At 40.0% G+C, this 128,791-nt stretch overlaps 2 protein-coding genes and 2 non-coding genes across 7 annotated transcripts in view; 1 reads left to right on the top strand and 3 right to left on the bottom strand.

Moving 5' to 3' along the window:
• The window catches only part of LOC134842681 (uncharacterized), a gene marked incomplete in the record, with an annotated part of 32,244 nt that extends 32,071 nt beyond the window's left edge, over positions 1 to 173 (top strand). Inside the window, 1 exon segment of the mRNA XM_063859134.1 lies at positions 1 to 173. Within this exon segment, the coding sequence (XP_063715204.1) occupies positions 1 to 46 (46 nt within the window).
• Positions 174 to 8,502: 8,329 nt separating this feature from the next.
• On the bottom strand, positions 8,503 to 47,058 carry LOC134842954 (C-Jun-amino-terminal kinase-interacting protein 4-like). 4 transcript variants are annotated; one of them, XM_063859489.1, is made up of 24 exons: positions 46,626 to 47,058; positions 46,236 to 46,410; positions 43,578 to 43,698; positions 41,615 to 41,685; positions 40,900 to 40,988; positions 40,169 to 40,503; positions 38,233 to 38,556; positions 37,437 to 37,736; positions 36,966 to 37,023; positions 36,840 to 36,896; positions 36,670 to 36,765; positions 35,118 to 35,288; positions 34,156 to 34,308; positions 33,642 to 33,800; positions 20,915 to 21,302; positions 19,004 to 19,304; positions 16,011 to 16,127; positions 15,827 to 15,859; positions 12,214 to 12,318; positions 11,203 to 11,696; positions 10,494 to 10,665; positions 10,117 to 10,227; positions 9,491 to 9,904; positions 8,503 to 9,270 (listed from the first exon to the last, which is right to left on the bottom strand). In XM_063859489.1, the coding sequence occupies exons 1-24, from the start codon at positions 46,976 to 46,978 to the stop codon at positions 8,918 to 8,920; spliced, it is 4,950 nt and encodes a 1,649-aa protein (XP_063715559.1). In that variant the 5' UTR covers positions 46,979 to 47,058; the 3' UTR covers positions 8,503 to 8,917. The 4 variants fall into 4 exon arrangements, with proteins under 4 accessions (XP_063715559.1, XP_063715560.1, XP_063715561.1 ...); XM_063859490.1 differs by lacking the exon at positions 15,827 to 15,859; XM_063859491.1 differs by lacking the exon at positions 37,437 to 37,736.
• Positions 29,295 to 29,455, bottom strand: LOC134842998 (U1 spliceosomal RNA). The gene has a single exon (XR_010162578.1). It is a non-coding gene; the product is annotated as a U1 spliceosomal RNA (small nuclear RNA).
• Positions 38,627 to 38,787, bottom strand: LOC134842997 (U1 spliceosomal RNA). Its single transcript, XR_010162577.1, has one exon. It is a non-coding gene; the product is annotated as a U1 spliceosomal RNA (small nuclear RNA).
• Positions 47,059 to 128,791: the final 81,733 nt, after the last annotated feature.

Here is a 128,791-nt window from a genome sequence, read left to right as displayed (position 1 = left end):
CACGAGCGCCATTCAAACTCCCGTTTGCCACTTGGTCCAAGAGTAGCATCTGGAAGCAAAACCATCCGGGACAAAAATTACAATCAGGCGAAGGCTGGAAAAGCAACATCAGACTCCAAATTTTCAATCACAATTGTTGGATTGGTTCATATTGTCAATCATTACCATATCATTACCAAAAATTAAATAAAACTTTCGGTATTCGAGAATATTTTTTATTTGTCTGAAAGAACTCAGCTCTAGTTTTTTGGTTGCAGATTTGATCAGTCCAAAACACAAAAATGTACAGCGCAAACATAGAGGTCAAATCAGTTTGAAGAAGAATTGTAAAGTTTTCTGACGACAGAAAACCCGATGACGAAGATTAATTACTAATTTTTATATCTAAATCTTTTTAAAATCCCCCCCTCACAAACAAAACTGGTTTCTTAGCAACTAAACAGTTTAAAAACCACTCGAAAATTGGATAATTTGACCGATCTGAACTGCTTCATATGACAGAAAATTTTAAACGAGATTAGATGAAGAAAAGCTCTTCCCTTACTATTCAGAAAGGCTTACTTTAACGCTAAGTGGTTTAGTTTTTGTTTAAATTATGGGAGTCCGCATTGTCTATTACATAGATTTTTGGCTCTTGAGCCCCGGAACTTTATGCCCCAATATTAATACAAAAAGTAAAAATCGTCAAAACAACGTTCATTCTGGATGCGCAAAAATTGTCAAACCAACGTTGATTCATTCTGGATTCGATCTTTTTTTGCTCACCTTAAACAAAATGATTTTCGGATTTATGGTCAAACCAGTGCTTTTACTAGCTTGTGTATGCTGACAATTTTTTTCCAGCAAATTTTTATCATGCCTCGTTTCGAAATAACTATCAGACATATTGTGATTTCTTGGATAGCAGACGAAAAGTTTTTCTACATACATTCATTTATCTGTTAGAAAATTCTTTTCCAGTCAAAAACTACATAACTAGATCCAGTTTTCATTTTTCTGTCTAAACATACCACCCATCTTTGGCGACACATCAAAACTATTTATTAAAACTGTTTTTTGTTTCTGAAGGATTGTCCGAGTATGGCTTGCTCTGCAATTTGTACATGTGCGGGGCCAACTGCCTCAACTCCCATTTTTTCTGACTAAGTTTACTAGGGAGACCTTGAACTTTAGTTGGCACACTTAGGTAATAATTCGTCTTCTTGTAGATGCTGTCGGATTGTTAACACAGACTTGAAGCGGAGCCTCGCACCACTTGTGATACTACGCAATCATGACATCGTAAAACCAAAAAAAAACATGAAAAATATTTTTTAAAAATAGGTGAACCAAAATTTTCTTATGAGTCTATGAAGGACACCTAGGGCCCAGCTAAAGCTGGGGCTACGTCTTAGACACTTTTTGAATTTTTTATACTGATGCTGGACATGCGTAATTTCAAAAATTGGACTTAGCCCAAAACCTTAGTTGTTTCTCTACTAAAATAAGTGAGTAGAGTGAAGCTTTTGAGATTTTGGAATTTTCGCAAAGACATAACTTTTCTCTCTCAAAGGAGTAACCAATTTTGCAGGAAAAAATTGCGCAACTGCTTCTTTCGATTGAATTTTTTCTTAGATTTTGATAGGGTAGTTTTTAAGAAAATTCAAAAAATTAAATTTTTCTTAAAGTTCAAAAAATTAGCTTATTTTCAAGGAAAATAAGTTTTTTTTGTAAAAAAAATTGTGAGTGGCAGCTAATGCAGGAGAGCTTCCCACTACCCTTTATCTCAATAAAACTGACAACCTCAGCTTTAGGAGATAAGTAAATTAAAAAGATTCAAAAAACAGTCAAAAAATCAAAAAATTTATTATTACAAGGGACATAACTTTATGCCTACAAAAGGTTGGACGTAGCCGTTAATGGAAGAAAGCTTTTCACAACCGTTCTATTCCTTAAAAACAAAACTTCAGATTCGGTCGGTTAGTTTTTGAGAAAACAAAAAATCAAAAATCAAAAGTATTGGTCAAATATTCCCCCCACAGATTTCTAAGGTTGTATATTAGGTTGTGAAGCAAAAAGAGACCAGCAGCGGAGTATACAGGCAATTATGCACGTGGTTTTTCTATGGATACCCTTTTTTGAAAATCGCCCGGAACATTTTTGAGAAAAAGCCTTTTTTTTTGCAAAAAGTGGTATAACAAAACCCAATCCCATACACTTTCATATTACCTGTTTTCATCAATCAGGAATTCTAGGCAAACATGCAAGACATTTAAAATTCAAATTAGTAATTGAACAAAATTACAAAGCGGAACCAAGGCCGACAATTTTTGAGCAGACACCAGTTTAGTCGAAAAAGTCCCCGTGAAACTACGCTAGAGTAACTAGTTATTACGTACTTTTTACCTCTATGTCAGGTTTGCCGGAGGTTGAGCTTGACAGCACGTGAGTAGTATGAAAAAGTTGAATATGAATAATTGCTTGCTTGTATTTACTGTTGTTTCTGAAAAAATTACACATGAAGTTCTATTTGATAATTGAGGAAAAGTCAAATAAGCAATCCTCAGCTGACAATAACCTACAACCCAATAAACTTACTTTGTAAAGTACTTTAAATCATTTCAGTGTCGAGTTTGCATGCAAAGCATACTGAAGATCAAACGAAGAAAAATAGTAAAAATAACAATACGCGGGCAAAAACTAAGTCAGGAACCTTTGGGTTGAATAGATAACGTGGTAGATTTTATTGAAACTTTTTATAGCTGATTGAAATGAATCTTTAGACTAAGAAAAAATTCAGACTTAGAAAAGCTGAAAAAATTTGAAGACAGCTATGAAGCTAAAAGTTGAACAGAACGCTTCACTAAAACAAGCAACAAAAAGAGCTTTAAAATGCAACAAATCTGCTCGTATCAGGGCGAAACCCTGAATGTTCCGGCTGCATTTGGAGGTATTTGGAATAGTGTTTGCCTTGAAAATTCACAAATTTTTCAAAAAAAAAACCACCCCCCTCAAGCCATGCGAAGTACAAAATGATACATTTCGCATAAAGCAAATCTTTAAATAGACCAAAAAGCATAACTCAAATTGATATGGAAGAATTTTTAAGACAGTTGAAATCTCCGCTTACGCAATAATAGCACGATACAAACCACACGCTATAATTGTCAATGAACGCAAGTAAACAAAAAAACACTGACTTCATTTTTAAAAAATTCTCAACTTACAATTACAAGAGCAAAAAGTAAATCTCCTTAAAATTATTTGAAAATCCAGAACAATTTGTGATTGACGCAGTTTTGAAAAAAAAAACAATTTATGAAAAATGGATCACTAGGTTAAAGTATATTTCTGCTGGGAAACCTGATAATGAAATTCATTTTCGAAATTAGAAGTCAATCATGTTTTTCGTGACCTTTAAACTTTGCTATTCGATAGTGGAGTTTGCCTTCCTTTTAACAAGGGGAATGAAGTGAATTTAAATGAAGTTAGAATTCAAACCGCAAAAATAACTTCGAGCCTGAACAAACTTTGGGGCATTGTAGACAATAAGTTTCAAAAAAGTCGGAAAAATTAGGTTTCAAAACAAATCAGCCGATTTCTGGTTTCCTACCACAACAACAATCGATCTCTAAATTACGAGTCAAATTCCTGCATAAATGCGCTATATCGCCTCATTGCTTTCTTTCAATAACTCTCTTTAACACAGAGGTGAAGCGGAGCTTCAAACCACTTGTAATTCAAAACAATTATAAGAAAACATATGTCGAAAAAAAAAGATTTGAAAGCTGAAAAAAAACTAAGTAAACCAAAACTTTCGTATGTCTTGATAGAAACAAAAAGAATCTCAGTTCAAGTAGGAGGCAACTGTTTGATATTAATTGATTTGCTAAGTGAATGCGGCATCAATAATCCGCTTTCAAAAATTGGACCTTAGTTGTTTGTTTACAAAAATAAGTGAGAAGAGTAAACAAATTTTGATATAATGAAATTTCACGGAAAGATAACATTTCTCATAACGAAAAAAAAAGGAGTCGCCGCTTCCGCAGGGATATTTATTGCAACCGGTTCTTTTGATCTCAGACTTGATGAATTAAACCTCTAGAAAACAAAAAATCTCTAGAAAACGGTCAAAATTTCTATAAAACGGTCAAAACAATTTCCAAAGTTTAGTTTTTTTCTGCAAAAAGCAGGTTCTGGCAATTAAGCAAAAAAATTTCCAAAAACCGGGTTTCTCGATTGGACAAAACCTGAGAAATGGCAGGGTAGTTCTCGCGTGAATTTTCCAACAAAAAGTCAAAGACTCAAAAGTTTGACTTGTTTGAAGACTATAACTTTTTTTCAGCAGACTGGGCATAACTCATTATAAATGTAGGCTTATAACAACCTGTTGTTGCGATTAAACTTAAAATATCAAATTTGGCAAAATAGTTAGCGAAAAAAGTTCAAAAAACGGTCAACAAATCAAAAACTTGATGTTTCCGAGAATCATCGCTTTCTGTGTAAAAAAGGGTGTAGCCTCTTATTCAGAAAGAATTCAAGCAACCTAAAATTTCGATTGTTTCCAAAATCTCATTTTTGTGAGGGTAGTTCCCAAAAAACTGCCAAAAATCAAATCTTTGACTTTTCCGAGGGCCATAGCTTTTGATGACAAAAAGTTTAGACGGAGTCACATAAGCAAACGAGCTTCTCGGAAAACGTTCCTTGAATGGAGCCCAAAATCTCAGATATGGCAGAGTATTTTTTGAGCAGATTCCAAAAATGTATAAAAAAAGTCAAAAAATTAAAAACTTGTCTGAGGGCGATAACTTTGTGTGTAAAAAAATTTGCGTGTCGCCGCTAAGGCAAGGGAGCCTCCCAATACTTGTTATCTCTATTGATCTATTGAATCAACAATATCAGATTTAAGAGGTTACTCCCCGAGAAAAGATTCACAAAACGGTCAAACATAACAAATTTGAATGTTGCGAGGGCCATAACTTTATGCGTAAACAAATTTGGGCGTAGCAGCTTGTGCAGAGAGTTTTTCAAAACCGTTTCATTCATTAAAACCAAAATTTAGATGTGAGAGGTATAGTTTTTGAGAAAATAAGAAAAAATCAAAAATATGGGTCATATATTCCCCCACAGACTCTTTTGAAGGCTGGAGGCAGATGTTCAATTAAAAGGAGACTCTAGTGATGTAAGCAGTCTTTCAATTAATACCACTTATGAAAATCACTAGAAGTTTCTGACTAGAAGAAAAACACTAAAAAATTTTCATTAAGTTTGGAACTACTTTTGCGCAAGGAAAAAAAGAAGTTTCAACAAACCGATTGAGCATACAACCAACTTGAGTTTTTGAGGAAATTAAGTAATTTTTTTTTCATTTAAACAACTCAAAATTAGCTCATTAATTCAATAAAAATTAGGCAAAAAAATTGGGTCGAGGAATTTTTTTACAAACAACAAAGAGGGAAACGAACAACAAAGAAGGAAATTCGAAACTAAGGTAAACTTGAAATTCGTAAGAACTATAATTGGTTGGAAAAAATCAAACACTAAAGGCAACTTAAAAAATGCACGCAGCGAAAAATAATTGCACGGCGTGACAATCAAGCCGACAACAGATAAACAGACAAATAATTGGCCGACAATTTTATTTAAAACTGAGTATTTTCATTTAAAAAAAAAGGTACTGGTCAGATTCAAGCCCAATACCTTTGCCGTCTCAGTCAAATTCGTACCCTCCAGGCTAAAATGCTCGAATGCATAAAGTTGAAATTATTACGAACCAAGATACAATTGATTCTGTTAAACATGTTCGTAACCCGAAAAAATGTCTATATTCCGGTGTAATATTAAATACCAGCTAGCAAAAATTAGAGTGGATAAATTACATGCTTTTAAACATGTGCATATTTAATGTACATGAAAATATGTTTACAATGATGAAAGTCTGATAAGGTTTTCCGATCGTTATAAATATATAATAATTGTTACTGATATCGTGAATAATCAATTTTTCAGTATTTTAGTCATCAGTATTTCATCAAGCACTTTTTGAGCCTTTTTTTGTTTTAAGTGGTTTAATTTGAAATGCTGCTCTTATGCGTTTCAGAATTTTTTTCATTACATTTTTTTTAGAAGCAGCTGCTTTAAATTGAGTACGTTTTAGAGGTCGTAGCTAATCAAATCAACTAAAAACTTACCTATGAAAACGAGTTACAACCTTAACTCACTGGAAAAACCAATTTTTTGTCTACCTTGAAGCTAACGATTTAGTCTAAAAAATGTCTTAAGTGACGACCGCCAATAATGAATCTACATAATTGCTTAGTGACGCAAGCCATTTATGACGCATTAGCAGTACCAGTCAATTTGAAAAAAAAATTACCAAAAACTTACCTCAATTGATAGAGCGGACGCATTTTAACTAGTATACGAAAAAGTTCATAAAATAGTCGAATCCCGCCCCGGTTTATATCCTCTTATTTTGTTGCGCGTCTCCTTCCTTTCTTCTACGCTACAGATCAATGATACCTTGAAACTTAAGTGTGTATATAAGTATATTTGTAATATAATATTTTATGCTAATATCCTTAGCATCAGCTGTACTGAATAGCTGGAATAGCTTTGCTTGTGTGAAAATTGTCTATGAACGAACGTAAACAAAAAATAATTAACTTTTTGAAAAATTGGAATTTTCGACATTCAAAAGAAAGCAGATGGCCTTAAAGCTCAGAGAAATTTTCAACACAGAGGCGAAGCTCTGCTTCGCAAACACTTGCCAGAACACGACCATAAAGCAGCTCTATCAAGTGAAATAATTAAAAGTAGAAATAAGCTCCGATTTATTAAAAAGTCGGCTACGTGTAAGATTCAAATCTGCGACCTACTGCAATCAAAAGATTTTGAGTCTCACGCACTATTCCCTTAGCCACTCAGGTTTAACAACCGACAAACACTAGTCACGAATAAAGCAGCTACATATGCTAAGAAACTTCCAATGCGGTTCAGCACCAAATAAAAATAGACTCAATTTTTCAATAAATAATTTGGAATATATTAAACTAAAGTCATCCAGACTAACTTTGCATGTAACAAATAGCAAAGCATTAAGCCAAATTATGTATAAATTATTCAATTCAAAAAATTGTGAGATATATTGAATTATATAATTTCTGAAATCGAATTTTTTTAATTGTGATGTTGTTTGAAACAAATAGTTTTTTTTGGTTCATTTGATGAATTAAAAGGCGTCAACTGTGATAACTTAAAACTATTCTAATGTCAAAGCACATGTTACGAAAAAGCTGTAAAGGTGCTCTACTATGATTGGGGCGCCGCACCAATATTTGCGACTTGGGTTGTAAAAAAAGAAGATTCGTACTAAAACATTAGCTTCGCAAGTGTAAAAGCTGTTCGATAGTGGAGTTGGCCTTCCTTTTAACAAAAGAAATAAACTGAACTTAAATAGAAATCAAACTGCAAAAAAGCAAAAAGTTAAACTAGGTTCATCGACTGACTATTGATGATGCAATTGTACCAAAGAGTAGTGATCATTAAATCAAAATTCTTTGAAATATAGTGGACAAAATTAAACGCAACTTTACGTTTTTACTCTCAAAAATGTCTTTTTTCAAGGGCCGTATTGAAGAAGATTTACTGGGATTTTCGAAAAAAAAATTACTTCGACCTGCTGCAAATGATCTAAACTACTCTCTGAAATTTTCAATTTTTCATTCGAATCATTTAACCAATTTTGCCAGGTCTGAAAATGCCAATTTTCACCATTTGTAATAGGTTTTTCCCATGGTGTGAAATTATTCGAACAACAGAGCTTAGGAAAGTTATCTCACTGAAATTTACTCGTTCAAAATGTTTCACATTGCTTGATCAATTTTTACTAATCCCCTTATTCAAAAGTGTTCACTCCCACAGAAACATCATGACAAATGGTGAAACTGGTATTTTTATACCTGGAAAAAACTGGTAACCGATTCAAATAAAAAATTAAAACTTTCAGAGAGCGTAGTTTAGATCATTTGCAGCAGGTCGATGTAACTTTTTTTCGAAATTCCCAATAAAACCTGTCCAATATGATGGCGGTACAATATGATGACGGTAAATTTTCATTACGAGGCCAAACTGTGCACTGGATAGGCGCACAATTTTGTGTCTGTATGTTCCTGGATTCCATAGACAAGTCTTTAAACATGGTAAAGTTTTGTCGGAGCTATCAAAGAAAATGAATGAACAAAAGAACAACAAAGGGAGCGTCCTTGTTGCGGAATCCGCTTACAATGCACAAAATGCACAGTTTGGCCTCGTAATGTTGTCCGATAATTGAGACGGTACATCTAGATGAACTATTCAAGTGTCTTTACGATGTTTCCAAATACATTACTTTTGTAACAAACCCACCAATGTTGCATTTGGTAAAAAACGCAAACTTATTTCAATTTGCAGCACAAAATGCTGCTTTCAATGTTTCTAAGAAATTTCAATGAAAGCATTCAACGAACAGCGTAAAAAGGCTGAATTAAACTATTAGATCTAAATTCCATTGGCTGTGAATTCAATTACACTAATATTCCGAATAATTTGTAAACACCGTTCTAATTTTTATTTTACATTCCAAAAACTATTAACATTTTCAAATGATTGAAGGAAAATAAGAAAGCATTCAAGTAGAGAACCCGCGAGTTAAGAATTTTGAACCAAATATATAAACGTTAAATCTTTACGACACTGAGGTATGAGCACTTCTGGAAAGAGAGTTACAATTATACTAATCAGAAACATTGACATGAGTTCGAAGAGGAGAGAAAATATTTAAGGCAAAGCATTTTTCAAATATTTGCATACTGAAGCGTCTAAAGTAAAATCAAACTTGAATTTCATGGTCAACCAGAGGTGAAGTATTCCTATTAAGTAATAATTTGATTTGATTTGTTTATTCAGTTGATAAGTCCTGCTTCCAAAGGATGACATGGCTTCTCTGGCTTTTAGCCAGCTGTCTGTTCGCTCCTCTAGACAAGCCCGAGCTGTTCAGCGGAGAGTTTCCGGCCCCGCTGACCAGAGTGGCGGCACCCCCTGATGATGGAGCGATTGTGGATGTTGCGGCGGAAACGACAACTGGGACGTTCTGCTCAGTCTCCTCCACTTTGTCTCCGATTCGGTGGTCGATGTACCCCCTTCCCCCACTCATAACATGCAGAGTTTCGGTCGCATTTGAGTCCCCTTCGTTTGCAGAAACATCATGCGCGGATGAAGAAAATGATGACGTAAGGTCCCTTCCACTCATTTCTAAACAAAAATGAATATATTGTTTTCAGCAGGATCACTGCATGTTTACATTTCTTTGCCATTCCTGTTGAGCGTTCAGGTCCCGACATTTAGCCCAAAAATTTAATTGGACTTATCAACTGAATAAACTTTGGGAGTTTTTTCAAATTGTTCTAAAGTTGGAATACTGTGAATGGTCTCTTTATAAAATATGAATGTATGTATGCTAAACTAAGCTTACGTTTAGCACCCACGAAGAACTTGACATCATGTCGATGGGCATGGAAGGAGAGCCTCATCTGATTGAGAGAGCAGTAGGGCACATTCAAATTTGACACGACAGAGGTCGCAGGCGCCGACCTCTGAGGCGGAGACATTAGTGTATTACTCCTCTGTGACAGCGGAGTGGTCGGAACATTCGTTGCCTCGTTGTTACTGTGACTGTTCGACACCAGTTGGACATCCCAGCCACTGTTACCAGAGGAAGAGGTCAATGACCTCTCATTTGAACTGGTTGATGACGTCAGAGCTGTTGTGGTCTGATTTGGCGAAGTCTCCTCCGAGTGGTTGAACACTCGCACTATGCCGCCTGGCTTGGCTTGCGCTCCCTTGCGACTCGTTTTGCGTCCAGATGATAAAATTCCAGTTTGGCTTTCTGTTCAAGAAAAACAACTGTAAATGAAGCGTATTAAATACATCTCATTTTATTCTGCTTTCTATAAACAATTTCTGTAAAAAAAGCTTAAAAAAATCTCGAAGTGAAATAAGAATGCAGAAATGTCTAATGACTATCGACATGATAAATTGGTCGTAAGTGCGAACTTTACTTGGATTATTAAGGCAGTTAGTTGAACTGCGATTGCGTACCTTCTCCGACCGGCAGAGAGACGATGACTCCGACGTTGGTTCCGATCCACAGGAAGTTCCCGATGCAACTCAACGATGTTATCCTCAAAAAGTTGATGCGACAAGCTTGCCCTAAACACGCAGCGTTAAGTGAAAAAACAATCTGACTAGTTTTTTCTTTCATACTATAAATTGCCTTCGTAGTAAAAATACAAATAGTATTCCAGCTCAAATCCCGTGCAGATCAATTTTCCATCTGAATCTCGAATTTTTGACTTTTTCTAATACTGTTTCATTGATTATAGACTAGGTTGTTCAAGTAGCATTGACAAAAAATATTAACTAATGGGGCAAATGTAACAACTTGTTTTGGCAGGGTGCGGGTGCTTGTAATGTACCGATTATTCTGATGATGGATGCCTCGGGGTTGACGTCCTGTAGGTGTTGGTGGGTGATGGCGTGGAACAGTTTGAGAGTGCTCTCCATCCTGATAGAGACCCAGACTCCCAGACCACACACGGCCATGTAGCGCACCTGGCTCTCACGTCTCACGTGTGCAGTGATACTTGCCTAACGACACAGACACACTACATACACATGGAGCACATATATCCCATAAACAACACACAAGGGATCTCTAACTATCCCTCCTCCCTTCCCTCCTCCTCCCTCCCCCCCCCCCCCCCCCCCCGAAAACACCTAGTAACGAATTGCCACCCCTAGGTTGGAAGAAATCAGTCAATGGTTAAGCATATGTAAAATTTGTACCTAATTCGATTCGAATCCCCCTCCCACCCCTGCAAAGCGATGCCACAGAAGACACAAACGAAACAAAATATTTCTGAATTAAGAAGCAATTTTTTGTTATTGTAGCTTTGAGTTAAACAATTAGGATCTACTTGGCGATTAAATTCAACTCAAATTTACCGCAATAAAGTATTTTCCAATGATGTTTATTGTTTAGCGTGTTTAACTTTTGAATAATGGCCGAATATGGGCGGGAAGATAGCGATAAGTTTTACTTGAATAAAAAAAAACATGGAGTAAAAGTTTTGAAAAAATATTTTAACCCGTGCCTTGTTTAGTTCTTTTTAGAAAAAAGCCAACTTTGATTTTGAGATTGATGGGGTCCACAACGTGCACTTTGTTCCTGTAGCCCAGCCACAAGCTCATCTGGCTATAGTCCTGCACAGCTGGCGCGACCACAGAACACCTCACGGTATGTGCTGGTCTTCCCAGATCCAGCAACTGGTAGCTCTGCAAATCCCACTCTTTCGAAGCTGCATCTCGGTAGAACACGGCTACACTACCTCCCGAGAGGCCGACAAACACTCGGTTTTCAACGAAGTCAATCGTGTTTACAGACGACGGCAGTCTGACCGAATGAATGCATTTGTTCCAGTCGGACACCGCCGAGTGGACGAACAGGTTTCCGTTCTCGCAGCCAATCCAGACTGTCGGGTTTTTGCTGGAAGAGACGAGGTCGCTTTCCGAGTACACGTTCGATGGCCAGTAACATTTGGGTAGTCTGTTTGCTTTGTTCACACTTGTATTGGGGGAGGAGACACTACCACTCACAGATCCACTTGAGTTGAGCACTTCTAGAACATCAAAACTTAAACCTGGTCAGCAGACAGACGGAAAACTGTAAATTTTTCGAAATTCCAAGAAAAGTAGTATCACGTTAAAGCTTTTTTATGATTGATCTGACTCATTCGCTGTTTAAGAGATTATTTAGCCTTCAATTTGGCAAAAGTATTTGAAGTGGGAAAATATGAAAGTAAAACGATGTAACAAAAATCAATTATCTTTACTTTTGCAACTAGCCAAAATACCAGCAAATAGATCCATCAAAATTTACCCTTACGCAGCTTCCCGAGTATACTTCAAACTATTTACCTCTTACATTAGAGCTGTTTGATTGAGCACTGAAATCACCTTAATAGTACCTACATAGACTGATATTTTTTCGAGTACAGATCATGGTAGATCTCGAGCCACCAACCGCTCGATTGTTTATCACCTTCGCAAACTATCAGATTAATATTATTTAAGTTTAAGATATTATTGGTCGACACGAATCGCAGTTGAGATGATAATAAAGTTCATCTAACAAACCGTCGGCAATGTCGTTGAGGTGGTCCTCCGCCTCGTTCAGCTCCACCATCACACCCTCTTGATTAGTGGTGGTGGTCGCAGTGTAGTCGCTTCCAGTAGAAGAACCTAAATAGAATACCAATCAGAGCTTAGATTCAACTTTAAAGCCAAGTAATCAGTCCTCACTATCGTTTATCATTTCACCGTGAAGCTGACACTTCCAATTGTGTTTCGTTTTTAGCAACGTCACAGATCAGTAAGCACCAATAGTGGTCAGGCGAGATCATTTCTAGCCCACTCAAGCTTTCAAGCTAAATTTTCATCCCTAAATTGCTAAATCGATAAACTTTCCAATCATGGTTGGATAATCATGTATTGGGGAAAACAAAACACATAGCCAACTGACCGTTGGAAAAGAGCACGTACATTAACCCATCTTGAGAAAACTGGATCAATAAGTAAAATTTTCATTTCGCTGGAAATCTAGAAACTAAATTTCACTTTCGAAACTAGAAATCGTTCACGTTTTTTTGCGCCATTTCCAAGTTCGTACTTGGATAGTGCTATTTACGTAAATCAGATGAATTTCAATTAGACTCAAAACGTGCATATATACCTAAGTGCATTCATGAATGCATTAATTTGTATGAATGCACATCTTAGTTATTAGAGCATTTCGAGACATTTTCCTGAAAAAAATCACCAATACCTATATAAAAGTCTTCACACCGTTCATTACTCTTAATAATTATACAGTAAGAATTATTTTATTTTATTTCTTTGAAACGCTTCTTTCAAACCCTTATATCCTATCATGACACAGACGCGACGCTGAGCTTCGCATCCTTTGCCATACAAAAAATGACTATCATTAGAAAAACCCCCAAAAAATTTGACTTAATTGAAAACCAAAAAAAAACAAGATTTCATTGACTCTAATGCATAACCAACAGTCAAAAAGCGACAAATTCAAAGAATAAGGTTACTTCTTTAATTTAAAAAAACAGAGAAAATTATACTTTCGATAAAGCGACAAGCGTGGCTTCGCAACAATTGCAATAAAAAACAGACTGAGCAAAGAAAACCAGCCGACAGGAACCACTAAGTCGAAAAAAAATGAAAATATATCTAACAAATTTTTCGAGGTTGTTGTAAATTGTCTTGAAGAAAGTTATTTCTGAAAAACATCCGAAGTAAACCAAACGAACGGTATTTTAGCTTCAGTACCAGTTTTAAGCAGCGATACCATAGCCGAGAATATTTAAGCAGACACCCACTGATCCGAAAAAATCTCACCCAAACTTACAACAGTCACTTAAAATACGCTTTAAAATATCTTTGAGCTCATCAAATGACACAAACAGCGGCCACAATAACAATACAATGCAAGCAGAAAAAAATATCACGAAAACAAAAAAAAACAATTCGAAAAAAACTATATAGGCAAAAATTTAATATGTTTGTCTCAATGTTTGTAGTTGTTTATCTGATTAAACAAAATCGTAAATGTTAGATAAGCATTCACGAAATATCACAGATCGACAACTAATCAAAAACAGCTGCAAAGACCCCCATTGTATTATAAAATTATTGTCATAAAATTTTAAGCGACAAAATAGTAATTCAAGTTTTCAAGTCCCCTTCTTCACCTGAAACGCATTTTTAAAATGCTTACCCTTGGAAAAAGGCTAAATAAGATGACTGTGCCAACAAAACAAGCCTAAACCATTCAAGCAGAGAAAATTCCATTATGCAAAATTATACATTATCTCAGAAAAAATTTTTAAGAAAATAATCAACTGCTGGCCAGAACCAAACCATATTACATTTGTCGTCCTAAGCTTAGACGTTACCTCCACTCTAATCAGGCTAAATTGGTGTCTCGAACTTGATTCATTATTGAAATCAGCTGAGCAGATGATTCAGACATTTTCAAGCAAGTTGTTAACATCAATGCAATCAAATCAAAAACGTTTGGGCAAAAACCCATACACTGCTCATATAAGATTATTTGTGGTACCTAATTTTGCGTTGAAAACAAACAAAAAAAAAACTAAAACCTACTTGAATACAACCTTCCTCTCCATTTTCAATGACCGGAACAAAAAGATATGGCCTGAATCCTCTTTGAATTTGAAGAACAGCTTATGATTGACACTTTTTGATAAACTTAGCTCAATTTGAGAAAACTGGTCAATCGGTAAATTATTCCGCTACCAAAATACTCTTAAACAAAGGAAAAGAAAAGAACTTGAAAAGAAATCAAACCAAATCGCGAAAAAATCAAATTTGACCGTGAACAAATTCAACTTTTTCCTGAAAAGTAATAATCACGACCAATACTAGAGTCTTTGCTATGTTCATCGGCTCTAAGATAAAATTCTGATTTTAAACTTAAATGTTTGAATTTCAAAGAAAAAACATGAACTTCAAGAACAAACTTATAATTGACACTTTTTCGATAGTTAAATCAATTTGAAAAAAAAGAGGTAAAGATTCAATCAGCTGGGAAATCTAATAAACATCCATTTTTGAAACTAGGAGTCGATCACAATTTTCGTTACCTATTCATTTTTTGACTTTAAACTTAAATGTTTGAATTTCAAAGAAAAAACATAAGTATGCCCTTAAAGCTCTTTGAACTTCAGGAACAAACTTATGATTGACACTTTTTCGATAGTTAACTCAATTTGAAAAAAAAGAGGTAAAGATTCAATCAGCTGGGAAATCTAATAAACATCCATTTTTGAAACTAGGAGTCGATCACAATTTTCGTTACCTATTCATTTTTTGACTTAAAACTTAAATGTTTGAATTTCAAAGAAAAAACATAAGTATGCCCTTAAAGCTCTTTGAACTTCAAGAACAAACTTATGATTGACACTTTTTCGATAGTTAACTCAATTTGAAAAAAAAGAGGTAAAGATTCAATCAGCTGGGAAATCTAATAAACATCCATTTTTGAAACTAGGAATGATTCATTGATTCTGTAAGGAAAACAACTAAGAGCCGATTTGATGTCGTGTCCAAATAAATCGAGTGCGCGAAAGCACCTGAAGGTCAAAATACATCACATGAACCGGATGCAATTAAAATCCTTGCCCGATCTGGTTGGGGGCGAAGAGTGGAAGAGGGGGGGGGGGGGCAGATGCCGTGAAACAGGTTTTCTTGCGCTCCAAAATTGAGACAGTTCAATTTTGGACTCTCCCCCACCCCCCCCCCCCCCTCCCCCAAATAGGCATCAATTTTATGGTGTAGCGAGGGGTGATATTACAAGGTAATGTATAAAGACCAAATATGTTTGTCATGCTTAATTAGACTGCATGCCAATTTTTGTAACAATCGGACAAGGTGAACACTAAGTTGAACAATCGGACAAGGTGAACACGCAGATAGGGGAAAAAGGAATAGGAGCCAATTTTGTTACTAGCAATCATGCAACCTTCACAAATGTAGCTATCACATGTATGATTGAATAATGAGGATACTATGCGGTCTTTTTTAATCAAGCAGAAGCTGTTTTGGTAACACGAAGGTGAAATGAAATGGGAAGAATAGTTATGCCAACAAGGGAAAAGTATCAGTAGGATTAAAGAAAGTATCAGTTGTCATTTCTAAGATGATGCTCCATTACCTTGATCAGAAGAAATGCAGTTGGAAACTTTCCCTGGAAAGATACAGATTATGACATCCAATTAAACTCGTTCCCATTCATTTATGCATGGTTTGTAATATACATAATGAAAATATATATTCAAAGATGGTACAACAGCAATAACTCGAGTACAAGAAGTGGTGCGAAGTGTTAAAATGCTTACCGAAATCGATTACAGCCGATGCCTGGTCGTAACTGTTGTTGCCTTCGTTCGCTTCCAAAGTTTCGCCCGGACTTTCGGCAGGTCTTCCTTCCAGGTCTCGACTTCCTTCTGAGAACCCTAATACGCAAAAACAATCTTTCAAATTTTCAATCAAAGCATGAAAACCGAAAAAGGTTGACTTTCACATTTATCATTTTTGAATTTCGGAGAAAATGTATACCACATAAGTTAAAACTCTTCCAATTTCAAGGATATTTTAGGAGTGATATTTTTTTCAGTGAGAGAAGCAAGCGGAGCTTTACACCACTTGCGATACAACAAGAACACAGCATGGAAAGCCAGCCGCCGACAAAAAAAAAGAGATGAAAGCCTCTAAATCTACATAAACTGGAAAAAAAACATCAGTTGTCTCGATTTGCAGAAGTTAATTGTGAGGAAAACATACCAATTAAGACAATTACCAGAGTTGAATTGGCATCTAAACTTACACAGCCCTAGGTAAGGTCGACAATACTTGAGCAGACACTTGGGCCGAAAAAAACTATTGCCACAAAAAACCTTAGGATAATCAAGATTTTGAAACTCAAAACTTCTTTGAACCTCTTAGCACACACGCATAGGAGCTTTTTGCATCAAACGTAAAAAAAGTTTAATAAAAGGGTTCTATGAGTCGACTCGACTGAGTCGATAAATTATGAGCCGAAACCATTTGCCGATTTGATAACACCTGCTAATCGCAAGCGTAGATGAATATGTAGAACTTGTTTCTATCGGATTTTAGGTTATGGGTAAAAAAAGAGACTACCCGAGAAACCAAAAAAATTTTACCCAGAGGCGAAGCAGAAATTCGCACTACTTTTGATACAAAATTAAACAGAAAATAATCTATCGCATACGAAACATGAAATATTTAAATTAAATCTGTTGAAAAAATGGTCGGCTGGGCACTTCCTTTTTGTAAATTGTATAGTACAATTACCAAGAATAAAAAACTTCATTGTCCACAAACTTCATTCATTTCTTTCTCATAACTAACAGATGAAAATGAGACAAAAAGAAGGTTTTGGTCAAAAAACTCATGATCCAAGAACTCATACCACAAGAGAAACTTTGCTTAAAATCTTGGAAACAAACAAACCACATGACCATTAGGAATATAAGATGTTATCAAAAAGCACTGTCAAAAGTTTGCTATAAATTAAAACCAAAATGAAATAAAAGACTGAAACTGGAAAAAAAAAAATTTTAAAAAATGAATCCAAAATTTAATAACAATTGCCAGAAAAGAATTTCTAGAAAGTCTATAAAACACTGAAATGAAATAACCTCATATAAAATTGCTTGAATTGAATCAAAAAGGTACTGAAAAAACTAAAAAGGTACTGAAATAGTTAAAATAAAAAAATTCTTCAAATAAGCCGGCAAAAATTGGGATAAAATCTATAAAGCCTGCAAAAAATGTATTTAAATCTGAAAAATTTTTCAGCTTTAGAACCAGAACTACTTGAGAGTGCTGTGAAAAACGCAACTTGACTACAAGTGGAGCTCCTCTAAAAAAGCAGATCCTCTAGAACTGGAGATCTTAAAGAAGTAGAGATCCTCTAGAAGTGGAGATCCTAGGAAAATAGTTAATTATGGAAAAAAGTCTCGTACCCGATTACAATACCATTGCTTATCGCAAGGGTAAAGAAAAGGATGGAAAAAACGGGTATAATGAGGTGTACGTTTAATAAATTTTTACCAGTAGAACGATCCACTGGATCTAAGAATTTAACTATTTTTTATGTTCTCCGTTTAATGAGACTCCTGAAAACGGGCTGTGCTGGCTTAATGGTGTTCTCCCATGCGATTCAGATTTGTAAATTTTTATAAATAACTCTGTAACTAGATATCGTTTGCAAAACTAGATCTATCAAAATGAATAGGGCTAATTTTGAAAAAAAAAAACGCCAAGAAAAAAGAAAAAATCAAGAAGACTTAAGACTTTAAAAAAATTTAAGTTAACAAGCCTCCCTCGACCGCAAAACCCAAACATTAAATTTATTTGCTCGTCAGATGAAACAAAATGAGGCCAATAAGCCGATATAATACAGACCGAAACCTATTAACCCGAAAAAGGAAAATAAAAAAATAAAGATGTATAAAATTCTCCTTACCCTGATATCAGACACGCACCTACACACACGCTTCTACAAACTTTTTTCCGCTCCTCGAAAAACGCAATAGGAGGCCATTTAGCCGATTTAACAGAAGCCTAAACCTATCAAGCGGAAGAAAAAAAATTGAAAACCGAAAAAATTGCTGTCATGAATATCTATAATTTCATGTATAACTTTTTAGCATTTTGTGCAATCTAGAGGGACTCATAAAATATACGTTTCAATTTAAACAACTAAAAATTAGGACACTAAGCTGATAAAATATAAACCGAAATCATTTGGGCAGAAAAAAGTTTTTAAGCGATATAAAAAATATATACGAAGTCAAGGTTAGTAACATTACAAACAGCAATAAAAGCAAAACATTAAAAGCAACTATAATGTAACTTGCAATTTGCATACAAGAAAATTATCCCAATTTGAGATAACTGGATCAATAGGTAAGGTTTTTTATTTCGCTGAATATATCTATAAGGGGAAATCTGAATATTAAATTCCACTTTGGAAGCTAGAAGTAGGTCGCGTTTTTCGTGACCTTTACACTTTCGCGGTTCGATAGTAGAGCTTGCCTACTTTTTAAAAAAAGAAATGAACTGAACATTAAAAGAAATCAAACATCAAACCGCGAAAATGTACATTTGAGCCTGAACAAACTTTCAGACTTTTCCTGAAAAACAAAAAAAAAGATTGCGACCTATATAAGAGTGTGAACATCGTTGATCGACTCTTAAACAGACCATCACTCGTGACGTATTTTAGTAGCAGCATTATGATTAGCCAAGCAGTCGATCCAAATTACATGTTTGTAGATGAAAATAAAACGAAAAAACTTACCAGGTACGGCGTGTATAGTCAAGATCTGAGAGTGAGCGAAGGTGAGAGAAGAGATACACTCGGCGGGAGAGGTCAAGTCGAACAGACTGACCCTGGAACAGGTGGCACTACTGCTGCACAGCCACACTATGGAACAGTTGCCCACGCGACCCCAGAAGGGGATTGCCGAGGAGGGGGAGGGGGGTGTGTAGTCGGGTGGGGTTGGAGTGGTGGGGGATGTTGTGAATGAGGCAGAAGATGAAGACATGGAGTATTGACCCCCGATTAACACTACGCTGCAGGCACATTGCAGCGACAGATTCTAAACATATCTTCATTATTATTGACTGAGAAAAATTATACACTATTTCATTTCCTTTTCTTATATGAAACGAAGAACAATTCAGTTTTGTACATAAACACAAAGACACGTCAGATACTTAAACAAGTCTTTATGGCACAAAGACACTTTTTGATATCATTAGTACAAGTCATCCAAAGTGGATTATAAATGCCAGTGAAACGTTTGCATAATTCGACTTACTGAAAATTATCTAAAATACACTTGTTATATAATCAGTTGATCACATAAACTGTTTTATCAATTCAATTGATACCATAAAATCATTTTTTCCCGCTAGGAAACCTTTAAAAAAATCCTTTTTGAAAATTAGGGTCAATCACTTCTTTCACCTCACTCGCACTTTTTTACAGAGGTGAGGCGAGGCTGCGCTTCGTAAACACTTGCGAGAACACGACCAAAAAGCAGCTCTATCAAGTGATATAAGAAAAAGTAGAAATGAGCCTCGAATTAGCAAAACCTAGGCTACGAGTAGAATTCGAAACTGCGATCTACTGCAATCAAGAGATTTTGAATTTCACGCACTATCATGGATTACAACAAATTGAAGGCATCCACACTAACTTTGCATGTAACAAATCGCAAAGCATAAATCCACATCATATAAAAATTATGCATTTCAAAAAAATGCGAGATATTGAGTTAGAAAATGTCTGAAATCGAGTTTTCATTATTGTTATGTTGTTTGAAACGATCACTTTATTCGGTTCCTTTGATGAATTAAAAATGCATCAACTGTGTTAACTTATTACTATTAGAATGTCAAAGCACATGCTATGAAAAAGCTGTAAAGGTGTCCCAAATATGGCACCCATATTTGCGACTTGGTTGAAAAAAAAGAAGTATCGCAGAAAGCCACTCGCTTCGCAAGTGTAAATAGCGGGCGTAAATTATCCTCCTTCCACTAAATGAAATGAATTGAACTAAAAAAGAACTCGGCTTGACCAGCAATTTTTTTTGCAGTTGAAGACCGTTTTTCAGGCCAGTGTTTTAACATAAACGCTCAAAATCAACAGCCTTCTACAAATCTAGCATCTTTTCTCATAAAGTTTCAAATATAGTAATTTTTTTCCACCCGGGTTTTAGCCCAAACAAAAAACATAGCCAACTGACAGTTGGAAAAGAGTAATGAACGCAAGTTATCAGAAAAAAAATACTTTGTTGAAAAATATCAAATTTCGAAAAAAAAACATCAAGACCTGTATCAGAGTCTTCACTACGTTTATTACTCTTAATCGAACTTCGAAGAATCAAGTTTGTGTTAGAACAAAGTTTAACTTTTCTTGTCACAAAAAAGTCACACGACCTAAATAAGTGTCTTCACTTCATTCATTGACACTTTTGAAGCTTTTAGTCAAATATCAGTTTTCGCGTCAATTGGACAGGATAATTGGTCTTTTGTTTGCTAAATGTTTTTGAATTGGTCTAAAAAAATCAAAGTCAAAGCATCAAAACTTAAAAATGAGCATTAATTTATTGTAAAACTTTTCCTGAAAAATGCAAAAAAATGCAGAAAAATGCAAATTGTAAAAAAATGCAGTTCCCTGACACGTTAAAAAGGACTGGCTTACTTTAAAGGACGGATCCTTTTCCATGAGTGGTCTGGAATAAGCGGGAATAGGCAGCGTTTTCGAAAGCTCTTTCTGGTTGGCCAAGTCATCTTTATCGAAAGACGAATCAACAGCCGAGTGTTCGGGAATCATAGTAGTGGCTCTGCGCGTTGTCGTGGGGCGACGAGAAGTCCGGTCTATGGCTAATGTGTTGCTTCGGTTTGGGAGGTTAGCATTGTTGAGCAAACTAGCATTCACACTCCAGCCGTAGATTTCTTCTCGGCCATCCACCAAGTTGGCTTTCGCGGTTGAACCCATCTGAGAGGTTGAACTTTGATCTCCGCCGGCAATGCTGTTTGCTGAAATTTTCCGGCGCACTTTGTCACCGCGAGATTTGTCAATTTCAGATCTAAAAACACATATAAAGAGGTACAGCTTAGCCGACAAAATCTGTGGCGAATCTCAAAAAACAAGGCTCCTAAAACCTTTCCCGTTTGCATTACAAAATAATGCAAAATATTTTCTGAATAGCTAATCATTCAGCGTGACAAAAATCATACGAGTTATCAAAACAAATCTTCGTATTTTACGTTTCAAAATGGGGGGCTTTTTTCCAACACATTCATCAAAAAAAGCAGAACTATGAACTTCATAGTTAACCTTAATTTTGAATTTTAAGGCAAGTTTCTCTTTGCTAAAGCAAAACGACCAGAAACCCGTAAAACGCGTACAAGGAAAATACAGGACTTGATAAAAACAACGCTGCTTTTATCATCGCGAAAGCCCTGAAATTTCCGACTGTATTTTTTCAGGTTGCTGTTGATCCGGGTTTGTTTTTGCATGTGAAATTAGGAGCCACAAAGGCGCGTCGTACTAGCTTGATTTATTTATCATATCGAAACCCTTTCAGTCGTATTTCGGGTGCAATAAAAAGTTTTATTACAAACTTTTTGCTGAGAAAAGACCTTTTTTTCAGATAAAGTTGTAAAAAGGGCAATTTCAGTAGCAAGTTGTAAAAAAATCAATGAAATCAGACAGATTTTTTGAACATTTCGAACACTAAAGTGATGTTTTTTTAACATTCGAAAGTTCAATCAAAGTGTTCGAAATTTGAGTGTTCGAAATGTTCAAAGTTCATTGACTCTTTTACAACTTGTTACTGAAATTGCCCCTTTTACAATTAAATCTGAAAAAACCGATCACGTTAAAACTTTTTAAATTTGAAGATTATTTAAAGCAGTGGTGGATTTAGGATGACGGGAGGACGCCTACCCTCAGGGACCCTTCCCCCTCACCAACCAAAGGGTCCCTTTTGGTATTATTTTATGATATCCAATATCACCGAACAACCAAAATTTTTATGAAGGCGCTTTTGGCGCCTATATATTCTAATTTTGAAGGGGGGCGCGCACCGAAAATAACGGATTTTTTGTCAAAAAATGTTCAAAAGTGCCTAAAAAGGACGTTTTCCCGTTTTTTAAAAAACAAATTGCCTGTGGCGCAAAAAAATTGTCAAAAATAAGATCTTTATAGTATTCGAGGAGCGCTCGGAAATTCCTTCCAAATTTCGATGAATTTAAAGCTCTACTGAAGTTCTAGATCATTTATGATTGGCATTTTTTGATAAAATTAATCCAATTTGAAAAAACTGGATCAAAAAATAAAATTTTATTTCGCTGGAAAATCAACATTAAATTCCACTTTCGAAACTAGAAGTCAATCACGTTTTTGATGACCTGCTGTTCGATGTTGGAGTTTGCTGTTCGAAAGTGGAGTTTGGCTTCCTTCTAAGTAACGAAAAGAACTGAACTTGAAAAAAAATCAAAAGTCAAAGAGTGAAAAACAATTGAACACTAGTTACAAACCTAAATTCATTCACATTTTTGGCAGCCTTTGCACTTTCGTAATTGAAGAGTGTATTTCACAATTTTTTAGCAAATAAAACTGAATTGACAGAAAAGAGATCTAATTTCAAGCAAAAAAAATCAAACCTTTGCAAAAAACTAAAAACCACACCTTCGCAAGTTCTTTTACTCCATTTACTGACACTTCAAAAGCTACATGACCTAATGAAGTGTCTTCGCTTTGTTCATTGTCATATATAATAACAAGACTGCTCGAATCAGGGCGAAGCCCTGAATGTTCCGACTGCCTTTTAAGGTTTATGGAGCAGCAGTAATAACATAAAAAATTAAATGAAATAAAATAAAATGAAATTTTTTTTTTCCAAAATTTGAAATTTTTTATGAAAATCATCCCCCACACGCCATATAAAGTACAAAAAGAGAGATTTCGTTCCTTGTAACAAATCAATTATGGCCAATATAAGCTTCGTTCAACCGATTTGGAACAATTTATAAGACGGATTAAATCTCCGCTTACGCGTTAATAGCGCGAATTATATCGCGCGTTAATTGTCCCAAATTGGTCAAAATGGCAATCTTTAAACGCTCATAACTTTACGAAAAATGATCACAGGTGAAATATCTTTTCAAATTTAAGTTCAAGACAACAATGGCTTTCGAATGATAAAAAAAAATTCCGTCAAAAATGGCTAGTTAAAAAGTCGACATTTGTCTGAAGAAAAAAAACTTACCCCGAGCACAAATATTCCGTTACTTTCGTATCGAAAGTCGGAACAATAACTCCAATCAATTTCAATATTTGGATGATACAAACAAGCCTAGTTTATAACTTGCCATTTCCGCCTTTGAAACTATACGGAAAAGACAAATAAAAATTCATTAATTTCAAAATACAGTATTGAAAAATATTGCTGTAGTTATGATCTCAGGGACTCCAAATATTTCATAACACAAGCATTGTATTGTAATAACCTTCAAAAACTATTAATTGGATTTCCAGAATATTTCTAAAATTTGAAAATTGTTAATTGTCCCAAATTGGTCAAAATGGCAATCTTTAAACCCTAATAACTTTACGAAAAAAGATCACGGGTAAAAAAACCATAGCCATGTGCCGGAATCAGACCCGCAATTTTATATGGGGAGTCACTTCCTCGCATCTGCGTTAAATTCTCTTGAATTATTCAAAAGACCAGTCACCAATAAGGCGGAAAAACACATGCTATTAAACAGTCAACGTTATACAGCAAAAGTGCCACCAAAATGAGCACTATTTATGCTAGTTGGACGGCAAAAAAGGTGAACTCGTGAAATAACACAATTCTCGCCAGCTCCCTTGAGTTAACATTACCAGGAGTAGCCGGCTGCTGCGCAAGTAGCACAGCGTGTTTCAAAAATTATCATTGCAAAGCAAAACTCTTCAAGAACTTGACACCTGTGCGTTTTTTTACGTGCCAAGCTTGACTGTAAACAAATCCACCCTACGCCATTGTACTGCGCCTTTCCTTTAGAAAGATAAATTTTGTACAGAGAGTAATGAGATTAATTACTTGTTGGCCGTGCTCTTTGACCTCGTAGCTCTCACAGCTGTGAAGACTGTAGGAGCGCTGTCGTCAAACTTGAGAGCAGACACTCCTGCAGTGGATAGCTTCTTTGTAGGGGCTGGCGTGTTCTGGCCCGAAGAGGAGCTGCCGAATATTCCCGAAAAGCTGAAAACAAACTCAAATTGAAATCATTTCACACACTTAAACGAGATTTCTTAACTTGAGCCAAAGTGACAAATTTTGACTGAAGACTGTGATGAATGTGTACTATAATAAGTGAAGAAGTTCAATCCCAGTCAACAACAACACAAGGCATCACTTACGGGTCAAGTTTAAATATTCGAGCTGAGGATTACTGTCACTTTTAGAAGCAAACTGTAGAAAAGGTTTTCAAAATTACACTGCATTGATAATTCCAAACAGTTTTTTTTGCAAATGGTGCTTATTCATGAAGTTTGGGTTAAAACTTTTACTGATCTCAATTCATTCATTTGACTATAAGTTTCATCTTGAACTAACAGCTTCCAGATGCCTCCGGAGTTCGGCACCTTCCTCTGGTCTGCTGCAGAGTTGAATGCTCCCCCGGCGGTTGTTCCGTTCAGGTCTGGGTGTTTGGATCTCTCTGCTTGCATCATGCCCATCCATCTCACTGTCTCCTGCAGTTCCAGATACCTAGCAAGTAATAAACAGTGCCGTACAATTATGTAGCAACAATTGAGGACCGCCCTACTAGCATGAGTGTCGCTTAGCATGTGGCGATTAGCCCAATTAGATTTGAGATTGTTTCGTCACAAATGCAACTAAAACTCAAACCGATGCGTGCCGCATCAAAGTGAGTAATAATCTAAATTCCGCATGCTAAGCGGCACGCATGCAAGTCGCTAAACACACGGACCGTTCATTCTCGCGTAAAAGCACCAATATAGCATCTTTGAAACGGGTGCCGGACATCAAGCCGACGGGACTTCAAGCCGAATCGTAAAATAAGGGACTTCAAGCCGAAAGTTTTCTCATCAAGTCATGAAATATGATTTATTTGGAAACGTTTTTGAATAATTACTCAATTTCGTGATCTTTCTTCAGTAGTTATTGGCGTTTTCATGAAATTTAAGCCTCCAAATGGTGTTTAGGAAAGTTGAAAAATACAACACAGTTGAAGGTAATTTTCTTGTTTATAATTTATGCATTTCAAAACCGGCTGATATTTTTAACGGATGCCAATCCTAAGTGATTTATGACATGAATAACGCTTATTCTGGTCTTAACTTGCCTAAAATTTTTCAAAGCAACGTTTTACAGATTTAAAAAAAGTAATTTGAGGTGCATGTAAAGTTTAAATTTCGGCCTGAAGTCCCTTCGGCCTGAAGTCCCTTCGGCTTGAAGTCCCGTCGGCTTGTTGTCCTAGACCCCTTTGAACCATCATCTGAGCTCATTGATCAGGGCTACACATAATCATTACTGGAATGACCTTGAAATTGCTATTAAAGGATACACTACCTCTCTTTGTACATGTTTCTCTCCATCAAAAGAGTGGACACTTCTCGTCTCGTGAACTTTTTCTCGTTTGATATGCTCACACTCGAGTTCATTTCGTCAGCCAATGAAACTGAAGCAGCACTACCAGTCCGCTCCGACTCACGTGCTGTCTTCTCAAGCTCCAAGTTCAACCTTTGCAAAAACTCATACTGCTTTCAAATTACCTTTCATTAGGTTTTCATTAGGTTTTTCATTTTTAACATGAACAAAACGTTAAGAATTTACTTATAAAATTAAGGTCGAATCTGCAAACAAACCTCTATTTTCTGCGGAACACTAAAGGTTTATATGATAGAGAAGTAATGAAAACTTCAAACAAAAATGGTACTGCCAGTAAGCCATTGTTCGTCACGTCACGTGTTATGTTACAGTAGATACAGATTTTTTGCTTCAAAGAAATTTCATTTTTAAGCCAAAAATAACTCAATGAGGCGAAGCAGAGCTTCGCACCATTTGCGATACCACACAAGCATGGCATGACAAGCAGACAGAAATTGAGGCTAACGCCGCAGTCGAAATTTTTTTGAAAATGACGAGAAAATATCTACCAAAACGTTCATAACTTTTTCGTGTACAGAATTCGCTTAAAAACATGACAAATGAAAAAATTGAAAGTGGCTTTTGCATAAAAACAAAGCGGTACTAAAGCCGACAACTATTGAGCAGACACCCGTTGATCCAGAAAAAAAACTAAAAAACTTTTTAAAAAAAACCCTCAGCGCTAAATTTACAGTGAGTACAAAGTTTACACAGCAAAGAATAACAAGAACATGCCCAAAATCAGCTCTATAAAGTGCAAACTAGCAAAAGTAGAAATAAGCCTCGAATTAGAAAGAATTCGGGTGGGTCTCAGATTAAATCTGCGACCTACATCGACCTAGAAAATATGAGTCTCATACAATAACCATTCAGCCACAGACGCTTAATTAACCGCAAAAACTAGCCTTGACTGAAGCAGAAAACAGATGCAATGAAATTCCCAATGCTGCAGATCGTGATTATAGCAAAAGTGCCACCAAATAAGCGAACACTTTTAATCAACACTTCTATTTGCGAGTTAGTTTAGAAAAAAAAGAAGCTTCGTAATAATACACCAACGCTCACAAGCTAGTGCAATGAAGCTGTATGTAAACCGAACTAATAATCCATTTGGGCGCAGGCCTTTAGAGCCGAAAAAAATAGAGTTAACTGTTCTATCAAAGTTTTACAAAAAAATTTATCAAGCCGTCGTTTGCCTTTTACAGTTTGTTAACCGGAAAAACAGTAACTACTATTTGATAACTACCAAACGCGTGCAAAAATACGAAACTTGCAGCTATTTCACATAACTCAAGAAAAATTGGTACACAGAAACCGCTATGATTGCTAATCCTCTTGCTTTGTAGCTATTTGTATGCACTAAAAACTCTTTATATGATTATGTAACAGTTAAAAAAAAACAATTTCTTCAACCAACGACAGTGTTCCGAATCAGTTTATGGGGTTTGTATTGATCTGACCTCTTAGCTTCTGCATCCATGTGTCTTAGACGCTCCTGTAGCTCGTCACGTGCCTTCAACAGCGACTCTGCTTCCTCTTTCATAAACTCCTGCTCACTACACAAGACGAATTAAAATAATTATTACAAACAGACGAACAGACTCTGACGTGGAAACGAAATGGAACTTACTTAGTAAGCTGATCTACTTTGGCAATCAGGTCATCCTTAACGATGTTCAGGGCATTCCTTAAAAAACAATATTATTCAATTTGAGTTCCGCTGCTCTATCTGAGGGGGAAAACAGGATTAACTGACTTAGTCTCTTGTAGTCTTGAATTTTCCTCCAGAAGCTGCTGAACTTCCTCGTTCATGCCTGAAAGTAAATCCCAAAATTAATAAGGGAAAAATGACATGTCAATTACAGTTTCGAGACAAGCGAGAGGAGAGGCATTTTCAGTCAGAAATATTGAGCTAATTAGTTCGAAAAGAGAAACCAAGAAAGACAATTTGGTCCGAGAAACAAGAAACACTCAAAAATAAAGAGTTGAAAACCGAAAGTTAGATAGAAGAGAAACCATAACCCCGACATCTCAAAACGTTTTTTATCCTACCTGCCACAGATTCACACAAACTAGCGAGAAAGAGAGAGAAAGGAAGAAAGAAGAAACAGTTGCAGTTTTATGAAACACTATGATTAAGAATGGGGAAAAGATGAGAGGGTGTTCGTTTAAGGTCCACACTTAAGACACAACAAGACCACAGCAACAGCTAACATTGCAACCCTACCCTGTAGCTGCAAAGGCACTAAATTTGACCCCGATTGCCCCCCGCTATCTTCGACCTTTTCAGCCGCCGCCTGGTCCTCCAGAAACTTCGGATGCAATCTGGAGGCATGACTCATATTCGAGTCCTGTGCTTGAAATGCGAGCACATCTTTCTGAGCCCTCTGCAATGCATTTTCGTTTTCGTCCTCTTCGTAATTCCAGTTTTCAAAGCTTTCGTCAAGATTGCCGTCGTTAATCATGTCGTTGAACTTAATAGAATTCATGTCGTGGCGAGACGACCAGTTAGAAGCTGCCGCGCTGCCTATCAAATTGCACCAATATATCAGAAACAAAAAGATGCATGCCTCCAGCTATAAATCAAGCATTGGGTCCAACTCAATTTACGACAGCTCAAATATTTTTTGTACGATACAATTTACACGTACACAGGGTTTTGAAAGCAAAAACAAACATGAAAGGCTTTAAAATCATTCCATGCTATATACCCGAAAATAAACTGATATGTTGTAAAGACTTCAGGAGACAGTGAACAAGCTTTCATGCTCAAAAAAGATCACAGAATCATCTTGTTAAACACAGTCTCTGCTTGTCTAGGTGACTTCTTCAATGGTCTAACCCATGGCACCTAGTAATGATTCTTAATCTAGGATAAAATCAACTGTTAAGCACACTCGACGATTGAACCTAGTAATTAATTTTTCCTTTCCATTAGAGGGGGTGGGTGAGTGGGGGGACCGTTGAAGAGATGAGATGCCAGATAGTTAGACTCACAACCAGTCAAAGCCAGATAGACTCACTCAGAATATCTTGGGAGGAGGAGGAATGGGCGGCAGATGGCGTCAAGTTCTGATTCATATTCTGGAACTCATGGAACAGAGGCTCGTTGTTAGCCTCGAAGGACTGCACCGACACAGTGCGTTCTCTGTCGTCGCCACTGAGTGATTGGTCAACACTCACTCGGTTCACATCGTTCATTGAGACTGTCATTGACAGATCCATACTAGTCGGTCTTCCTCCGCCATCATTGTAAGCAGGACTAGTGGCTTGCTTCACCTCTGATTGGAAAATTGAAGTCTTTTTGAAGCGCTGTGGTGGTGGCGAGTGTTGACGTTGAGGGGTTCCTGCAAAACAATCATGCTAGTAAAAACTCACAGGTCAAGTGTTAAGATCGAAAGAATCAGTTCATGATTATCAGGGATAGCGCGTACGCAGTCCCTACACTAATAAATTGTGCGTCCGAGTTTCTCACTTGGAGAAATCGCAAGGGTCAACCTCCGCGCAGTGCAATGCAGAGGCCTCGCCCTGGACCACCTCTCTGCTTGATCAGAGGACGGTCGGCGCCAGGTAAGTATGTTCAACCGAACAGATACAACATCTCAGATGAAAAATGATTACTTCGCGTAAATAGCAATTGCTAACTTGCATTACAGCCACCAGAATTATATTACTGTTTCCTCATTCACTCTTTTCTGTTTTTAGCTCAAACAGTTTCCGACATATTGCTGCTGTGATAATTTGAATGATCAAATAGCGATAATTTTTTCAAATAAAAAAAAGTCCCTTGAAAACATATGAACTTATTTATGTTCATATGTTGCTTAAAACGTCAACTTTTCAATGTTTATTGCTGCATTTGTTTCTATATTAAAGACGCTGTGGTTCAACTCGACTTGTTTGCTCAGATTAGAGCCTTTGTTGACAATACAACCGGCAGGAATTAGCATGCTGTGCTGACTTTAGTTAACATCAAATCTTTATATCGTTATATTCATTCCTTTATATCGTTATATCTACATCTAGTTAGGTTAAAAAGACTCCCGCTAGACCAAATTTGGACGGTAAAATGAAAAGGAAAGACTCAAAAATATACAAGCAAAACAATATGGCATCATTTAGTAACTCAATGGTTGCTCAAACTCAATTTTGAAGTCTTATTTTTTTAAGCAATCAGAATTGCACTTTTTTAAATTTCTGTATTCATTGTTGAAATTAAATTGGCCAACCTGCATAAAAAGTCGACAATTGTTTTCCTCCCCCCTAGAAACCTTGTTGCGCACACCACTGATTTTACTATAATGGTAACGCTCTCGGTCACATCGGCAAATTATGGAGAGTATTTGGTTTATGGACACGGACGCTTACGCTGTGGAAATTTATACAGTTTCTCAAATTTAGCAATTCAAAGATCACTATTGAAAAAGAATCAAAAAAGAACATAACATACAGCATGGTTAAAACCATTTCACGAATTATTAATAAATTAAAAGAGCGAAAAAAGCCAGTCAATGCATATCTTTAAAAATCTTATGAAAATGCTCAAAACACTGGTACAAGTGTGACAGAGGGATCAAAATCTCGCTACCTCTGAGCAAATTTAGCAATTAAATAAATCAATGGACGCCTCTTCATCGTTTTCGAGACTTTTTTCTCAAAAATAAATAACCTGCCTCAATTGCCCTAATTTATTTGATGCTTTACCTTCACCGAAGCAAAAAAAAACATTTTAGAAGCATACATTTAGATAGGGACCGTGTTAGTTTTATGGTCCGATCAACTTCTAAGTCCGAAAACACGAGAACTCTGAAAGCTCATCGAAATTGAGTTTTGCCAGTTAGTTGATAGTTATGACGAAAAAATATGTAAACAAATTTTTTTCTAAAAATTTCTCTAAAATAGTAAACCAAAACGACATTTTTTAAAATTAGCGCCTAAAACGACCTTGAAATATTTACAGCCATCATGCTTACCAGAATTGTCTCCAAAACAGGGAGTAGAAGTACCGTCATTTTCATTGGACTCTCCTCCGCCCAGCTCAGCCCCATCATCTCCATATTGCATCCTCATAGTGGCTCCTTCTTTGAACACTTCACTGGTTACGGAATTGATACTTATCACTGATCCACGAATATCATTCAGCTGGCTATTCGACTCTGAATTCACTCTGAAACTCTTCACCATTCCCGCACTCGAGCTCAAATCCTCGTCTTCGTCGTACTGATTGCCCAGCACAAAATTAGCTTCGTATGAGTCATAGGGTCCTTTGCTACCATCTGCTATACGACCTCTGATTTTCTTCATCCTAAAACAGGAAAGAATAGAACTTATTAAGCTTTGCAAGTTGACAGAACTTTATAACCGTAGCAACCATGTATTCAGCTGAGGCAAAAAAGCGCATGATATGGATCACATCCTCATAATCATGCTTTTTCATCTGGTCGTGATCACGTCAGCAACATGATATGAACAATTAAACATGATACGAGCGTTGGGAACCAGAAGATGATACATGAACTAATTTAGACATCATAATAAACATAAACACCATCCATCATTTAAGCTACACCGATGGTGGATTTAGGATGACGGTGGATTTAGGATGACGGGAGGACGCCTACCCTCAGGGACCCTTCCCCCTCACCAACCAAAGGGTCCCTTTTGGTATTATTTTATGATATCCAATATCACCGAACAACCAAAATTTTTATGAAGGCGCTTTTGGCGCCTATATATTCTAATTTTGAAGGGGGGCGCGCACCGAAAATAACGGATTTTTTGTCAAAAAATGTTCAAAAGTGCCTAAAAAGGACGTTTTCCCGTTTTTTAAAAAACAAATTGCCTGTGGCGCAAAAAAATTGTCAAAAATAAGATCTTTATAGTATTCGAGGAGCGCTCGGAAATTCCTTCCAAATTTCGATGAATTTAAAGCTCTACTGAAGTTCTAGATCATTTATGATTGGCATTTTTTGATAAAATTAATCCAATTTGAAAAAACTGGATCAAAAAATAAAATTTTATTTCGCTGGAAAATCAACATTAAATTCCACTTTCGAAACTAGAAGTCAATCACGTTTTTGATGACCTGCTGTTCGATGTTGGAGTTTGCTGTTCGAAAGTGGAGTTTGGCTTCCTTCTAAGTAACGAAAAGAACTGAACTTGAAAAAAAATCAAAAGTCAAAGAGTGAAAAACAATTGAACACTAGTTACAAACCTAAATTCATTCACATTTTTGGCAGCCTTTGCACTTTCATAATTGAAGAGTGTATTTCACTATTTTTTAGCAAATAAAACTGAATTGACAGAAAAGAGATCTAATTTCAAGCAAAAAAAATCAAACCTTTGCAAAAAACTAAAAACCACACCTTCGCAAGTTCTTTTACTCCATTTACTGACACTTCAAAAGCTACATGACCTAATGAAGTGTCTTCGCTTTGTTCATTGTCATATATAATAACAAGACTGCTCGAATCAGGGCGAAGCCCTGAATGTTCCGACTGCCTTTTAAGGTTTATGGAGCAGCAGTAATAACATAAAAAATTAAATGAAATAAAATAAAATGAAATTTTTTTTTTCCAAAATTTGAAATTTTTTATGAAAATCATCCCCCACACGCCATATAAAGTACAAAAAGAGAGATTTCGTTCCTTGTAAAAAATCAATTATGGCCAATATAAGCTTCGTTCAACCGATTTGGAACAATTTATAAGACGGATTAAATCTCCGCTTACGCGTTAATAGCGCGAATTATATCGCGCGTTAATTGTCCCAAATTGGTCAAAATGGCAATCTTTAAACGCTCATAACTTTACGAAAAATGATCACAGGTGAAATATCTTTTCAAATTTAAGTTCAAGACAACAATGGCTTTCGAATGATAAAAAAAAATTCCGTCAAAAATGGCTAGTTAAAAAGTCGACATTTGTCTGAAGAAAAAAAACTTACCCCGAGCACAAATATTCCGTTACTTTCGTATCGAAAGTCGGAACAATAACTCCAATCAATTTCAATATTTGGATGATACAAACAAGCCTAGTTTATAACTTGCCATTTCCGCCTTTGAAACTATACGGAAAAGACAAATAAAAATTCATTAATTTCAAAATACAGTATTGAAAAATATTGCTGTAGTTATGATCTCAGGGACTCCAAATATTTCATAACACAAGCATTGTATTGTAATAACCTTCAAAAACTATTAATTGGATTTCCAGAATATTTCTAAAATTTGAAAATTGTTAATTGTCCCAAATTGGTCAAAATGGCAATCTTTAAACCCTAATAACTTTACGAAAAAAGATCACGGGTAAAAAAACCATAGCCATGTGCCGGAATCAGACCCGCAATTTTATATGGGGAGTCACTTCCTCGCATCTGCGTTAAATTCTCTTGAATTATTCAAAAGACCAGTCACCAATAAGGCGGAAAAACACATGCTATTAAACAGTCAACGTTATACAGCAAAAGTGCCACCAAAATGAGCACTATTTATGCTAGTTGGACGGCAAAAAATGTGAACTCGTGAAATAACACAATTCTCGCCAGCTCCCTTGAGTTAACATTACCAGGAGTAGCCGGCTGCTGCGCAAGTAGCACAGCGTGTTTCAAAAATTATCATTGCAAAGCAAAACTCTTCAAGAACTTGACACCTGTGCGTTTTTTTACGTGCCAAGCTTGACTGTAAACAAATCCACCCTACGCCATTGTACTGCGCCTTTCCTTTAGAAAGATAAATTTTGTACAGAGAGTAATGAGGTTAATTACTTGTTGGCCGTGCTCTTTGACCTCGTAGCTCTCACAGCAGTAAAGACTGTAGGAGCGCTGTCGTCAAACTTGAGAGCAGACACTCCTGCAGTGGATAGCTTCTTTGTAGGGGCTGGCGTGTTCTGGCCCGAAGAGGAGCTGCCGAATATTCCCGAAAAGCTGAAAACAAACTCAAATTGAAATCATTTCACACACTTAAACGAGATTTCTTAACTTGAGCCAAAGTGACAAATTTTGACTGAAGACTGTGATGAATGTGTACTATAATAAGTGAAGAAGTTCAATCCCAGTCAACAACAACACAAGGCATCACTAACGGGTCAAGTTTAAATATTCGAGCTGAGGATTACTGTCACTTTTAGAAGCAAACTGTAGAAAAGGTTTTCAAAATTACACTGCATTGATAATTCCAAACAGTTTTTTTTTGCAAATGGTGCTTATTCATGAAGTTTGGGTTAAAACTTTTACTGATCTCAATTCATTCATTTGACTATAAGTTTCATCTTGAACTAACAGCTTCCAGATGCCTCCGGAGTTCGGCACCTTCCTCTGGTCTGCTGCAGAGTTGAATGCTCCCCCGGCGGTTGTTCCGTTCAGGTCTGGGTGTTTGGATCTCTCTGCTTGCATCATGCCCATCCATCTCACTGTCTCCTGCAGTTCCAGATACCTAGCAAGTAATAAACAGTGCCGTACAATTATATAGGAACAATTGGGGACAGCCCTACTAGCATGCGTGTCGCTTAGCATGTGGCGATTAGCCCAATTAGATTTGAGATTGTTTCGTCACAAATGCAACTAAAACTCAAACCGATGCGTGCCGCATCAAAGTGAGTAATAATCTAAATTCCGCATGCTAAGCGGCACGCATGCAAGTCGCTAAACACACGGACCGTTCATTCTCGCGTAAAAGCACCAATATAGCATCTTTGAAACGGGTGCCGGACATCAAGCCGACGGGACTTCAAGCCGAATCGTAAAATAAGGGACTTCAAGCCGAAAGTTTTCTCATCAAGTCATGAAATATGATTTATTTGGAAACGTTTTTGAATAATTACTCAATTTCGTGATCTTTCTTCAGTAGTTATTGGCGTTTTCATGAAATTTAAGCCTCCAAATGGTGTTTAGGAAAGTTGAAAAATACAACACAGTTGAAGGTAATTTTCTTGTTTATAATTTATGCATTTCAAAACCGGCTGATATTCTTAACGGATGCCAATCCTAAGTGATTTATGACATGAATAACGCTTATTCTGGTCTTAACTTGCCTAAAATTTTTCAAAGCAACGTTTTACAGATTTAAAAAAAGTAATTTGCGGTGCATGTAAAGTTTAAATTTCGGCCTGAAGTCCCTTCGGCTTGAAGTCCCGTCGGCTTGTTGTCCTAGACCCCTTTGAACCATCATCTGAGCTCATTGATCAGGGCTACACATAATCATTACTGGAATGACCTTGAAATTGCTATTAAAGGATACACTACCTCTCTTTGTACATGTTTCTCTCCATCAAAAGAGTGGACACTTCTCGTCTCGTGAACTTTTTCTCGTTTGATATGTTCACACTCGAGTTCATTTCGTCAGCCAATGAAACTGAAGCAGCACTACCAGTTCGCTCCGACTCACGTGCTGTCTTCTCAAGCTCCAAGTTCAACCTTTGCAAAAACTCATACTGCTTTCAAATTACAAACGGTTTTCATTTTTAAAATTAGGTTTTTCATTTTTAACATAAACATAATGTTAAGAATTTACTTATAAAATTAAGGACTCGAATCTGCAAACAAACCTCTATTTTCTGCGGAACACTCAAGGCTTATAGGATAGAGAAGTAATGAAAACTTCAAACAAAAATCGTTCTGCCAGTAAGCCATTGTGTCGTCACGTCACGTGTTATTTTACTGTAGATACAGATTTTTTGCTTCAAAGAAATTTCACTTTTAAGCCAAAAATAACTCACAGAGGCTAGGCAGAGCTTCGCACCATTTGCGATACCACACAAGCATAGCATGACAAACTAGCAGACAGAAATTGAGGCTAAAGCCGCAGTCGAAATTTTTTTGAAAATGACGAGAAAATATCTACCAAAACGTTCATAACTTTTTTCGTGTACAGAATTCGTTTAAAAACATGACAAATGAAAAAATTGAAAGTGGCTTTTGCATAAAAACAAAGCGGTACTAAAGCCGACAACTATTGAGCAGACACCCGTTGAGCCAGAAAAAAAACTAAAAAACTTTAAAAAAAACCCTCAGCGCTAAATTTAGTGAGTACAAAGTTTACACAGCAAAGAATAACAAGAACATGACCAAAATCAGCTCTATAAAGTGCAAACTAGCAAAAGTAGAAATAAGCCTCGAATTATAAAGAATTCGGGTGGGTCTCAGATTAAATCTGCGACCTACATCGACCTAGAAAATATGAGTCTCATACAATAACCACTCAGCCACAGACGCTTAATTAACCGCAAAAACTAGCCTTAAATGAAGCAGAAAACAGATGCAATGAAATTTCCAATGCTGCAGATCGTGATTATAGCAAAAGTGCCACCAAATAAGCTAACACTTTTAATCAACACTTCTATTTGCGAGTTAGTTTAGAAAAAAAGAAGCTTGGTAATAATACACCAACGCTCACAAGCTAGTGTAATGAAGCTGCATGTAAGCCGAACTAATAATCCATTTGGGCGCAGGCCTTTAGAGCCGAAAAAAAATTAGAGTTAACTGTTCCATCAAACTTTTACAAAAAAATTTATCAAGACATCGTTTGCCTTTTACAGTTTGTTAACCGGAAAAACAGTGTAGTGCCCAATTTGATAACTACTGAACGCGTGCAAAAATACAAAACTTGCAACTATTTCACTTAACTCAAGAAAAGTTGGTACACAGAAACCGCTATGATTGCTAATCCTCTTGCTGTGTTAGCTATTTGTATGCAGTAAAAACTCTTTATATGATTATGTAACAGTTAAAAAAAAAACAATTTCTTCAACCAACGACAGTGTTTCGAATCAGTTTATGGGGTTTGTATTGATCTGACCTCTTAGCTTCTGCATCCATGTGTCTTAGACGCTCCTGTAGCTCGTCACGTGCCTTCAACAGCGACTCTGCTTCCTCTTTCATAAACTCCTGCTCACTACACAAGACGAATTAAAATAATTATTACAAACAGACGAACAGACTCTGACGTGGAAACGAAATGGAACTTACTTAGTAAGCTGATCTACTTTGGCAATCAGGTCATCCTTAACGATGTTCAGGGCATTCCTTAAAAAACAATATTATTCAATTTGAGTTCCGCTGCTCTATCTGAGGGGGAAAACAGGATTAACTGACTTAGTCTCTTGTAGTCTTGAATTTTCCTCCAGAAGCTGCTGAACTTCCTCGTTCATGCCTGAAAGTAAATCCCAAAATTAATAAGGGAAAAATGACATGTCAATTACAGTTTGGAGACAAGCGAGAGGAGAGGCATTTTCAGTCAGAAATATTGAGCTAATTAGTTCGAAAAGAGAAACCAAGAAAGACAATTTGGTCCGAGAAACAAGAAACACTCAAAAATAAAGAGTTGAAAACCGAAAGTTAGATAGAAGAGAAACCATAACCCCGACATCTCAAAACGTTTTTTATCCTACCTGCCACAGATTCACACAAACTAGCGAGAAAGAGAGAGAAAGGAAGAAAGAAGAAACATTTGCAGTTTTATGAAACACTATGATTAAGAAAGGGGAAAAGATGAGAGGGTGTTCGTTTGAGGTCCACACTTAAGACACAACAAGACCACAGCAACAGCTAACATTGCAACCCTACCCTGTAGCTGCAAAGGCACTAAATTTGACCCCGATTGCCCCCCGCTGTCTTCGACCTTTTCAGCCGCCGCCTGGTCCTCCAGAAACTTCGGATGCAATCTGGAGGCATGACTCACATTCGAGCCCTGTGCTTGAAATGCGAGCACATCTTTCTGAGCCCTCTGCAATGCATTTTCGTTTTCGTCCTCTTCGTAATTCCAGTTTTCAAAGCTTTCGTCAAGATTGCCGTCGTTAATCATGTCGTTGAACTTAATAGAATTCATGTCGTGGCGAGACGACCAGTTAGAAGCTGCCGCGCTGCCTATCAAATTGCACCAATATATCAGAAACAAAAAGATGCATGCCTCCAGCTATAAATCAAGCATTGGGTCCAACTCAATTTACGACAGCTCAAATATTTTTTGTACGATACAATTTACACGTACACAGGGTTTTGAAAGCAAAAACAAACATGAAAGGCTTTAAAATCATTCCATGCTATATACCCGAAAATAAACTGATATGTTGTAAAGACTTCAGGAGACAGTGAACAAGCTTTCATGCTCAAAAAAGATTACAGAATCATCTTGTTAAACACAGTCTCTGCTTGTCTAGGTGACTTCTTCAATGGTCTAACCCATGGCACCTAGTAATGATTCTTAATCGAGGATAAAATCAACTGTTAAGCACACTCGACGATTGAACCTAGTAATTAATTTTTCCTTTCCATTAGAGGGGGTGGGTGAGTGGGGGGACCGTTGAAGAGATGAGATGCCAGATAGTTAGACTCACAACCAGTCAAAGCCAGATAGACTCACACAGAATATCTTGGGAGGAGGAGGAATGGGCGGCAGATGGCGTCAAGTTCTGATTCATATTCTGGAACTCATGGAACAGAGGCTCGTTGTTAGCCTCGAAGGACTGCACCGACACAGTGCGTTCTCTGTCGTCGCCACTGAGTGATTGGTCAACACTCACTCGGTTCACATCGTTCATTGAGACTGTCATTGACAGATCCATACTAGTCGGTCTTCCCCCGCCATCATTGTAAGCAGGACTAGTGGCTTGCTTCACCTCTGATTGGAAAATTGAAGTCTTTTTGAAGCGCTGTGGTGGTGGCGAGTGTTGACGTTGAGGGGTTCCTGCAAAACAATCATGCTAGTAAAAACTCACAGGTCAAGTGTTAAGATCGAAACAATCAGTTCATGATTATCAGGGATAGCGCGTACGCAGTCCCTACACTAATAAATTGTGCGTCCGAGTTTCTCACTTGGAGAAATCGCAAGGGTCAACCTCCGCGCAGTGCAATGCAGAGGCCTCGCCCTGGACCACCTCTCTGCTTGATCAGAGGACGGTCGGCGCCAGGTAAGTATGTTCAACCTAACAGATACAACAACTCAGATGAAAAATGATTACTTCGCGTAAGTAGCAATTGCTAACTTGCATTACAGCCACCAGAATTATATTACTGTTTCCTCATTCACTCTTTTCTGTTTTTAGCTCAAACAGTTTCCGACATATTGCTCCTGTGCTAATTTGAATGATCAAATAGCTATTACTTTTTCAAATAAAAAAAGTCCCTTGAAAACATATGAACTAATTTATGTTCATATGTTGCTTAAAACGTCAACTTTTCAATGTTTATTGCTGCATTTGTTTCTATATTAAAGACGCTGTGCTTCAACTCGACTTGTTTGCTCAGATTAGAGCCTTTGTTGACAATACAACCGGCAGGAATTAGCATGCTGTGCTGACTTTAGTTAACATCAAATCTTTATATCGTTATATTCATTCCTTTATATCGTTATATCTACATCTAGTTAGGTTAAAAAGACTCCCGCTAGACCAAATTTGGACGGTAAAATGAAAAGGAAAGACTCAAAAATATACAAGCAAAACAATATGGCATCATTTAGTAACTCAATGGTTGCTCAAACTCAATTTTGAAGTCTTATTTTTTTTAAGCAATCAGAATTGCACTTTTTTAAATTTCTGTATTCATTGTTGAAATTAAATTGGCCAACCTGCATAAAAGGTCCACAATTGTTTTCCTCCCCCCTAGAAACCTTGTTGCGCACACCACTGATTTTACTCTCGGTCACATCGGCAAATTATGGAGAGTATTTGGTTTATGGTCACGGACGCTTACGCTGTGGAAATTTAAACAGTTTCTCAAATTTAGCAATTCAAAGATCACTATTGAAAAAGAATCAAAAAAGAACATAACATACAGCATGGTTAAAACCATTTCACGAATTATTAATAAATTAAAAGAGCGAAAAAAGCCAGACAATGCATATCTTTAAAAATCTTATGAAAATGCTCAAAACACTGGTACAAGTGTGACAGAGGGATCAAAATCTCGCTACCTCTGAGCAAATTTAGCAATTAAATAAATCAATGGACGCCTCTTCATCGTTTTCGAGACTTTTTTCTCAAAAATAAATAACCTGCCTCAATTGCCCTAATTTATTTGATGCTTTACCTTCACCGAAGCAAAAAAAAACATTTTAGAAGCATACATTTAGATAGGGACCGTGTTAGTTTTATGGTCCGATCAACTTCTAAGTCCGAAAACACGAGAACTCTGAAAGCTCATCGAAATTGAGTTTTGCCAGTTAGTTGATAGTTATGACGAAAAAATATGTAAACAAATTTTTTTCTAAAAATTTCTCTAAAATAGTAAACCAAAACGACATTTTTTAAAATTAGCGCCTAAAACAAACTTCAAATATTTACAGCCATCATGCTTACCAGAGTTGTCTCCAAAACAGGGAGTAGAAGTACCGTCGTTTTCATTGGACTCTCCTCCGCCCAGCTCAGCCCCCCCATCATCTCCATATTGCATCCTCATGGTGGCTCCTTCTTTGAACACTTCACTGGTTACGGAATTGATACTTATCACTGATCCACGAATATCATTCAGCTGGCTATTCGACTCTGAATTCATTCTGAAACTCTTCACCATTCCCGCACTCGAGCTCAAATCCTCGTCTTCGTCGTACTGATTGCCCAGCACAAAATTAGCTTCGTATGAGTCATAGGGTCCTTTGCTACCATCTGCTATACGACCTCTGATTTTCTTCATCCTAAAACAGGAAAGAATAGAACTTATTAAGCTTTGCAAGTTGACAGAACTTTATAACCGCAGCAACCATGTATTCAGCTGAGGCAAAAAAGCGCATGATATGGATCACATCCTCATAATCATGCTTTTTCATCTGGTCGTGATGACGTCAGCAACATGATATGAACAATTAAACATGATACGAGCGTTGGGAACCAGAAGATGATACATGAACTAATTTAGACATCATAATAAACATAAACACCATCCATCATTTAAGCTACACCGATATAGATTTATATACACTGCTTATACAAATCTGTATCGTTTCAACTAGAAATGATGAATGGTGTTTATGTTTGTAAATAAATGATAACTAACTGAAGTTATAATGAATGAAGTTGGCTGCACTACTAACATGTTCATGTCTCGTTCAGCCACGCTCTCTCGCTCCATGTTCTGCTGCGTCTTCAGTCTGTTCAGGTCATCCATGTATCTCTGCATCGACTGAACAGGCAAAGGGACATGACATAAGGCATCAAACTCCCCCACACAAAAGGACCACAAAACATACTTTAATATTACAAATCAGTTATTATACAGCAGTTGCATTGCAATACTAACTCATTTCATTCTAGAATGAAGGCATCAAATAGACGTCTTAGGTGAAAACGGTTTAGGCCGGAGGATGATAAGATGATAACCCTGTTCTATGTTGGATTTTTAAGTCAAACACAATTGAGCATTTTAATAGCAACACATCGCAAATTTGTGGTTGGGTTGATCTCAACTTAGTCGCAAACGTTAAAAGTTTCCATGAATAAAATTACATTTCATTTTAAAGCAACACCTGAAAAACTAACAAAATTAGTAGTTCAGAAAAGAAAAATGCATGATAGTCGGGTCTAGGACAACAGACCGACGGGATTTAAGCCGAAGGGACTTCAGGACGAAATTAAAATTTTACAAGAACCACAAAACTGTTCTTCATCTGTAAAATGTTATTTTTCAAAAATTTAGGAAAGTATAGTCCATAAGAAGCGTTATTCGGCTTAGGCAAAAAAAACTCGTAAAATTTGGACAGAAAAACAAAAGGGGTATTGGGAATGAATGTTGAATTGAGGAGAACTAACTTTGGTGTATCGCTCCCTCCAACCATCCACTTCCTTCTCAACTTCCTTCTTCTGACTCTCCAGCCGAGAAACTGAAACAACCAACTTCAGACAGAGTCACTCAAGACTAAATCAACGCATACACAGATGCGAACATACATCACAAACATAGCATGGCAAGCTAGCCGACAATAAATGGACGAGAGCCACTTAATCGAAAAATGTTTCAGAAACCTACAACCATTTTCATAGGTTTGCCTAGAATGAAGTTCATTTTGAAGCAAGCCTTTCAAGAAAGACATTAGACAGTGTTCATTGGCTTTACATTGAAATTTATGACTCGGTAGCTCAGCCGATAATACTTGGGCGGACGCTTATTAGAACAAAAAATGTCTTAAGAAAAATTTAAGTCATCAGAACATTCTAATTTTTTCAAGTTGGCCCACCCAAAGCACATGCACACACGAGAAAATTTTCGTTCTTGAAACTGCGCAATAGGAGGCATTTAAGTCGCTGCGACGTAACCCGAAACCTCTAAGCTGAAGAAACCTTTCAACTTCCCAATTTCAAAGAAAAAATAGACGCATTTAAAGCTCTTTGAACTTCTAGAAAAATTCCAGAAATGATAGACACTTCGTTGATAAAATTAACCCAATTAAAAAAAACTGGAAAATTTTTATTTCACTGCGATATCTGAATATTAAATTCCACTTTCGAAGCTAGAAGTAAGTCACGTTTTTCGCGACCTTTAACTTTCGCGGTTCGATAGTGGAGTTTGCCTTCCTTTTTTAAAAATAAATTAACTTAAATTTGAAAGAAATCAAAAGACAAACCGCGAAAAAGTAATTTTGAGCCTGAACAAATTTCAAGACTTTTCCTGAAAAAAGAAATTTAAAAAAATAATCGCAACCTATAAAAGAGTCTGAATTAGTTCAGCGATCGATTCTTAATACAAACTTCTAACCTATACTTAAACAAACAGCCAGCATAAGCTAACATACTTAAACTAACAGCCCGCCTCAAAACATTTCAGTTAGTTGACAGTATCTACAAATGATTCAGTGATTCTGTTAGAACTTTTGTTCACCACAAAAAAGAAATGCTGCGATTTTGATAGACACTGGAGAAACTAATTGTTTTTCCGGAAAAAATTCTTTATTGTTCCGACCATTTGAAAAATGGGGAGGAATTTTGTATTCGGGTCTGTTTTAGCTTTCCACGCAACATCAGGTCTCACAAATAATTATCGAACTGGGTTGAAGGATGTATCATATTAAAGCCCTTTCAGTCGTGATTTGAACCACATTAAAAATTTTCTGTGTCGAAAAAATCGGTTTGAAATTTTTGATTTTTCGTCATAATTCGAGCAAAAAAAGCAAGCGAGCAGGCTTACCACAGCTCAACGGCTGGATCATGCCTAATTTAAGACGCTAAAACTTAATTTTAAGCAAGTAAAACTAGTTGGAGTTTTTTTTAGCTCCATTTTGGGAACCCAAAACTTCAAAAAACCCAAGAACTTCAAAAACCCGAAAAAACTACTCAATTGGAAAAAAAAACTTTCTGAACCGTAGTTTTCTAAAGACATTGGTTGGAACATTCTATGCTACTTGCACAGTAACCGGCTATCCTTGTTCTGATTTGATAACGCTTGCTAATTGCAAGCGTAATAATCAAACCAGTAAGAAGTAGGCGCAGTTTCAATTTTCAGCACAACCTTGATTTTTTTAAAATTCTCCTGAAGAACTAAAACATTTTGGTTTGAGAAACTGTGAAAAACTACCAATTTTGAAGACTTCGAGTAACTTTGGGCACTTTTTGAAGGTTAAGCGAAATTCTCAAAAAGGTATAAATTCGTGCGAAAAGTGCTTTTGTTAAATCAGGCTTCTTTTGGTGATGGGATCGATTTCGGGAAGAGCCATGTTCCCTGTTTTAACAAATTTCCTCTCATATTGTTTTCAGAAGCTGATTTAGTCCCTTCACACACCTGTGTCTTTGAAGTTGATTAGTTCCAAGTCCAACTTCCTCTTGTCGTTCCTCGCCTTTTCTCCCACCTCCCGCTGTTTGCGCTTCATCTCCTCGATCTCATCTTCCAACACGGCCGACCTCTGAAACAACACAACACATGCAATTGAAGTGGTATTGAAATCAGAGAGTTTGAGGCCACTTAGCAAGGAAAGCAGGCGCGTGCTCGTTGCCCTTTTCAAATTGCCTTCTTCAAAAATGCTGAACAAAAGCAATCACAAATATTGATCATTGTTCCGACCGTTGGAAACGCGGAAGAACTTTATATTAGGGTGTGTTTCAGTGTTATCTCTTGTTTTCCATGCAAAATCAGGTACACAAATAATCATCGAAAAAAATTGAGTGATTTATCATATTAAAACCCTTTCAGCCCTGATTCCGACGACATTAAAAATTTTCAACAGAGGCGAAGCTGAGCTTCGCACCACTTGCGATACAGAAATGAATGGCAATGATTACAAGCAAAGGACAAGACAAATCGAAAATTGAAAAAAAGCCTTCAAAAAATCGTTTTTTGACAAATTAAAAAATTGCAAACAAGGATGAAAAGTTCCGGGAACAAAATTACCTGCACCATTAGAAACTTTACAAAGAATTATCAAAAAGCTAAAAAAAAAACACTCTTTTCTGCGTGACTTAAGCCGACAAAACAAGCAGGCACGAACGTCTAGAAGTGTCGAAAACTTTCAGTTCCCACAAGAAAAACAGGCACAAGCAAGAAATGTATAGAACACTCCTTGAATTTATAAAAACAACTTACAAACAGAAGCCCGGCAAACGTTTTTTGACTCCCAGACAATTTTTCGTTTATAAAAACAGCTACTGCCCGGATTTGAACCATTAACCTTGGTGTTGGTATGCAGTCGCATTACCTCATCGCCAAATGCGCGCATTCACGTCTGAATTTTGATTTGATGTGAAGCCAAGGAAAGATGATTAAAGTGATTCTGTTAAACTAGTTGGTAACCCGAAAAAATATTCTGATTTGATAGCGCTCGCTAATCGCAAGCGTAAAAAAGTCCCAGTGTCGAGAAAAACCCGTTTGAACTTTAGTTTCAATCTAATTTTGAGCGAGTAAAGCAAGCGAGCAAGCTTATTATAGAGGGATAAGCCATGAATGTTTCGTTTTTTTCCCAGTAAAACTTAGCATGTAAAGCACCTCCGGTGCTTCAAACAGATAAGTGAACATGGGAGTTGCTTATACATAAAATATATTTAAAAAACTGCGAAATGATTGCAGCAGTAAAAAAGAGGGGTTAATCCATTATCGCTTTTGACTTTTAAGATTTCTTTTGACATCTGTTATTGGAAACAAATCTAGAAAACTAAAAGGATTTGAGCAGCCATATTTTGAGACAAGATTTGGTACACCTGAGAGTACCTCGACAGCACCCTACTTTAGGGTTAGCAATTTCAAACTTAGTGGAATTTTTCGAATCTAAATTTTCTCAAAATTTCTGAAAAAATCATTAAAATGTCATATCTTGAAACAAAAAACAATTTAAGCAGTAATATTTGGATGCAAGGCGAGATTTACAACGCCTGATAGTACCCTGACAGCACTTCACATTATTGAGTTGATAATTTTAATTTTTATTAAGTTTATTTAAGTTATTTGAAAATAATTGAAAAAATCTTTAACAAACGTCATATCTCGAAAACTAAAAGGATTTGAGCAGTCATATTTTGAGGCAAAATTTGAAACTACTGATAGTACTCTTACAGCACACACTTTTAGGGTTGAGAATTTCCAACTTTTCTTTTGTCAAGTTTTAATATACAATTTCTTAAAAGTTTTTTGGAAAAAAATCTTAAAAACTGTCATATCTCGGAAATTAAAAAGATTTGAGCAGTCATAATTGGAGCCACAAGTTGCAACGCCTGAAAGTACTCTGACTGCACCCAACTACAGGGTTGAGAATTTCGATTTTTGTGGAAACTTTTAATTCGCAGTTTTATGAAAATTTTCTAAACAATCACAAGTATCTTCGTATCTCGTAAGCTAAAAAAAATGGGTATTTGGAGGCCCAATTTGTAACAACGCCTAGTCTAATACTGACAGCATCCCACTATTGGGTTTGAGTAAACAAAAACTTGACGAAAAAAAACACTGAATTCAAGCTGCAGAAAATCAAAAAAATTTCCTAAGCATTGCGTTCTTAAACATGCAAAAATAACAGTTTGAAAAACTTTAACATGGAGAAGCCCCGCATTTGAGCATGGCGAAGCTCGCAATAGATAGAGAGATAGATAGATTTTTTTGGAAGTTTTTTTTCTCGCCATCTCGGAACAAAAAAAAACAATATCATATCCTTGTTCTTATTTTCAACCAGTTTAACAAAATTAACTCTACAGCGACAGTTAAATCGTTTTTATTTATAAGATAAGGAAAGTTTGAAGAACTGTACAGCAAGTCTCAATGAGATCGTCAACGTCTTTTTAGAACCATCAACTTATTTTCAATTAATTAATTCTTTAATTTAGCTTTAACTGAAAAGAGGTCCAATATCGTTTTGCATAGCCTCCTGTATCTGCATCAAGTCTTTCTTGGAGGGAAACAAGAGAAACCATGGAAAGGTTTTGTGACTACCTCCGTGAGTGAACTTTCAGTTTTATTTACCAATTCAAACTCCTCGCGTGAATTTTTTTCTCTTCCCAGCTGATTCAAGAGAGTCTTCTGTTCGGCCTTAGATTCCTCTAACTGACTCTGCTGCATTTGCAAACATTCTAGAGCCCCCACAATGGCACTCGTAAGAGCAAACACGTCGCCATTCTCGCCAGACAGATTTTGATTTCTAAATGAATGAACACTGGTCATCTCAGGTCAGTGTAGATTTTAAAAGACGAGTAGACAAAGATTTTAACAAGACTCATTATTATTTTCGGATATTTTTCTCATCTATTTCTGACGCCGCTGTCTTAACTTTCACATCTGTTGGGCATGACGTCTTAACCAAAAAGTACAATTGCTCTAAGACCATTGCGCAGAAAAATCTTTTAGCAGACTAACGTGACAAGTTGATGCAATGCGCTTCTAATTTCTGTAGCCCATGACGTCACACTATCATTGGAATGAAACCTGGACCTCATCGATGATCCTGGCCGACTGTTACTGATTCCAAAGCCCAATGAATTTGTGTCAGTGAGATCAAGACCATCCAAAGAATTTGTCGAGAAAATAGTTTCAGAACCCAGCATCGAATTGAGGCCACCAAAATTGTTGGGCAGACCACCTCCTCGATCATGAAGATCCTCCGTGGATTGAAATGAACGGCGCTGATCCAGTTCATGTTGAGATTCGTTTGAACTGGGCGTTTTTATGGGCGAATCGAACATTCCGTAATCTGATTCGATGTTTTCCATACTCGTTCTCTGACCGTACCGAAAAGATTCAGCCTAAAATCTCCGCATTTCTGTTTTACAGGTCTAACATCTACTCTGAAGGACTAATAACAGTTAAATCTTAGCTGTAGCAAAAATACTGGGTGACATTAAAACGTACTGGGTGACATTGAAAACGCTAAAGCAAAATTTCGATGCGCCAAAAAATTCTTTCGAGTTAATTGGTTAAATGTTTCTGATCATTAGACTCCCGCCTTTATGGCGGCCAGTCATTAAGCAGAATGGTCTAAGAGCAGAATGGGTCCAAGAGCAGAAAACAGAAAAACATCAGCTTTCATTAGCTTATCTGTGAATTAACTATCAGAAATGTCAATAACACCAAAGCAATGAATATATTATGTATAATTTAATCAAGTAATTTAATCAAGAATTTTAAAAAATGTAATCAAAAAAACTTAATGAAATTAGTCAATTCATGCATAACAAACGTGTACCGCACCTCCAGTTCTTCGAATTTTCAACAACTCAAAAAACTATTCTTTGAGTGTACTCTGACAGCACCCAATTACAGGGTTCGTAATTAAAAATTTTGCAAAGTTTTTCATTCAAGTTTTTTATACAAATTTTGAAGAACCATAAAACTTTGTGAAGTTTTATATAATTTCTTCAAAAAATTTAAAATGAACTAAGTAACGTCACATCTGGGAAATTGAAAGCAATTCAGCAGTCGCATTTGGACGCAAGATTTGCAACTCCTGAGAATAACTTCAAATTTTGTAAAATTTTTCATTCGATTTTTTAATCCAAATTTTGAAAAACCATAAAAAATTTGTGACATTTTTTTTTAATATCTAAGTTTATAATGAATTAAGAAACGTCACATCTGGGAAATTGAAAGCAATTGAGCAGTTGCATTTGGACGCAAGATTTGCAACTCCTGAGAGTACCCTCACAATACCCAACTACAACGTTGGAAAATTCAAATTTTGAGGAACTTCACCTTAAGTTGCCTAAAAGAATTACTTTTTATAAACCAGAAAAAATTTACATTTCAAAAACTGCCAGAATTGGAGCAGTTTTTTTATGGCAACACTCGCAATCTTTGAAAGTACACAACTACAGGGTTGGGAATTTCACTAAATCATTTTGTAATTTGATTTTTCAGAAAAATTCCAAAAAAAATCACAAAAAATTGTCTTTTCTCCTTAACAGAAATGATTTGGACATTCTTGATTTGAGGCCGAATTTACAATTCCTGAGATTACTCTGACAGCCCCCCAACTACAGGTTAGGAATTTCAAATTTTGAAAAAAAAATTTAATTTTCATGAAAACTTTTTTGAAAAAATCACAAAAAACGTCATATCTGGAAAACTGCAAGATTCTGAGCAGTCCAATTGAGAGGCAAGTTTCGCAACCCCCTGAGACTACCCTCAAAGGTTCTAATGACAGCAGGATTGATATCATCAAAGTTTTGGAACTTTTTATCATTTGAGTTTTTTTTTGAAAATTTCGGAGAAAATCATAAAAAACGTCATATCTCGAAAACTACAAGGATTTGAGCAGTCATATTTGGCGGCAAAATTCGCATTTCCTGAGAGTACACTGACAGAGTCTCGCAACAGAGATGGTACTTTCAAGTTTTGTGAAATTTTTTATGTCTAATTTTTCTGAAAAATTTTGGAAAAATCCGAAAAAAAACGTCATATCTCGAAAACTACAGGGATTTGAGAAGTGAAAATTTGAGGCAAGATTTGCAACTCCAGAGAGTACCCTGACAACACCCAACTACAGGGTGAGAATTTCAAAAATTGATAAATTTTTTAAAATTAAATTTTCAAGAAATTTTTTGAAAAACCTCGAAAATTGCCTATCTCGTTTAACTAAAAGGATTTGGTTATTATTTATGGAGGCCAGAATCGCAAAACTTGGGAAAAACTCTGACAATATTCTACTATTGGATTGCTATTTTCAAACTTGATGGAATAAACACTGAACTTAAACTGGAAAACCGAAAAAAAACCTTAACCAAAACGTGAAAAAATTAATTTGTTAAACATGCAAAACTAATACTTTGATAAAATTTAATCATGGCAAGATAGTGAAGCCCGCACTTAAATACTTAATAGATAATAGATATAATTTTAAAAATTAGGCGACAGGTAGACAGACAATCAAATTAATTTAAAAGGAGGTATACAGACAGACAGACTTAATTTGGCCTCTGTGCCAGTCGGTCATGTCTGGGGGTTTGACCTTGAGAAATACGCAATTTTGGAGTGAAATTTTAATTTTGCAAAATTCGAATTGAGCATGTCATGCTCAGTTTTCTCGAACCAACTGAAAATGAAAAAGTCAGAAATCAGAACACCCGAATTAACAAGAGCGGGAAACTACTCAAGAAAAAGGCAGGAAATTGCTGTTCGCAATTTCTCGATACGAAATATCAAGAGAGTAGAGCTGTCTTATCCCGAAAACAGGAGAAAACAACATTGACTTGAGGAAGGATCACTATTCGAATGGAATAGTGTGGACCTTCAACGGAATAGAGGACTACTCGAGTGTCCTAATGGTCCAAACGAAAACTTCAATTCTTGAGACAGAACTTACTTTCGTTATTGAAACTAATTGGCCTTAAAACTTATTTAGTTATATTAGTTAATTCTCAAGCTGCTCATCTTTAACTCACTCCTCATACTCAAGTGCGTCGATATGTAAGTTCCAATTTAAATTTCTCGAGTGCATTTTATGATAGTTATGTTGAGATAAGGCGAGTTTTAGGTTGATCCATCTGAAATGGATCAAAGTTCCACTGTCCAATAAAAAGTAACTAAGCGGATGGTTCCGACCCGGTTTTTAATGGCGTTCATGTATTTTGGGTATTCCGAGACCTAAGTATGGGGACGTTTCTATTTCTAGAGTGGGGGGGTATTTTGGTAGTGGCCTTTAAGCTGTAATGGGTTCCAGTCTCATGTCGCAAGCGAACCGAATTGGCTCCGACCGTTCTTGAGGCGGAAAAACACAAGAGATAGTGTCCCTGACTCTTGAGCCAATGGTTATAGGGCCTATTTTTCTTAAGCCTCATATGTGACTAAAGTAGGCGACTGTTACATAGTGTTTTTATGGCGCTCCTGGGTGTTTTTACGACATCATGACTACGGAGTCGAACCCACTTGACACAGCTCCGGGCTACATGCCCATTCTAGAGTACCGGTGGTACGGTTCAGCGGGAACGTGTAAACCTTCCGGTTGTACCGTGATAGCTTTTTAAGAAAACTCAAGAAAACTTCCTGGTACGCTCTCCGAACGAGGCTTAGCTAACCGAGTAAAGGGGGGCAACTAGGGGGACAAAAACACGAGCAAATAAGGAAAACAAATAGGAACAAAAACTATAAAACGAAAAAAGACAGTGACTTTGATACCAAATTAGTTGGATCGAACCTTTGTATTAATTAAATAGTATACACATACTGTTTTACAAGACCGATCGTTTCGATCAATCTAGCAATTTTTCGATCAACTAGCAGTGACCTTGGTAGGGTGCCCGAGTGGGGGGCGTTGTTAAGGGTTTTTAGATAGATTGCGACCCAACCGGACCACTAGGAGACTTGACTGGAAAGGGTGACCAGTCGAGTGGGAAAGAGGTTCACAAGGATCGAAACGGACCACCAAGAGACTTGATTGGAAGAGGTGACCAGTCGAGTGGGAAAGTGGGTCTGCTGTCAAGGGCAGAACAGAGACAACCAGCACAGGGCCACCACAAGAGGACGCACAAGGGTGTTCTCAGGTCGGACAACGGGTATCGTTAGAATCCACATTACATTATAAGAAATAAGTGTAAAATTGGATAAGCGGAGTCCCATTGTTTTGAGGCAGTTTTTACTCAAGCAGACCTGGAAACAGGTCTACGGTTTTCTCAAGAGAGGTTTAGCACCCGGCGCTTAAGGGATTTTTCGGCTTAAGAGGGGGGCTAAACAGGGGGGAGGTTAGCAGGGGGACTGGTTAAGTTAGAGGTTGGCGATTGTAAATTGTAAAAAGGGGGGAATTAGAGTAACTAGTTAATCGACATCGTTGATTTAGTTACATTAGCCATCAACACGCGTGGTAACAATAGGTGGACATCCAAAACTTATCTCGAGTTAAGATTGGTACGCTGGTTGGATCGGTAGGGGGGAACGGATATAGACAGTTTTCGTGACACCTCATAAGACGACTAGTGGGGGGAGGAAAACGCGTGGCAATTAGGTACCAGACATTTTTTTTGAAAGAAGGTTGACATTTGTCTCCTTTGAATTTTAGGTGGGTCGATTACTCTGTTTTGTTATTTTTTCGGTACAGAATTTTATTTTTTCTATAGACATTGTTGCGTTTTGGGGAAGATTTGCGATTGCTTTTTAATACAAACAGGTGATCACAAGATACCTGCACACAAGTTGTGGCTCCCAATTGCTGGGAACATTCAAAAAGAGGTAACTAAAAAAGGGGGGCCAGATTTGGCAACCAAGAGAGGGTTTTTGGGAAAATTTTCACTAGAGCTTGAGTGGTGGTACAAGGTACAGACAACCAAGGAGTCCCTACAACGAAGAAGAAAGAAATCCTATATCCAGACACTCAGTAACGAGTCTTGGGACAGTACCGAACTAGTCTAGGGACATTGCAGTCTGGGGACAGTCTTGGAGCAACACAGTCTTGGGACAGTGCAACTTTGGGGCAGTCTTGGACCAGAGCAGTCTTGGTACGAAGCGGTCTTGGGACATTGGTCTTGGGACATTGGTCTTGGGACGTTAGTCTTGGGACATTAGTCTTGGGCCATTGGTCTTGGGACGTTAGTCTTGGGACATTGGTCTTGGGCCATTGGTCTTGGGGCGTTAGTCTTGGGACATAGGTCTTGGGACATTGGTCTTGGGACATTGGTCTTGGGACATTGGTCTTGGGACGTTAGTCTTGGGACATTAGTCTTGGGCCATTGGTCTTGGGACGTTAGTCTTGGGACATTGGTCTTGGGCCATTGGTCTTGGGACGTTAGTCTTGGGACGTTGGTCTTGGGCCATTAGTCTTGGGACGTTGGTCTTGGGCCATTGGTCTTGGGACGTTAGTCTTGGGACATTGGTCTTGGGACGTTAGTCTTGGGACATTGGTCTTGGGACGTTAGTCTTGGGACGTTGGTCTTGGGACGTTAGCCTTGGGCCATTGGTCTTGGGACGCTGGTCTAAAGGTACCAACGAGAAGTACTGGGACAACGCTGAACGGTCTTGGGACGGTAAAGAGAAAGTCTTGGAACAGCATTAGGAAGGGGGTACTACAAAAGTAATAGGTTAGGTTGAAGCACCAAGTATAACAACACGTTCAACACGTTCCCTATCCTAACCTAACACGAAAGAGCTTACAAGAGTTCAAGAAAAATTGTTTTTAGCGAATTATTAATTTCTTTTTCCTTGGAGTTTTTAAACCTTAGAATAGAATTTTTGTAGATAATAATATTGTAAATAATAACAATTGTAAATAATGAGGCGGAGCAGGGTACCGGTAGCTGAAAAAAGATCGACCGAAGCAAAGTATAATTCGTCGCTAAGCAAAGCAACACCAATGGGTCCGAAGATAACAAAGAAGAACTTTTCAGTTAACATGGTCAGCACAAGGAGTACAGCGGAGAACAGGGCGAAAGAGGGCACGGAAGGGGAGAGAGTAGAACCCACCATCGAGATTGATCTAGAGACACCCGATCAAAGTGTGGATGAAACAGGGAAGATGGCGACAGAGTCAACTCCAATGCCCAATACAGAGGAACCGAACCAGAAACCCATAGAGTTCTCACCGATAGATGACGCGGAAGATGCAATAGGCAACACCGAAGAAACGGTGAAAGAAGACTCTCAAGTAAAGAGGACATCTTTTACGGAAAAATTGGGAATAATGTTCGGAATAAAAACGAAAGAAAACGTGACTGAAGAGCCAAAAGCAGAAAGAGCACGAACATTTGGTACAGTGAGCACGAAAGCGACAGAAACCGGCCAGAATGAGGAACAAGCTAAAGCAGAGGCTATGGCCGAAGAGAAACCCACGGCTGACCATGAAGAGACTACCATTGAGCTGGGCGATTTGTTGGCGAAATTAAATCAGATCGACAAAAGACTTAAGAACAGTGAAGAAGACAGAGAGGTGATAAAAAAGGAGATAAGATACAACAAGCACGAGTATCTAGACAGTTATTTTAACCTAGCTAAGGCAACAGAGGAGAGACTCAAGGAAATGTCAGACAAGGTAGAGGCCACCAATGAAGAACGAGAAAAGAACATCAAAACAGACATGCAACAGTTGAAGAACCGATATGATGATGTTAACAGCCAATTAGGGAGCCTGGAAAGGAGAATGGACACAATGAGCAAGAGTCAAGCAGAGAGTTCGTGTGCAATACAGGCGAAGTTGGATGCAATCTTGAGAGGTTCTACACCACAAGAGAGACCGGCAGCGGATCGTACGCAAGGCACCAGAGTTGATTTTGTAGAACCACAAAGAAACAAACGGCAATCGACACCGTTGCCCATACCCAGGGATGCGATAAGCATAGCACCAACAGCTGCGAAAACAATAACGAAGAGTGGAACGTCGAACACGACGACTGGTCCGGGAGATTCAACAGCCAACAGCAACTCAGGACCGGATGCTATGACATGGGCCAGCACTTGGGAGATGATGAACAGGACTCTAGAGGCCTTCGCCACGAGGAACACTGACTCGAGCGACAGGAGAGAGGGAAAATCAAGAAAAACATTCAAGAAGCCAAAAGAATTCAAAGATGACTCCGATGGATGCATTGACACTTGGGTGGAAGTGATGAGACTACATCTAGAGCAAGATAACTTGAGTGACGAAAGACAAGCGTGCACAGCCATACTCAGCAATTTAGAAGGCACGGCATTAAAGTGTGTGGTTGCGAAGAAAGAAGAAGAACGCGACACCGCGGACAAAATCTTTGAAATACTGTTGAACAGATTCGGCTCAGGCATGAAGGGTCATCAAGCGATGATGCGATTTGAAAAAAGGAGACAGAGGGGCGACGAGTCAATAGATCGGTTCCTAGATGACCTCGAGAGCTTGAGAAGGAGGAGTGACCCAGAGGAGTCGACAAACAGACGGAACTTTAGCATTGCCTCGAAGTTCATTGATGGGGTGAAAAGTGATGACTTAAGGACAATGTTAGCAACATACTACACGTTGTCGAAGGACAGCGCACCCACCCCAGAAGAAATGAGACAGAAATCAAGAGAATACATGCTGATGAAACCTAAGAAGTACTCATATTCTGAAAACAGGAACACGCAAGGGGGAAGCCAACCCCAGAGGTCATCATGGTACAAACCTAGAGATGATATGGATAAGCGCAGATCATGCGCGAACTGCGGGTCAGCGGATCATCATGTGGCTGACTGCACAACGTACAAACAAGGCATGAAGAGCCTAGGTTATGCACCGGATGAGGAGGACATGAGTCAGATGGAGGAACACGAGTACTATAACGGCTTAATCATCAAGATAGGCGCCAGATGTTTTTTCTGTAACCAGGAGGGGCACTTCAGAATGGATTGTCCCTTGTTCTGGGAAGCGGTCAAGGACCAGAATCACCCCAAACATAAGTTGGCATTAGCGGCGGTGCAGAATCAGCGGAACAGGCAAAACGAGTTCGAATCTAGGAACTTAGGGGCACCAAACACCGAATTGCCGACGAAGACAGTGAAAGCTGTAACACATGTTAGCGGTGCGTTAGAATCCGCGGCCGGGAGCTCTCTAGAGATAAATTATGAGAGAGCGGCGACGGAAGCAATTGCCAAAGTGAAACAAGATCTGGCTGCGAAAGAAATAGAGCAACGACTAAAGTTGGAGATCGAGAGACAGAATTTTAACGAAGCATTAACCGGAACGAACGTAGTACCAGAGGCTAGAACGGGCTCAACAAAGAACGGGAATTGTAACACCGTGAAAATGGTGACAGGTAAACCCTTTGGAATATCGAAAATCGGAGCAAGAATAATGTCGATAATCACAGTGGGCGGCCACGAGGTGACTAGAAACTTGAGCGAGCCGAGCGACCAGACGTTAATGCACATTGACGTGTATGCAGACTACTTGAGTGGAATAAGTCCACAAACTACTTCTAGAGCGCTCAGGGCACTACTCACGAGAGGGGGCAGCAAGTCGGTACGTGTTGATAACAGATACACTGAAGCTTACGGTCCACACGAGGTTATGCTAAACATAGATGGAATCAACATCTATACCAAGACGATGATAACATGCGACGAAGACCTGATTGGACAAATCTATGTAGGGAAGGAGGAATTGAAAGTAAGATCGATTGGACACTGTGCTATGCTTGAAGAAGATGCAATGCACATCGGAACGGAAGCAGACGTGACAGGGCACGTGTTGGACATAAGTGGAAAGAAGACTCAGTTACGTGGGTTACTTGACACGGGAGCGGTCTTGAGTGTCATACCAATTGAGACTTGGGAGCGAATGGGCTTCAACAAAGATGAGTTGATAGACTCGAGAATACGGCTGTCAGCTGCGAACAAAGGGGCCCTTCGGGTGCTAGGCAGGACGCCGATAATAGCCCTCAATTTGGGAGAACGTAACCTGTGGATGAGCTTCATCGTGGTAGAAAACCTGGATGAATCTGACCAATTCATTTTGGGCAGAGACTTCATCAGGAATTTCGACGTAACGATTGATCTAAATAATGCAATGTTCAGGATACGGAACCCGGATAGGAGGTACGCAATCAAACCGGTAAATTTAATAATGGCAAATGAAAACAAAGCACCGGTATTCTTGAGTAGGAGAGTGAGGCTAAAAGCTAACGAAGCAGCAATCGTGAGCTTGAGGATGAAAAACTACAATGAACTAAGTGACAATAAGCAAGTATGTATAGTTCCAAACCCTAATAGTCAAAGTGCTGCTGTTTTAGGAAGATCATTTTCGATAACGAAGAGTGGTCTCTGCGTCAGTGTCTTGTTGAATACCCTTGACATACCGATCACGATACAGAGAGGGAGGAAACTGGGATATGCTTTGCCGGTTAAAACTCGATATGAAACGATTGAGAACTTAAAACAAAATGAAGTTGTTGATTGTCCCAATCACAGGGATAAAATTTGTATCTTGAGACGATTGCAAAAAATTAAATATTCTTCAGGCCTTATTAAATCACTTAAGTCAGAAACGGACGATGGGCTGTCGAGCTGTTCAAACTTTCCAGAGCAACCCACACTAGATGAGATGCAGACAGATAAACCGGTTCTGCCGGAGATTGAACATTTGAGGGGCAAACTGAAAGATGAACAGCTCGAAGCCATCAAAGACGTACTAGAGCGGAACGAAGAAGTTTTCTCGAGGCATAAGGCGGATATCGGGTGTTGTAATTTTGTGGAGCATGAAATAGAACTTGAGGAAAACGCGGTACCGCACAGGGAGGGGGCGAGGCGTATGACCCCACACAAATCGGACGCGTGTAGAAAAGAAATCGAGACGTTACTAGAGTATGACATGATAGAACCATCCAAGTCACCGTGGGCGTGTGGAGTAGTGATGGCCAAAAAGAAAGGCGACCAGTTGAGGTTCTGTTGTGACTTTCGATACCTGAACTCCGTCACGGTGAAGGATGCCTATCCCATACCTAGAATTGATGAAAGCCTCTCGAAGTTAGGTGATGCAAAATTTTTTACGACTCTTGATTTAGGCTCGGCTTTTTGGCAGGTACCATTAAGGAAACAAGACAGGGACAAGACAGGGTTCGCCTGCGAGTTAGGTCTGTTTCAATGGAAACGGATGCCGTTTGGACTCTGCAATGCCACAGCCACGTTTCAACGGCTGATGGCACACGCGCTGATAGGCGTGACGAAGAAGTACGGCAACCTGGTAATGTGCTATGTGGACGACGTGGTAATAGCAACGCCAACACTAGAAGACCACATTGAGAGACTTGATGAGGTGTTCGCGTGCATGAAAAGATCGGGGCTGAAGTGCAAACCATCAAAGTGTGAAATACTCAAGGACTCAATAAAATATTTGGGCAGGATGGTAGACAAGCACGGCATCAGACCTGACCCAGACGCCGTGGAAGCAGTCCTAACCTGGAAATCACCGAAGACAGAGCACCAGTTGATGAGCTTCCTGGGCTTCGCTAACTATTACAGGGAGTTCATCAAAGGCTACGCGGACAAGGTATACCCGATGCAACAATTAATGAGACACAAGGGCAAGAAGTTCACGTGGAACAACGCAGCAGAAGAGTCATTCCAGAGAATAAAGAAAGAGCTATGTGAGGCACCAGTACTGGGTATGCCGACTGAGAAGGGGATGTACGTGCTGGACACAGATGCGTCGGTAGTCGCGATTTCTGGGGTTCTCCATCAAGAACAAGAATGGAATGGGAAGACAGTCTTGAGACCAATAGCATACGGGAGCAAAGTCCTAAGTGACACAGAAATGAAGTACGGAGCACCGAAAGCAGAGATGTTCGCAGTGGTCACCTTTGTCGAGAAATACAGAGCGTACCTAGGCAGTGAACCTTTCAAGCTGCGAGTAGATAACCGAGCATTAAGCTGGCTGAAAACGTACTCAATGGACCAGAGCTACATTGGGAGATGGATAGTTCGCTTGGACGGATACAACATGATAATTGAACATAGAACGCGAGACAAACATCAAAATGCCGACAGCTTGAGCAAGAAGACGGAGTTCTACGAGAGACAAGAACAAAGAGAGGCGGACAAAGAAACATACGACAGTCTTCCACTCACGAGATGGCTGGACAAATCAGGTAAACCGATTGAAGATCATCCCGAATTGCCAAAAGAGTCTCTTGAAAAGACCATCTTGAAGAAAAGCAGAGGGATTCCGGTAGGAATAATGCTCAAGTCCAAAATCGTGAGGGAAACACTCAAGGCAAAAGGTCACGATCTCACCCAGGTAGAGGAGGGAACGGTCCAAATAGATGAAGACTTAATGAGGTTGCTTGAGAAACTATCGGATGACAAACCCGTGATCCAAGGGAAAAGTCAGGAGGCACCGGAACTAACCATACTTCGGAGAGAAAAAACAGTGAACAATACTGACGTCTCAAAAGGAATCACCACTGATAGCAAGGAAGTTGTGCGATCACTAGTTGAGAAAATCCCCGAAAAAATTCTGGAGCAAACAAAAGTCAGGGATAAGAAAGTGACATTCAGAGAAGAAATTGAACACCTGGGATTAGATCAAGAGTCCGGGGAGTGGTCCAGATTCATGGAAGAAGACGAAACCGGAGAAGGAAAATTGTCCGGGGAGCGTAAAGAATGGGATGAAGACTCGGACGAGAGCAGTGAGGATCAAGACAGTCTATGCATGATACTGGCGGAAGAGAAGATGAGACAGCACGACAGGGAATTACAGACAGATCCATCTTCAGGAACGTACAATCTGGAAATGCAAGAGGTACGAGGTGGAACAGAGCTCGAGAAAATAGCAGTTTCAAGAAAGCCTCTTAGGGAACTATTGTGCAACTCAAACGTCAGAACGAATCTGGTACCAGAGGACGACATGAAGATCATGAAAAGGATAATATGTGTGAAACTGAGCGATGACATCCACAATCCTGGTGAGATGAATGGACAGATCATGGCGTTAAAGGAGCACGTTAAGGCGAGATATAGACTGTCTGACCTAATAAGGGCCCAGAAGAATGACAAAATGACAAGTAACCTCTCCAAATGGATCCATTCTGGAGTCAAGGAGAAGGGGGAACTTGAGGAAGACAGCTACAAGATCTTGAGCCAGTTCTACAAAGAAAAGAGAGACTTACTTTACCACACAGCGGAAGGGGTGGTAGCGTGCAAGAGAAGAGATGAGGAAAAGATATTACACAAACACAACCTCATCATACTACCACAACTGTACCAAACGGAAGTGCTCTTCAGATCACACGACCAAATGGGCCATCAGGGGATAGATAAAGTACAACAAAGGATACTTCACAGGTTTGACTGGCCGGGAATGAGAAAAGCTTGCGAGAGATGGGTGAATGCCTGCCTAGCATGCCTTCAAGTAAAAGACCCAAGGAAGATGAAGTTTCCCCTCAAGTCTGTCGAGAGTTCGGAATTCAATGAAGTGGTGCAGATAGACCATCAGAAAATCTGCATGACGGAATCGGGTTATAACCAAATACTAGTTATAATAGATCACTTCACCAAGTTGGCGGAAGCAGTTCCGTGCCAGACAGCCTCAGCAGAGGAAACATGTGATCACCTGATAACGCATTGGATATCGCGGTATGGTTGCCCAATGACTTTCCAGTCAGACAACGGCAAGGCTTTTGTGGGGGACTTAACAAAAGAATTGATGAAGAGGTCACACATTGCTCAAGCACACTCGACGACCTATCATCCACAGACCAATGGGTTGGTAGAAAGACAGAACAGGACACTAGTCAACATGCTCAGGGTGTACTGCTCAAGGTACATGACGGACTGGGACAAATACCTGCCACAGGTAGTAGGAGCCTACAATAGTACCCAGCACTCTACAACGGGTATCAGCCCTTTCATGATGTTGACGGGCAGGGAAAGGGCAATGCCTCTGACATTCTTCTATCCGGAGTACGAGGGGAAGAGGACGTCGCCTCAAGCATACGTGAAGGAAGCGATCAAAAGACAACAAGAGCTGAACGAGCTATGTCGGAGAAACACGGCAAAAGCGCAAACGAGGCAACGCAAGAAATATGACGAAAAGATACTGAGAGCAAAGCCATACGAAGTGGGCCAATACGTGTGGGTCTTTCAAAACGTCATACCGCCCAAGGGAACAAAGAAACTACTCAAGAAATGGAGAGGACCGTTCATGATTACGGAAGTACATCAACAAGGAAGGTTCTATCGCTTGAGTACAGGGCGAGCAGCACATTACGAAAATCTGAAACCTCACGTTCCGTCCCCGGAGGATTGGTGCCTGCCGAAAGACATGGAGGGTCTTGACTACCTGGTGGTGGAACCAGCGTGCGAAGTGAATGAGAAAGGCACCAGAGAGAAAAATGATGGTAATGAGAACTTGAGTTTGGACGACAACGAAAAGATAGAAGTGGAGTCGGATGCAGGTTCATTTGTAGAAGAAGACTGGAACGACCCAGAGCAAAACGAGGTACCGAAGTGGATGGAACCGGATCGACCAACACCACCGGAAACCAGGACGGGCAATCGTAAACGCACGGGCATGAGGTACAATAGGTACGGGGATGACTTCTTGATCGATAAGATACAGCCAGAAAAGTTAAGCGATGAACTACTAGGCGTAGGCGAACTGGAAGCTGGAGAGGAATGGCAGGTCATTGACGATGGTGGACATTATCCGCAGGATGATTACTCGACGCCAGAAGTGGAGACGGATCTCGAGCAGGGTGAAATAGAAAGGAGGGAGAATACGAACTTGAGGATTCTAGAGTGGATGCGTGATGTCAAAGACGAGGGTCACGAAGGACAAAGCATGCAGCAAGTCGATGTATCAGCAGCAAAGTACATGAAGACAGCGGAGCCTCTTTTCGGATGGACAGCAACAGACAGGCCACTGGACATCCCTAAAGACAATTCAGACCCGACTACATCGACGGGGACGTCGATAAATATTTTTGTCCGGGGAGTGGGGGTAGGACTTACCCACACCGAAAATTCGATGATAAAGAAGCTCAAGGAAGTGAGGGAAACAAGCGGATTGGAACTGGAGGAAGAAGAACCAGAGCCTACCATAGGAAGGAATTTCAAAACGAAATTCGAAATACCCAATGAATACTCAGAGAACATCATGATAACGGATAGCGACTTCATCCTGTCAAAAAGGACCAGCGCGATCTGCATCACGGCGGACATGAGTTTCAAATCAAGATTGGAGGCTGACTTCAAAAGAGAATACCAGAACGTAGAGTTTCTGTTCAGACAGAGGCCAGGATTGGGAGGCATGGCGGCGCTTCCACCGTCAGTGGCACAAGTCCCGGGCAAATACCTCTGCTTCCTAGTAACGAGAGTCAACGACAGGAACACAATTGATCCCGAACACGTGATATTGGCTCTGACAAGACTACGCGACTTCATGATTGAAAGAGGAATATTGGAGGTCTCGGTGCCGGTGTACGACCCAAACAGGGGCAAACTGAGCTCGAGGGAATTGTACGCCATTCTTCATGTGGTCTTTGCAGAAACGGAGATAGTGGTGCATCTTCACAAGAAGTACTACTTGAGCATCGCCTGAGTCAGGTACACGGGAGCGTCGAGTCGGGTGTGAGGGAAGAATCTTGAGCTAGGTATTGGGGTACGAAACAGGTAAGGGATCTCATGGGTGATTGGCATGACAATTATCATTTTAAATGAATGATGGTGCTAAAACATAAAATGTGTCTGCATGTTTTTTAGAAAATTTAAATTGAATCATTTTAGTAGGGCGAAAAGGGGAGGGTTTTTAATCATAAAAGTAATGGGGCTTTCTGGTTAGGAACACAGCTTGTCGGTCTAAATATCGGGTGTTATTTTCAGATTGATTTGTTGATCTCAAATTGACTACTCATCTGTATTTAATCAAAAGAAGAGAACGACATCTCAAGAAAACTCAAGTTGCTCAGGTAAAACTCAAGTTGCTCAGGTAAAACTCAAGTTGCTCAGGTAAAACTCAAGTTGCTCAGGTAAAACTCAAGTTGCTCAGGTAAAACTCAAGTACTAATACTCAAAGAGTCAATCGAAGTCACAGAAATGGCCGATCGATACTGGAAGTCCATGCCATCGGCTCTGAAAAAGCCCACACTTGACGAACTGTACAGACGGCTGAGAGATCTGGATTACACTCAAGTGAACGAGAGAATGGCAGTGATGCTGAACGCCATCCTACAATTGGAGGATGAGGGCGAGTGTCGAGAGTCTGCGACGGAGGCGGTCTTGATGGTAGGCTACACCACTGAAGGGGTGTCCGATCAAGCACAGACCAGATGGCTGTCCTGGAACGTGGATGGAGCGATAAGGGGGTTCGATTTGGCGAGGAACCCTGGTCTAAACAACAACACAGAGTATGGCGCGGGGGAATTCCCACTGCCGGCCAGACCATCAGTCAGGCCCGCGAGCCAGAGTACGAGTAAAGTACCGTCGATGTCACGGGCACAGCAGACGGGGGAGGCTTATCCGGACGTCAGTGCCATGAAAAAAGAACTCGAGAGAACCCAGCTGGAGAAGAATAAGGCGAACCTCGACCGGGATCAAGCGGTGCTCGAGAGGGATCAAGCGCGGAGAGAATTGGACATAATGAAGGCGGAACGGCTGCAGGCAGAAAGGGTGCGGGAGAATGCCGCGAATTGTGAGCAGCTGAAGCAGGCTCTCGAGAGAGACCAAGCAAAACTTGAGAGGATCCAGCAACAACAGCGCGAGCTCGATATGCAAAAAGGGGCTAGGCCCAAAGAGCGGGTAGTGACTGTCTCAAGGCCAGAGTCACGCATGGAGGTGGACGAAGCTCCTAGGTCAAAGGGACGATTCAACCTCGATCGTGCGGCGCAAGAACATATGAATGAGGGGCTGGAGGTATGGATACCACCCGAATCAACGTCCTCCCTGCGTGGAATGGAGACTCAAGTAATACGACCATTGATGGACGTCGCGCTGCCTGGATACACACCGAGTTCGACCCCAGGTAGTAGTGGCGGCTCGTCACGGCTGAAAGAGTTGCAGGAGAGGTTACAGCTGAGGAATCGCGAGAGTCCGGTAAGAGTGGATTTACCCTCGACTTGGGGGGAACAGCCTGTCAGGAGTGTGATGATCTCGAGCTACAAGAAGAATACGGATGGGAGATATCGCAAGCACAATCGTATAGACTGGAATCCGGCGCAGAGAGAGAGAAGAGATTGCTTCCACGATGCGACTTGGGTGGAGTACTTCACGTATCCTCGAGTGCCTGAAGGCTCGGTTCACTTGATCATTGGAGACAGCTTGCTGCGGGTGCTGACCCGGATCCAATCCCATTGGCAAACGGGAATCTTGAGCTTCGCCGGAGCCGCAACGCCGCAGATGTTAGCGACTCTTGAGATGCTAGGGATGGTGAGCGTGTACACAGTCACCCTGATGGTCGGGACGAATGATGTGTCAAGGGGGGAAGCGAGGAAGGTGACAAGGCTGCATGAAAAGATGAGCTGCATTCTCGAGGAGATACGGATCCAAATGGACCCGTCCATTCTCACGGTGTGTACTGTTCCCTACAACATGGGAGCGGATCAACATGCGGTAGAGATGAATACGAAAGTGCGCAGCCTGAACGAAACAATCAGGAAGATTCATCAGAGGAGTGTCCTTCCCCTTAGGCTACTGGACGTGGCTGAGCAAATGGAATTAACCTCTTTCCCTGACAATGCATCTGCGGATGGCATTCACTTTGACAGGCCCAGAGGGGTGGAATGGTTGAACGACGTCTTTCAAAAGCATATATGCGCGCTAGAGACGGATTTGCTGGAAACAGCACAGGTCACGTTCGGGCCACCCCCAAACCCACCCTTCTTCAACCCGAGATCTTTGTCGAGTCGCTTGGGCGAGAGGGCCGATTCTAGAGATAGTGAGAGGAATAGCCGGGCCAAGTTGCCGAGCACCACGCCCATGGAAGCTGATGAAGTGACATCAGCAACTCCCCAGGGGTCGGTAATGTCCTCAGTGGTGGTTGCGGAGAAAAAGAGGTCAGAGAAGCCACTGGAGACCAGCAGACAGAAGTATGAGGAGAAGGTCAAGGAACTGGATCTGGAAGACCTAGAGTGTAGACAGGAGCTAGCGAGGGCTTTGGGTCTTGAGCAGGTCTCACATGAAGACTTGGGGAGGCACAAGTGCGTGGACTGGTTGAAGGCTCATGAAACGCGTTTCTCGAGAGCGAAGTTGACAGAGACAGCAGACCTGAGTGGAATTCCCACTAGGTCGATGATGGGACCAATTAATTACAGACCTCTCAAGTCCTTGGGGAGCCCGGGACTGGTGGTGGAGCCTCCCAAGCACCGGACCAGCATTGCCAGAATTAGAGTGGCCACTCCAGCACAGTTGAGAGTGGTCGACAAACTGATGAACCCAAGAGAGATGGAGTTACCAGACGCCGAATATGAAGGCGCAAAATTGGCCAATGACCCCCGATATGGGAAACCCTGTGGGCAGGCGCAACTGGCCAAAACCTTAGCGGTCTACGACAGAGCAGACCCAGCTGCAGCAAGGGTGGTGATCGTGGCAGGATCAGATTTCGAAGGTACGTCTCCCAAGTTGTTTTGGCCAGAAACCCTGATATACACCTTGCCGGGTGCGGAACTGAACCAGATGTTGACCCTGGTAGTGGCAATAAAGTCAGAAATGCCCTGCGAACCTGAGTTACTGCTGTTTGCGGGGATGAACGATCATCTGCACGCAACGGGATTTCTTGAGCAGCTCAAGGGTGGTGAACCTACGCCAAAGAGGATCTGGGAGGCCATCCAGACCTTATTCGCGGCGATTAATGAAGTACAGGAGAATGTTGCCTCAAGATTCGGCGCCAAGACAAGAGTGGCGTTCACAACATCCCCCGGGTACTCGAGCATGCCGCTGGCTCTGCAATTCGTGTACGCGATCTTGATCTTGATCGCAGAGGGGAATGGGTGGCGTGTCCTGATGGCAGCTCCCAACCGAGAATTGGAACCGACGAACTTGAGGCTGTGCAAGTCAGAACTCGCGGCAGCGTGGGCGGACGTCTCCCATGCATTGAGAGGCTTTCACGAGTTGGCTGATATCCTCATCGTATTGGACGAGGTCCTCCTACTGGAAGTATCTAACTTTGCCAGGCAACTCAAGCTCAGCCCGATCCTTAGGGATGATCACCCAGTGATAATTCACCTGACGGCTAGTCTGTGGTTTCGGGACATGGAGTTGACCATTACGAGCTCGACCAGCAGATCTAGAGGGCCAAACAACGAAAGGCAGAACGTGGCCACATCGGAGAAACAGCTGGAGTCGATGGGGAATCGGTTGGCGCAAGAGGGAGGCAGATGGCCCTTCTTAAGCCCAAGGTTGGAAAATGCCACGAGGAAAACAAGAGAGGATGCGCCGCCTCTGGTGAAGCAGATCTGGGAGTTTCTCGAGGAGCAACTGGGAAAAGCTGAGGAAAAGGGGATGACGGTTGGCAGGTTCGTCACGGCAGCCAATGAGGTCACGATTGGAGGATTTTGGAGAGAGCACGCGTGGGGTGAGCTGAAGACGAGGAGGGATCATGAGATTCTCGAGTTCTTGAGTCCTTGTTGGGGAAGAGAGTTCCTGACTGAGGTGTACAGTGCGAAGGAGACGATCTTTGATGCGTTTATACAGGAGATGTTGAATATGCCGATCAGCCTGTTGCTGGCGCTGTACCTGGTCTACCCAAGATACTTGTTTAATATGGGCCCCGCATACATGTTCAGTCGTGGTGTGGACGCCCTCAGAATAGATGGATACTTGACGTTAGTACTCCTGACCCACGGTGAACTGGCGTCATTTCACCGATTGATGAGGTATGGGGAGCCCCTGGCGATGGGAAGAACACACTCGAGTATTGAGACCTACTCGTACAAGTGTGCAGCCGGGCTAAGGACGCTGCTCGTGCAGTATCTACTGATGCAGAACAGGCACCTGACTGGCGAAGAAAAGAGCCCGAAGACCAGAGAGGAGTGGAGAAAAGTGAATGGAGGCATGCCCCTATTAACGGATCTATGCCTGGCCATGAGATCGGATCCCATGGGGATTATCCGGGGGCTGGGGGAGGTCGTGACTTGTATATATGGACCGGCTGTCACGTTCGCATTTCCAGATCCCTTGGTGACAGCTTATCGATACTCCGTGACCCACGTGAGCCTCATAAGCGTACTGGATGGAACGACACTGAACTGGTGCCAGCAAGAGGTGCTAAGGGCACAAATGAGCAACACGGTGCTCTTCGGAAAGGTGAAGGATCCAGAGTTGATCGTGTACAGTTTCCGAGGACAAATGCAATGCCGGATGGGAGGCAAGCGCGAGGGCCCCATCGAAACTTACCCCAAGTTTTGGAACTTGAATCCCTTGGCAGCCAATGGACAAGAAATCTTGAGAATCCCTGCATGGACAAAAAGTTTCGAGTTGGTGAAAAAGGAGCTGGAAGCGATATTGGAGAGAGAAGCCCTACCGACGAGCATTCCCGAGTTCCCCATAGTGAGGAGAATGACCCTAGGGATGAACAGTTCCCTGGTTGTCCCATCCTCCTACGCGAGAACCACGACTGAAGAACGGCAGAAGGAGTTTACTGACGGCTGGGATCCGCTCTTCATCGGCTATACTGCAGCAATTTATTTCCATACTAGCGATGTGAAGATAAACTCATGGACGACTCAAGCCAAGAAAATCAGAGGATCGATGCCCCCTAAATTCGACGTGCGAGATACCTTGAGAGTACTTAAGCGGGCAGGCCTAGAGAACCAGCTGCCGGTATGGGACGACGGCAGGATGATAGTGGAAGAAGGGCATGTAGCACTGAAAGCAGACGCGATGCTATTTGCCACAAGGAAGTACCGGGCACCTTACGGACTTGAGCTGATGGAGCGTAATAGAGAAGGAAAGAAGTTAGATGCAGCAGGTCCATTGTACGTGGCACTGACAAAAGGTGAGGCGACGAGTTCAGCGACACCATCACCCCTTCCAGTAGACATCCCTGGGGATAAAAAGAGTGGCACCGTGGCAGATCGATTCAAGAGGATCTTTGAGAGAAGGGAAGCAGAGTCAGGAGACGAAAGCATGGATGAAACCCTCAGTGAGGCAGGAGAGGATATGGAAGTGGGAAACACACCGGAGCAAAAGCCAACGGAAGTGGAATTCACAGCGCAGGAATTGTTGAAAGACCTGAGTGAAGAAAACTGGGCAGATACTCCCACGCCACCTTTGACCTCGTCCCCTCGCAAGTACCCGGAAATGTCGTTGACAAGCGAGAATCCCAACATGGGAATGATCTTCTTGAGTACGGAGAGGAGGGAGAAGAATACCTTCGAGGGAAACAGAGACGCCTTCCTGGGCACTCTGGATGGAGATGCTTGGCAAAAGTTCTTGAGCGAATTCAATCGAGAAGTGGATGAAGACACCACGTTGGATAATTTCAAAGAAGAACTGTGGGACACGGTGGTGAAGTTTGGTGAGCCTGTCCTGGTGGGGACGGGTTTAGAAGAGAAAGCTAGAGTGGAACTACTGAACAAAATGGTCGAGTTGAGAAAGTCAAGAAAGACCAGAGAAGACAAATGTAAAGACAGCTCTACTCCGAAACAGAAAACTGACAATAAAATAATTAAGTGTACAAGGGGGGATAAGGTAGGAACTAGTAATATGATTAAAAGTACTAATATCCTTAAGGCTCGAGCAGGGGGGAGGCAAGAGTTGGCTGGAGAAAAGGAAGTTGAATCAGTGATGATACCAATGACGCCCCCAAGCAAAGACGTGAGGTCTCGCAAGAGGAAGAGAGACGTGGAGGGAATGGGCAGTCCTTCAGCTGACGCGGTCTCGGAAAAAGACTTGAGAGAGACGGCTCCCATGGTTCTGGCGCGATGGAAAACGGCAGCCTACAAGAGTAGCTACGAACCGAGGAAACTGCTCGACATAGAAAAAGAAATGGAGAATCCCACTAGTTCCGTGACGGAGGAGGATTTCAAACCTCAAAGAATAAAAATGAAGCGAGGTTCGACGAGCGGGCAGACCTGGGAAGTAGATGTTGGCAAAGAGTGGGTCTCAAGTGAACATCAAGCTGTCGGGAAGCAAGTGACCAGTGATCCACTTGAGAAAAGTAAAACCAGAAACACCTCCCGACCATGGTGGATAGCTCTCGAGACATTGAAGGAGATGGAAGGCTGTTTGAAGAAGTTGAACAGTGGAGTGGCTCGCAAACGATACAGCTGGGCCACCCAGCAGAAGGCTGAGGTCAACAAGATAGAGTTGGCAAACCAGCTGAAGAGATCCTGGCAGAACTTATTGAAGGATTATTTTGAAGAGGCGATGAGGACATCCTCATCGGCACCACCACTGATGGCGAATCCCTTTATCAGGACTGCAGGACAACTGATGTTCGCGTGGAGCCTGTTGGGGATAGAGCTGGAAACGCTGACTTCATACGACAAGTTGAAGCTGGGAGGAAAAAATCTAGAGATATACCGAATGTTGATGCAGCACGTTGCCAAGGACAACTCAGGCTTGAGTCTGGCAAGGAGGAAGGATGCAACCTGTTTCTTGAGGTGGACGATGTCGATGATGACTGACAGTACCATCCTAGCATGTCATCAGAAAGCAGTCGCAAGCAAGACGTTGGAAAGGAGAGTCTCCACAGTCATCTTGAATGTGTATCAGAGCACTGGGATAGAGAGGGAGGATGGTTCTAGGCAATCTCTGGAGAACCATAGGAAGTTGGATGAGATACGGAGGTTCTACAACAAGAAGTTCGAAGAGGAGCACGACGTTCACCGCAACCTGGCTTCGTCAGGGGAGTACTTGAAACTCAACAGAAAGGGAGAGTACCAATATGTTTCTGGAGTAATGGGAATGGCGTACAACCCCTTCTTGGACCTGGAAGCTGGAGGAGCCAACAGAAATTATGAAGTGGCGGAGCTGTTGAAGTTCTGGACAGAGAAGATAGTGGAGATAGACGTTGTGGAGAGAGAGAGACCTAGCCTGGGTCTGGTTCTTGAGGGGATGCCGGGAGTGATAAGTGTGCCACGCTCAAGTAAAAGAGTGGAGCTAAAAATGGGTGATGGGAGTGGCGTGTTGATCACGAACCTGGGAGTGGTATGGAAATTACTCAGACCTTCCTGGTGTCCACATCCCCATGCAAGTATGATTGAGGAGGTCACTGAGCGAGTGAGATTGGCACCGACAGAGGATGAGGACTTGGCGATCTTGAGCATAGTACACAAACTGATCTTGCCTCAGGTGAAAGAATCAAGTGAGGTGACAAGTGGAACAGAGCCGGTGAGGAGGATGGAGCCGGGCAGTTGTCTTGATTCGACATGCAGTAACGGCGAACATATTTGTGATGGACGATTATGCGTCAGGATACAATCTTTCCAGAAAGAGGACCTCACTACCTGGTTTGAAGATATCACTGAAAGGGAGAAGAGTGAGGTACAGATAGTGGCTGAATGTTACGCGAGGACCACCGTGAACCTAGCGACAGCCTTGGGATTCTTCTCAAGAATGTGCAGTCTCCAGTCACTGGAGAGGCTAGAGTCAGAACATCACCTGGTGACCGCGTTAAGCGTGGAATCATGGCCCGGAGTGCTACAAGTGAACCAGAAGCACATCAAGAGTTGGAAGATCGGACTCGAGGCAGAGATGGGATTTCCCATGAGCGAAGCCTATGGATTGCCTCTAAATGCAAAATCCTTAGTGGGATCAGTGTTGGCTAACCTATGTGGGAGCCACTATCCACTACACATGGCGATGGTGGAGGTGTCCAGCCAGAGGGTGATGATAGACAAAGCCTTCTCAGTGCCCAAGTGCGTGAGACTAGCTCGGATGTCACACCACTCACACAAGCTATTGAGGAAGATCCGAGGAGCAGTACCAAAGGAGCAAAGAGATGACTTGAGTGAAATCTGGGGTGAAGAACTTCTAGGCTTGGAGAGCGAAAATGCAAGTGATCATGGGAAGCAGAACGTGGTGGGGAAACCCGCAGTAGGTGCTTCAAGCTCGGAAGAAGTCGACGTGGTGCATGAGAAAATGATGGAACTTGAGCCTCTCCTAGAAGCTTCGGGAGAACGCAACCTTAGAAGCATCGACCTCACGCATGGGGATTGTCCATGCCACTGTCTGGCGCAGACAGTGTGGTACCCGGACCGCGCCAATCTCTGTCTGATCTGGGACGTAGAAGAAATTAAGTCGCTAGGACTACCGGAGTATCGACAAAAGGTGACCATCTTAGTGGTAAGCACGATGCTGGCTCTGAGATGGATTGAGGAGAATATAGCGAAGTACAGAGAATCGAGAGCGCCAACAGCTGAATCGATTTATGCGATAGATTACAGCAGGAGACTGGAGTTGTTCGAGACTGCATGCAAGGTGTTCGCCATACCAGTGCAAGTCAGACACATATGGAGCCGCCTGAGATTCTTTCCTTGGTTTCGTGCGACGTTAACATCCTGGTTGTATGCAGTGACAAAGGACCACATGAGGAAACATCAGAAGGAATATCGACAATTCCAAGCTGAAATAGGGCCAGATGCCTTTAAGAGACCTCTGCTAACCCATCGAAACGCAATCACGGCGGGGTGGAAAAGAGTAGGCAGAATATCCAGAGACAATTCTAGAGCGAGGGAAACGATACTGGAGGAGGACCTGGCGAGGAATGTGAGCTTGAGTCTTCATAACTCCTTCTGCTTGAACCGGGAGTCGAAGGTGAAAGGCCTACCAAGTCAATTGAAAAGGTTGCAAGAGCAGAGAGAGTGGATGCGAGCCTATGAACAGCTGAAGGCCTGGGAGGAAATTGTCATTGGCTCCGATGACAAAGAGGCACTATTGGAACAAATTACAGTGCCAAGAACACCGGTATCAGGTACCTCGAAGGCGAAGAACATGAGGTGAGCCAGTGGCTCGAAAGGAAATTCTAGAGTCTTGAGTCTTGAGAGGGAGGGGGCTTGAGCGTGAACTTGGATAAAATCTGGGTTCACGGAAAAGAAATTTTAGACGAATAAGATATTGTTATTAATATGATAGATCTAGTATATAAATCAAATTGATGCATGACAATTCTCTGACTGAAATAGGACAAAAGAAATTTTAAAAATTACCAGCTTAAAAAAAAAAAAAAAAAAACGGGGATCCAGGGGTGCAGGTGTGTGCAGATTTTGATTGCTGTTTAGCGGTAGTGTGAAAATTTTATATGGTCGTGAATTTTGCAAGGTAGATAAGCTTAAGTTCGATGCAAACTTCTGTAAATGACCACTGGCACTGTATCTTGAGCAACACTCGGTTCTCTGGGACTTATTGGCAGATGACAACACACGATGAGGACATCGATCTCGAGTCCGGGGAGTATGTGCCAGTCGGTCATGTCTGGGGGTTTGACCTTGAGAAATACGCAATTTTGGAGTGAAATTTTAATTTTGCAAAATTCGAATTGAGCATGTCATGCTCAGTTTTCTCGAACCAACTGAAAATGAAAAAGTCAGAAATCAGAACACCCGAATTAACAAGAGCGGGAAACTACTCAAGAAAAAGGCAGGAAATTGCTGTTCGCAATTTCTCGATACGAAATATCAAGAGAGTAGAGCTGTCTTATCCCGAAAACAGGAGAAAACAACATTGACTTGAGGAAGGATCACTATTCGAATGGAATAGTGTGGACCTTCAACGGAATAGAGGACTACTCGAGTGTCCTAATGGTCCAAACGAAAACTTCAATTCTTGAGACAGAACTTACTTTCGTTATTGAAACTAATTGGCCTTAAAACTTATTTAGTTATATTAGTTAATTCTCAAGCTGCTCATCTTTAACTCACTCCTCATACTCAAGTGCGTCGATATGTAAGTTCCAATTTAAATTTCTCGAGTGCATTTTATGATAGTTATGTTGAGATAAGGCGAGTTTTAGGTTGATCCATCTGAAATGGATCAAAGTTCCACTGTCCAATAAAAAGTAACTAAGCGGATGGTTCCGACCCGGTTTTTAATGGCGTTCATGTATTTTGGGTATTCCGAGACCTAAGTATGGGGACGTTTCTATTTCTAGAGTGGGGGGGGGGGTATTTTCGTAGTGGCCTTTAAGCTGTAATGGGTTCCAGTCTCATGTCGCAAGCGAACCGAATTGGCTCCGACCGTTCTTGAGGCGGAAAAACACAAGAGATAGTGTCCCTGACTCTTGAGCCAATGGTTATAGGGCCTATTTTTCTTAAGCCTCATATGTGACTAAAGTAGGCGACTGTTACACTCGAAAAAAAATACTGAAAATAATTGCATAATGAGGAAACAAACATATGAATCAAATCTGGAATCCTTGTTGCAATCTGCTCAGTTTGTGAAAAAAAAGATGCAACCACTGATGAGGTGATACTGAAAATTGAGAAAGAACTTAACAAAGAGTTACTAGCCATGAACAAAAGAGACGAGATAAGTGATCAGTTATATTCTAAGATACGATCAACAGGGGGGCAACCCGCCCGTTTGTACGGTTTAGCTAAGGTACACAAGGATGAGACACCCCTACGACCTGTACTATCACTTCCCGGCAGCTTGTATGAGAATCTTAACAAAATGCTTGCAAAGTTTTTTGACAACATCGATGGAGCAAATATAGAAACCAATACTAAAGAGGCTAGAGAAAAAATAGAAAACATTGCTCTAGATCCGGATGAAACCATAATATCTCTTGATGTGAAAAGTTTGTACACCAACGTTCCCCTGAAGGAGGCAATTGAAATTGCTTTACAGAAGCTGTACAGCCAGGAGTCTCCTCCTGAAATTCAAAGAGCAACCATGAAAAGGCTTTTGAATATGGCGGTCAGCAAAGTATATTTCAAGTGTAATGATTCATGGTATGTACAAGTTGATGGTTTAGCAATGGGCGCGTCCCTCGCTGTAATTCTGGCAAACTTATGGCTGAAAGAATACGAATTTGCTCTACGACAACAAATACCGGTGGGAACGGGGGTACAGCAAATTAATGACAAAAACGGCTTGTGCCCATGTTGCAGCAGGAAAGTCACATATAGATCAAAGGGGGTTGAATACGAGAGTTGCCGAAACTGGTATCATCTAAAATGCGGAAAAATATCCGATGACGTATACGCATCAATAACCGAGATAGTCTGGTACTGTGAAAGCTGCTGCCGAGCTAAGAACAAGGAGAAGGATACTCCCCAGGTGAAATTGTTCCTCAGGTATGTGGATGACATTGTTAGAACAGTCAGAGGGGAGCCGAGTTGTCTTCTCGATGCCGCCAATTCTCTTCATCCAAATTTGCAGTTCACTCTAGAGAAAACTAATTCGGAGGGGAATTTGCCGTTCCTGGATTTGAACATAAATATATCGCAGGATAGGCGTGTAACTTGCAATTGGTATCAAAAACCAACAGATACAGGGACTATACCGAACTGTAGAAGCTGCGCCCCAACTCAGTATAAGCGTAGTGTTATCCAAGGCACTGTACACAGGGTTTTTAGGAGTACATCTAGCTGGGAGCAATTTGATAAGGCTATGGAAACTAATAGGGCGCAATGGCCGACAAATCAGTACCCTGAAAATTGGTCCGCAAAGGTGGCTTCAGACGCCTTGTGCAAGATCATCGAGGGTAAAGGCAAGCCCCTGGATAGTGACAGGGGTTTGTCAGTTCAATCACCAAAGGATGAGAAGCCCCCAATACTGATGGTGCAATATAGAGGTAACCAGAGCCAATATTTTGCTAACAGGTTACGAAAATTAACGAACGTTCAATTGGTTTTCACCACAAGAAAACTACAATCATGTTTACCATCACTGAAGTCAGCATTTTCTAATGACCTCAAGTCAAGAGTGGTTTATAAACTGTCATGTAGTGGATGCACTTCCACCTATGTCGGACAAACTGTTCGACATTTGACCACTAGAATTGAGGAACATAAGAAAGCAGACTCACCGGTAGGCCTCCATCTTCAGCAATGCCAACTTGAGGGAAATAGCGCAGATCTTAGTTGGGAAATTATAGATAGGTCAAACAACCAAACAAAATTGCTAACACTAGAGGCAATACATATCAGGAAAAAGAAACCGGGCTTGAACACGCGCGATGAGTTTAGGAGCAGGGAGTTAACACTGAAAATTTAGTCCCAAAATATTTTTGGTTTTTTATTCAAAACGTACATGTCTAAATCAAAATTATGACTCAGAAACTTCCAGACAAATTAATTTTAAAATGTTTAAATAATTTTAGAGGTTAAAAGTATTTTAATCTTAATAGTAATTTAGAGGTCAACTGTGATAGGCTAATTTTTTATCATGATGGTTTAGAACCAAATTGTATGTGATTTATTGTAAATAACCTTTGTAAATTGATGTTTTATCGTCATTTAGAGTAGTTTATTGTAAAAATCCTGACGATGCACATAGTTGCGAAAACGTTTGAAATTTACTTTTTAGCAAAAATTTCTTGAAAATAATGACCTTGCAAAAAATTAATTGGAAAATTTTCTTAAGCATCGCAATATATGATATAGCTTAAACATGAAAAAATTCTTTCGTTAAATATGCAAAATTTTTATGCTTAAACATGGGAGATAGCTGTCACTCGCATTTATATATAGTATAGATTATTCGTTTTCTGCTAATTTTTGACGATTCTAGTCCCCCCTTCTAATGTCAGTAGCTTGAGATTGGTGTTAGCTCGCTCTATAACCTTTCATGACATTCCCGCGCTCGTGCCCTCATTTCCACACTGCCTTAGATGTTGTCCTACGGGTGAGTCCTCTTTTGGTTGTTCGACAATACTAGTGGTTAGACGATAGTAGAACAAAACTAAAGTTAGTATTGTAACATTCGCCCAAAGTACATACCGACGGAAAATATATCTAAGTCCTAAAAACGACTGGCTAGCGTTCAAACACAGCTTCACATGCATTTAACCGTCTCTACCAAAGCCAGTCCATTAACATCGGGTCGACAAAGTCATTACAATTTCAGGCTATCGGCCAAACCGCGCAAACTAAATTAGCTATCTGCGGAAATAGTGAGCTCATGGCTGAGTCTCATAAACAGACCACGCGGTCACTTCTGTTCGCGGTCACAAACAGGGCTACTACCTAAGTATCATATTACAATTATTTTTGTCAGCAGATAAAGTCATCATATCCATCGGAGATGGATCAAACCTTTCCCTCAACTCCTAGCTTCTTTTATGCCGAAAAATGAATTAAATGTTAACTAAATTCAATTCAAGACATTCCGGGGAGGTAAAATTTGTTAAAGTTCAGTATTCACAGTCTTCCCCGAGACCCTTCGGGTTTTCCTGAATCCAATCTACGAGATGTCTTCTTGGCGACCAGATCTTCCCAATAGCCCTCCGAATTCTTCGGAATTGCTCGGTAACGATTGTAGCTGTAAAATCGCTACGACTCGGAGCGTTCTTCAAATGTTGATGTATACGATTTTTGCCGTTCGCTATATCCCTTCTTCGACTTGTTTTTGTAAGCGAAAATCGTCGTTCTGATTTTAGCGTTTTCAGTTTTTGGAAAAAATGAAGTTTCTTTAGGTGTCAAGCACGCCTACTTCGAAATTTTAAAAATTGTTTCTTCACTCCACCTTTACCCTTCCGAAAACTTCCAATTGAACGATAATTACTATTAATCCTTCGAAACAGCAAATTCTCCCAATGTACTGTTCCCAATATTTTTTCACTGACGAAATGCATTTCGATCATTCTGGTCAAATTTCACATATAAGGAAACGTTAAGTCAGATTAGAAATTTCAAAAAAACTAGAAATTACAAAATTCTTACAAAAAATGCTTAAATTTGATTGGTGGAAAGATTGAAATTCTTGTTTAGAACCATTTAATTGTCTTTTATGATAATTTAACATCTCTTAAGCGTTTTATATCTTTTTTTTTTAAATCTGACGATAAACATAGTTTCAAAAACGTATTAACTCACATTTCAATATTTTTGTTTGGTATAGGATGCCAAATTGATTGGCCACTTGCATACCATTTTTGATTTTAGTTAAAGCGAAAAAAAAAATATGGATGGTGGACAGTTTTTAAAAAAAATTTGGCGTCGAAAACAATCGATGCCTTGATTATGTTCCGCCTCTTTATTGCCATTATCTGACTTTCTTTGCCTCGGTACAGCACCACTATCATGGGTGGTCTATTGTATTATCAATAGTCCCTTGATGCAGGTCTTTGCCAGAAGTTTTGTTGACTTTTGCTTTGAGGAGTCTGTCGAGGATCCTTGAAACAATCTTATCAGTCCAAGATTCTGAGTATTGGTTGTGAACCCACCGTTTTCTGATTACCTTCATGGCCTCATCGATCAATTTGAAGTGCTTCTAAAAAATCGATGAGGTGCGCCTTCTAATTTGTTTTTCTATTAATGAAGTGAAGCTCTTAAACTTAAGAATGGTTTGGTTCCTGTAACAGTTGTTTTTTGATACCAACCTAACATAACGTTTTTACCTGTGTCTACATTAATTTTGTTGCCAAGAAAGGCTGACTTGCCTTTATCTTTAGCCTTTTCTAAAGTAAACTGTAGTTTATGCTGTAATTGATAAGCAGCGTTTAACAATTCTTCCGGATCTACTTTCACAGTTCTGGCGATATCATCTTCATATCTCAGAAAGAGTTTTATTTCCTCTGAAAGTTGGTCTCTTTCTTTTGACTCACAGCATGAGCAGCAAAACCAAACTTTATTAAATATACTTCTATATTTTTGGTTGAGACAACTTAGACAATTTTCACATTCAGCACCTTTCTGTTTATACGTAACTTTTTTCCTACATTCTAGGCAGATGCCATTAAGATCTTCCATTGGCTTGCAAAAATGGAAATTTTTTTCTTCACCGCAGGTTCGAACTCTTTCATTCACAAATTTACCAGTATGACTGCAAGAGGTGCTCCCATAGCCAAACGATCCTTCTGTGTGTACACTTATCATTGCCCTTAAATAGAACTTGATCTACAGCAAGGTTCAGCAATCACTTCATAGTATTGCGTCTAATCTTGGTCAGAGTCTCAGTCAATCAAAGTCTAATTCAATCTACTCAATAGTCCCTGGTGCTTCTTGTGTGTTTATTTTTTGTTCACTCCCTCATTTTTATCAAACACTTCGGCCAATGTTTTTTTCAAGTTCTCATATGAACTTCCAGGTAGAGATAGAACAGGACGCAGGGACATGACTTCTTTGTGTACTTTTGCTCAATCGTACAAAGAAGCCGGTTGACTTCCTGTTGACCTCAGTTTGGTGTGAAGATATTCACCTCTGTCATTCTCAGTTTTCAGACTCAACACCTCATTGTTGATATCTTTCTCAATTTTTAACACCACCCAATCAGTAGTGTTGTTCATTGCTTTTAATTGGTCTGACACTACAAGTTCTAGCAGAGTGGCTTCCTTTTGGTCTTTTCTCTTGATACAAAACCCAACCCTTTTATCGAATGTTACTGCTAAAGATTGTTTTTTTTTAGAATTTTTCTCGTCTGTTTCACTTTCTTTACATAGGTTTTAGCTGCCGCTTCAATCTCACACAAACGCTCCCCTGGTACACTCTGATTTTTCGTTTGATCCGAAAAAACTCCACTTTCCGGTACCGGGAACCTGAAAAAGTCCAATATTATATCATTTTTTAGGCATTTTCTCAGAAACATAAGTCAATGAAAACGATTATTTAGTTCAAGATACCATTCAAATTATCCACCACTAGTTTTAACGAAAGTTTAATTTTTTATTATCCATCGTAACAAAGGTGGGGAGAATTGTGTAGATCGTTTTTTGTAGGCCACGAGGAACGAATCTCGCGAGGCAGAAAGCAAAGAACAAACAAAACATCACTAACAGTTTGATGAAGTACCATCTGCTTGATTCTTTTTCTTCCGTTTCGCTAGTGCCTTCCTCCTTGTCTGAGAGGGTCTGTTCTTGGCTAATCTTTTTTTTTCTATCAGTTCGAGTTGATATCCTCGGTTCTCCACTATCAGCCTGAGCGACTTCAACTCCAGTGCACAATCTTGGTGAAGCTCCAAATACTCTCTCACCAACTCTGGCTCGTATTATTCCTTCCTCTTCGATAGGAGGTCTTTTTTCACGGGAATGACCAAAATTCCTGTTCGTCTCAATTTCTTTGTTTCAAAAATTCCCGCTAAATTTATTCTGAGTGGATCAAGTTTATTCGATTTTGAAATAATAGTCTCAATGTCAGCTGCCTGCTTCTAAATTTGTCGAGTCTTGAGTCATGGCTTCTCCTTCTCAAACCATCGCCTCCTCACTTTTTCAGAAAAGGCTCGATGGGAGTATCCGCTTTCCGCTGCCTCTGAACATTAGTGGGAAGATGGCTGATAGTTTGTCCGATCTAGATAAAATTGCAACCACAACTTTCTATTTTGTACAATGTTTTGAATTTAGGTCACATTAAAGAAACTGATTTTAACGACGATCAACAAGTTTTCAAGTTTGGCGTCGTAAGCACCATTCGCCCTTTTTCTGCAAAATTCTCAGTGTGGTTACCTCAATTTCGAATAATCAGCTTCAATACGTCCATACTGATAGTAGAAGACCTCTCATTATCACCATTGCTCCTGATTTTCAACCGTATGACATTTTTGAGCGCTCGAGATGCAACTCGAAACGACCAGTGTTCTGGATACTGGTTGTCCGACCACTGCTTCCGTTCGATTGCCTTTTCAGGTAGACGTACTCCGGAAGACACGGTGAAAAAAAACCTTCACTTACACTCTTTTTACACTAAGGTGGTACAACTCCTATAATTAAGGATGGTACCTGTATCTATTGTTTTTTTGAAGTTCTAACTCCTGAAGTTCTATACCTACTAAAACAAGTTTTTCCGATGCATTTAAATTTTCAACCGTAAATTAGGATGAATTCTATTGGAGGCTTGAAGCATTTTTTCATGGTCACCTTTGACCGTCCTCATTATATCATCAACGTAGCGGAGCAAAATTTTCACACCTTGAAGTTCTGCCTCATTTTCTCTGCTCGAAATGCAATTTTTACAATATCAGACTTCTTCAGCTATATTTTGGTAATCAGTGTCTAATATATCTCGGCATTTAACGTGATACCAGTTCAAGGATTCCTCACACTGTACCCCTTTTGACCTGCAAGTAGTTTTTTTCGGCATTGAGGGCGCATTTCTCTACAAATAGGTGGAAGTCATTTCAAGATTTTCAATTTTCTGTGCATGTTTATTATCTCCTTGAGCCGACAATTTGCTACGACTACGGCCAGAGAGGCCCTCAAGGCTAATCCATCTTTTTGAACCAGCCAAATTTCCTCGCACTTAATTTGAGCCTGGCGGACGGCCATATTGAATATTCTTTTTACGGTCTTTCTTTAATTAACGGTTTTTTCCTGCTCTTGTAACTTCCTAACCGCCGTAAAAGTTGCATCCTTGAAGGGGAATTCGGGTATAAATTGCTTCCTTGAGAAAGAAATTCGGGTGTAAACTTTTAACATCAAGAGAAATTACATTCTCATCAGACTCCAAATTAGTAGTTTCTGTGATCCCCTGACATCCAATGAAATTGTTTCAGTGTTGGAGCCTTCGATACCCTCAAAAACTGTTGCTAGAATCCTGCTTAAGTTATCTTACGAACCAACAAGACTCGCCTGTGTCGTGTGTCTTCTTTGTGTACGTCAGCCAGGCCGTAAAGTCTGACGAGTTGTCCACCTGTTGACCTGAACCTTTTGTTGAGGTTTTCACTAAATTCATCTCTGTTTTTCTTTGCCAGTAGTTTTTTTGGTATAATTTTCTATCTTCAATATTATCGATTCAGACATTGGTTTTTTTTCACTGTATTGATTCGAATCAGTCAACCCCACAAGTTTATGTAGATTCATAAGTTTAGATTCAATCTCACAAAGAGCTTCCCAGTTTACGTTCCGAAGTTTGAGATCCGAGAAGAAGATCTCGATATAAGCGACAAATTAAGTCTCATTGATTTTATCCCTGACCGGATGTTTTCCTCCTATTGACAAAACTTGTGAATTCAATATGCCAACTCTATGTCATCGTTGGTTGTCACCCATATCTCTCTTTTCAGACTTAATGGTTGATGCTGCCTTTCATCCAACATTTCCAGCTTCTAATTATGTGTACTTTAACTATAAAAAATGTCTTTCTTCATCTCAGTGTCAAATGTCTTACTACCACAGGCATTTTTTATCGGTTTACAGCTCTTTAATGCACTCCTCTTGCATTATTTAGTTTGCTTGATAGGTTCTTTGCGTCTGTCTTAGATTTGTTTTTTTCTGACCGCTAAAAATTAAATTCAAAAAAAATAGACCGTTTGGTCTAAAAAAACTTTATTTTCGTGCACCTGAAATCTCAAAAAATTAGGTACTATGTCATTTCGCAAACAAACTCTCGGAAAATTTACGGGTTGGTGACAATTGATAAGTTTAACTTAACCCCGAAATAATTTTGTTTCCAAATTAATTTCGTTTTAAAGTCCATATCAACAATGGAGGTGTGAGCAAAACTGTAGTCAGTGTTGTACAGACCACGTGGAATAAACCTCATGTGACACAAAGCAAAAGAAAAAATACAACTCTAACTCACCCTCACTGTTAAAGCCTCTTCCTTCTTTTTTGACCCTTACCGTTTCCTCCATCCTGTCCAGTCCACAAGTCACCTTTTCTCCGCCTTTTTCCTGATTTAGGCCGAAGTTTAGAGAGAACCGCTGGGCAGCTCTGGTTCTTTTTTTCTCTTCTTCATCAATATCAAATCTTTGTGATGGGTATTACAAGACCTCCCGAGCTGATCAGTTGTCTTTGATGCCAGGTATACGCCTTCTTTGACAAAAAATGTTGTCAATCAAACCTTCAAAAGAGCAGGTTCTGTAGTTATTTTTGCAGAAATCAAGCTGTCCACAGTCTCGGGCAGAGTATTCCAGTCGCTTTCTTCTCAGTTCAAGGTTTGGCTTCTTCGGATTAAACTTCATATTGTTGCTTCTTGTTTCTCGGTTGCTTATCTCAAACAATTTTACCGTTTCTTTGTTGTAACATCGTCCCGCAATATTTTAATGATTTCGATCACTCGACCCCTCTTTCTTCTGTATCGTAGTGCAGGGAGTTTTAGAATTCTTAAGCCATCCTCGTAATTTCCCTTGAGCTTAAATACTAGTCGTGGCGCCCTTATTTGTAGGTTTTCAAGCATGACTATATGTTTCTTCAACTAAGAGTACCAAACTTGATTGGCATTTTGCTCGTACTTTTGTCAAGTGTTTTTGATAACAGCGAAAATGAAGTTTAATGCGTTTGTCAACGTTAAATTTCTACTGACTTTACTCTGATATGTATCAAGACTAGAACTGGTCTCATTTTTGATCCGTGAGGGATTTTGCTTATAACAGATTTCCAGCTTAATTTTGCTCAATTTATAACCACTCTTTGTGTCCTCGATGAGAGAAAACCGGTTATTCAATTGGGGGTTTTCCCGGTAATTCTCTACATTTGTAGTGAATTTAGTAGTAGACGGTGTGGTACCGTATCGAACACATACTGGAAGTCAAGGAAAAAGATGTAGAATTCTTTGTTTTGGTCTAGTGCACTGCTCTATGTGTTCATAGCGTTTAATGGTTGCAATTGAGTTGGTCTCATGGGAAGGAAACCAAACTCGTTGCAAAAGAAATTGTTTTCTGTCATGTAGGTTAAAAATTCACTTCTAATGAACTTTTCCATTAGCTTACAGCGAATAGTTGTCAGACTTAGAGGTCGATAAGTGCTTTGTTCCTTTTTGGGACCATTTTTGTAAATAACCGATATGTTTGTACTCAACCAGTCTGTAAGTAAAATGCAAATGCCAGTGCTAAAAGAATCTGCGAACACTCTCGCCAACCTACCCGCAACTTCAATTGTATTTTCGTACAAAACTCCCGGAATTATTTCCTCTGCACAAGCCAATTTTAGGGTAACAAGTTATTCGTTTTCACAGATAACTTCAACAATTTTGAATTCAATATTGTTGTTCATGTGTATTGGGGCATTTGAAATCATATCTAAGTTTCCTGACGGTTCTGTTGCGAAGAAGAAAAAGAAAAAGTTTGAGAGAACCTCGGCTTTCCAAAGATCGTTAGTGGTCATAATTTCATCAAGAATTTCTACACAAAGGTATTGATTCTTTGGATTTTGCGTTTTGGTTGACTAAGATTCAAAATTGTTTCAGCGTCTTTTTTGCCTTTTTATCTTTATATTTTGTGTGTCTTCATAGTGTTTTTGGGTCTGTTTTCTGTCTAAGTTTTTGCAAGTGGTGTACTCTCTCTAACAAAAAGGGGGTCCCTTTTTCGCAATGCGTTTTCCTAAATATGTTTTTATTTTTGGTTTGGACTTGATTTTCTTTTTTAGTGGTGTTCTTCCTATACCCCTTTTGATGGTTAACAAAAGCACCTATTCTTGGATAGCTGATTGTATAAAGCTTCTGAGATTTGTGCAGTTCACTGGGGATCTTCCCAACTGCTCTCCTCATTTCGTGGAAGTTTGCTTGGTTGAAGTTTTCGGCTTTTCCGGCTTTTCCAACTTGTTTCAAAATGAAATGATGCACTCTTTTACCAATAGGTGCGTCATTGTTGAATTCAACAGTTAGTAGAGTATCAGTGAACAAAAGATCGAAAAGTGATGAAATAGATCCCTCTCTATTGGGTGTTACAGTGTTCACTCGCTGGATCAGATATGAGTATCTAACTGCTTCCAGAGAAAACCTTCCTGGAAAACATTGATTTCACTGATGTTAATTTTGTTCCAGTTGATTTGCGATTAGTTCTTATCACCAAATAAAATGAAGATTTCGATTGTCTGGCCTACCGGTGTGTATTTAAATTGTTTGTTTTTGGTTTTTTCTATGGTTGAGTTTGGGCTCCAATACATCAATACAAATTTTTTCCAAGTACGCGGGTTATTATGTCGCGTTATTAGTATTCCAAGGGATTGAACATCTTCACAGAGTAATTTCTCTCTTTCTACGTATTGTACGTGCTCTGCTATTATACGTATTATCTAAGACAACATGCCTCTGCTTTTTTCGCCTGATTTCAATTTTTTTCCTCAGTTTTTCACAGAATTTTTTTCAAGTTCTGCGAAACTAGTTCGCTCGCTCTAATGAATAGCAACAGAATGCGACTAAGTGCTTAGAAGTTAAGTTCTAAAATTGCCTATTTTCTTTATCTGGACTGTTTTCTAGAATCTACTTCAATGCCTTGTTTTTTTCAGTTCTGACAACATCGTTCCTACTTAAGGTCAATAATCTAGATAAAAGTGAAGGCTAAATCGTTTCTTTGGATCAAAACGGCGTTTTCCTGGTTAATTTTAGGAGTTTTGTTCACTCAATTTGCAAAAATCTCATATGTAGAGAATCAAAAGTAAAATAGTAATGAACTTGCTTAATTCAAATTTTGTTCAATTAAATGGGAACAGCACCAGCAAGGAAGTTAAAAAAGCTTCAGAACAGAGGGTAATAAGAAAAGAAATAAACTGCACAATATAGATAGCTGGAATGACACTTATAGTGCCATTTCTTCTCATGAGGCAAACGGAGAGGCCTTGGATGAGATGCAATAGAACAGCACGCGCAACCTTGGAATAAGAACGTCTGGCGTAAGCGATAGTAGCGATCGCTCTGAGAGTTTTGATAGCCAGGGCGGATCAATACCAATCGTCTCGACCGCTAACGGGAAGAATATGATTCCATGGGCCTCGCAATTTTCTGGTGTTTCGAAAACTTACGTTCCCCACCACCAAGTTTAAGTGATGCCCCTAGTCTCCGTTGCACGCGAGAGACAAGACAGTTGCAGCGTGGATGTCACGCTGACGTCAAAAGCAGCTGGGCAGCCAGCACTCACATTAGGAACAATAAAGTGGACAGGTCTGGACCGCACTCGAGGAATGAGGTTCCGTTGCTCCTTGATCGGAGCTAAAAATGTGGCTGTGGTAGCGTTAAAAATAAAGTCATTATTGTATCGTGACAAGAGATCCGACCAGCACTCCCACCGCAAGCGACAGCGTGTTTCCCAAGGACGTCTACCCTGCCAGAAGGAAATGTCTACCCTGCCACCTACGAGCAGATGGGAACACAGCGAAGCCAAGGCGGTATCTGACAGTAGCTTAGAACTCAACTGAAAGCAGGTGCAAGACGAGATTATCAATGAGGACAGCTGTAAGCCAAGTGGTTTGAGTTGTTCATATGGAAGAGGTTTGAGTTGTTTTTGGTTCGATTGGAATTTTTCATATTTTGATATAGCCCTGCCACATTCAAATTTCTCGCGACGACTGAAAAAGTCAGGAATCAGAACAGCTGAGTTAACAATTGCGGGAAAATTGATAGAAAATCAGACGAGAGCTAAATTGGTATTCGTAATTTGTACACAGACATTAAACTTGAGTTGTTTTGTTCCTGATAGAGAGCAAAGAGAGTGAATTTGAGAGAGCACCTTGTGGAGCAAGAGTAACTTTGGCTGGGCAGGTCGCATACTGAACTAACCTAAAAGTTCAAAGTTTACTTGAGCAACTTGATGAAAATCTTTTTAAATTTATTTTAAAATTTTTTAATTAAAGAAAAATTAGTGCATGGGTGAGATTAGAAAAACTCTGTCATTGAGAGATGAGAGGTTTTGCTTGTTTCTATTTTTTCGTTTTGTTGAGCACTGCAGAAGCAAGTTTATCTTTTGTTGTTTTTTTTACGTTGCCTTTTGGCTTTCCTAACCGAGTAGTTTGTTCTAAAAAAATTGTTTAAACTGCATCAAAATTCCGAAGTTCTTCTCATTGCTTGATGAGCTTTAGTTTATTATCTCAATTGATTTCACGGACAATGAAGGCCTAAGAAGACCTTGGTTTTGTTTAAAACACCTGCAAAGCTTATAAAAAAAATGAGATCGAGAGTTGTTCAGATTTTTTCAATACTGCTTATGCGTGACCAATTTTGGAACTTTGTATTGCAACACGAAGATGAGGCCTTATTTAAAATTGCAGTGATCGTAATTTCATTATTTCAAGTTTCTTCTCAAGCTGGAGGGTATCCCAGGAACTTAGGTAAGCTTGAGGGTGATTCAGTTTTTTGCATGAAGAATCTCACAGCTTTGAGGGGGATCACCTAAACAAACCGCAACTAAATGACGTGCTGAAATTTGATCAAATTCTTATCAATGAAAAAAAGGACGATGAATGTATACAACACCAAATCAGCGAGTCGTATCTCCCTCATAGGTTGCAGCCTATAGTGCGACAGTACAGGTAATTCAATTTTAGACGGAAACAGCTCAAGTGCAACAGAACATTGGTTCTTTAAATATCAACCGTATTGATCAAATCAAAAGACTAGTATGGTAAAAACTCCCTGGTTTTATTAATCAAAATCATTTCAAATTTTCAGTGCATGTCTGAATTGGCAAGCAATTAAATATAATTTGTGGAAACTGTAGAAATGACAAATGCCCAGAAAGCTGCTTTAACCGAAAAAAAAGACATTTCTCCAAAATCTATCAAATGCTTTTCGAAAGCTGTCGACTTCTTCGAAGCAGAGGTGAAAAAACAGCCGGTTGAAGTGAAGATGTAGCTGTAAGATTGAAAAAACATCGCATTCGTTTGGAAGCGAGTATCAGAAAAAATTAAATAATGCAACTGGACCACCAAGAGAAAGAAAGAGTTGGACAATGTCACAGAAATTAATTACCACGAGTCCATGCCGATAAATATATCACGCTTTCCGACCAAGGAACCAACTTTTTTGGAGTTTATGCCCGAAATGGTGTCAATTTTCCTTGCAAACGATTCAACCATGCAAATGTGTCTATCAGCAGGCTGTTTTGAAATCGATGCAAGCAAAATCGCAAAGTGCAGTAGTTTTTAATGACAGGGTTTGCAGCCCAAAGATTTTGCAACTTTTGGAAAATTAACACATGCAAGCCACGGCGGTAAATTCAGAAGCATGACGAGTCCAAATTTTTCTCTGGATAGGTGCACAATTTTGTGTCTGTATGTTCATGGATTCCAAAAACAAGCCTTTAAAAAGGTTAAAATTTTGTCGGAACGATCAAAGGAAATGAAAGAACAAAAGAAGAACAAAGGGAGCGTCCTCGTTGCGGAATCCGCTTAAAATTCAAAAAAAAACACAGTTTGGCCTCGCACTGAGCTTCAGGGACTAAAACAAGTTTGAGCTTTCGAATCCGATGAAAAAATTTGCATCAAGGAAGCCACGGAAATCAAAATTAACTTCTAAGTCTTCAATAACAACTAAACAGTGACAATAATGTTAACGTGTGTATGGTATTTTTGTTGTTTCACTTATCTTATTTTATCTATGATTGGTCGTTTTTATTGTTCCGACTTTCAATATTTGTGCTCGGGGTGGGTTTTTTTTTCTTAGGACAAATTTCGACTTTTAAACTAGCCTTTTTTGACGGAACTTTTTTATATCATTCGAAAGGTATTGTTGTCCTAAATTTAATGTGGAAAAGATATTTCACCTGTCATTCTTTTCCGTAAAGTTATGGGGGCTTAAAGATTGCCATTTTGGCCAATTTGGGACAATTAACGCGCGATATACTTCGCGCTATTAACGCGTAAGCGGAGAGTTAATCCGTCTTAAAATTGTTCCAAATTGGCTGAAAGAAGCTTATTTGCCATAATTGATTTGTTACAAGGAGCAAAATATATCCTTTTGTACTTTATATGGCGTGTGGAGGGTTGATTTTCATTAAAAAGTTTCAAATTTTAGAAAAAAAAAATTTTTCGTTTGTTTTATTACATTTATTTTTTTAAATGTTATTACTGCTCCATAAACCTTATAAGGCCGTCGGAACATTCAGGGCTTTGCCCTGATAGGAGCAGTCTTGTTTTTAATTTAAACCGTATTCTGCTCATGATTGTGGGCTTTCAGTTTTTGGGGTTGTAATCTGTTAATTTGTCAAGTTAATTAGTCATCTGCAATTGCACTTCTAAGTTACACTAGTTTCACTCCTCCCGTGGTTTCAGGTAGTTTAGGTCTTCTTTGAACCTTAGCCATGTAAGGCTAATAGTTTAGTTCTCTGTCCGGTTGATGTTATCCACCGTACATGACCTAGCAATTGAGGCGATGAATTTGCAAGGATCAGGTGATAAGTTCAGCTGCCAGCTTGCTCTCGCGATTGCGTAATCTTACTATTAGTGTTCAGATCTTACGCAACCTTACCAACTCGTTGCGACGTAGCCGCAGGGGGTTTGAACTAATTGCGAGTTTACATCTGGCCTCGATAACTCAAAGCTGATCTGACAAAACGATAAAGTTATTGCCGTTCCACAAGAAAACGTGTGCCGACAGTTTTGTTTACAAACATCATTTTAAAATGCGATAATTAACTGCACGTCTTGTAGGGGTAACGAGAGTACAGCCACTTTCAGCATTTAGCATGGATCCGGGATTTTTAAAAAGCTAGAGGTGACCTCAGACTTAGTTACTAGTTATGCACATGTTTGATGGGTCTGTTACCAGAAGGTAATGGTATTCGGTTACATTTTGGACAATCGAGCGTTGAACCGCGGTGATTTAATTTAATTGTTTTGGCTTTTGTTCGGGACACAGAGCTGGCCAGCCTTGTCTCAGAATGAGCTTAGCCCCAACACATTGCGCCACACAGCATTCAGAAACGAACCTGAGGCCTGTGTTTTCCCCATTAACATGTCTTTTGGTAGAAAAATTTTAAGAAGTTTTTCTCGTATAAATTAGTACATTCAAATGAGATGGGCGAAAACAATCGTTAGCAATTGTTTTCATAGTATCTCACTCTGTTTGGTAGATTCAGAAATTCATTGCATTAAAGACGTTGATCGCTCTCTTAGAATTTCAAAGTTGCTTTTAATATGCGAAATTGTGTGATGTTAATCTGTGTAACCGGCCCCGTTGACTGTACAAATTTTTGGTGAGGTTTTTGATCAAAAGCGTGAGATATCCGTAACTTCTGCTAGCTAAACTCAAACAACTACAAAACTAAAACAATGTAAAGTAAATTAATAAGATGCTTAGTTACTTTTGTTTAACACTTGGTTACACATGAATACGGATAAATACAAAATGAATCACCTGTAACCTTATAACAGAAGATAAAGCTATGAGAGAGCGCAAGCAATTTTAGCTTTAGCACCAAGGGTGTTGACCGGTAGTTGAAGGTTGTTATTTCAATAATCTTAGTCACTATATCTTCGGCTGACCTTGAACAATAGAATACTGCCGTATCAGATTTCCCCCGAATTGAAGTTTTCAAACACTCAATATCAATTTTGTTTCGTTTGTTTTTAGGAGTCGTTTTTGATTTCACTATCGGTTCACGTGGTTTTCTAGCACTGATTTTCCTTCCAATTACCGATTGTTCTTCGTCAGGTGATGAAAAAATGCCTGATGAAATTGACAACGCTCTTAAAGCTGTATACAGTTCTTCTGACTGCGGTATTGCTGGCGTCCACGAAATACTCGTCACTGTCTATTTAACTGCGTTAATTTCTGGGGGTAGCGGGCTACCACAGAATCTAGTCTGCCTTTTCATCCTGCCTGAACTTCTCGATGAACTTGACACAATTGACGTAGGATATGGTTTTTTTCGGGCTGGCTAGAATGATTTCTAACAGTTTTTTCTATAGGTATTGAATTTTTTTTCACTGGCGATTCAATGCTCCTAAATTTTCAGAAGATAACGTGAGATCCACTATCATCCTCGTTCGAATCGTGGTAGATGTCTGAGCTGGTTCCATATTCTCTCTTCTCAGATTCTCTCAGAGTCTCAGCTGACCTTTTCCAACAAGAAATAGCAGCTAAGTTCAGTTGCCTCTTATTTTGCGACGCGCTAGGGTATAAAAAATGATCATCCGATGAATTGGACCCCGAAGTTTCAACTGTCCGCGGTAGAATCCTCACCTGCTTCAAAGTTGTCTTTTGTGGTCCTTTTGGCGTAGATGCCGAAGTGCCAGACTTCGTTTTTGAAGTTGTATTTAAATTCTTGTTTTTATGACATAAAAACTTGGTTTTATAGAAATATGATTTTTCCGGATAAACTTCCATTTCTTGCTAGTAATTGTATTTTGGGAGACCTCTACAATTTTATCCTCGAATACTTTAAATAATGGTTTTCCGATTTCCTGAGAAATATCTTCCGATATACTACAACCTTGCTTTGATTATGAATAACGTCATGTTCGAGATTACTTGATGGCTTAGAACGACTCGTCTGCTTCTCCCTAAAATTCCTAATCTCAGAGTGCCTTGGCTTAAGTCGTGCTGCAACGTAAAAACCACTAGTGGATTTCTGTCCTTAAAAGTCTTAAGAATTTCCGCTCCTTTCCTATGATTCAACTGCTTCTTCATCAGTCACCAATCACTGGCTGCCGAAGCCAGACTTACCAACGTCCTTCAGGTTCCGGTGATCGTCGTCCAGATATAGGTCACACATTTCTGCCCGTTTCTCCTCGGTGAGTCTTTTTCTCGTGTCCGACGATTCTCTCATCTGCTCAGGTGTCAGCTTGTCCCTTTCCAAGTTTTCACGATCTAAAATATTAAAAAGTTTATCTCTTAAACGCGAAAAACATGTTTTTGGCTTCCGTCCAAATGGTGATTTTTTCAATAACGTACTTTTGACGGTACGAATGAATATCATCAATGATAAGTTTAACCGCGGATTGAATATCTGTAAAAATGGGGTCCGGTTGCATTGTTCCATTTTTCTTCTTAATTGTTTGGATGCATTTGTCAACCATTCCACAACCCAAATTATCTCCTACGGGGCAAAATATATGTTTAGTTCCAGTTTCCTCGCAAAATTCTGATATAATTGTAATTTTCAATTCTTAGTATTGATCCGTACTTGTTGACTTGTTGGATGTAACCGTTTAAGAACTTTATAATTTTTTCTCCCCCCTTGTTTTGGCGATTAAAGCAGAAGGGTATTTTGAATAACGGTCTATTGACACTAAGACATGCAGTTTTTTCTCTTATTGACTAGTAATGGGCCGGCGAATTCCATTTGCAACTCCTCGTTCGGTTCGGTCAGTTTTGTTAGTGGACTAAATGTATAAAAAGTTTTGATATTTTGATATTTTTACCATATTTTGAGCATTGTCTGCAATTCTGACAGAGTTCAATAATTTCGCGCTGCATTCGTGGCCACCAAGTATAGCGTCTGTTTTCGCTTCTTGGCCTGGATGTGTACTGTGAATCCCCACTCGATTGTCTTTTATAACACAGTCATTGATAACTGCATTTCCAAAATGCGTTTCCTCAACGCTCCCAGTTGAGAATCCTCCGTCGGTAACTCGACCAGCGAATCTGCGTCTAGTAGGTTGGATAGTCCTTTTTTGAAGGACTTTTAATCGTCTGACACAATCGGTGTGTTCCTAGTGGCCATTTTGTTCACGTGGTTCACCATAATCTTCGCTTTTGATGTCTTCGTGGACCTCTTTAGTCGGAAAATTGCCAAAGTTTTGGCATAATTTTGTGGTTTGTTTCAGTTTCTTCGGCCTAATTTGCTGGCTTCCTTCATCTGATTGACATCGTTAGGCCTATTAAGATCCCTATCCGTTTTGGGCTGCTTATCTGCCTGGACATCTATTGAGGGCAAGTGAAATTCGTTATTTGACATCTGAGAAGTTTTGATTATTTTTTAATTTAACAGATTTTCAGAAATTAGGGAAACTTTGAGAGCATTACATAACATTAGATAATTATATCCCATGCAAAATTTCTAATTGATTTGACCACAAACTGTTCATCATAATTGGATGGTGGTGGAGCCGGAAATTTTTGTTTTCTCGATAGGTGACGTGCTATACCAATATTTAATCCTGAGATGTGTCAAATTGAAAAATTGAAAGATAATAATTGGTCTACCCGCCTCTTTAGACATGATTGATATGTACGGTTACACCTGTTTTTCTTGAGTGCTGTAACTAGGGCTTTGTGATCTGTTAGAATGTGCAAATCATTTCGAGGTAAATAGTTCTTAAAGTATTCAGAGGACCATACAATTGCTAGTAGCTCCAGTTCCCTAGTTGAATACTTCTGTTCCGCTTGATTTAGGAACCTAGTTGTAAACGCGATTCAGGCCCAGAATTCTGGTTCATTCTCCTGTTTGAACGCAGCCCCAATCTTTGATGACTCACGTCACACTTGATGCTCGACTTTTTAGATACATCGTTATCGAACATTTTTGTGATATCGCCAATTGAACATAAAAATTCCTTGAACAGGATTTCTTGTATTTCTGTACAGATAAAAGGGTGATTTTTTGGCTTTGAGTAAAGGTCTCAGTAGTTCTTATTTCAATTGTAAGTATGGAATGAATCTTGATAATTGGTTTAAGAAACCCAATATATGAGTTGAGTTGTTTCAGAGTTTTCGGTGGCGTTAGATTCAAGAGTGACTCGTTTTTCGAATGTTTTGGTCGAATCTCCTCTGAATCTATTTCAAAACCTACCAAGTTAAATTTTTCATTGAAATTTTAAATTGGCTTCCCTTTAGCGCAAAACCTTCAATATTTAGTGTTTCTAGTTTGTTTTCTACTGTTTTATGATGATATAAAATGGTGCTCCTTGAAACGATAAATATGTCGTCCAAAAAACAATATACTCCTGTTATTCCTTGTAGTGGGTCGTTCATTGCCTTCTGAATCTATTTGGGCTTGTCTGTGAGGCCGGAAAACCCCGTTTTAAATCTATAAGTGCCAGTAAATTCACTGCAAACGATACTGAAAATGCAAAGCTTGCTAATAGACTCATTCGAAGCTAACAGGCTGAAGCGTATTTCAGATCTAATGACGTAAGCCGGCCTTCACCTGGATCTTTCAATGTAATGATTTGGGCAGCTGCGTCTAATAATTCCAATAGATTAGGCATTCTAATTTTGTTTTTGAATATCTGTGGTGCTTTCATTGGCTTACCGTCCATCACTAATTTATTTGTTCCGTCACTTCTTGCCGTAACTAATACTGGTGCTACAAACTGATCTGATATACACTTATCAAGTTTAACTAAGTGCCCCTCTATCATTATTTTATGAATCTCTGCCCCCACCTTCGGTTGAATATGAATTGTGAGCCTACAACCCTTTTCTTGATTAACTATTGGCGCCTATTTAAAAAGTGTGAAAACCTTGTGGTTCTTAGACCTTCTGAGTCGATTGATCTTGTCACTACATTTTTTCATGAATTTCTTCTTCACAAAACTGCAATTATTCAGATTTTTCACTTTCTGCAGCTTCAATTTCTACTTGGGAATATGTTGGTTTTAATTGCAAAATATCATGCCAATTATAGGTTGTATGTCCCAGCCTATTCAGGATCTTATTCGATTCTTTGAAATGAGGATGTCTACGTTTTCAGATACGCAACCGTTAGAGTGTATTTTAATCACCAGTTCGCTGAATTATTTAACTGAATGGTGATTGTAGTCGACGTATTTTGTCATGATTGGGTGAATTTGTCATGTAGTCGACATACTTTGTCATGACTCGTCAAATGATAGTACTTTTGCGGATTTATTTTTTTTCAATAATAAATCTGCTGTTAGGTTGTTAAAAAACAATGCCGGGCTTCCGGTGTCCACGGTGGCACTAAATTTTGATCCCGTTGTTCTGAAAGTTACCCTTAAGCGTTTTGTTTGGCCAGTGGCTGCAATTATGACTTTCAGATTTTTGACTGACCCAACATCTCGGTTTTTCTTCTCTTATTCTCATGACTGAATTTTCGAGTCTATGAGGTTACAGTTTTTTTACTTGGTCTGATTCTACATTTCCGACCTTGGATTTCGATCAATTACAGCGTTTCGTAAAATGGCCCCCCTTCCCACACTGGTTACAAGTTGCCACCTTTGCTGCACATCTTTCGCTATGCTCCGGCGTAAATTAAGTTTCGCAAAAAAGCAAGATCTGACTTTTCTCGACGATTTATTGCCTGAGTTAAGTCCTGAATTCCGATTTTTTCAATTGTCTTGTAGAGCTCTGTTAGTACAATTTTGTACATTGTTTCGAGGTTGAAAAGTTTTTTTGTGGCAACTTCAGATAGTTTATTGCATTGAAAGACGTTGATCGCTCTCTTAGAATTTCAAAATTGCCTTTAATTTGCGGAAATGTGTGATGTTAATCTGTGTAACCGGTCCCGTTGACCGTAAAATTTTTTTAGTGAGGTTTTTGCCTGAGGTAGCCTGAGGTATCCGTAACTTCTGCTAGCTAAACTCAAATAACTACAATACTAAAACAATGTAAAGTAAATTAATAAGATGCTTAGTTACTTTTTTATAACACTTGGTTACATTTGAATACGGATAAATACAAAGTGAAACAGCTGTAACCTTATAACAGAAGATAAAGCTATGGGAGAGCGCAAGCAACTTTAGCTTTAGCACCAAGGGTGTTGACGGGTAGTTGAAGGTTGTTAATAAAATAATATAAACCGCTATGTCTCAGGCTGACCTTGAATAAAAAAAAAACTGCCGTATAACAAAGCCATATTTCTTTATAATTTTTTGTTTATTTTTTTTATGTTTTGTTATTTTATTTTTTTGTATTATTTTGTTATGATTGCATGATGGCTGCGTCCAATTTTAAGGAACATGATAGCGTCCAATTTTAAGGAACATGAAGATTTCAAAAATCTCTTATTTTGTCAAAGCAAACACATGAATTCAAGTATCGCCTGCCTAACCGCGACACCGCTAATTTGAGGTTACTTAATGTATTTTATGTGATCTGTTAGATAATGGAAACTTTATATTATGAGGGTTTCCTAGGACTTAAGTTTTGCTTTATGTCAGTTGCTCTGATTCTTTTTTCAAAAAAAATTATTTACTGCGAATCTGAAAAATTGAAAAGCCAGCTTTTTGAATGTAATTTTTTTGTTTGATGTACTCCGTCATTTTTTAAAACGAAGTAATGCAGCCGAATGATTGTGAAACTCAGTTCTATCCTGGTACCAGGTCCATTGTGAGAAAGGAAAAGGTTTGAGCTCATTATTCTTCAACATCGTGTTTTGAACAAAAAATATGGCTCCAATTCAAATAAAGTTTGCCCTGGTAGTTTGCACTTTCTTCCACTTCTAGTTAGTTAATCATATCTGTTATACGGTTTTCTTCAGAACAGTGCTAAATATTTTCATTTTAGATAAAGGTTGTAATTGTTTGTTCACTAATTTTTGTTTCGTTTACTGCACTTTTTGTTTTTCCTATCTATAATTAGAACTGTCTAGCTAAGATAGACTGCAGGTTTGAATTGTTCAAAACTTGCTCCAAAAGCATCTAAGAAGAGTATCTTTGTTAGGCAGCTCTGGTTATAGATAGGAAAAACCAAATATGCAGTTGAATAAAGTTGAACAACAATCAAAACCGTCATCTAACTTGAAAATATTTAGCACTGTTTTGAAGAAAATCGTAAGACAGATATGATGAAGTAGAAGCGGATGAAAGTGTAACTACCCGGGCAAACCATATCAAAATTGTAGATTACTGCGGATGATGGCAGCTTTCTGCTTTTCAAATTCAATTAGGACCAGCAATTTACTCTCATTAAAAACAATATGAGACGCTAAATACGCTAACAATACTTTGTAAATACACTCCGGAATAAAATGAAGAAAAAACTCTTTTTTGTTTTTGGTTTTTTTTTCGTCAAATATTCAGCCAAAAATTTTTATTGGCAGCCGAAAAGTTCAGGTCTTCGCTTTGATACACAAGCAGCCGTGTTCTATTCTATTTCGTTTTCTTTTTAAAAAACAGTTGCCAAGTTAAGTTCTTTTCTTCACCTTGTATTCATATACACATGCATCTAAGCTTTAAGGTCGTACAATTCTGTCCCAGCAAGTTCGGCTACGCGCACATAGACCTACCCCTAAACATCTGGACTTTATGATCTGTATAAAATAAGAGATAAATTTAAGCAATTGAATTTTGGTTGAACAGGCGGCTGTTATGAACACAATCGTTTTCAGGTTTCCGATAAGGATCGATTTCAACAGTATGATATGTATGAAATGTATGAGTGAGAAATTAAATTTTATCATGCTGTTGATAACATATGATTAGTTTTTTTCTTAGATCAAATAGCTGTTTTGGGCAAAAGTGTGATCATAGAATTCCCGTAAATAATGACTAGCTTCTCGGTGTGTGGAGGTCAAGCCGCCAAATACTCATTGAACTTGAAAGAACAGTTAACTGACAATACAATTTTGTAAAACTGTTTTGTTTCAATAAAAAATAGTTATTGCCAAATTGTTAACATCATCGATGAGCGCAACTTATCGATGAAAAAATTTTGCTTTTTCACGGGTTATTTTTAGTGTTGACAAGTTCATAACCTGTTGAAATGGGTGAAAAACCAATTTAAGTTGTCAAAATGAGCTGTTTTAGCTTAACTAATTTGATTCAGATTTGTTGACTGAGAAGTTTTTTTTAATATTTCAGTTGCTTTTGCTCTTTGCTCTACAGAGATCTGCTAAAGTACAAAACGAATGAGCGAAGAGACTTTTTCGGAAAAACTTGACAATTAGTTATAGTATTTAAGACAGCTTGTTTGAAACATCAAAACCACATGTGCCAAACTGTGTACTAGTGAACAATTAATTGCCCTTTTAAAATAATTATTGCCCAAATGGTGGCAATATCCTTTTCGGTCAACGAATCTGAACGAAGTTAATTAACCTAAAAATGATCATTTCAACGTCGGATTTTAGTTTCTCATTGATTTCTTCACGTAAAAACCATGCTCAAAATATTAATACAAAATTTTGAGATGTTGACCAATTAAATTGCTCAAGGTCACCGATTTTGCTAACAATTCGGGTTGACGTCCATAAAAGAAAAATGCTTGTCATACCATTTCATATATGGCGACTATGGAAAAAATGCTTATCATACAATTTTCATACAAAATTTAAAAACAGTATTAAACGTTTTTAGAGAAATACTTCTGTTCTACCTCCATCTTTTGAATTTTTCTGCTCAATAAAAACATGTTTTCAGTTTTGGTCAAAAAATGCTTATCATAATATTTTTATATATGAAAATTGGATGATAAGCTTTTTGCTATAGAAAAAAATAAAATCTTCAAAATTAATTTAACGATGTATCTGGATGAATTTACATGAGTTTTAAAGAATAAACTTATTGAAAGAATGTATTTGACTCCCAAAAACCTGATTTAAATTTTGGTCAAAAAAATGTTATCATATAGTTTTCATACATGAAAATTGTATGATATGCGTTTTTCATAAGCAAAAACACAAATTTGAGGTAAAAAGTTTTTAATCCTTTTTTGTTTGTAAACTTGCTTTTGTGCTCAAATATGAATTTTTGCGAAAAAAAAAATTTTGCATGCAAAATTTGACTTTTCGTGTTTATAACGTAGTCCAGGATGAGTTTTTCACCCAAAAAATTCAGAAGTCACAAAAACTGTTTTTTTTATAGCAAGATTATTATGTTTTTATTTCATTTGATAAGATAAAAATAAATTGTAGCAAAACAGGCCTTTTTTTCTCAACTACCAAAATTTTTAAACCAAAAATTATCTAGAAATATACAAAAAGTTACATTTTTGGTATAGAATTTCATGTGAAAATGAAAACTTAACGTCGGTGGCAAAAATCACCAAAGGCAGTTTATCTGCGTGGTAACTGCCAGTTACATTCTGGGTTTTCTTATGACAAAAATTCCAGTTAAAGTGTTTCGGATGAAACACAAACTTTCACACAATTTTTAGTATTTTCATTTATAGAAAAAATGCTTTTCATACGTTTTCGTAGTATGGAAAAAATGCCTATCATAATATTTCATAGTATGGAAAAAACGCTTATCATGTTATTTTCATAGTATTTTTTTTTTGGTCTATGAAATAGTATGATAAGCATCTTTTTTCATAATGTGAAATAGTATAATTAGTAGCAAAAAGTTAGGACAGACAGAATTAATTAAAATGAGCAAATGACCTTTTTCGGACAATTTTAACATGCAAAAGCTAATTTTTCACTCAGAAAGTATGTCTCAATGTCACCTGAAAATCGAAACTTGCATGCAAAAATTGCTCAAAATTGGCTGATTGCTCTTTTTAATTATTTCTGTCTGTCCGAACTTTTTGCAACTCTCTATATGATAAGCATTTTTTGTCAACCCACGAATTGGCATTATAGTTAGTAGCAAAAAAATGGAGCTGACAGAAATAATTAAAAAGAGGAACCTGCCAATTTTGAGTATTTTTTGCATGCAAGTTTAAACTTTTAGGTGACCTAGAGTCATATTTTCTGTTTGAAAAGTCAGCTTGTGCATGCACAAACTTTCTGAAATATAATTAGTAGCAAAAAGTTCAAAATTAGTAGCAAAATTAATTAAAAAGAGCAATTGACCTATTTTGGAAAATTTTGCATGCAAAATCTAATTTTTCAGTCCGATTTGTGTCTCAAGGTTGTATGAAAAAAGAAATTGCGTGCAAAAATCTGTCAAAATGGTACGATTGCTCTTTTTAATTAATTCTATCTGTCCGAACTTTTTGCATTTCTCTATAGGTTATTTGCTCGTTTTAATTTATTCTGTCTGATCCAACTTTTTGCAACTCTCTGTAACTGTAATTTGCTCTGTGATTGTCATTGATTCAGCTGTTTGCTTCGCTAATTTGAAAAACTCTGGATTCGAAAATTGATCTTGCCTTTCTGTTATCATCCGTACTCGCAACAAAGAAAAAATTTCATTGATTTTTTTTGCTCTTGAAAGTATCTCGTATCTCAACTCGATTGCTTCGCTATCTTCACTAAATTGAGCGCGTCCGATACCAATATGAACATAGAAGCAATCCTGGTAACTTTAAATATTCTGAGAGAAGAATACGATCAGCTGTTTGCCTTGAAACGTCAGTTGGACGAATATCTGACCGCTTCACCAAGTCACTTGAACTTAAACATCCCCAACAACGCATTGCAGACTGATCAAATTTCAGATTACCTGCTGCGCGAAATGAACAAGAAAATTGAAGAGATTGAACAAATTTTAGCAGTTGCTGGCGGAAAGTCTGCAAAAACAAATTTAGAAGACAGTTGTGTTGCGAGTGGCAGCTCAAAACTGAAGACAACAAGAAAGAGAAAAAGAAACAAGAATAATAATGATAACGCCCTCGGGAACCCTGCGCGACAAAAGAAGCTGCAAGTGTTGCGAGAGATGAAAAGATTTAATTTAATTGTTAAACGCAAACCAAATGATTTTTGAAACATTTTGTTGCTTCAATATTTTTGATTTAAAAACCTCTGGTTTAATATGACTAATTTATGATTTGCTTTGATTTGAGAAACAGTTAAGGGAACTGAGCATGTGCAAAAATATTCATTTTTTAGTGTTACGCTGAGTTCAGGTCGGCTATTGGCGCTCGGGGACAAACTTGCTATCATACAAACACTACACAATTTTCCATAAACCTTAAAATTAATATTCTTGAATCGTGCGAAATATTATTGTGTTTTGTCCGAAACCACAAAAAACCAGTAATTTTTTGAAATAGAAAAACGATAGGTTGAGAAGAGGAAGTCTCACAGATAAATGGTATTTGGAGATCATTTCAAAGAAATAATGTTTCATAGTTCACTCAGAAATATGAGGAAAAACGGTTTAAAAAAATTGTAAGCGGCTGGTTAATTTTAATTCAGAACTTCTACTAGTTGCAAATCGTTGCCTGAATTTCTTGACAGATTTCATTATATCTTTACCATACAAAAATTTTAAGAATTCAAATCGGAATAAGCTCAAAAATCGAAAGTCGCCCGTACTGACAAAAAAATGGATTGCAATCGATTTTGTTCAAATAATGCAGCAGAGAGCTTTAAAATCGACTTAATTTGATACAAAAAGAAAATTTACAATCAATCTCAACGGATTCGAAATCGATTTAAATTTTTTTTGTCAACGTTTAATGGTTTCTTTTTCTTGCAGACTTGAGTAAGAATAAAATCAAATTAAATCAATTTAAACAAAAAATTTAAACAACTGTTTTGTATACCCATTTTTCTATTGATTTATACAGATTGTATTCAGATTTTGTAGACTATTGAACAAGATTGAAATAGCAGAAAAGAAATTTCACATATGCGTTTCAATTGACTCTTCGTTTTGATGTTTGGCCTTAACATAAGCTATGAAAATTACTAATATCTAAATTTTCTGCATCAATTTTTTTTTCAGTATTTGATCTTTTCAGTTATGTATTTGCCTTACAAAATTGAGCAATTGAGCCTAGAATTATGATGATATGACAACATTTGAAATTGTTTTACATAGTTGAACGTTTCAATATCGAGGGAACCTTTAGTGTTGCACAATTTGAAAGGGAATCCCTTAAACGCAAAAGTGTACTGTACAAAACTCTCCTCGAGTGGCCCTTGCTCCCTGTAGATCTGCTTGCAAATTTTCTAAGAAAAAAATTTGCTCAAGCTTCGAAACAAAAAAAATAGTTATGTTAATTCAGTTTTGTTGAAATTTTGATGATTTTCACTACCTTGCCAAAAGTCATTTAAATTAATTTAATCCATTCAATCCGTTTTAAGTCCATTTACGTGTCTAAATGGGTTAATCAATTTGTATACGGTATATTATTTGGATACAAATAGACTTGAACCAAATTCAATCTCAAATTTGTCAGATCGGGCGGTTCTTTCAATAAGTTGAAGGATTCAGCCTGGGCGTCATTATAGAAAAAATGAAAAACTTTTGCACGCATCATTTTTTTTCGAGGAATGTTTGATCATAAAAAATTTATCACACCTTAAAGTTAAAACAAAAGACCTTTTTCCCGAACGTTGGGTTTCATATTGGGATTTTTTTGCAGCAGTGCAACAATTGCTTGTCATACAATTTCAATTTCGGATATTGTATCATTCGCGTTTTTTTCATACATTTTGTGTATAAAGTTATGAGGCTTTTTTGTCTCTTTTCGACTTTCCCCCACATTTTGATTTCAGTTTTGAAAAACTTTTTAACGTTTTCATAAGGTAATTAAGTTTTGCATGGTGATCAAACTTACTACTCTGGATGCATTTTTTCTTCATAACATACAGCGTAACATTACGCATTCAGCGAGAATAAACGGAAAATAAGCAAGAAGTTTCAAAATTTGAAATTTGGGGGGGGGCAAAGCTCATTTTCATTGCATGGCATTTTAAGACAAGTATTTTTTGTTTTTGATGGTCAACCCAGGAAATTTGGACATAAATTAATTTTTCAGTTAAGACAATTTTAAAAAATTCCAAACCAGCCACAGAAATTATTGGAACCCAAATGATTTTGCCTAAAGCTGTTTTAACATGAATTAAATGATTTTGTAACAGTTCAAAAAACTAAAATTTAGACCGAATTTTTAACAAAATCATTTCCGATCAGCAATTCTGAACGAAGTTATTTGAACTACAATTGCTCATTTCAATGCCTAAACGTCTCAAATTTTTGAAACAATTCTAAGCTTGGGAATGCGAAAGAGCGTAGAAACTGTAATCGAGTTTTCAAAAATTGCAATTGAACTGTTAATAAAAGAATTAAACTCCATTATTACTTATTTTAAAAGACGTCTTCTTTCAAAAACGTCGTAGCCGTATCTTCAAAATTTTTTTGCAACTATTATATTACTGCCAGGAGCACTTCCATGAACAAAAAAGATAAAAACCACAAAAGGCAAACACGAAGATTCAAAAAAATCATTGTGAAATAGGTATAGCCGGAAGCTCACACTCATATCAATAAATCAGGACGTTGCTCAACATATTGGGGCGTCCTCGTATCCTTTTCAGTTAAAAGACTCTTCAGGAAAACAACATATTTAGGTGCGAATATATCTTTACCATTGAACTGGTTCAGCGGGGTGTATAAGTAATAGGCTGTATAATTTCCGAGTTAAGCACTTTAGTTCGGATATTGAACGAACCCGGAGGCGTAAATTATTACTAGTATTATTACTTATACAGCCTGTAAACACATAAGACTCTCAGGGAACGACTGGACGGTCAATCTCCCCACCCTTACTGGAACGTGAGTTTTCGGTTTAACTAGGTTAAAAAATATTCACGGGAATCCGGAAGGCTTCCGCGTTCCGAACTAACCTTCCGCCCCGGCTGTTAGGGCTTTATTAAGGGCGTTATCATGAGCATCCGCTCGGCGCGGAGTGCTCGTTAACGGTCCTGCCGGTCAAGATGTTAAAAAGAATAACACCCAGGAGCGCCATAAAAACATCTACGTAACATTCGCCCGAAAGTACATATCGACGGAAAATAAAGCTATGTTCTAAAACGGCTGGCTAGCGTCTAAACACAGCGTCATGTTTTCACCGTCTCTGCCAAAGCCAGTTCTTTTGGTGGTTTTCCTAACATCGGGTCGACAAAAACGTTACTGCTTTCGGCTTTGGTCAAAACACTCAAATTAACTTAACTATTGTGATATTCGACCGGTATGGACAAAAGTGCAAACTAAAATTGATGGCCGCTTACCTTGAGAATTGGCAGTTTTAGTAGATTAGCGACGTTATTTGAACGATTAGACAAACTGTGAAAGTCAGGATATTCTGGTATTTTAAATTTTTAAAATTTCGGATGGTGACGTCATATTTCCGAGAAACGACGAAACGGCTATTTTTAGAAAAAGAACAGAAAGAGAACATAACAACAGCAATAGCTGCGATAGAAACAACGACGAGAAATAGAAAATCCGACAGAGTATTAGCAGAGACCGCTCCGAGTTGCAACGATTGTGTCGCTACAATCGTTACAGAGCCATTCACGCCAACGGTGAAGGGTGTTGGGACAGTGAGTCCAGCATTCCGGAGAGGAAATAAGAGCGTGATTTTCCCCGGATTCAAGAACTCAGAGGGGTCTTGAGACTGAACTCAAACTATTTCATACAAACTTTTAGCTTCCTAGTCATGCCCTGAATTGAATTTAGTTAACATCTAGATTCATTTTCTAATAATGAGGAGCAAGGAGTTGAGGGAAAGGGTTGATCCATTTCGATGGAGATGATGATTTTAATCTACTGAACAAAAACAAAAGGATTATATTAAATAGTAGTAGCCCTGTTTTTAGGAGTGACCTCGTGGTCTGGGGACCCAGCCATGAGCTCACTCTTTTTGCATGTAATTAAGTTAATTTGAGCGTTCTGATCGAAGCCGGAGAACAGTAACGTTTTTGTCGACCCGATAATAGGAAAACCACCGAAAGAACTGGCTTTGGTAAGGACGGTGAAAAGCATGAAGAGCTTTGCTTAGACGCTGGCCAGTCGTTTTATAGCTTAGCTTTATTTTCCGTCGATATGTACTTTGGGGCGAATGTTACATAGATTTTTTTATGGCGCTCCTGGGTGTTATTCTTTTTAACATCATGACCGGCAGGACCGTTAACGAGCACTCCGCGCCGAGCGGATGCTCATTGTAACGCCCTTAATAGAACCTAACCGCCGGGGTGGAAGGAGAGCTCGGAACGTGGAAGCCTTACGGATTACCGTGAATAGCTTTTTAACCTAGTTAAGACCGAAAATTCACGAACCAGGAAGGGTGGGGGGATTCGCGGTCCCGTAATTTCCTGAATGGTACGTGACCAAAAACACTTAAAGATATGCAAGAAACCAAACAAAAAGTAGTATAGAACCTAAGAAAAACAAAAAACATAAAAAAACAACCGAAAAAACCAAAAACAGTTTAAAAAAAAAGTATAAAATCAGTAGAAATCATCCCCCCAGACGAGATGTGATCCGACCCTTCCGTTTGTTGTTGTTAGATATATTGTTGTTATAGGCATTTATATCTGTCAGGATCGTTACGGATCAATTTTGTGGCCCGTTTTTGGTGCTTGTACTGTAGGTTTATTTGAGTATTTAAGCACGTTAATGCTAATTTGCGCTCAATCCGGAAGGGTGTCGGGATTAGTGAAGAAGACTGATCCGGCAACCAGTTCAAGGAGCAACAAGAGGGGGCTCAACGACAATAAAAACCGACTGTTGGGTATCGTTAACAAGTTTTGTATCCCTTTTAGTGCAAAAAGTAAGATATTAAACTGTGGTGGGCTCGACAGTGCTTCACTGTAGTGACCGTTCACCGAACTGCGAATTTCCGAGTTAAGCACCTTAATTCGGATATTGAAAAAACCCGGATGCGTATAATATTACTATTATTATTACTTATACAGCCTATATTAGTACTCCTATATCATTTTTCACTGGAAAACACAAGAAGCAAACCGGTTTTTAGGGTCAAAATAGCGATATTTTGATACCCCCACAAATCGCGCTTTTTGAGATATCTATATTTTTTGAAACGGAAAAAAGCGCTAAATTAGTGAGTTACATCGTTATTAAACTAGTATAAAAGGCAGAACCGGTTGAGTTTAGTTCAAAAGTGGTTGGAACTATTTGCGTACCAAAAACCAAATTTTAGTGAATTTCCGGAGGGGTCCAAATAGCATAGTTTTTGGCAAATTTTTTCAACTAGAGCATTTTAGATCGGGTTCTTAGCATTGAACTAGAAGAGTATAGGCCATTTAAGGTCGGATCAAAAACTTTTATTCCGAAAAGAACAGAATTGCGAAAAAAGTTAGGCGGAACCTACAAAAGAGAAAAGTTTAGGAGATTTTAGAAAAAGACGTTTTGGTTAATAACGTTGGAACTACTGGACAGATCTAGTTGATCTTGGTACTATTAGATTGGAAATGAGGTGAGTTATTGAAAAAAAAATGGCGTGAAAGTTTTTTAGGATTGTTTTTAATAAATTCACTAATTTGGGAAGGTAGACCCTTCACGTTTTATAAATTTTTTTTGGAAAGCCCTTACACGCCTACCAAAGGGTAGAAAGGGTTGAATAAGGCAACTTTACGCTGTTCCAGACAAAAAGGGAAGGCTAAGGGGACCAGAAAACCATAGTCAAGTCGAAACTAGCCTAGTGATAAGACCCTTCACCGTTAGGGTGAATTGTCAAATAAGAGGTGAAGTTAAGACAATTGTCAAATTGTCTTAACTTCAACCCGGAAGGGTCTAAGGAAAGACAATACACACTTTCTAGTTAACTCAGACAGTATAATAGCATCGAAGAACGTATCCGGAAGGGTTTCGGGTGAAAAATTTAAAAAAAAAAGTCCCCGAGAGGCTATTTTTACAAACCCGGAGGGGTCCCAATCCGGAGGGGTCCCAATTTTACCAATCCGGAGGGACGTAATTTTGCCAATCCGGAGGGGTCCCAATTTTGCCAATCCGGAGGGATCCCAGTTTTACCAATCCGGAGGGACGTAATTTTGCCAATCCGGAGGGGTCTATTTTTGCCAATCCGGAGGGGTCCCAGTTTTGCCAATCCGGAGGGGTCCTATTTTTGCCAATCCGGAGGGGTCCTGTTTTTACCAATCCGGAGGGGTCCAATTTTTGCCAATCCAGAGGGGTCTAACTTTGCCAATCCGGAGGGGTTCTATTTTTGTCAATCCGGAGGGGTATTGTTTTGTCAAGACTTAAGAGGACAACAGAAAAGAAAGTAGTTAAAGGTAGTAGGTTGTTAAGAGATAGGCTGGGAACCAGTGACTTCACTGGTAACTGACCTTTTATAAAAAACGAAACCAAAACAAAACAGGTCTAAACTCGGATATTCGCGACACTAAGTCTAAATTGAACAAGAGTGTGTAACTCATTGGTGTGGATTGAAATCCAAAACGTTTTTGAGAAAAGTGACTGCCCTGAGGATTTTAGTAGGTCTAGCTCGGGCAGTCCGAAGGCGAATAGGTAACACAGTACTCGGTGGGTGCGATAGACGCCCACCTGAGAAAATTACTGCCTTCAAAGTTTTGTCTGTTTGGTGCAGCACCAAGCAGGGAAAGCTCTTTCTTTATAAGACAAGTTCGACTATTGTTTTGCGACCGACTAAAAGTACAATACACATACGTTTTTCATAAAATTATTCTGATTTTGTTATATCTGGTTTTAAATCAACAATTTGTGCTTAATTGGGTAGTGAATACACTATCTTTTAAATTGACTGATATCATCATACTGTGCTAGTTCTCAAATCTTACGACTAATAATCGATTATTGTGAATAAATTGTATACACGCTGTATTGTGATAACATACAAGGATTCGTGGTCACTATTTAATAGGAACTTTTGGAATTTTTTGTGTTGTGTTATTATTATCAGTAGTCAGATTAAAAGGACACTAGCAATCAAATTGAGTGTATAGGCAGTAAGAAATGATAAATCAAAAATGAGTTTAGACGAGTCAAGGATACCTAAACTAAGTGATAGCTCAAGGAAATTTATACCGGAGAAACAGAGAAAAGCGATGAAATACCCTTTTGTGGAAAGGATCACACGAACCCGGACCGACAAAGTGGAGACGGTTTCAGGCAGACTGGTTCAGACATACATGGACCGGAGGGGAGAGAAAACAGAGGTCTGGCGAGTGAATCCACTCCGGTAGAACAAAGACAAAATTTTGCCACTTCCAACGGGACACTGGATCGAGAGGAGATGTCGGAACTGTCCGACATCTCTACTGCAATTGTGGCAACTAGAAGATCTCCCACAGACAACACCATGATGGCAGGCGTGACGGAGAAACAGGCAACATCCTCATCGTTTTCACAAAGAGTGAAGAACACTTTCGGAAACATCTTTCCATTTACCATGGGAGCGGCTACAGGCGATGAAGGAGAATCCCAGGAAGAAGAAGCGGACAATGACGAGCAAGTTGACTTTGGATCTCGAGTCGGCCTCAATAGTTAGACTCAGGAGAATGAAGCATACACCGACAGAGGGACTGGCACCATGGACCAATTTGGTGTAGTGAGGACAATGAGCAAAACCACAAGCACATCAGGCCAGTCAGAGGACTTCGTGAGTATGACGAATTCGGAAATGCGAACTGGGGAGAACAGAAACACAGGGCTGAGAACGCACAGGCGGATCCAGAGGTGGATAATGAAAAGACGTCGAGGCAGAGAATCAAAGCCCGAATCTCGACCAGCACCAAACTAAATGGGATCGACAGGGTAACACCGCCACTTGTGACGCCACTAGTGGATAACGGAGTATCAATTGAAGAAGCCTTGACCAACATATTGGGCAGCATAGGAGAACAGAATGAACAGATGTCCATAAGAATGAGTGAACTAGAAAGGGCAGTTCACGTCGAGAGAGAAAGTCTGCGGGAAGAAATAAACCGCAATAGACAAAAAGTTGGTAGAAGCGAAAAATGCTTGAAGGAAAGGACGCATGAACACTCGGAGAAGAACTTGTCGCGAATGACAAGGGAAGCGGAACAAAGAGAGTTACGGTTAAGAGACGACATGGAGAGGTTGAGAATTCAACAAGAGAAGACTCTTGGAACTCTTGACACAAAGATAGATGCGATGATGAAGAGGCGAACTCAGGCTATCATGGATAGGTTGGACGGGCTACTAGGCAGCAAGAATGAACCAAAAGATGGGGAACCGAACTCGGGAGGTCCCAGCAGGGAGCCGAAGGTGAACTTCAATGACCATCAAAGGAGGAGGACATATGGATCCACTAGAGGTAGGGGCAGTTCATCAGGCTATGCCACAAGGGATAATAGAACATGGGGCCCAAACAGTAGAGCAAGTTCAACTGGGAACAGACAGACCTCAAACGAACGACCGAAGCAAGGCACACATGCGACTGGGATAGGTGATTCCGGTAACAGGAGACATGCGAGTCCAGGAAAGAGTCATCTGGGCCAAGGGGGAAACAGTCACGGTGATTCGGATTGCAGTGATGCACCGAATACAGAGCCCTTAACAAGGTGCGATGATACTCAGGCGGGGCACTCGAGAGATGCTACGGCAATGGCCACAGCCTTTGAACCCCTGAACAGGTCTTTGGAGACATTCCTGACGAGATTATCCAGAATCAATGAACACAGTGAGAAGTCCAGAAGAGTCTTTAAGAAACCAAGAGGCTACAAAGACGAATCTGATGGCTGTATTGATACCTGGATAAATGTAGTGAAACTGCATTTTGAAGAAGAGGACTTGTCAGGAAGACAAGAATGCAGTGCGCTGACCAGTAACTTGGAAGGGACAGCCCTGAACTGCGTGATGGCCAAAAAGCAATACCAACGGGACACTGCTGAGAAAATCTTTGAAATCTTGTTAAATCGTTTTGGCTCAGGAGTGCAGGGACACCGAGCAATGACGCGCTTCGAGAAACGAAGGCAACAAGAAGATGAGACGATAGACAAGTTTCTAGACGATTTGAAGACTCTGAGAAAGCGTAGCTAACCAGATGAGTCAAACAGAAGGATGAACCTGGCAGTATCCTCAAAATTCATCGATGGTGTGAAAAATGATGAACTTCGAACAATTTTAGCGACCCATTACACACCACTCTCAACCAATGCGCGAACACCAGAGGAGTTGAGACTCAAGTCAAAAGAATATCTTTTATTGAAACTTCCTTCGAGATCTGGATATTACAAGAACAATTATGGCAATTTTAACAACGGACCAGCAAACCAAGGGAAAATCTGGTAAAAACCAAGGGACGATGTGGACAAGAGACGCTATTGTGCAAATTGCAGTTCGACGGCCCATCATGTGTCAGCATGCCCAACTTATAAACAGGGCATGAAAGCAATAGGCTTTAGCCTCGAGGACAAAGATGCGTTAGAGGTTGATCATGAAGATTTCATGAGAGGAGTAATTGCGAAATTCGGCCCAAGGTGTTTTTTTGTAACTTGAAAGGTCATTTTAAATCGGCTGGTCAACAATTCTGAGATGCTGTAGCAGACATCAAGCATCCAAGGCATGAGGAAACTTTATCGGGTGTGAAAGCCAGCAAAGCTCGTCTATTGAGTGAAGCGGAGGCTTGCAGAAAAGAAAAACACAAGAGCTGGCAACGAAGAAGATGCAGGCGGTAACGGAAGAGATATGTGAACTGGAACCGGTGACTGCGGCGGATGACTTCAAGATTGATTATAGGGCAGCCGCGAGGGATGCTCTAAATAGAGTCCAGCAGGAAATGGTAACGAAGGAGATCAAACAAAAGGTGAAGCTCGAATTGGAAAATGAGAAATTACAGGAAAAACTGAACGTCTTCGAGTCATCAGAGGTCAAAGAAACAAAAGTACCAAACAGTTTGAGTATGAAACTAAATGTGATCTCCGGGGAGAGGTTCGGTATGGTACCATAAGGAAGCAAAATACAATCAATAATCTCAATAGCATGACACCAGGTAATCAGAAATCTGAGTGAACCATCAGAGTTCACTTTGATGCATTTAGACACATATGCAGGCTATTTGAGGCAGGTGGAGCCACGCAGTGAGTCAAGAGCTGTGCGAGCACTACTAACAACGGGTGGCCCTCGAATAAAAAAACTTCATGGGCGTTACATGGAAGTCTATGGACCGTATCAAGTGATGCTGAACGTGGATGGAATCAGTATCTACACTAGGACATATGTGACAACAGACAGTGACCAAACAGGGCAGATCTATTTGGGTGAAGAAGAACTTAAAATCCGTAGGATAGGCCATGACGCCATGATGGAGCAAGATGCGGTTCACATTGGATACGAAGCAGATGTGACTGCACATCTGCTTGACACCAACGGAAAGAAAATAGGAGTCACAGGGCTACTGGACACAAGAGTGGTATTGAGCGTGATTCCGATGAAAACTTGGGAAAGAATGGGCTTCACGAGAAAAGATCTAATGCCGACGAATCTCCGACTGGCCAATCGAGGAGTGATTTAAGTAGCCGGAAGAACACCAATAACGGTCGTCCACATGGATGATCTTCTTGGTGGTAGAGAATTTGGACGACGCCGACCAGTTCATCTTGGGCAGAGATTTTGTCAGGAATTTCCACGTGATGATTGACTTGAACAACGGCCTAATAAGGATTAGAAACCCGGACCGGAGGTATGTTAAGAAACCAGATAATAGGATAATAACAGATGAAAACAAGGTACCAATCTTTTTAGACAGAATGGTAAAACTACAGCCGGGTAGCAATTTTTAGAATTAGAAATTTAAATTCGTTAAGTGATAGTAAACAGGTTTGTTTGGTACCGAATCTAAATTGTCAAAATTCAGTGGTTTTAGGGCGAAGCTTCTCGGTATTTCGAAACGGACTGTGTGTCAGTGTGTTATTGAACACGCTGGACACCACAGTTTGAATTCAGCGTGGAAAGAAACTTGATTACGCTTTGCCGATGAGGACCGACATTGAAGAGACACAAAACTTGAAGAGATATAGTGTGAAAGACTGTCCTTATCACGCCAATAAAGATAAAATTTTAAAAAGGATTAATGAATTAAAATCTATTATTGAACTTTTTTCAATGAAGTCCGAAACGGACGACGGTTTGTCGAGGTGCTCGAATTTTTCGGAACGCCCCTCGTCATATGAACTAGAATCTGACAAACCGGTTTTGCCAGAAATAGAACACTTAAAAGGAAAAATAGGTGAGGGAGATTTCGAGCTACTACGGGAGGTTTTAAATCGGAAAGCTGAAGTATTTTCAAGACATAAGGCGGATATCGGTTGCTGTAATTTCGTCAAACACGAAATCGAACTTGAGGAAGGCTCCGTTCCCCACAAGGAAGGCGCAAGACGGATGACGCCAAATAAATCGGAAGCGTGTCGAGCGGAAATAGAAAGGTTGCTCGAATACGACATGATAGAACCTTCGAAATCGCCATGGGCTTGTGGGGTGGTTCTGGCGAAAAAAGGGGACAGCTTAGGTTTTGTTGCGACTTTGGCTACTTGAACGCGGTGACAATAAAAGATGCGTACCCGATACCGCGAATAGATGAGAGTCTCTCTAAACTTGGTGATGCCAAATTCTTCACCACACTGGACTTGGGTTCTGCCTTCCGGCAGGTCCCTCTGCGGAAGAAGGACAGAGAGACGACAGGATTTGCAGGTGAATTGGGGTTGTACCAGTGGAAGAGGTTGCCCTTCGGCTTGTGCAACGCAACGACCACGTTTCAAAGACTGATGGCTCAGGCTTTGACCAGAGTGACGAAGAAGTACGGGAATCTTGTGATGTGTTACGTGGATGACGTGGTCATAGCACTACCAACCCTGGAAGACCACATTGATTGGCTCGATGAGGTCTTTGGATGCATGAAAGGAGTAGGCTTGAAATGCAAACCATCGAAATGTGAAATACTGAGGGATTCAATCAAGTATCTAGAAAGAATAGTGGACAGGCATGGTGTGAGTCCGGACCCGGAAGCAGCAGAGGCTGTGCTGACGTGGAAGGCTCCCAGAACGGACACACAATTCATGAGATTCCTAGGGTTTGCCAAATATTACCGTGAGTTCATAAAAGGGTATGCAGACAAGGTGTATCCCATGAAGAAGCTGATGCGCAACAAAGGAAAGAAGTTCGAATGGAACGAAGAAGCACAAACTGCTTTCGAGAACATAGAACGGGAACTGTGCGAAGCGCCAGTGCTAGGCATGCCTACAGAAAAGGGCATTTATGTTCTAGACACAGATGCATCAGTAGTAGCCATCTCAGGAATATTGCATCAGGAGCAGGAATGGAATGGAAGAACAGTTCTCCGTCCCATTGCATATGGCAGTAAGGTGTTAAGTGACACCGAGATGAAATGTTTGCAGTGGTCACATTTGTGGAAAAGTACCGCGCGTACTTGGGGAGCACTCCCTTCAAGTTACGCGTGGACAACAGAGCGTTATCCTGGTTGAAGACATACTCGATGGATCAGAGTTATATTGGTAGATGGATAGTGAGATTAGATGACTATCATATGTTAATCGAGCACAAGACGCGTGATAAACACCAGAATGCTGACAACCTCAGCAAGAAAACCGAGTTCTATGATATATTGGAACAGAAGCAAGCCAATCAGGCAGAAACCAAGGAAGGATTCTCATTTCTGGACAAGGAAACTTATGAAGCGCTTCCCTTGACGAGATGGTTGGATAAGTCTGGACATCCAATCCCAGGACATCCTGAATTACCTGTAGAGAAAGCAGCCGAGATAAAGATTCTATCCAAGAAGGAATGGGTGCCCTTGGACCGGTTGCTGCGCTCGAACCTGGTCCAGCAGGAACTCTCTCGCATGAATATTAACAGCCTCTAATTATTGGATAAATCGGTGCAGGTCACACCGCAAGTGATGCGGATGCTGGGTGGATTGTTAGAGAGAGAAATGACCAGAGATGACCCCGAGTGGGCAGCAGCTACGGCATCACCGACAGTCAGTGAGAAGGTGAAGATCATGCCGTCAAGACGACAACACAAAGAAAACGAAAGGGATTGTAGGACAGTAGTTCAGCAACTAGTATCCTCAATACCCCACGAGGTTTTAACCAGTACTTCTTACAGACGGAAAGAACAGGAGAAAGATACGCAAAAGAAAATCGTTACCTTTGAGGACCAGGATAAGGAAGGCGAGAAGGTTTAACGAAACCTGGCGTGAGATTGTTTGTCCGGGGAGACGAACAGTGAGAAGAGCCGGCGAGTTGAAGATCGACACCCGGGACAAGGAAATTTGTCCGGGGAGTCGGATGTAGGTTAAAAAGTTCCTGATGAGAAACAGGACCTGGAGAATAAAGTTTTGTCCGAGATTTCAGGATCGGAACTGTCAGAGCTAGCGATCCACACACTACTAGTGGAGACTCGAGTAAGGGATCTGGACAAGGAGGTATATCAAGACCCTGACAGTGATCGCTACCTCATACCAGGTGAAAGAGTCTTTGATAACGCAGCGGATGATCTGGAAACAATAGCGGTATCGAAACGTTCAATAAGTCTGTTGCCACAAAAAGAGGTAGTCAGGACTGGTCTTCAGCCGTTCGAACAAGAAACACAGCCGTTGGTGAAGATTTGGTGCGTTAAGATGGAAGAAGACACGCATCAGCCCAATGAGCTGAATAGTCAGATGAGGGTCATGAAGACGTACTTGAAGGCGAGATACAGACTCTCGGACCTACTAAGAGTGCAGAGAAATGACCGCATGACAAGCAACCTGAAAACGTGGATCGAAAATGGTGCTCCGGAAAAAAGAGACCTGGAGGAAGACAGTTACCGTAGTCTGAGACAGTACTTTATGCAAAAATAGGGGAGGTTATATCTGAACAAGGACGGGATTGTGGGTTGCAAGAGAAGAGAAGAAGACAAAGTTCTGTATAAGTATAACGCGATAGTGTTGCCGCAACTCTATCAGACAGAACTTTTATTCAGGTCGCATGATCAGATGGGCCATCAGGGAATCGACAAAGCATATCAGAGGATCCTGAAGCGCTTTGAGTGGCCTGGAATGAAGAAGGCATGCGAGAAGTGGGTAACAGCATGTCTGTCATGCCAACAGGTCAAGGATCCAAGGAAGTTACGATTTCTTTTGCAGTCGATCGAGTCGTCTGATTTCAACGAGGTGGTGCTGATTGATCACCAAAAGTTATGCGTGACAGACAGTGGTTATAATCAAGTCTTGGTCATGATACATCACTTCACGAAGTATGCAGAGGCCGTGCCTTGCAAAACTGCCTCAGCGGAAGAAACGTGCGATCACCTGATCAATACGTGGATAGCGAGACATGGTTGTCCGATGACATTTCAATCGGATAATGGAACAGCTGTCGTGGGAGAACTCACGAAAAAACTTATGAGACGCTCACAGTTTGCTCAAGCTCACTCCACGACATACCATCCCCAGACGAATGGCTTAGTGGAAAGGAACAATCGAACGTTAGTATCGATGCTGAGGGTTTATTGTTCCAGGTACATGACCGATTGGGGCAGATACCTTCCACAGGTGACGGGAGCTTATAACAGCACGCAACATTCCACCACCGGAGATAGTCCACACATGATGCTAACCGGACACGAAAAGTCTTAGCCCCTGGTTTTCTTCTACCCAGAGTATAAGGGTAAGAAAACGTCGCCACAGGTCTATGTAAGGGATGTGATTAGACGTCAACAGGAGTTAAACGACTTGTGTAGACGAAATACTCAGCAAGCACAGGCAAGGCAGAGGAAAAGATTTGACAAGAAAGCAGCTGGTGCAATAGCTTACTCGGTAGGAGACTACGTATGGATATTTCAGAACGTTATACCACCGAAAGGAACAAAAAAGCTTTTAAAAAAGTGGAGGGGACCCTTCATGATTACGGAAGTGCACCAGGAGGGACGCTTTTATAGATTGAGTACTGGCCGAGCCGCTCATTACGAAAACATTAAGCCACACAATCCATCGACAGAAGACTGGTGTATACCTGCAGACATGGAAGAAGGGGATTATCTAATGATGGACCCTGCTTGTGAGATCAATGAGAAGGGCACCAGGGGAAAGAACGATGGAAATGAAGTCATAGAGGAAGGAACAAGTTCACCACCCGACCTGGATCCAGACGAGGTGATTGAAGCGGATGAAGAAACCTTACCCTACGCGGAGGAGGACTGGCAAGACCCCGAACAAATGGAGGTCCCCAAGAATTTGGAGCCAGACCTTCCGTTTACGATACAGACTCGACAGAATGACAGAACAAGATCCAAGAAGAAATATAACCCTTACGGTGACGACTTCGTAGTGGACAGGATAGATCTGAAGAAGATAGTGGAAGAAGTAGTGGGTCTATAAGAAATAACTGTGTCACAGGACATTGACATAGTCGATGATCACGACAAGGAGTGGGTCGATGACCGGTCCAAGCCCGAGGTAGAATTCGACGACGAGCAACAGCAGTCTTATGAACAAGACTTGACGATTTTGCGTGTCTTGGAATGGCTGAATGAAATGACGTCGGACCCAAAAGAGACCAGTGTCACGATTCAAGATGTAGATCGTGGGAGCCTGAGATACGTAAAAACCGCAAGAGATGATCCCTCCTGGGCTGCCCAGGAAGGACCATTACTCATTCCGGCTTCCAACCTCGATTTGATATCCGGTATGCGATTGACGGGGACGTCGATGGATATTTTTGTCCGGGGAGTGGGGGTAGAACTTGACCACACTGAAAATTTGTTGATAAAAAAACTAAGAATAGCAAGTGAGACAGGTGATCTAGTAGCAGAAACACACGAGGACCCTAAGAAACCGGACATAGAGAGAGTAGTTGAGTAATATTTTAACTTACCAAATGAATACTCAAGTAGCATAATACTAACAGATTTCATACTCACAAATAGAACATGTGCGATAGCAATAACAGCAGACATGAGTTTTAAGACAGCGTTAGCAGCGGATTTTAAGAGAGAATATAAAAACATAGAATTACTTTGGAAGCAAAGACCAGGAATAGGGGCCGTCTTGGTGACGAGGGCGACGGAGAAGCGGCACGTTGACCCGGAAAATCTAGTCTTGTCCTTGACGAGATTGAGGGACTTCCTTGTCGAAAGGGAAGTGAAGGAGTTTTCGCTTCCAGTGTACGATCCGGAGGACGAATGCATCCACGGGAGTTGTATGCACTGATACACGTATTTTTCTCTGATACTAATATACAAGTATACTTGCATAAGAAATATTATTTAAGTATAGGCTGAGTTTAGGTTGCATGCAGGAAGACGTCATACTAAAAGTGTTGTGTGTGATATGTGTGTTATGTTATGTTATGTGTTATGTTATTAAGACCCTGGGTAAGAAGGTATTAGTGATCATGAACAACGGAATGACGATCTTACGATTAGACCTGAAGTTTGGACTGTCCAATTTTAGGTCGAATTCCAAAATTTTAGAAACTGATTGATTTTTGAAAATTTTAAGCTCAAAATCTTTTTATCTGACTGTTTTAAATAAATTTTAATACAAAACTAGTGTAAAGTTGACAAATGTGATATTCGTGACCTCTTTTCTAGATCCTGATTGATCGTTTAATTTCTCACTTGATTTCAAAACATCGAATCGATAGTAAAAACAAACTAACAAGAAAATGGATAATTTCAACTTGGACGAATTGATGATCGATTGCCTGGCACAGACAGGATTTGGACTGATGTAGCGATGGTGACACCCATTCTCATGGCAGGGATAAAATCAACTGGTTACAAATACAAGAAGAGTGACCGCACTCTGACTGGAGCAACATTAGAAATGGAAATACTCAGCCAATGTGGAGAGAGTACTATGAAAGACTTTAAACCGTCTCCCATGAACCACAGAAAAGGAAGTGTTGTAGGACAGCTAGTCCCAGTGGAATATAAAAGACTGACAGTGTCGGAAACTGTATCGATAGATGAACCCGCCAGTGGATACATGGAGATGTTGGAGTACAGAAGTTCGGCCAGAGGACACTTAATGGCTCTGGAAGACAAAAGTGCCATGGAAGGTTATTTGGAAACAATGATGCAAGGCACCAACCTGAAGCAGAAAGCAAACGGGACTCTGGTATCGTCTGAGATGCATGTAGAAACGATAGAGCAGTTGGTGAGCCTTCCATTGAGAGCAGTATTGTTACGGTACTTCGAAGAAGAAATGAGAACCACGCCGAAGATACACGCTCTGATAGCGGTACCGTATGTGAGAACCGAGTTACAACTGAGGTTCGCCTGGTGCATGATTGGACTGACTCTTGCGGAATATGATTCAGAAGAAAGGAAAAGATCAAAGAAAGAAAAGATATTCATAATGACGAGCATGAGAGATCTGATAACCCAAGAAGGAGCAGCAGTAGCGATCGCGAAGCGGAGAGACGCTCACTGTTTCGTTCGATTTATGATAGTGCAGATTTCATTGCCAGCACTGAGAACTTGTGTCAGAGATGGCGATGAACGATTGAAAGCCTTGCTCTTGCTAGCACTTTTGGATATATATCAGAGCAAACCAATGCGAGTGAACATGAAAGAACCTGTGGAACTAGAACCCATGAGGAAAATAGACGAAATAAGGAGATTCTCAAACAAAGAGCTGAGGCTCACTAAGGAATCTATGGGAGCACTGCCAAAATCCAGTGAATACTGTGGACCAATCAGAAAGAAGTCCTATAGTTACGTTTCCGGAACCATAGGGATAGCGTACAACCCTTTCCTAAATGAGGACATACGCGATTGCTTCTTTGATTACGAGCAAGCAGTGGTGCCAAGATTCTGCACGTTGAGAATTGCAACAATAGGAAGCGCTGCTAATCAGCAGACCAGGCTGGGACTAGTCTTTGAGGAAAAGGTGACTGCACCTTCAGTACCAAAATTGGACAATCGAGTGGAGTTTGGATTGGGATTCTCAGATGAACTGCTGAGAACGAGCTTGATGGTGGTGTGGGAACTGATGAAACTATCATGATGTCCTAGTCCCAACGCTGATTCGATATTACGTGCAACACAAGAAGTACAGAGGGAACTGAACTCAGACTGTAACCTGCGTAATCTTAATATCATCTATAACGTGATGACGACAGCCTCTAAGAGCAACGGAGAAGATAAGGTAGAGTTGCCTGGCTGGGGACCAGAATACTGGATCAAACCTGGTAGCTGTCTGGCAGAAGTCTGTGGACTGGAAGATCACGTTTGTGGAAGTCTGGATTGCGTGAAAACCCTAGAGAGACAACACAAGCAGTTGACGATATTGTCTGGGAACGTTATGATGAAAACAAGGACGGAAACGGAACTGATCGCAGAATGCCATGGAGGAACCGAGGTGAATCTAGTGACTGCACTAGGATTCTACAGCATGTTTGGTTCTTTAGAGTCACTATTGAACCAGAACAGAAACATGAGATGGTCACTGCCATCAGTGTAGAAGTGTTCCCATGAGTTTTGCAGACTGAGCAAAAACACATAGGAAGGTGGAGGAAGCGATCGAGGCGGAAATGAACATCCGACACAGTGAGACATATCGCAGACCGTCGGCAGCGCGATATTTGGTGGAATCGACATTAGCTCCAATGTGCAAGAGCAGATACCGGTGCATTTCGTAGCTGTGAATGTGAAAAGTACGAGAACGATCATGGATCAGGCCTTCTCGGTGCCAAAATGCGTAAGACTAGCGAGAATGTCAGAAAAGTCTTATGAGTTACTGTGCAAAATGTTCTCAGCAGTTTCAGAGAGAACTAAAGAGGAGTTAGAGTCGATACTGGGAAAGAAATTCATGGGATACGCCAGTGGGAACTTCAGTGACTTTGAAAGACAAAAGCAGAAAGGATCAACCGTCACGGATTACAATGCAGTAGATGAGAATGATGAAGTCCACCGAGTGAGGATGGAAGTGGAACCACTACTGGAAGCTTCGGGAAAGCGTAATTGGAGGAGCATCATGTCAACACATGATGAGTTTCCCTGCCATTGCTTGCTGCAAACATGGTGGTACCCCGGGCGTAGTAATCTGGTGTTGATTTGGGACTGTGGAGAGCTGCTCTCCATGGGTTTACCAGACTCATCACGGCCCATAACGACAGTGATAGTCGGAGTTATGATGGCGATACAAGGGCTGGAAGCTCATGTGAACGAGAACAATAGACAGGAGGCGCCAACGAGAGAACAATTGCACAAATTGGACTGTCTAAAAGATTTAGATCTTTTTGAGACAATGTGCAAAATCTTGAACATTCCGATGGAAGTGAAAAAGATATGGGCCAGGAGACGTCTGATGCCATGGTTTAGAGCCAAAATGACTGCATGGTTGTACGAATATGCTAAGAAGCATATATCGAAGCACAGCAGAGTGTACAGTGCGTATCGGGTGGACATTGGAGCAGGAGTTTCAAGCGAGCTTTTGTAACTCATCGGAATGCAGTGAACACCGCAGTAAAGAGAACGTCCAGGACGAGTGAATTTAATGGAAGGGAAAAAGAAGAGATGTTGAAGGAAGATTTGGAGAGAAACGTGACGTTGTGTCTCCACAACAGCTTCTGCCGGAATAGAGAATCTAACGTGGATCCCCTACCTTGTTGTAAACAGAGGGTAGAAGAGCAGAAGTGTTGGAGGACTGCTTCCAACAGCGTGAGAGTAGCTAACGATGTGTTGCAAGACACAGAAACTGAAAGTGCAGAGTCAGTGTCGCAGGAGGATGAGATGTAGCATTGACAAATGGCCGAAGAACAAGATGCAAAAAGAGACGAAATTAGAAAGATTTAGAAGTTTTAGAACTTCTAAACGACAAAAAAAAGAAGAAACAAAGAGAAGAAGTTAAAACTCAAGTGAGAAACTAAGCAACCAAGTTGTAATTGAAAACTGAAACATTTAGTTGAGTTTTGAACATTAAAGAATAAGTTGCATTTATGAATTTGCATTTTGATTTTAGTTAGAGGCTTTAGAGACACTTACTATTTATTTAGAAAGGCTTGAGTAAAGAGTATAATTAAATATTCCAGCCTGCATGACTGTTTTTAATCAACTAGGAGAACTGATCAGTTTGTGGTGACATGAAAGGCTTGGGTAATCTCCTGAAGAAGGAGATTGCTTCATTGTTCTTTCTAACCACAGAGTTCCTTAATTTTAATATTCAGGACAATAACAACTAAAATTTCCGAAGGGAAGAAGCATAGTAGGATAATTTTAGCTTGTTGGTTGGCAGGACAGTCCTGTAAACTAACACCTTTTAAAACCTAGGAGAAAAAGTTTTAATTCAGGGCAATAACGTTGGAAGTCAGAAAAAATGTTTTATCTTTAGTCATATCCTCAGAGTGCAGATTAGTGAAAAATTTAGAAGGCTATAGCAATGTAGTATGATGCCATTTATATTCTGCAGTGAGTCGATATGACGTAGATAAAAGTAATTTCGTGCATTTTGTAAATTCTGTTCGATGACACTGTACCAATTTTACAAACATTGCGAGACTCAATGGGGACATTGACCGGGCTGTTCGGGGAGTATGTGACATTCGACCAGAGTGGACAAAAATGCAGATGCAGCATTTTCGAGTTTTTAGTAGCGAACCTTCCGAATTGGCGGTTTTGAAGGAATAAGAGCGTTATTCGGACAATTGGACAATTCGTGAAGGCTGAAGGATTCGGAAATTTCTAAATTTTAAAAATTCGAATTGATGACGTAATAATTCTAAGGAACGTCAAAAACAGCCATTTTGGAGAAAAACCAAAATATACACACAACAACGATAGTTGCGACAACGACAACAACGAAAAAAACTGAGAATCGGAATCAGAAAAAAGCAGAAGTAGCAGAGACCGTTCCGAGTTGCAACTATTGTGCCGCTACAATAGTTGCAAGGCCGTTGTGAACAAGGGTGAAGGGTGAAATACAGCCTTCCGGAAGGAGAATAAGAGTCTTATTTCCCCGGATTCGAGAATCCGGAGGGGTCTCGGGATTTGGACTGAAACTAGTTTACATAAACTTTTAGCTTCCCTATTATGCCCTGAGTTGAATTTAATTAGCATCTGAATTCATTTTGCAAGGATGAGAAGCTAGGAGTTGGGGGGAAGGGTTGATCCATCTTCGATGGAGATGATGATTTTTATCTACTGAGCAAAAACAATCATAATTCAATAAATAACAAAAGCCCTGGTTTTAGGAGTGACCTCGTGGTCTGGGGATACTGAGATCCAGCCATGAGCTCACTATTTCTGCATGTAATTAAGTTAATTTGAGCGTTCTGGTCGAAGCCGGAGAACAATAACATTCTGTCGACCCGATGTTGGACAGACCACCAAAAGAACTGGCTTTGGTAGAGACGGTTAAAAGCATGTAAAGTTCTGTTTAGACGTTGGCCAGTCGTCTTAGGACCTAGCTTTATTTTCCTTCGATATGTATATTCCGGGCGAAGGTTACATAGATGTTTTATGGCGCTCTTGGGTGTTATTCTTTTTTAATATCATGACCGGCAGAACCGTTAACGAGCACTCCGCGCCGAGCGGATGCTCACATTAAGGCCCTTAATAGGCCAAAACCGCCGGGGTGGAAGGGTAGTTTGGAACGCGGAAGCCTTCCGGATTACCGTGAATAGCTTTTTAACTTAGTTAAGACCGAAAATTCACGAACCAGGAAGGGTGGGGGCATCGGCCATCCCCTCGTTCCCTGAGAATTTTGTGACCAAAAACACTTAAAGATATATACAAAACCAAACAGAAAGTAGTATAGTACCCAAGAAAAACAAAAAAACATAAAAAATAACCGAAAAAACCAAAACAGTAACAAAGTAAAAAATCAGTAGAAATCATCCCCCCAGACAAGATGTGATCCGACCCTCCCGTTTGTTGTTGATAGATATATTGTTGTTACAGGCATTTATATCAGTCAGGATCGTTATGATCATTTTTGTAGCCCGTTTGTGAGGCTTGTACTGTAGGGTTGTTTGAGTATTTAAGCACGTTAATGCTAATTTGCGCTCAATCCGGAAGGGTCTGCTGATTTGCGCTCAATCCGGAGGGGTCTTGGGAGAAGACTGATCCGGCAAGCAGTACAAGGAGCAACAAGAAGGGGCTCAACGACAACAACAATCGACTGTTGGGTATCGTTAACATGTTTTGTATCCCTTTTGGTACAAAAATTAAGATAGTATTCTGTGGGGGGCTCGACAGTGCTGCACTGTAGTGACCCTTCACCGAACTGCGAATATCTGAGTTAAGCACCTTAAATCGGATATTGAACAAACCCGGAGGGGTATAGTATATTAATATTATTACTTATATAGCCCATAATAATACTCCTATATCGTTTTTCAGTGAAAAAACAAAGAAAACAGACAGGTTTTTTTAGGTTCAAAGTAGCGATATTTTGATCCCCCCACAAATCGCGATTTTTGACATATCGATAATTTTTGAAACAGAAAAAAGCACTAAATTAGAGCGTTACATTGTAATTGCACTACTATAGAGGAAGAACCGGTTAAGTTTAGTTCGGAAGTGGTTGGAACTATCTTGGTACCAAAAACCGAGTTTTCGTGATTTTTGAGAAAACGGAACACTATAAATTCAGAAAATTTTTTGAAATTTTTGTTGAATTAGGACAGTAAAAATAGTTGTTCGGACAATTCCACTAGTGAATCTACAGATTCTAAAACCCGCTTCCCGAAAGCCTTCCGGGTTACAGAGAAATCGAATTTAACGTGTTTGATTCAGTGGATTCGTCAATCCGGAGGGGTCCAGGTAGCATAGTTTTTCGCAAATTTTTTCAACTAAAGCGTTTTAGATCGGGTTTTTTTGCATTGAACTAGAAGAGTATAGGCCTTTTGAGCTCGGATCAATAATTTTTAGGTCGAAAAGAACAGAATTGCGGAAAAAATTAGGCGGAACCTATAAGAGAGAAATTTCTTGACTTTAGAAAAAAGACGTTTTGGTTAATAACTTTGGAACTACTGGACAAATCCAGTTGATCTTGGTACCAATAGATCAGAAATTAGCTCAAAGTTTTTGAAAAAATAAGCGTGAAAATTTTTTGAGATTGTTTTTTTTAGCAAATTCACCAATACGGGAGGGTAGACCCCTCACGTTTTATACTTTTTTTTTGGAAAGACCTTACACCCCTACCAAAGGGTAGAAACGGTTGGATAAGGCAATTTTACGCTGTTCCAGAAGAATAGGGAAGGATTAAGGCACCGGAAAACCTTGATAGAGCCAAAATTAGGCTAGCGATAAGACCCTTCACCGTTAGCGTGAATTGTCAAATAAGAGGCTTAACTTCAATCCGGAAGGGTCTAGGGAAGGACCACATACCCTTCCTAGTTGATACAAAAAGCATAATAGCATCGAAGAACGTATCTGGAGGGGTATAGGTTTAAAATCTCAAAAAAGCTAATTTTACAAAACCGGAGGGGTCAAAATATTTTTTTCCTCTCCTAATTCGGAGGGGTCTCAATCCGGAGGGGTCTTGTTTTCACGAAACCGGAGGGGTCCTAATCCGGAGGGGTCTTACATTTACTATTTCAGAGGGGTCCCGAACCGGAGGGGTCTCAGTTTTGCAGATCCGGAGGGGTCCTATTTTTGCCAATCCGGAGGGGTACTGTTTTTGTCAACCCGGAGGGGTACCATTTTGTTTAAGGACTTAAATAAACAGAAGAAAAGATAATAGTGAGGGCTAATAAGTTATTAAGAGGCAGGCTAGGAACCAGTGACTGCACTGGTAACTTGCCTTTAAAGAAAAGACCAGACCAAAACAAAACAGGTCCAAACTCGGATATTCGCGACACTAAGTCTAAATTAGAAAAGAGTGTGTAACTCATTGGTGTGGATTGAAATCCAAAACGGTTTTGAGAAATGTGACTGCCCTGAGGATTTTAGTAGGTCTAGCTTGGGCAGTCCGAAGGCAAATAGGTAACACAGTACTCGGTGGGTGCGATAGACGCCCACCTGAGAAAATTACTGCCTTCAAAGTTTTGTCTGTTTGGTGCAGCACCAAACAGGGAAAGCTCTTTCTTTATAAGACAAGTTCGACTATTGTACTGCGACCGACTAAAAGTACAATACACATACGTTTTTCATAAAATTATTCTTATTTTAGTATATCTGGTTTTAAATCAACATTTTGTGCTTAATTGGGTAGTGAATACACTATCTTTTAATTTGACTGATATCATCATGCTGTGCTAGTTCTCAAATCTTACGACTAATAATCGATTATTGTAAATAAGTTGTGAACACGCTGTGCCGTGATAACATACAAGGATTCGTGGTCACTATTTAATAGAAGTTTTTGGAATTTATTGTGTTGTGTTATTATTGTGTTGTGAATGAAGAGGACGAAGACGACCAATTGGACTTTGGATCTCAAGTCAGCCTCAATAGTTCGACCCTGGAGAATGAGGCATACGTCGAAAGAGAGACTGGAACCAAGGAAAAGTTTGGTGTGGTGAGAACGATAAGCAAAGACGCAAACACACCAGGCCATTCGAGAGGCTTTGCGATTATGACAAATTCAGAGACGCGAACTGGGGAGAATAGAAACAAAGGGCTAGGCAACGCATCGGCGGATCCTGAGGTGGATAGTGAAAAGACGTCGAGGCAGAGAATCCAAGCACGAATCTCGACCAGCGCGAAGCTACCTGGGATCGACAGGGTGACACCGCCACTAGTGACGCCACTAGTGGCAAACGGGGCATCATTAGAAGAAGCCTTGAACAACATAGTGGGCAGTGTAGGAGAACAAAATGAACATATGTCCATAAGAATGAGTGAACTAGAAACAGCAGTCCACATTGAAAGAAAAAGTTTGCGGGAAGAAATAAACCGCAATAGACAAGAAGTTGGTAGGAGCGAAAAACGCTTGAAGGAAAGAACGGACGAGCACATAGCGAAGAACTTATCGCGAATGACAAGAGAAGCGGAACAGAGAGAGTTACGCTTAAGAGACGACATGGAGAAGTTAAGAATTCAGCAAGAGCAGTCTCTTGGGACTCTTGACACAAAGATAGATGCGATGATGGAGAGACGAACTCAGGCTATCATCGATAGGTTGGACGGGCTACTAGGCAGCATGAGTGGACCAAAAGAAGGGGAACCGAATTTGGGAGGTCCCAGCAGGGAGCCGAAGGTGAACTTCAATGACCATCAAAGGAGGAGGACATATGGATCCACTAGAGTTAGGGGCAGTTCATCAGGCTATGCCACAAGGGATAATAGATAATGGGGCCCAAACAGTAGAGCAATTCAACTGGGAACAGACAGACCTCAAACGAACGACCGAAGCAAGGCACACATGCGACTGGGAGAGGTGATTCCGGTAAAAGGAGACATGCGAGCCCAGGAAGGAGTCATGTGGGCCAAGGTGGAAACAGTCACGGCGATTCGGATTGCAGGGATGCACCGAATACAGAGCCCTGAACAAGGTGCGATGATACTCAGGCGGGGCACTCAAGAAATGCTTCGGCAATGGCCACAGCCTTTGAACCCCTGAACAGGTCTTTGGAGACATTCCTGAAGAGGTTATCCAGAACCAATGAACGCAGTGAGAAGTCCAGAAGAGTCTTTAAGAAACCAAGATGCTATAAAGACGAATCTGATGGCTGTATTGATACCTGGATAGAGGTAATGAAACTGCATTTCGAGGAAGAGGACTTGACGGAAAGACAAGAATGTAGTGCGCTCACCAGTAACTTGGAAGGGACAGCCTTGAACTGTGTCATGGCCAAGAAGCAATATCAGCGAGACACAGGTGAGAAAATTTTCAAAATCTTGTTAAATCGTTTTGGATCAGGGGTGCAGGGGTACCAGGCAATGATGCGCTTCGAGAAACGGAGGCAACGAGAAGATAAAACGATAGACAAGTTCCTAGACGATTTGGAAATGCTGAGAAGACGCAGCCAACCGGATGAGTCAAATAGAAGGATGAAACTGGCAGTAGCCTCAAAATTAATCAATGTTGCTAAGAATGATGAACTTTGAACGATGCTAGCAACGCATTACACACCACTCTCAACCAATGGCAACTTATAAACAGGGCATGAAAGCAATAGGCTTTAGCCTCGAGGACGAAGATGCGTTAGAGGTCGATCATGATGATTTCATGAGAGGAGTAATTGCGAAATTCGGCCCAAGGTGTTTCTTTTGTAACTTGGAAGGTCATTTTAAATCGAATTGTCTACAATTCTGGGATGCTGTAGCAGACATCAAGCATCCAAGGCATGAGGAAGCTTTATCGGGTGTGAAACCCAACATGGCTCGCCTATTGAGTGAAGCGGAGGCGCGCAGAAAAGAAAAACCACAAGAGCTGGCAACGAAGAAGATGCAGGCGGTAACGGAAAAGACATGCGAACCGGAACCAGTGACTGCGGCTGATGACTTCAAGATTGATTATAGGGCAGCCGCGAGTGATGCTCTAAATAGATTGCAACAGGAACTGGTGACAAAAGAGATCGAACAAAAAGTGAAATTCGAACTGGAAAATGAGAAACTACAGGAGAAACTGAATACCTTCGAGGCGACAGAAGTCGACGAGACAAAGGCACCAAGCAGTTTGAGTATGAAACTTAATGTGATCTCCGGTCAGAGGTTCGGCATGGTGCCGCAAGGATGCAAAATACAGTCAATAACCTCGCTAGCAGGACACCAGGTAATCAGAAATCTGAGTGAACCATCGGAGTTCACTTTGATGCATTTGGATACATATGCGGATTATCTGAGGCAAGTGGAGCCACGCACTGAGTCAAGAGCTGTGCGAGCACTACTATCAACGGGTGGCCCTCGCATAAAGAATCTTCATGGACGCTACGTGGAAGTCTATGGGCCGTATCAAGTGATGCTGAACGTGGATGGAATCTACACTAGGACTTATGTGACAACAGATAGTGACCAAATAGGGCAAATCTTTTTGGATGAGGAGGAACTCAAAGTCCGCAGGATAGGCCAAGGCGCCATGATGGAACAGGACGCAGTACACATTGGGTACAAAGCAGATGTGACCGCACATCTGCTCGACACCAACGGAAAGAAAATCGGAGTCACAGGGCTTCTGGACACAGGAGCAGTAGTGAGTGTGATGCCAATAAAAACTTGGGAAAGATTGGGCTTCACGAGGGAAGACCTATTCCAACGAATCTCCGACTGGCCGCCGCCAATCGAGGAGCGATTTATGTAGCCGAAAGAACACCGATAACGGTTCTCCAAATGGGAGGACGGGATCTTTGGATGAGCTTCCTGGTTGTAGAGAATTTGGACGAAGCCGACCAATTCATCTTGGGCAGAGATTTCGTCAGGAATTTTGACGTGATGATCGGTTTGAACAACGGTCTAATAAGGATTAGAAACCCGGACCGGAAGTATGTTAAGAAACCAGATAATAGGATAATAACAGATGAAAACAAGGTACCAATCTTTTTAGACAGAATGGTAAAACTACAGCCGGGTAGCAATTTTTAGGATGAGAAATTTAAATTCGTTAAGTGATAGCAAACAGGTTTGCTTAGTACCGAATCCAAATAGTCAGAGTTCGGTGATTTTAGGCCGAAGCTTCTCGGTAACGCGAAACGGACTGTGTGTCAATGTGTTGTTGAACACACTGGACACCACGGTTTCAATCCAGCGTGGAAAGAAGCTTGGCTACGCTTTGCCGATGAGGACCGACTATGAGGAGACACAAAACTTGAAGAAACATAATGTGAAAGACTGTCCTTATCATGCCAATAAAGATAAAATTTTAAAGAGGATTAATGAATTAAAATCTATTCATAAATTGTTTTCAATGAAATCCGAAACGGACGACGGCTTATCAAGCTGCTCGAATTTTCCGGAACGCCCCTCGTCATACGAACTAGAATCTGACAAACCGGTTTTGCCAGAGATAGAACATTTGAAAGGAAAAATAGGTGAGGGAGATTCCGAAAAATTGCGGGACCTCCTAGATCGGAACGCCGAAGTATTTTCAAAACATAAGGCGGACATCGGTTGCTGTAATTTCGTCGAACACGAAATCGAACTAGAAGAGGGCGCCGTTCCCCATAGGGAAGGCGCAAGGCGAATGACGCCACATAAATTGGAAGCGTGCCGAGTGGAAATAGAAATGTTGCTTGAAGAGGATGCCCATCGGCTTGTGCAACGCAACGACCACTTTTCAAAGAAAGGCCACTTTTCAAACGGCCACTTTTCAAAGATTTGACCAGAGTGACAAAGAAGTACGGGAATCTTGTGATGTGTTACGTGGATGACGTAGCCATAGCAACACCGATCCTGGAAGACCACATTGATTGGCTTGGTGAGGTCTTTGGATGCATGAAAAGAGCAGGCTTGAAGTGCAAACCATCGAAATGTGAAATCCTTAGGGATTCAATCAAGTACCTGGGAAGAATGGTGGACAGGCATGGTGTGAGGCCGGACCCAGAAGCAGTAGAAGCAGTGTTGACATGGAAGGCTCCCAGAACGGACACACAGCTCCTGAGCTTCCTAGGGTTTGCCAACTACTACCGTGAGTTCATAAAAGGATATGCAGACAAGGTGTATCCTATGCAGAAGCTGATGCGCAATAAAGGGAAAAAGTTCGAATGGAACGATGAAGCACAAGTTGCCTTCGAGAGCATAAAACGGGAACTGTGCGAAGCGCCAGTGCTAGGCATGCCTACAAAAAAGGGTATGTATGTTCTTGACAGATGCATCGGTAGTAGCCATCTCAGGAACATTGCATCAGGAGCAAGAATGGAATGGAAGAACGGTTCTCCGTCCCATTGCATACGGCAGCAAGGTCTTGAGTGACACTGAGATGAAATATGGTGCACCAAAAGCAGAAATGTTTGCAGTAGTCACATTTGTGGAAAAATACCGCGCATACTTGGGGAGCGCTCCCTTTAAGTTACGCGTAGACAGCAGAGCGTTATCCTGGTTGGAGACCTACTTGATGGATCAGAGTTATATTGGTAGATGGATAGTAAGATTGGATGGCTACCACATGATGATCGAGCACAGGATGCGTGATAAACACCAGAATGCTGACAGCCTCACCAAAAAAAAACTGAGTTCTATGAAAGATTGGAGCAGAAGCAAGCCAATCAGGCTGAAATAAAGGAAGGATTTTCGTTTCTGGACAAAGAAACTTATGAAGCGCTTCCTTTAACGAGATGGTTGGACATGTCTGGACATCCAATTCCAGGACACCCTGAGTTACCTGTAGAGAAAGCAGCCGAGATAAAGATCCTATCCAAGGAGGACCCGGTCCCCTTGGATCTGTTGCTGCGCTCAAACCTGGTCCAGCAAGAACTCTCTCGCATGAACATAAACAGCTTCTCGTTATTGGATAAAACGGTGCAGGTCACACCGCAAGTGATGCGGATGCTGGGTGGATTGTTAGAAAGAGAAGTGACCAGAGATGACCCCGAGTGGACAGCAGCAGTGGCATCACTAACAGTCAGGGAGAATTTGAAGATCATGCCGTCCAGACGACAACACGAAGAGAACGAGAAGGATTGTAGGACGATAGTTCAGCAACTAGAGTCCTCAATACCACACGAGGTTTTAACCAGTACCTCTTACGGACGGAAAGAGCAGTACGCGAAGGAAAACCGTTACCTTTGTGGACCAGGATAAAGAAGGTGAAAAAGTAGAACGAAACCTGGTGCAAGATTGTTTGTCCGGGGAGACGGACGAAGGGAAGGGCCAGCGAGTTCAAGATCAACACCCGGGACAAGGAAGTTTGTCCGGGGAGTCTGATGTAGATGAGGAAGTTCCTGATGGGAAGCAGGACAAGGGGAACAACGTTTTGTCCGGCGAGTTCAGACGGATGAGAGGAAAGCACGGAACTGACCCAGGGGATGGTGCAGACTCCGTCCCAGACTCTTCAACAGATGACAACTCCCGAAACTCAACAGTTGACACCTACTCAGACAGGAACTCGAGCTCAGGATTAGAACTGTCCGAACTAGCGATCCACACACTACTAGTGGAGACTCGAGCAAGGGATCTGGACAAGGAGGTATATCAAGACCCTGACAGTGATCGCTACCTCATACCAGGTGAAAGAGTCTTTGATAACGCAGCGGATGACCTGGAAACAATAGCGGTATCGAAACGTTCAATAAGTCTGTTGCCACAAAAAGAGGTAGTCAGGACTGGTCTTCAGCCGTTCGAACAAGAAATACAGCCGTTGGTGAAGATTTGGTGCGTTAAGATGGAAGAAGACACGCATCAGCCCAATGAGCTGAATAGTCAGATGAGGGTCATGAAGACGTACTTGAAGGCGAGATACAGACTCTCGGACCTACTAAGAGTGCAGAGAAATGACCGCATGACAAGCAACGTGAAAACGTGGATCGAAAATGGTGCTCCGGAAAAAAGAGACCTGGAGGAAGACAGTTACCGTAGTCTGAGACAGTACTTTATGCAGAAATAGGGGAGGTTATATCTGAACAAGGACGGGATTGTGGGTTGCAAGAGAAGAGAAGAAGACAAAGTTCTGTATAAGTATAACGCGATAGTGTTGCCGCAACTCTATCAGACAGAACTTTTATTCAGGTCGCATGATCAGATGGGCTATCAGGGAATCGACAAAGCATATCAGAGGATCCTGAAGCGCTTTGAGTGGCCTGGAATGAAGAAGGCATGTGAGGAGTGGGTAAAAGCATGTCTGTCATGCGAACAGGTCAAGGATCCAAGGAAGTTACGATTTCCTTTGCAGTCGATCGAGTCGTCTCATTTCAACGAGGTGGTGCTGATTGATCACCAAAAGTTATGCGTGACAGACAGTGGTTATAATCAAGTCTTGGTCATGATAGATCACTTCACGAAAACTGCCTCAGCGGAAGAAACGTGCGATCACCTGATCAATACGTGGATAGCGAGACATGGTTGTCCGATGACATTTCAATCGGATAATGGAACAGCTGTCGTGGGAGAACTC

This window comes from Symsagittifera roscoffensis, chromosome 3, assembly GCF_963678635.1.
Source record: "Symsagittifera roscoffensis chromosome 3, txSymRosc1.1, whole genome shotgun sequence".
In the NCBI taxonomy this organism is placed as follows: Eukaryota; Metazoa; Xenacoelomorpha; order Acoela; family Convolutidae; genus Symsagittifera; species Symsagittifera roscoffensis.
This window is presented reverse-complemented; position numbering and strand designations above follow the sequence as displayed.

Bases quoted from the DNA above. Each gene is read 5' to 3' on its own strand.
- LOC134842954 (XM_063859489.1), bottom strand. From the start codon at position 46,978: ATGGAAAACATCGAATCAGATTACGGAATGTTCGATTCGCCCATAAAA. The intron at 36,897-36,965 runs GTCAGTTAATCC...TTGTTTTTTAAG, and splicing joins TCAAGACTACAAGAGACTAA to GAATGCCCTGAACATCGTTA. The intron at 35,289-36,669 runs GTCAGATCAATA...GTTTTTGCAAAG, and splicing joins ATGGATGCAGAAGCTAAGAG to GTTGAACTTGGAGCTTGAGA.